At 44.0% G+C, this 130,875-nt stretch overlaps 2 protein-coding genes and 4 long non-coding RNA genes across 8 annotated transcripts; 1 reads left to right on the top strand and 5 right to left on the bottom strand.

The window, feature by feature from the left end:
• Positions 1–9,301: 9,301 nt before the first annotated feature.
• On the bottom strand, positions 9,302–56,514 carry POLR3A (RNA polymerase III subunit A). Of its 2 annotated transcripts, XM_081913462.1 has the most exons (32): positions 56,342–56,514; positions 54,582–54,717; positions 53,676–53,813; positions 52,637–52,808; positions 51,846–52,000; positions 49,922–50,161; positions 48,946–49,108; positions 47,686–47,822; positions 46,582–46,685; positions 45,568–45,709; positions 43,985–44,125; positions 43,438–43,507; positions 42,682–42,809; positions 41,683–41,821; positions 38,183–38,347; positions 37,171–37,343; positions 36,413–36,524; positions 35,173–35,291; positions 32,476–32,613; positions 31,003–31,173; positions 29,902–30,015; positions 29,436–29,471; positions 25,146–25,232; positions 24,557–24,639; positions 20,386–20,556; positions 19,374–19,467; positions 19,169–19,261; positions 15,746–15,910; positions 14,052–14,216; positions 12,778–12,909; positions 11,774–11,906; positions 9,302–11,450 (listed from the first exon to the last, which is right to left on the bottom strand). In XM_081913462.1, exons 1-32 carry the CDS (start codon positions 56,383–56,385, stop codon positions 11,302–11,304), a joined length of 4,209 nt encoding a protein of 1,402 aa, XP_081769588.1. In that variant the 5' UTR covers positions 56,386–56,514; the 3' UTR covers positions 9,302–11,301. The 2 variants fall into 2 exon arrangements, with proteins under 2 accessions (XP_081769588.1, XP_081769589.1); XM_081913463.1 differs by lacking the exon at positions 29,436–29,471 and having other exon boundaries at positions 56,342–56,513.
• A 1,721-nt stretch (positions 56,515–58,235) lies between these two features.
• Positions 58,236–66,226, top strand: RPS24 (ribosomal protein S24). Of its 2 annotated transcripts, XM_081913863.1 has the most exons (6): positions 58,236–58,387; positions 61,198–61,407; positions 62,813–62,923; positions 63,600–63,617; positions 65,625–65,648; positions 66,143–66,226. In XM_081913863.1, exons 1-4 carry the CDS (start codon positions 58,355–58,357, stop codon positions 63,603–63,605), a joined length of 360 nt encoding a protein of 119 aa, XP_081769989.1. In that variant the 5' UTR covers positions 58,236–58,354; the 3' UTR covers positions 63,606–63,617; positions 65,625–65,648; positions 66,143–66,226. The 2 variants fall into 2 exon arrangements, with proteins under 2 accessions (XP_081769989.1, XP_081769990.1); XM_081913864.1 differs by lacking the exon at positions 63,600–63,617.
• Positions 66,227–77,786: 11,560 nt separating this feature from the next.
• LOC309371217 lies at positions 77,787–79,433 on the bottom strand. The gene is made up of 2 exons (XR_014168926.1): positions 79,348–79,433; positions 77,787–78,202 (listed from the first exon to the last, which is right to left on the bottom strand). It is a non-coding gene; the product is annotated as an uncharacterized lncRNA (long non-coding RNA).
• A 3,918-nt stretch (positions 79,434–83,351) lies between these two features.
• Positions 83,352–89,683, bottom strand: LOC309371279. Its single transcript, XR_014169006.1, has 3 exons — positions 89,474–89,683; positions 84,995–85,167; positions 83,352–83,651 (listed from the first exon to the last, which is right to left on the bottom strand). It is a non-coding gene; the product is annotated as an uncharacterized lncRNA (long non-coding RNA).
• Positions 89,684–91,518: 1,835 nt separating this feature from the next.
• On the bottom strand, positions 91,519–92,993 carry LOC309370071. Its single transcript, XR_014168410.1, has 3 exons — positions 92,900–92,993; positions 92,280–92,321; positions 91,519–91,829 (listed from the first exon to the last, which is right to left on the bottom strand). It is a non-coding gene; the product is annotated as an uncharacterized lncRNA (long non-coding RNA).
• A 6,573-nt stretch (positions 92,994–99,566) lies between these two features.
• On the bottom strand, positions 99,567–105,008 carry LOC309370818. Its single transcript, XR_014168703.1, has 2 exons — positions 104,313–105,008; positions 99,567–100,593 (listed from the first exon to the last, which is right to left on the bottom strand). It is a non-coding gene; the product is annotated as an uncharacterized lncRNA (long non-coding RNA).
• Between the last annotated feature and the right edge of the window lie 25,867 nt (positions 105,009–130,875).

Here is a 130,875-nt window from a genome sequence, read left to right as displayed (position 1 = left end):
AAGTTTCTGGTTGAGGTTCCATTTAGATCTCAGATAAAACCTGTGTTTTAAAACAGCTGCACTGTTTGCCAGTTTGTTTCAGGGCCCAATTCAAGGTGCTTGTGCTAGTATTTAAAGCTGTAAATGACCTAGGCCCCAAATATCTGAAAAACTGCCTCCTTCCCTATGGACCCTCTCAGGTGCTAAGATTGATAGAAGCATTCTCTTGTTGGTTTTTCTGTCCTCAGAGGCTCAGGGGATGGGTTTGGTCCAGGAAAGCGCATTGTCTGTGGCATTCCTAAATTGTGGAACTCCTTCCCTTCTGAGGTGGCACCTTCATAATACATCTTCTGGCAAATGCTGAAGATGCACCTTTTTAGCCTGGCTTTTGACACTTGAGCTATATATTTTTAGGACTCACCTTATTTTTGTGATTGTAAGTTGCTTTAAAGTGCTTTTAATAGTGTTCCAATGTTGTGACCTGTCCTAGGACCTTAGAGTGAAGGGTGGGCTAATATCATCATCATCATCATCATCTGCTCAATTTTGAGTCAAACCATGCCTTTATCCACATGTTTGCCCTCCAGCCTATCATCTGTGCCCCCTCCTGTTAAAATTAAGAGGGCTTCAGGCATAAAACATCTGCATGGAGACTGAGATGGGAGGGTGGCAATGGATAGGAAAAACTAGCATTCCTGATTCAAGAGATTTAAAAAGCAAGGGGAGAGTCTCTGGGTTGCAAACTAAGAACCCAACATTTCCCATGAACAGTTCCTAGAGCAACTAACCTCAACTGGTCACAACATGAGGTAAGCAGGTATAGTCACAGAGAAGGAAATCCTGGGGAAACCCAGCTGGATGGGCGGGGTATAAATAAATTATTATTATTATTATTATTATCATCATCATCATCCAAGCACTTCTGTGTCACTGTGGGAAGCCCAGGGCAACCAGGGTAGATACCTTATAAAGGTAAAGGGACCCCTGACCATTAGGTCCAGTCGTGGCTGACTCTGGGGTTGCGGCGTTCATCTTGCTTTATTGGCCGAGGGAGCCGGCGTACAGTTTCCGAGTCATGTGGCCAGCATGACTAAACCGCTTCTGGCGAACCAGAGCAGAGCATGGAAACGCCGTTTACCTTCCCGCCGGAGCGGTACCTATTTATCTACATGCACTTTGACGTGCTTTCGAACTGCTAGGTTGACAGGAGCAGGGACCAAGCAACGGGAGCTCACCCCATCGCGGGGATTTGAACCGCCGACCTTCTAATCAGCAAGTCCTAGGCTCTGTGGTTTAACCCACAGCGCCACCCACGTCCCTACCACAGGGCTCTAAATCTCTTAGTTCTAGGCATGGAAAGGCTGAGCATGGGACCAGAGGTCTCAAGTAGTCATACACATGCCTGGCCACCGACTTACATCTGCATTCCCACAAGTGACATTTGAATGACTTCTTCTGCCACATATTACACAGTCTCATCCTGTTCCAACTTGCATGAGCTGACAGATTGACTGAAGTATGACTGGAAGCAGTTCCCTTTTTAAGCTCATCTTGTGGAAAATAACTTTGTCGAAATGAAGGAGTCTCAAGGTTGTGCTTTTTAAAATCACAACAGATGCACAGATAGCAGAGAATGACACTGTATGGTATATGTGCACACCGGCCTCCCTCAAGTCACTCTGCCCGCAGTATTTCCTGTCCCCTTTTTGTTCTTCTCATCACCTACACGGGTGGACAGAAGGTAGACCAGGATTTATTGGTAGATTTCTAGGTGATTTGCCATAGATCGGCAAGGATATGTGATCCTAACTGCTTAACAATAGCAATTGAAAAACCACTGTTCCCACCTAAGTCCCCATCTGCCCTATGTATTTAAAGCAATATTATACCACTTTAAATAGGCATGGCTTCTATGTACCGGTAGTTTGTTAAGAATGGAATAAGGGTCACCTAACAACTCTCAACACTCTTAACTAGTTCTCAGGATTCTTTGAGGGGGGAAGCACTATTTATATGGTACTGCTTTAAATGCATAGTGCAGATGGGGCCTAAATTAGGCTGGTTAAATGAAGAAAGCTATTTGGGAGTAGACTTTTGCATGGAAAGGACTCTGAGCTCATTTAAGATCTGGTACTGACAACAAGTTCCTGGACTCCGTATGTGCTCAGAGATAGCCTGTTCTTTCATTGTAGTTGCCTTGGTCTGGATGGTAGATCCTGAGCAGGGATAGTCAACATAGTGCCATCCAGATATTGTTGACTACAACTCCCATCATCCATGACAATTGGTCTTGCTAGCTGGGACTGATGGCAGCTCTAGTCCAAACCTTCAGGCATTGCAGGGGGTTGGGGCGAGATGATCATCAGGGCCCCTTCCAACTCTACAGTACTATGACAACATGTTGGCTATCCCTGATCTTGGATCCAGTTTTGGTTTTTACAAGAACTCCAAGAAGCCAGAGACCGGCCAACCTCTGCCTTAGATTGCCTGCCAGCTTCTGTCCCACTTCCCATTTTCCACTCCAACCTAATAGCTGTTCTAACCAGGAGGAGGCTGCAAAAAACTGTATCGCTGTGATGGGTTTTCCAGCCTTCATCTGTAACATTGAGAATATAGGACATTATAAGCAACTGGCAGCTCAAGCTGGTCCCCCAGCAGTGTCCCAAGGACCTCTCCTATTATTTGTGATGTGCTGATGAACAAACATAAAAAGAAATCTGGTCTCACTGCAACTTTCTTGCCCAAGTTGTTTCTTCTGAAGAGAACCCTCAACATTTGTCTTTGAATTTTGCTTTAAGTGATGTTTTGGTGGCAACTTGTAGAAATACATTTATATAGCACACAAAGCATTATCATCACAATTGTCTTATAACACAGTAACCATTGGAAATAAGCCAGTATTATTATCCTCACATTTTGGGTGGGCAGCTGAGACTGAGAATATATATACAGTGGTACCTTGGGTTACATACGCTTCAGGTTACAGACTCCACTAACCCAGAAATAGTGCCTCGGGTTAAGAACTTTGCTTCAGGATGAGAACAGAAATCGTGCTCTGGCAGTGCCGGGGCAGCAGGAGACCCCATTAGCTAAAGTGGTGCTTCAGGTTAATAACAGTTTCAGGTTAAGAACAGATCTGTGGAACGAATTAAGGTACCACTGTATATGCCTGTATATGCCTTCCTTAAGACCACCTAATAAGTTTATGGCTGTAAGATTTCAACCATTGACCGGGACCACAGATCATTCTCTTAGCTACAATGTTACACCAGCACTTGTCCTTTTTTTACTGTTTTCAAAGGACTGCAGAGATGCTAAAGGTACTAAATGGAGAGCAGTTGGGATTAATATAATTTTTTAAAACCCTAAGTATGTGGTAGGTGATCATGTAGCATACCTGAATCATTGCCATTTTGCATTCCCATAGAGAAGTTGGTTAAACAGTTTTTAAAGGTGGAATCTCGTCTTCTCACCCACTTTTTCATTTCAATATATGTTTACTAATTGGGTAATCATTGCAATTGCAGAGTGGGATGGTAGCTATTACTGGTTTAGGACTTGGGGGACATTATTGTTTCGTTCTGTTTTTCTTCTTGTTTTCATTCTGTATTTTGTATTTGTTTTTACCTTGTATTTTTATGCTGTGAGCCACCCTGAGATTTTCGGATGAAGGGTGGTATACAATTTTTAAAGAGACAGACAGATTTATGATGATTTACAGAATGAAATGGTGTATATGGTGGAGATGGGAAAGCTTTGGGTGTTAATGTCAAATGCTCAGAAAACCATTCCAGAATTGTTTTTCTTTTCTTTTGTTTTAAAAAGTTTTACTTGAACACTCAAAAAGCCCAATTAATTTTTGGGCGAACCAGATTGCGTCCACCCAGCCCCTGATGTCAGGGAGGACACTAGGCTAGAACCTAGAATCATAGAATCATAGAGTTGGAAGAGACCACTAGGGCCATTGAGTCCAACCCCCTGCCAAGCAGGAAACACCATCAGAGCACTCCTGACATATGGTTGTCAAGCCTCTGCTTAAAGACCTCCAAAGAAGGAGACTCCACCACACTCCTTGGCAGCAAATTCCACTGTCGAATAGCTCTTACTGTCAGGAAGTTCTTCCTAATGTTTAGGTGGAATCTTCTTTCTTGTAGTTTGGAACCATTGCTCCGTGTCCGCTTCTCTGGAGCAGCAGAAAACAACCTTTCTCCCTCCTCTATGTGACATCCTTTTATATATTTGAACATGGCTATCATATCGCCCCTTAACCTCCTCTTCTCCAGGCTAAACATGCCCAGCTCCCTTAGCCGTTCCTCATAAGGCTAACCTGACGCCTAGCTTTGCATGTGGAGGAAATATTTTTGTACAAAGTAGTAAGTATTCAATTCTGTGACACCCCTCCTCCATGGTCTGAAGTGGTTCAGTCCAACCCTAGACATAGGCTTGCCCCCTCAGTAAGAAAGGGGCCATGGCATGAGATTTAGAACACATTTACAGTTGCCATGGAAATATAGCCTGGTGGGCAAGTTCTCCATCCCTCATCTGCTATGAAGTATTGTGCAGAACCAGTCATTGTCCCATGGTGGGTCACCAATGGTCACCAAGAATATGGACCTTCTTCTTCGGCGATCACTCATAGCCGAGTAAGATTGTCTTCCATAAACACGGTTTTAACAGTGAGTCCGTAAGTGACTGTGGAGGTCAATTCTGGATCCACATGTCCTTCCACAGTGGGGACATTGGTTTCTGGGCTGGAGTTGACCACGGTGTGGTTTTGCCAAGTGTGCCTTCCTCTTAGCAAGTTTCTCCCTTGCATCTTGAGTTCAAGTGTCTTCAAAGCCCATGACACCTTTGGTAAAGGCTGTTCTCCAGCTGGAGCGCTCACAGGCCAGTGTTTCCCAGTTGTCAGTGTTTATACTACATTTTTAAAGATTTGCCTTGAGACAGTATTTAAACCTCTTTTGTTGACCACCAGCATGACGCTTTCCATTTTTAAGTTCGGTATAGAGTAACTGCTTTGGAAGACGATCATCAGGCATCTGCACAACATGACCAGTCCAACAAAGTTGATGTTGAAGAATCAGTGCTTCAACACTGGTGATCTTTGCTTCTTCCAGTACACTGATATTAGTTCGCCTGTCTTCCCAAGTGATGTGTAAAATTTCATTACACAGAGTGGTGGTGGTGGTGGGGCGCTGTTGACAACTACTTTTTAATAGTGGCCAAAGAGATCCCATTTCAAGGAAATACATCTTCATCAAGGGAAAAAGTTCAGGAGATGCTTCCTGTTGCTTTCAAACTTCAGCTAAGCCATTGTCAAGGAAATAACTCCTGATCACGCCCCCCCTCACCCCGACAAGAGAAAGTGCCTTGAAACACATTGGACACACTGAGCATTTATGAATAAATTACATAAGCTAATGCAGTAAGTGGAATTCCTTTGTAAACTATTATGTATATATATGATGAAGTAACATTTTTACTTAAAAACCCCACTCCCCCATATCGTTGCTGTTCGCATCTGTCTTGGGAGACAATGGAAGAGTGCGCCTTCAGGGGTAAAGTTGGATAGTTACAGTGCTTCTATTTTTTAATGTATTATATATTTTTTCTATTTTATTTATGATTTTCAGTTTTATACATTTCAATAAATTTACAATCATTTTAACATTTCAAAACTTGACTTCCTTCCCCCCTTTTCTGTGGTTCCTTAATTTTTAATATTTTCTGCATATCCAAATTAACTTAATTTGCTCATTTATTCATCTACTTTAAATATATACTCTTATAAAACTGCAGGTTATTACTATAATCCTGCCAATGTTCTTATCTGTTTACAGTTTGTAAATTTTCAGTAAACCGTTTCCATTCTTTTATAAAAAGTTTGTTATATTGATTTCTTATTTCTCCAGTAAGTTTCGCCATTTCTGCATATTCCATTAAGTTTTTGTATCCATTCTTCCTTTGCTGGGACTTCTTCTTCTTTCCATTTTTGGGCAAGTAACATTCTTGCTGCTGTAGTCGCATACATGAATAAATTTCTATAGTTTGGGTAGTTCTGTCCCTATAATTCCCAAAAGGCTCCTCACTGTATATGTTTGCCTCCAATCCATGAGGGGGAATTGATATCTTCAGAGAACTGTCCTTTTCTGCATCTATTGCTCTATAAAGACATTTTCTTAATTGCTATGTAAAATAAACAAGCACATATTCCACAAATTTAGGGCAACTGATATGCAAAGAGGTTTGGGGTTTGGGTGCGATGCATCTTTCCTCCAAAGGCGTTAATATCAGGAAACCCAGCATGATTAAATATGATAATCATCTATAAAGGCGAGAAAATAATTCAAAAATGTGCATCCATAAGATTACAAGAACTTTTGGCAGGCAACACATGGAATGCCTTTGGGTCCATATATTAATTTGAAGCAAGGCCCAGTCTTTAAACATCATGCTAATGCATTCATGATTATCTACAAGCAGTTATGCCTGAAGTATAAATTATCGCTGCTCATCCAAAAGGAACACCTCTCCGAAGTTCTTTTTAAAACCTATCAATATGGCGCTTATTTATTACGCTGTCCTGTCCCAAAGGCTTGGAGCCAGTTCTATCATGTTCAAAACCACATTATATAAAGCAAATATATAACAAGAAACAAGACACCTGCAACATTTAGCCGAACAGCCCCCCAATACAGTATCAGCTAAATGTGGTTGCTAAGCAGCCACTACTCTATTGCCCAAACAGTAGAGTCGTGCTCTGGCAATAAACCTCAGCGCTGGGATGGCAAATATTTATCTCTACTGACCCCCATCCCTCACCTGATACATACCCACGACCTCATCTGGGCCTTGCCCCCAACATCCAGGCCAAGAATGACACAATATACCTACCCATCTTTTCAGAGGGTTGTAGTATGGCCGTATTTCTCACTTTACAGACTAAAGTCCTCTCCCTGAAAGGCTGTTCAATTGAAGTCTCTTTTAGATAGACATAAGGAAACATAAACAGGGGTTGCCCCTCAAGTTAGTACCTGGACAGCAGACATGCATAATACCTGTCTCTATCTAAATTACAATCATTCTGAGTTTGCATGCAATTAGATACATAAAGGTAAAGGGACCCCTCACCGTTAGGTCCAGTCGCGAATGACTCGGATTGCGGTGCTCATCTCGCTTTATTGGCCGAGGGAGCCAGTGTACAGCTTCCGGGTCATGTGGCCAGCATGACTAAGCCGCTTCTGGCGAAACCAGAGCAGCGCATGGAAACGCCGTTTACCTTCCCACCACAGGGGTACCTATTTATCTACTTGCACTTTGACAGGCTTTCGAACTGCTAGGTTGGCAGGAGCAGGGACCGAGCAACGGGAGCTCACCCCGCGCGGGGATTCGAACCGCCGACCTTCTGATCGGCAGGCCCTAGGCTCTCTGGTTTAGACCACAGTGCCACCCACGTCCCCTAATTAGATATATAAGCATATGAATTTTGATATTTTTACTTTGTCCCCCTTTTGGTGACAAAGTCCATCTTTTTTTTGCTGATGCATAAACAGCCACCTTATAGTACTGTCAGCATAGCATCCTAGATACTATGGTAAGCATGGGGTGAACGTAGCAACACGCTATTGAGGCAAACGTGCGGGTCTCTTTCTATCTCGTCACCCCGAGTGTAAGCTCACTTCCCAGCACAGTCGGTCGTTTACAGCCGGAAATCACTCAAGTCAATAGTCATAGCTGTGATGGCAATCAAATTCCAGCTTGCAATACACAAAAGGACTCCCGCCCTCCTTTAGTGGCGAAATTGCCCCGGGGGGGGGGGGGAAGAGTTCAGCATGAACCTGCATGGCTGAATTAAAGTCAGCCAGTGGCACAATGTGGTTAATGTAGCTCCGCTCGGGGGAAGTGTTGTCTCTACCAGTGACATCCAATGTGAGGCCAGAAGGCAGAAAAGTTCTCTGTAAAAAATAAGGATGGGGAGGGGAGGACACTAAATATAACAGGAAACTGTAGGGTATGAGATGGGAATGCAAAGATTTAGATAGAAGTATCGTGTCAAGGCTAGATTATGCAAGCAGCAGTATGGGAGGGAAGACCAGAAAAGATCACTAGAGAATGATACTGTGGACCCAAAGCTTTTTGCCCCAGTGTTTCCAGAAAATGAGGGAATGTGCTGAAGTTGTAGACATTGCTGCCATAGAGCTTACACACACCAGAAATACCTTACAATATTTAAGCCCAACAGACCAGTTAGTTAAGACAGCATCTTTGCAAAGCCTCTGTACATTTACAAAGACAAAGCAGCAAAATCGTTTTGCTGAATTACAGAACACCGAGTTAAATTGGTGTTTGAAATGTGTAGAAACTACTCCACCCCCAAAGGAGTTTGTCAGAGCTTTGGGTTTTCAAGAAATTAACATCCCTTTTGACCAACTTCTATAATCTGTTTTGTGTTTGACTTGCTGTTAGTTGTTCTTATTTTTTTTTTTAGAGTTTGAAGAAAACTTATTAACTTTACTTGAAATTTCATGTGTGTTGTCATTTCCCAAGGCCCCAATTCCCATAACAAATCCCCTGTGCAGCAAGGATCTTCTGAAGACTGCATATGCTCTGTGTGCGTGACAGCAGCTTAAAATCTGGACCTGTCATAATTGATGTTCTCCACTCTTCCACCCCTTGTTTTAGCAGGTGGAGAGGTCTGGCTCGACAATCTCTTTTTAAACCCCAAAGCAGCTGACAGCAGCACTGAATGGAAATGTAGAGACAAGCTAGATGACGATTCATTTCCAATCAATGTATTAAATTTAATGACAATAATTATTGGCGCATACTATTATGAATCGGGAGCCACCATCTCTACAAACAATGATCATTCTCTGCACTATTGTGTGTGTGTGTGTGCGCGCAAGCAGAGTATGGTCAGCTGATTCATGCAGGGCCGGAAGAAAAGATCCTTTGATTGGCTCATACATGATAGAAGCACATCACATGATGAATCGACACAAAATTGTGGGGAACAGCTCATGAGAAACATTGTAAATAAGGCAAATGGAGGTTGTGGCTGGGGGTGTCGCATCTGTTACTGAGACAAGGAAGTCATTACTTAAAGTCGCCACAATCATAGAACGTTCATGTGTGGATCAGCCCTTAGATTACTGGAAAGGATTCATCTTTCTGCATGATCTAGCGAGTTACATAAATGCAACAAAATGGTCTCAGGGTACCCTAGGTATGCATGAATGTTCAAATAGTTATGCTTTATTAAGAATATTTACAGCAGTTTTAGGTAGAGAATTCCATCAGTAAATGACCCTGAACGCACACCTTGAAAAATTATCTTTATTCACATCTACAGTACGGTATAAAAAAGCAACATTTTCCCATGCTACATGAAACTGTTCACATTTTGGAAGGGAACTTCCTTTCGAAAGCTTCTGGATTCTGAGGACCAACTTGTCTTGTATAACATTATCCACAAAACTGGGGATAGTGATCTGACATTCAGACCCGCTACTGGCTAAAGGAGGATTTGCAAACTGCCATACAAAGCACAAACTGCAATCACACAGTGGTCTTTGTTGCCCCATAGCCTCCCAAATACAGAGTAGCTTGTAGTGAATTTAGGGGGGGAAATAATCTCGTTAGTACTCCAGCTTCATACCTTTTAGTCCATGGTGCTATTAACAGCTCAGCTCAGTTTTTATATGAGTTGCTACACTCATTTCCCTCTAGTGGTAGGAGAGATTTGGTAGTTCACGTTTAGATCTGGATCATCTTCTGGACTGGCTTCTACTCTAGTCTGGCTTTATCTGGAAGGCTCTGAAGTACTGTCTCCATCACAGTCTTCTCCTTCAAAAAGGCATCCAGAAAATAAGCAAATGAGTGGTCATGAATGCTGTTCTGGCTGCATTACCAATTTTGTTTATTTTATTATCACTATTTTTTGTATTATCTTTCTTTGTATTCAGAATTTGTTTCTTTATGCCTAGCAAAAAAAGAATAATGCAATTTGCTGTACATTATCATTTCTCTTTAACAAAAAAAAGCAAACAAACCAGAAGATGACCTTAATTCCTATGTTGGGGGTGATACTAACAAGCACATACAAATATAATTGCGAATCAGTTAAACATTTGCTCTGATAAACAATGTACGGTAGTTTAGGACCAACATGCAAACACATGAATCAATATGAACTGAAAAGGGATAATTTAAACAATAAGGGCGGGGAGAGAGGGGGGCATTGCCTTCATTTCCTCATCTAGTTTTCCCCATCATGTTACTTGTTATAAAAGTATTGAAGGGTTCCAAGTACCTTCATTTACTTAAAACCTTACTTACAAACTCTTCAACATTCAGCAATATAAAAAGTGTCAGATATTACAAAAGTGAGTTTTGCAGCTTTCTTACCTACAGAATGCAACTGCTCTGTGGAGTAAACCCAAGAAATGTATAGTAGAATGAAAGGGGGGGGGTGTCTATCAGCCCTCACTTGCACAATTTCCAGTCATTCCCATTAGCTCATCATTAGAATAACACCACTGTGTATTAATTAGGCTGGAGAAATAGTCAGTGTATCAGTGCCTGAACTTTAGCAGGTAAGATCATTCTCTGAATCTTCTAATAAATAAAATCAGTGTGGGCCATGATCCCAATGCTAACCCCCAATAGCTCCTCCCCATTCAATTCACTACCATTCAGAGCCAATTTTGATTCCCACCCCTCTGTCTTCCTCTCTCTTTTTGTAGTTACTCTGTGGTGGAATCTACATGGAATGGAGTTGTGTCAAATGGCCCCAAAATATAAAGAATTTATCGGGCCACTTCCCCCCCTTTTTTCTAAGAAGTCGCCACACAAAGTGTACTTGGGAAGCAAACTTTAACAGAAAAGGATATGCACTACATATGACAGCAAACACAACCTATTTGACATCAACCCAACTGGAAATTACTTTGGACACTCTGACAGATGTTTATCACAGCTGGTAGAAGCAGCAGAAATCTTTCCTATTACTATAGCTAATGCTTCTGACAGAAATCCAGGCAAAAACGTTAAGCGTCTTCCCTTTCATAGGGATTTGGTGTCCCACAATCCATGTTACAGGTTTTTGATGTAGCAGGGAAAATTATTGCTTTTAAAAACCAAACGCCGTCAGCTGAAGTTCACTGCGGATTAAGTACACAAAAGATAAACGCCTGCAGCAGTGGTGGATCAGTTGCGCACATCATGATCTCTCACTTATCCAGCCTCCAAACCCTACTTAGAGAGGCATGCAGCTCCAGTTTAAAATGTGCCATCTGCTTGCTGTTTGGTGCTCTCCAGCTGCTACGTAGTAAGGGAAATATGGAAATCGGGGTTGTCGAAAATTAAAGGCCTTCTCGGGGGGTCTGCTTCCTTGTCAGCTTTATGCAGCAGCTTGAAAAGTCCAGTTCCAATGTTCATTGGGATACCCATAATGATGCACTCAGAAACGCCTAGAGAAGATCAAGAAAAAAACAATTAAAGCCCCATATTTCCCATGCAATGTGCATCATGGACTTAAAGAAGCAAAGGTTGTTTAAGAGATTAGCTACAGTAATATTACAGATTACAATCGTGAAGACTGATCTAAAGCAATTATTACCTGCAAACCAACTTCACTACATCATGGCCATGGTGAAAAAAGGAGTAGGAAGAGAGATCATTCCCTACTATGGGGCAACAGCAAAAAAGGCCATGCTCCACTTCCCCCATTTTCAGCCAGGATACATTTAGAGAGCTGTGCTTAGTGGCAAGATTCATCACCCAAGACACTTACCACACACTGAATCCTTCTGCCCAAAATATGCAGCGTCGAAGAGGTGATCTGCTGTCTTCTCAAACGAAGCAAGCATCAATACACTCTCCTTCATTTTTGCCAGGCCAAACCGAGTAATCCCCAGAACCTCACCCTAGTCCGAGAAAAGGAAGACAGCGGAACCTCATAAGCTAATTCATGCTCAACAAAGGCTTTGACTCTGTACAAAGAAGGCAAATCTATACAGTGCATGAAGTTGCATTTCTTGTCCTGGGCAAGTGTACACTGATAGCTATATGGATGCATAATAATTTGTCCAGCATGGTTGTTAATAAAGGAGATTTGGAACAATTGTCTTGCCCGCCTCCTCTCAAATACAACATATACATATATAACATATTTTTTACACATACAACAGCCTAAGACCTACCATGCTTAGTTTCTTATCATTCTATTATATTAGGCCACTGATTCTTGAGTGCCAACTTCCCTTTCCCAGGCTGGTGGCCAATCAGGTGTGGGGAAATGCCAATGTCTCTTGCAATTGTTGGCAGCAGAGGCTGATCTCTCCCAGTCAACAAAGCAAGTGGAAAGAGTATGGCAGAGCGGCAGCTGACGGACCAGCCTGCTCACTCTGCCCACACTGCTCACTCTTGCAGCGATGGGCAGAGAGGAAGGAAACGGGGTACGCCAGTGGGGGGAGGGGGCAAAATATGTGTGGACATTCCTGGAAGGCCACATCCGAATGATTCACATATTCCTGATTACTTGGACCAAAAGAAAAACAACCACCCTAAACCTTAATTTGGGCTTAGAAGATATACTGTAATGTCAGTACAGTAAACGGATGCCCATCATGAGGCTCTTTGCTACGCAGGTGCCTAGGAAGGGAGTAAACCAGGTGGATATCGCAGAAAGCAACACTTGTATAGGTGTTTCCCTGGTATTTTCTTCATTTACATTTATTTGAGGGAAGGAGGGCCAAGTGCATTGGTGGCAAAACAATGAAAAGGGAGAAAACAAACCTTGTATGTCATCAGGTCAGACAGCAGCATCACATGCCTCCGGTCAATGCTCATACCATGGTTTACCATAGTGTACTGAATCTCATTGATGATGGTGGTCCGGGCAGCCTCAATGCCCAAGGTTTTCTCGACCTAGTGGATTAAATTATGTGGTTTAGGGAAGTGGCAAAACATTGATTCTGCTGGCACATAAGCACTGTGATTTTCCAAAGCAACTCCTTCCCCCAAACTACAATCATTCCAACATATTTTGGCTTAAAAATTGCCCTGGCTTGCACCCGAGCTTGCCCCTGCCTCCTTACAGACAGTAGCTTCCAGTGGTAGCATTTTTCTTCATTCACTTAGGATGCCTATAGAATGCTGGTTTTGACCTATAAAGCCTTAAATGGCTCCATACTGCAATACCTCAAGGACTGCCTCTTTCCATATGAACCTACCTGGACCATGAGATCATCTTCTGAGGCCCTTCTTCACGTGCCTCCTCCTCCTTGAGAGGTCTGGAGGGTGGCAACACGAGAACGGGCCTTCTCTGTAGTGGCTCCCTGTCTGTGGAATGCTCTTCCCAGGGAAGTTCACCTGGCGCCTTCATTATAGTGCCAGGCAAAAATGTTCCTTTTTAACCAGGCCTTTGGTTGATCTGATTGACAGCTTATGCCCTTTTAAAATGTGGTTTTTTGGGGGGGAGCTATTGGGTTGTTGCTTTTATTTTTATTATGTATTTTGTGGTTTTAGATCTGTGAACGACCCTGGGTATAGGAAGTATATAAATTCAATAAATAATAATAATAACGCTCTGAGTGTTCGGAGTGTTTCACTATATTACCTTGCTGCAATCTGTAGACTGGGGGTGGGGGGAAAGAAGTTAGTCTTGAGAGAACATTGCTTGCCTTAGACCACCTAGGACAGGGGTCAGCAAACTTTTTCAGCAGGGGGCCAGTCCACTGTCCCTCAGACCTTGTGGAGGGGCAGAATAAATTTTTTTGGGGGGGGGGAATGAACGAATTCCTATGCCCCACAAATAACCCAGAGATGCATTTTAAATAGAATGACACATTCTACTCATGTAAAAACATGCTGATTCCCGGACTGTCCGCAGGCTGGGTTTAGAAGGTGATTGGGCCAGATCCAGACCCCAGGCCTTAGTTTGCCTCCCCATGACCTAGGAAATTCATGGAAAAGGTGACATTTGAACCAAGAACTTCCACAGGCTCCATCACTCAACCACTATGCCACACACCGCCAGCTCATATCGCCAATGCCCTCTTGATGGCTACCTCGTAAGTGTTGTTTGAAGTAGTCCTTGTTCCTTTGACTCCATGCGTGGCCATGACAGCTCGCAGGTTGTCACCTTCCACCAGCAGCTTGTACTTCTCCTTCCCACTCTGCTCATCGATATGAATGACAGCGCGAGACACTTCCGGGATACCCTGCACAACCACCTTTATGTAGGAAAGGAAACGAAAAAAAGTGTCTAGAAGACAGATACCCTGATAAACGCCTCTTGCTATAGACCAGATATCGCAATCAAAACTCCACTCTTTGCCCTCCTTGCTCTTTCCTACAGTGACTGTTTAATATTGCCTAAACTGGAAGTGACACACCTGTAGCCCTCCAGATGCAGGTGACTCCCAGCTCCCATCCGTCCCAAGCCTGCATAGCCTAATGCTCAGAGATAATGGGAACTGAAATCAAGCAACATTGGGATGACTACAGGTTAGGAAATAGTTTGGCTTTTATAGGGAACTGGCTGTTTTTGAAAGGCCAAGCTATTTTCAATGCAATTGCAACCAAACAGAATCAGTTTCTTTAAACACCTCCTCCCACTGGTTTCTTCCTCTTCCCCCGGTTCCTGCATGCCATTCTCTGCTCTTCATTATTTCCTTGGCTCCTCTGCATCCTCTTCAAGGGTCCCCTTCTCCTGTACACCCTCTTTCTCTCCTTACCCCATTCCTCCAGCTCCTGTCTCTTCAGCCTGTCAGGCTCCCTTTCCTTCAGCAAACCTCAGCCCTGAGCTCTCTTTCCCTAAGCTTCCATCTATTGCTCAGCTTCTTGGTGACATCACTCTTCTTTGTGACATCATTACTAATCAGCCAATGGGCACCAAAGGCTTCACTGCTTTGACAAAATAGTGTGTGCTCACTGTAATTAAGAGAAGCCACCACCTATCACTCCTTCAAGCAAATTTGTGAAGTTATCCTTAAGAGGAACTTCCCAAAGAGCTTCAGTAAAACTAACTCAGTACCCTGAAGGTTTAGCACCTAATTTATTATACTGAAAGGGAGAAACGAGCTAAGAGGAAGGCACGAAGGCACGTTTGGCAAATCCTCACCGTGATCAACTCCTGCCCAGAAACCTATGTCCCCACTATGAAAGGCTGTGTGGATCCAGAACTGACCTCCACAGTAACTTACGGACTCACTGTTAATACCGTGTTCATGGAAGACAACCTTACTCGGCCATGAGTGATCGCCAAAGAATTACACTGTGATCTCCAGTATTATTTTTTGAATGACTGAAGGCATTTTATTGTACTTTACTGTATATATTATATTATATTATATTATATTATATTATATTATATTATATTATATTATATTATATTATATTGCAGGTCATGGCTTAGGGAGCCTTTGGGCTGAAAAATGGTATGTAATAAAATATGATCTCTCTACATATACATGCAAACACAAGCAAAATATAGATCATGATGTAAAATAGGCTCATCCAACAGCAAGAGGGCAATACCCAGATCAGCTTCTGTTAAATATGCACAACTTTATAAAGGTACAAGATGCCCAATATGTTTTCAAATTACAAAAGCTTCTTCAGGGGAAAAACGGAAGAAGAAAGAAATGAAACAGGGGTATTCTTATCAGAGGTTTTCAATGCAGTGAATCCTTTGAATGCTGTGATCTGAGCACATGCATTTGTTGTCAAGCATCACACACGGAAGGTGGAAAGTCCTTACTTTTGGTAGCTCTTCTTTCAGAGACTGCAAGACATAGTACATTGAACTCTTGCTGTTCTCTCGGGGAGTAACGCAGACAACGGCCTCACCGTGAACAGCTACATCCCCAGGCTTCACTCTCAGCTTCGAGACACAAATAGAATACCGCACAGTCTCCGCATTAACCTGTGTCACAAATGTCACTTTGTTATTTGCATAATTATTTCAACACTGGGCAGTTCCGCGGGCATGCAATTTGTTACACGGTGTCCAAAACACTAGTCTGGCAACAGCTCTGCAAGCCATTATTTGACGGCCTTCGCAAGATGCTATTCTATTCGGCCAGGCGATATTCGCTACTGCCCAGGAGCCCAAAAAATATTCAGTTCTGAAATATGTGAATGTCCATTTCAGCCTTGTGCTACTGAAGACTGAGGGAGGCTTTGAGCGGCACAACTGAGCCATACACCCTCTTCTTACATTTTCAATGTAATGTTGGAAGTAAGGACTCCCAGGTACGCACCCCCCATGCTTCTCAAGTTGGGTGCATGAATTACAGTCATTCAACATATTGCACAGATGTGCAACTTCAGATTGCAACTGGTTGTGCTGAGTGCCATTTCAATTGACCTCGTACAGATAAAAAGGATGCACTGAACTGAGAGAGGATTGCTCTAAACCTTTCTTTCTTATATGCTAATGTATTGTAAGAGAAGTCTTTTGACTAGGTAGAGGCTGTTTTACCACTGCAGGACTTTCCCAACTCATTCTGTGCCATGTGTAGCTTCAGCCTCAAATAGGGAAATTAACAAGAGGTCAGAACTCTCTAATTTCATTGCATTTCTAGGCCACTTTTCATTCAAACGAATCTCGAAGCGGCTTAAAACCAATAAATAACCATAACATAATAAAACATAATAGCACATCGTGAATACAGCATACATCATATAAAATAATTAACAAATGATCATTTGCAAGCTATAAAAAACTAAACAAAACAGCAACTAAAAAAATAAGCTAAACCTCACAATTATGGCAAGTCATATGATTTAACAAATCAACGCAGCATTTAGAATCTATAAAACAATATTAAAAACATTAACAAAATAGCAATTAAAATATAAGCTAAGCACTATGTTCACTCACACAATCTCTGCACCCCCATGACTCATAATCTTTTACTCTGTTCAGTTCATTAAAATACACACATGCGAATCATGCCTATTGTTAAGCCAGCTCAGCCAGATGTTTGCTGGCTGGGGTCCTCAGGTGGAGGTCCACCATGGTGGAGATGGTGGGGCTCTCAGGCCTACCACCAGTGGTAAGGTGGAGGTTGTCTCTGGGTAGCCTGCCTAGACACTGTTGAGGAGGAACTTGCCCACATTGCTTTCAATAATCAGGAGGTCCATTCCCACTTGAGGAAGTCCAAGACAAGCCTGTCCCTCTGACTGGCAACTGCATTTGGCACGGTAGATGCAAATAGAGGAGGTAAAGGTAAAGGGGCCCCTGACCATTAGGTCCAGTCGTGATTGACTCTGGGGTTGCGGTGCTCATCTCGCTTTATTGGCCGAGGGAGCCAGCATACAGCTTCTGGGTCATGTGGCAGGCATGACTAAGCCGCTTCTGGCGCAACCAGAGCAGTGCACGGAAATGCCGTTTACCTTCCCGCCGCAGTACCTATTTATCTACTTGCACTTTGAGGTGCTTTCAAACTGCTAGGCTGGCAGGAGCAGGGACTGAGCAACGGAAGCTCACCCCGTCGCGGGGATTTGAACTGCCAACCTTCTGATCGGCAAGTCCTAGGCTCTGTGGTTTAACCCACAGCGCCACCCTCGTCCCTCCTTGCTCTGGCACGGAACTCACTGGGCTATCTCTGGCTAGCCACTGCCTCGTAACCTAACCCCCATGATTTGTAGCTGCTCACTGCCCGTTGCCATGTTTGGACCAATAAGAGAAGCGTGGTGGCAAGAGCAACCCAACGCTGTTGAAGAGAGATTATTTGGGGCCATATGGGCTCAGGGATTACAGGGGTGGATGAACTGCGGGGGCCCTCAAGAGAGCAGAAACTGATGCATTAGTCGGGTCTGAGACAATATTAGTTTTACATGCCCTAAAGAGATCAGTGCAAATCACTCCAGGAATTGCCTGCTCAGAATTTCATCAGAAATTTATTTAAAATATTGTCTGCACAGCAGCTGCAAGCCAAGTTCTATGAGCCAGCTTACATGGTCAGAGTAATTACATAGTGCAGATTATTGTTAAGATGCACCACTTTGGACCACAGGTGTAAATGACATTTGGATGCTTCTGCATATGAGAAACAACAACCAGGCATTCTGGGGTTACAAATCCTGGTACAGACAGAGATGGAGGAAAATTTCATTTAGTCTGGATTTTCAAAAACACTGACCTAATTCACACCTCCAGACTAATGCGCAAATCGGAGTGCAATTATCCTTTGGATTTTGCATTTTTCCAAATTTTGCAACGCAGTTTTCATCTCAAAAGAAAAGGCATACCAGCATACAGATTTCTATTTTTTTATCCTGAAATATGCATGTTGATATAAACTACATATATACATATTCTGCGTAGATATTCAAATATGAATTTAGATACTACAGTCGTACCTTGGAAATTGAACAGAATCCGTTCTGGAAGTCCGTTTGACTTCGAAAACATTCAGAAACCAAAGCGCGGCTTCTGATTGGCTGCAGGAAGCTCCTGCAGCCAATCAGAAGCTGCGGAAGCCCCGTCGGACATTCAGCTTCCAAAAATAGTTCACAAACCGGAACAGTCACTTGCGGGTTTGCGGCATTCAGGAGCCAAAACTTTCGACTTGCAAGGCATTTGGGATCCAAGGTATGACTGTACTGTTCATGGGCTTTTTTTTTTTTTTTTTTAATGCAGATTAACATGGAAAGGGATAAGAAGAGAGTTAGGGTTTTGTAGCTCTGTGGTAGAGCATCTGTTTTGCCAAAGGCTCCAGGTTCAATCCAAAGCATCTCCAAGTAGGGCTTTGATGTCTCCAGTCTGAAACTAATAGGAGCTGCTGCCAATCGATGTAGACCTTACTGAGTTACATGGACCAATGGTCAAACTCTTTATAAGGTAGCTTCCTATGTTCCTATGAATAAATGTGTGAAACTGATGCAGGCTGGAAACAGAAAGACAGCTAGACTGATCCATCTGCTCCCTGCTCACTTCAAATCTGGTTAGGGGGAAACTAGCAGAGAACATTAATTCTCTTTGAAAATGTGCATAGAAGCATGCTGCAGAAGCAATTAACATATTGAAGGTACCACAGAGCAACAACTAGAATAAATTAAAGCACTACAGAAAAAGACACGCTAATTTTCACTGCGGTATCTGCCCTGCCTGAAGGCACCCCTGTGGCAAATCAGTTCCTCGAACACAGTATCAGTGGGAGGGGAGCACACTCACTTCCAGCCTCAGCAGCCTAATCCGCTCTAACGAAAGCTTGACGAGAATGAAACAGTCGTCAGGAAGGAAAACCTCTTCAATGTACTCCGAAATCTGAAAGTCAAAAAGAGAAATTCAACCGTGCTCATTGTTTAATAAGCATCACAGCAGTGCAGAACCATAATGGGAAATATTGTATATTAAGCAACAATAAGGCACCGTCTACCTCTCCCAGTAGTGTCTTCTCTATTCTTCCTTTAACCAAACGGGCAAAGTCTGGATCATCGTCCGTGTCAAGGTGGGCTGTGATAATTGGCGTACTATAGATAAGTAGCAAAAGCATATCGTTATTAAAAGCTTACTGGTTTATTACCTTTCCGTACCATGAACATTACTAATAATTCTATTTTATATATCGAGAACTAAACACTGTACGAAACAACTTATGATGCCTGTACATTTAAAATCTAAAAAAAAAAATCCACAAACTGCATCTCTGCACTCACTCTGCTGAAATTTGTTGCTTTTCGGTAAGAAGAATCCCAAACCAATTATTTCAAGGATACTGAATCTTGCTCATAGCTTGGAAGATGTAGCACAACACTTTTGTGTGAATGGAGGTTCCTCTTATGAGCCTTGACCTTGTTCGCACAGTATCTTGACTTCGTTAATCAAGAGTCTACTAATTATAGTGCAATCAGCTACCCCTTTTATCTTGCTGCCTTAGGTCGAGGTAGCAAATGGCAGGTACACTGTAACCTTTTAGGTTCAGTTATTTTTGTGCTTTGATCAACAGGTAGGCCTAAGAAATGACTCTCTACCTTAAAAAATAAAGGTCTCATTTTGTTGGATCAAGAGAGCAACAAATACCTTGAACCCCTATAAATGAGAGCATTTAGCAGCCACCCAAGATAAGGGATATAATCCTGCAGCTTATCCCCACCCCCCCACAGTAGGCAACTTGCCAGCAGAAGTTGAGTTACTCAACTTGTTTCCTTATCAGAAGACAAATGTTTGTGTCATAGGCAAGAATTACTGGATAGATCAAATGTTGTAGTTATCCTGCTCCTGTCAGTTTCTGTTTATTATAGTGGCCAGACTCTGACTCCAGCTAGCAAGTTGACAGAGAGAGAGAGAGAGAGAGAGAGAGAGAGAGAGAGAGAGAGAGAGACCTCCCTCTGTTATAATTAAATCTGCCATTCAAATATCAAGATGAGAATAAAATCTGGCTTCAGTACCTGATGGCTTTGGAGGCATTGATGATCTCTTTGATTCTCGGCACCCCTAGCGTGATGTTCATTGAGGCAACCCCAGCAAAATGGAAAGTTTTCAGAGTCATCTGTGTGCCAGGCTCTCCGATACTCTGAGCGCACAGAGCTCCCACTGCAGAGCCAGGTTCCATCTGTGCCCTAGGTTATAAAACCAAGAAAACTTTTGTATTTATTCATTTTCACACCTACGTGTCTACTCTAGAGAGTTCCTGGCTGAGCTGGCCTCTAAGGACCAAGATCCCCATTCTCTGAACCCAGAAAGTTCAGTGTGGCACTATGGAATCATAAAACCCACTTCTTTAAACCCTGGTGGAAGACAAGAAGCTGTGCGCAGCCTAGGAGCACAGACAGCTCAAAATCTTTCCGTCACCTTTTTTTGCGTTCTAAGAATTCATCAGGCACTGGCTGCACACTTTCAACTATACGTTATATAATGGTCAAACACTCTATTTTAAGAAAGTGAAAGCACAGGTGTTCAGGAGAGCCGTGCATTTAATACACATTTTGTTTTTCTCCCTGATCCTTCAGAATCACAAAGTCCCAAGATCAGCTGCTTGAAACTTTTCCCTCATAAGCCTCATGGCATATGCCCCCTACGCTCAGTAGACGGTACCACACTTCTAAAAGATAAAGAAGCTATTGCACTGTGCTGGAAAGAACATTACCAACATCTCCTTAACCGCACCCCCCCCCCATAGCTGTTGAGGTCCTCTCACAAATTCCACAAAAACAAGTTAGAGATGAGCTTGCAGTATCTCCAAATATGGGAGGATTGTGTACAGCTATTAACTAAATGGAAAACAACAAAGCCATTGGACCTGATGGGATACCTGCTGAAGTCTTCAAAGTGGGTGGAATTGGACTTACACAACAACTTCACAAGCTCATCGAAAAAATCTGGGAGAGAGAAGAGATCCCAGCAGACTTTAGGGATGCCAAAATTATCAACCTCTTTAAAAAAGGTGATAGAATGGATTGCGGAAACTATCGAGGCATCTCTTTATTAGCTGCGGCCAGCAAAATTCTCGCAAGGATCTTAGCAAACTGTCTCCTAACAATATCCAAGTCTACCCTTCCTGAATCCCAAAATGGTTTTCGGCCTTCTAGGGGGACAGTGGACATGATTTTAACTGCTCAACAGCTTCAAGAAAAATGCAGAGAGCAAAACCAACCCCTGTATATGGCATTTTTTGACCTGACAAAGGCCTTCGACAATGTAAATCGTAATGCCCTGTGGACTGTCCTTCTGAAAATTGGCTGCCCAGATAAATCTGTAAACATCCATCAACTCCTCCAGGAACAATCAGGGCCTGCTATATATAATTACCCTATTTTGAAATGCCTTCAAAGGCAGACAAAATGTTTTTTTACCCTATAATAAAACATATCAACCATTTGACAGCAAATAACAATACGGGGACAGTGAACACTAGAAGCACCAAGGCTATGAACCCCATGACATGAAAAAGGTGTCTTATTATATCAACATGAGTTCATTTGGTAGATGAGATTCAATTGGTGCCCTTACCAAGGTCACTGGACCAGCCCCAACGAATACCCCAATGAATATTATCAGCACTGTCGTTTTCTTGTGCACAGGCTAAGTGATGTCAGCCAAGGAGGTCAACATCAAACAATTATTTTAAATCCCATTTGTTAACCATCCTCATCTGGCAGGGCAAAGCTAAGGCTCCAAGATGCACAGAGTCACAGCAGCAATATGCTTAGCGAGAGACCTTATGCAACGAAGCAAGTAGAAGATCAGAGGACAGCTGTCACCCTTAGTTAAATCCCAGCGAAACAATCCTACGGCATATTATGGACCTTCTCTACATAAAGCAAATCAACTCACAGAGCAGTAACAGCCTCAAGACTAGTACTGTCTTCTTCCAGTATAAAAAAAGCCTCAGCCTTCTCAAAACCAACATCAAGATTCAGGATAAAGGCAGTTCGGAAACAAAGGTAACTTCCTTTCCACTGATGCCGAGACAGAATATTTAGATTGGGGTGTGTGTGTGGAATCAACCCACCCCAAAATATCCGCTCCATGAGGGCTGGGAAGGGAAATTGCTTCTCCCAATAGTCCTGTTTTTTTGGTGATCTTACACACAAGTAAATTCATTCGCAATTCAGAGTTTTATGTGCCCCTTTGCTGCTTCTTCAATACATTTTCAATATGGTTTTAGTGCTGCTGTTCCTCATAGAAGTTGCTTTTATGTTGTTACGGGCTAAAAGCTAGCACAGACATTTAAAACAAGCATTATTCTTATACAGTATACCTCCTATTACAAAACCTAAATGACAGAGAAACCATAGGCACAACATGCTTAAACTTAATAGTTTGTCTAGTGGGATTTATTATTAGTTAATGCAGCAGCCGTCCATAGTTGGAGAAATTGAGGCCTAGGATAATTTCAGATCTCCTTCCGTTTCGTAATCTGGAGCCTTCCGAGTTTGCTACCACCTGGTGGAAGGCAATCAGCACATCCAAAGGCAAGACTACTTATAGCGTTTCACTGCAATGCAGAGATGGGGAAACTGAGGCCCTCCAAATGTTAATGGACTTCAACTCCCATTAACACTGCCAATGATCAGGGATTATGGGAGCTGCATTGCAGCAGCATCTAGGGCAGGCACCCCCAAACTCGGCCCTCCAGATGTTTTGGGACTACAACTCCCATCATCCCTAGCTAACAGGACCAGTGGTCAGGGATGATGGGAATTGTAGTCCCAAAACATCTGGAGGGCTGAGTTTGGGGGTGCCTGATCTAGAGGGCAGCAGGACCCCTATCTCTGCAATTGTCATGTTTCATAATTACTGTTCAATTCAATGTAATAACATTTGTTTAAATATGTACAGTAATAATAATAAATTTGAATGTCATCCAGGAAATGTCCTGCTATATAATACCCTTCGTTTCAGTAGTAGTATTACTGGGAAATCTCAGGTGCTTGCATTTATATTTTGTTCGACTGCAAGAACTAAAACGTGTGCTTCTTACTACTGGAGAAATCATAAGTACAAAAAATTATGGCGGGTGGGTGGGGTGAAGGTGGATTCACCTAACGCAGTGGTTCTCAAACTTTTTTTCTCTGGGATGCATTTTCAGAGGAAAAAATTGCCCAATTTTTTTACTGGTAAGAAATACATTGGGAAACAAAACAAAACAACTCCCAGCAATGCTTGATTTGTAATACAGAACACAACTACTTTACAATATGATCACAGGACATCCGGAAAATAGAAATCATTGTGGCTAGCTACACAAGAACATGAATTATTCCCAAAATATAATACTGATTGTCCTTGAATCTTTCTGCCACACTTGCCATCCTGCCCTGCCCATCACCCTTTAAGAACCACTGACCTAATGAGTCCCCTCAGTGCAAGCTATGCGTGAAGGCTTCTGCAATGGGGCTTCCCCCTTCTGCTTCTCCCCCCAAATGGCTCTGGGGGTTGGGAGAAACCCCAGAACAATGTAATTGTGGGTGGGGGGTGGGTAGGAAAGGGATGATCCTTTAGTCTGGGAAGCTGCAATGCTTTTTAGGTTTGGGGAAATACAGTGGTACCTCGGGTTACATACGCTTTAGGTTATATATGCTTCAGGTTACATACGCTTTAGGTTACAGACTCTGCTGACCCAGAAATAGTGCTTCAGGTTGAGAACAGAAATCATGCTCCAGCAGCACGGCAGCAGCAGGAGGCCCCATTAGTTAACGTGGTGCTTCAGGTTAAGAACAGTTTCAGGTTAAGTACGGACCTACGGAACAAATTAAGTACTTAACCTGAGGTACCACTGTAGTAAGTATGCAAGGAATTTAACTATGTATCAGGGGAGATGGGCAACTTTACAATCAATCTGAGGGAAGTTGGTCATTGCCATTTTAGCATGAATCATGTAACAATTGCAGATCTATTACTATTTAGCTATATTGACACTGAGACAAACATCTGAGGGAAGAAACTGAAGTTTGGCTAAAACTTGCTTCCCACTTCAGACCTCCTAAATTCTGCCCGAGAAGCAGGAGAATACTTTCTATCAGTTTCTCACCTACTTATATTCAGATTTGACTAAATCAGTTCAAATGACATTCACTCCTACTGGGGGGAGGGGCGTTGGGGGAGAATTATCCATACCTCATATACTTCTCTCTACAGGTTTCTAGAAACTTCTCCAGCTGGGTTGGAGTAATCCGGTCCAATTGGTACAAAACATACGGCTGAAGCAATAAAGAGCCAGAACAGTTAGGGATTTAATTCAATAGACAGGACATGTATTATGCATTTCCCTAGGGCACAATATGAAAACGCAGAGGAAAAAACCAACAGTGATATTCACTTCTGTTCCCCCCTTCCCTGCACTAAGCAAGATAGTAAGTTACGGAATATGTTTAAGCCGCAGCTGTTATTCAGTACATATATCCAGAATCATTGGAGGTTAAACTTTAAGGGTTGTGTTGTGTTTTTTTTTAATAAAAGCATTGTATTGAGTTTCCGAACCTCCCTGCTTCAGAAACAAGTGTAGGACAGATTGCTGCAGATTATTAGACAAGGTGCAACACTTTGTCCAGCATTATGAAATGTCAGTAGGAATGGGCAGTTCTGGCAGAGATACCAGGTATGGGAATTAAGGGTGTATTACACAAGCTTACATGCAAAAAATAGTGCCCCTATCTTCATCTGTTAAAGGGTATGGAATTAGCACACAACCCACAAGCGGCATTACCTCTGTTGTGCCGTTGTCATTAATGCCATACTTGTCCCTGGTTTTCTTGATCTTCTCGGACATAGCTTTGATGAATTTTTTAATTTCCTGCAACAACAGCAAATAATAATAATAATAAAATGCACGTTTTAAGGCTTCTCCGCCTTATATTCTGCAGCCCGGCTACTATGGAGACTCTTAGCTTATAAACATCTGGCAGTATTTTGCATTAGTAAAAAAGCCGTAAAGCATAAAAGTGACTCAAAAATGCATTTCATGCCACAACTGCACACTTCAAGTTGCTTTTGGAAAGCAGTTGAAATAGCTACCTGCCAAGAAGCAATAAAGTGATTACAGATGTTCTCTCTGCTAGAATTTTGGGGACTTTTCTGACTTTATATACATCTCACAAAGCTGAGAGAGGCGGGGAAAGGAGGAGGAGGAGGAGATTCTGGAATATTTCTCTTATGCCAAGATTTCTCTAACATACAGAGACCTGGGAACCTGTATTAACAGAATGCAAAAAACAGATGCACAAAATTCAGTGGGACTGGCGGGGGGGGGGGGGACACCAGAAAGGAGCAAGAGATAAGAAGGTGTGTTTGGAGGAGCTTCTCTAACCTGACTGAACCCCAAGATCATCATTTGAGGCTCTTCTCTCTTTGCCACCTAAGTTCTTGCAAAAGACAGACATTCCACGAAGAAGAAAAAAGCAAGCTTTCCCTGGCTCTTTATCGTTTCAATATACCTTGTCAACAACCAGAAACGTTTCCCATAGAACAAAACGTTGACCTCTGCTACAATGGAGAATGTCCTCAGATTTCAATGTCAGACTCGTAAGTTCACTCAATTACATATTCAAAAAGTAGAGGAGTAAGTATAACTGCTGCATCTACTGTAGTTTCAGAAAATGTGCTTTAAAGTTAGCCTAGCAACAGCGGAGACTTAGAAATGCCCCCCATTGACTGACATGATAAGGCCATCACCACTTGGTTCCCTCAGCAACTGCTGAGAATAGTTTGCAGCTATTCTATTGGGGTTTCACTCTCTCGTCTGTTTTTTTTTTTTTTGGTACCTCTGCTATCACCTGTTGTGAAGAAACTACATTTTTGATGAGGTACAGTTTAAATGCAAGAATACTGTGATAATAGGGGGACACACAAAGTATGAAAATTGTAAATGCGCGAAGAGGGGGAAAACACCAGCCATTTACTCTTGGCTAGAGCCAGAAAGGTAAACGTTATATGCGAGTTCAGCTGACAGTCTGCCAAGTGGCAGTTGCTAAGGGGAGGTAACTATGTAAAATGTGAGGTTTCAATTAATCAGTGCACCTCAACCTTTATGCATCAGGCAGGAGCATCCAAAATAAGTCGGTTTATGATTGGTCCCTTTGTGAAAATTCCTTCTTGACAACGGTCCACAGTTATAAGCCAATGAGCATTCAGAATTTCAGTGCAAATACACGGGTTGGAGAGTTCTAGCTGGCATGGAATGTAGAAGCAGATTCAGCACTCCAGGGGACAGGACCTGTTGCGTTTTGCTGCCTAAGGCAAAACGGAATGGTGGTGTCCCACTGCCAAAGCGCCCCTCACCTGGCTTGTGTGGTGGCACCTGTGAAGCAGCGATGGGCTGCAGTGAGATCTCACGGAGAACACGAGATCTCCTGAGATTTCGGCGACGTTTCTCCGGAAGCCGCTTCTCCACTGGTGGCCAAGGGGGGCACCCCCTCTTTGGATTCTGATGCCCAAGGCAGCTGGTTCAGCCTGCCTCATGGGCGGGCCGGCCCTGTCACACTCTTTGCGGGGTTCAGTTGTGGAAGCTGAGTCAAGAAGTGACTCTGAAGGAGGAAGAGGAAGCCTGGAGACAGAGCCTGAAAGCAATAGCAGCAACATTTGGGGAGGAGGAATAGTGAAAAGCTCATGCGAGAGCTGAAATCACTGAAGGCAGAAGCTAAGGAGGTCCAAAAGAGAGAAGAAACCTCCAGTAGCAGCCTTCGGGAGGGCTCAAGCCAGCAACTGGCAAATTCCTGACCAGAGAGAAGACTTCCAGTGAAGTCCTCTGAATAAACTTGTGAGTTAACTGAGGTGGAGATAAGAAGGTAATTGGTTAATGGTTTCATGTAAGGATTAGAACAAGTTCATGGGAATCTTCTTAAAGCAACACTAACACTGTTACAGTTAATGTACTATTTTCTCCAATCGGTAGTGATATCTGAAAGTATAATACTTTGCTGTCTACCAATAAGCAAATCCATTATATTATGTTGTAAATAAGCATTAATGAATTCTCTTTAATTCTCAAACATGAAATTCTTGAGCTGTCTGTCCCATACATATACCCAGCAACAGTGTGCGAGGGATTTTTTAAAAAATTGAGTAAGGTATTGGGTGGAAACAATGGTGGAAGCAGAACTCTAAATAAAAAGAGCAGGCTCCCTTAATATAAGGTATATGTGGTGAGGATTCATCAGGGAACCTTACATGTACAGACTATTTGAATAATTTTAAAAATAAAACAACATGAATACAGTGGTACCTCAGGTTACATACGCTTCAGGTTACATACACTTCAGGTTACAGACTCCGCTAACCCAGAAATAGTGCTTCAGGTTAAGAACTTTGCTTCAGGATGAGAACAGAAATCGGGCTCCGGCAGGGCGGCAGCAGCAGGAGACCCCATTAGCTAAAGTGGTGCTTCAGGTTAAGAACAGTTACAGGTTAAGTACGGACCTCTGGAACGAATTAAGTACTTAACCTGAGGCACCACTGTACAACATTATATACAGCAGAGGCATTGAAGGGACAGGCTGGATTGCTGCAACACATTCTATGTGTGGCTTCACTTGCGCTTGATCCAGGAGCTAGTGCGGAATGCTGCAGTACGGTTGCTAGCACGAATGAGGACTTGTCAACGTAGAACATCTGCGCTGGTTGCTGATTTAGTACCAGGCAGAGTTCAAGGTGTTACTAGTAGCATATAAAGCCCTTAACCACTTGGGAACAGTTTATCTCCGAGATCACCTGAGCACCCACATATGCCCACTTGACCACTTTGATCAGCAGAATTGGCACTACCTACAAGTAAGCACCCCATAATGCCTGTTCCGCAAGTCTAAGAACTCGATGGTTTAGTGTGGCAACACCTATGCTTTGAAACTCCCTGCCTAGTGAGATCAAGCAGGCACGGTGCTCTTTTTGGTGCCTGCTAAAAACATTCTTACCCAGCTACTTAAGAGTTTTGTTTTAGTCTATTGTAGCTTAACGTTTTGTCTGTTTTGTAAACTTTTACTGTGATAATATCATTGTTTTATCTTATTTGTAAACTGATTTGAGGTTTTTCATATAATCAAGCAGTGTATGAGCTTTATGAAATGAATAAATAGTGAACCTCCAAAACATGTGTTTGTGATGTTCTGTTCTGCTATTGTTATTTATCATTTGTAGGCTGCTTTGTGATTCACTTGAATTAAAAGCGGCATAGAAATATGAATCAAATCGACTCAAACAGCTGATGGATCAATATTGATAGGGAAGTAGCCTCATCAGTCAGGCTCCCAAATCCTGTCAGGCCTTTGAGGTAAGCAAACTGAAGTATTTTGGACCAGGGCTCTGTTTCTCCAACTGCACTTCAGTGAACCTCTCCTGCTTTTCCTGATTACAGTGGAACCTCGGGTTACATACTGTCCTCCTTACGAATGCTTCGGGTAATGAATTCTGCTAACCTGGAAGTAAATACCCCTAGTTGCGAACTTTGCCCCGGGATGTGAGTGGAAGTTGCACGCCGGTGGCATGGTAGCAGCGGGAGGCCCCATTAGTGAAAGCGTGCCTCATGATAAGAACGGTTTCGGCTTAAGAACGGACCTCTGGAATGAATTAAGTTCGTAACCGGAGGTACCACTGTATTCTGAAGTTACTTCTTGTAGTCCACAAAAAACTTTTCTTGACACAGCAGGACTTTTGAGGGTGAGATGGGAGTCGCAGGGACTCTGGAAGGTGGCTTGGGTGGTGCAGAGCAGAACAGCATTCAGGGAGAGGGATTACTAGATTTGAATGAAAGGAGGAAAGTTCATGGAAGGTGTGTTGTCCAGTGCCTTATTGATCTTCGTGTTGTGGGGAGATTCCCAAAGGTTGGGGAACTGAGGGGTTGGCAGTGGAAACAAAGGGCTGTCCAAGAACGGTGGCAAGAGGTGGTGGATGGAAGTTCCAGCACCAATGAACATATGAACTGGGGGTTAGTAATACAAAACAGTTTCAATTCCAGAAGCGTCGCCACTATAAAGTTCTACATAGTGCACACACATGCTACAATTACCTCATTGTACACTGCATAACCTGTTTCAGTAAACGCCTTCAAGAAAGAACAGGAAAAAAACAAAGTAATAGGTATTTTGCTGTTATTGAAATAAACTATTCATAGGAAAGCAAACGTTAATGCACTTTCTGAACAAAATCCCTGCTACTGCAAACCAATAATTATGCCAGTCACGGAAAATCAAAGCAACAGAGCCCTGGCTCATATTTACAAGAAAGTGCTGCCTTTAAAAGTGAATATTTAGGCACCTCACCAGTTCCTAACTGGCAAATAAAAACAATTCCTCAGAAGGCAGAGCACAAACACCTGCATTTCAACCCAAAATCTGTCTATTTAACAACTGAGGTGGTGCTACCGAAGCAGAAAACATGTAAGATTACTGAATCGTGCTGCTTTGTGTTCTGGGGAGAGCAGTTTGTAAAGGACTAATGATCGTGAGAAAAAGAAAATGACGCAAAGACATCACCTGTAGGAAGCTGTCCTGGCAGCAAAGGAATTCGTTCTTCTTCATGATGGATTCAGCCGTTAACACCAATTCATTTTTACTAAGTGCAGGCTCACTTCGGCTTGGATACACTGCCTTAAACAACAAAGAGTACACAGACACATTACAAGGGCCTTTTCAATTTAATTCCTTCAGACAATTTAATATGCTTTCAAACTGGATGTGCCCAACTCCCCTCCCGCTTTTTAATCTAATCCTATCATTTAGGGCAAAAAGCCCAATTCTTACAAAGATCCCCAGTCTCCATTAGAATCATATAATTGTACAGCTGGAAGGGACCCTGAGGATCAACCCCCTTGAAATGCAGAAATATGCAGCCGTCCTACACAGGGAATCGAACCTGCAACACTGGTGTCAGTAGACCCACACTCTAACCAACTGAGTCATCCAAGCTCAAAGACAGATGGAAGAAAACAGATACAAGATTAAGAATTCTGTAGCATATTTAATTGGTAGGTGCTGAAATGAGGACTGGAAGGTCCATTCACTAAAATCCAACAGGAAGATTTCCTTCAAGCTTTGTAGCGAAGGAATGACCTTGGCTGTTCCAGTGGAGTAGGGATGACATGCCTAGGTCTTATCTTACATCCTGACCACCCTCTGACGCACAGACCTACTCTGGGAACAGCGCCAGAGTGTGTTCTTGGAGTTGGTGACCTCTTGCTCCAAGATAAGAGTGTAGGAAGGAAAATCCTTTTATGGTCAGGAGTACAGGAAGGAAATCCCTTTAATGGTTAAGAGTGCCGGAGCAGGAACATCTGTGATGTCAACCTGCGTGTACAAGCTGACATGGCTGGATTCCTGGGGAAGGGGGAAAGGGTGCCTGGAGGCTATATATACTGCATGAAATTTCTCATTTCTCTGGACTTGCTGTGGACTGACCACGCGAGTGCCTTTCTGCTGCTCCGGAGAGCAGAAATAAAGAACTCTTTCTCTGAACCAACCCTCGGTGTCATTTGACTTCCTTCCTCCCGTCTGGGAGCAACGCAGAGCCCACCAATCGGTAAAGTCTAATAAGGCTACAGTAGTATGTTGACATTTATTGATACCGTTTTAACTTACTCTGATGTTGTCCAGGACACGCTTGAACTCCAGAGGTTCATCTTTCCCCTCCATAGCTGCAGGATCTAAGCCATCTCCGCCATATATGAACTGTATGATGTCACCAGTAGAACTCCTGACAGTCAGGTCATACTGTGAGCACAGATCTTCAAGGGATTTTACCAGCCGTCTCTGAGAAGCAAGGGGAGACAACTCCTTCAGGACCTATCTAGTAATGCAGTTTACAAAACTTCTAAAATGTGGGCGGGGTGGCCAATTTGCACTGCCAAACGCAGGATGAGCAACTGTGCTGCATTTTGAGAGTCATTACAGGTCTGGAAATATAACCCGTGATGTAATAAATAGGAACCATCGCAGTCCGGTACACTGAAAGTCCCCCTCCATTTGAATCTTTTAAGGGAACATTTCAAACACTTAATATTGCATTAAAGGCACTCAAGGTACAATTCTTGAGGTCTTGCTGCCTGGTTTGGCTTGGATAAATCTCATTAAATGTTCTTGATCAAAGTCTCAATTTTTAAAAAGCAGATTATTTGAAAAAAATGCATCCCATCCCACATTTCTAAGCATTGAAGCCTGTAGAAGGGATGAAGGCAGGACCAAGTCATCTTTTAAAGTATTATGGGTTTTTTTGGGGGGGGCAGGCGGATAATCTGGAGTTTTGAGCTCCTTTGCTCCGTAGAATTCAGCTGATGAGACAAAAATCCTCTCATATGAAACAGCCTCACACAGGTTTCCAAATGACTACTTAGCTGGTTAGCTACAAATAGAAAGAATCGACTCCAAGCAACCAGACAGAAAAAATGGATAAAATGAAAGGAGTCTGGTGTCTTTCTTTCTAGTCATAAACACGTTACATGTGTATTAACACTGGTGACAGCTTGCAATAGATGTTTGCTGTTTTTACAAGGCTGCCTCTCATGGTAAAAAGACAAATCGGACATACAGTGGTACCTCGGGTTACATACGCTTCAGGTTACATACGCTTCAGGTTACAGACTCCGCTAACCCAGAAATAGCACCTCGGGTTAAGAACTTTGCTTCAGGATGAGAACAGAAATCGTGCAGTGGTGGCGCGGCGGCAGCAGGAGGCCCCATTAGCTAAAGTGGTGCTTCAGGTTAAGAACAGTTTCAGGTTAAGAACAGACCTCCAGAACGAATTAAATTCTTAACCCGAGGTACCACTGTAAAGGGAAGACCCACAAAATTTCCTACAATCACAATATACGTCTACAGATATAGGAATCTTTCTATAGATGTAGTATAGACATTTCTAGAGATACAGGATTCCTTCTTCATCATCAGAATTGAACCTTGAGGGAGAATGAGGCCACAAACTGGGAGAGGAATGTTAGTTATTTTCTTGACTTTGGTAAGGAAAACGAACCTTTACATGTAACGGATAGGAATTGCTCATGAGTGTTCTGCTACACTAACAGGGTCTCCTCCCACAGCAAAGTACCCCCAAGTTACCTGCATGTATCCTGTTTCAGCTGTTTTTACAGCAGTATCAACCAGGCCTTCTCGACCAGCCATGGTGTGGAAGAAAAACTCAGTGGGCGTCAAGCCAGAATAGAAGCTGTTGGCAACAAAACCTTTCGCTGCTGGAAGCTGTAAGAGGGGAGAAAAAGACCTGAAATGTGCTGCAGTAGAAAATGCACTCAGAGTCAATGAGGTGCAGTGGTCAATAATGTCAAAGTAGGACCGGGGAGACCCAAGTTGCAGACTATGAAGCATCCTGGGTGATGTTGGGCCAGTCACTGTCTTTCACTCCAACCTACCTCTCAGGGTTGCAGTAAGAATAAAGAGAGATGGGCAACCATACATGCCACCTTTAGCTCCTTGTTAATTATATATAAATTATAATAAACAAACATGCAAACCATGAGAACACTTTCAGACTTCATATACCGTATTTTTCCATGTATAAGGCAACCCCTATTTTTTGGGAGATGCGGGTGGCGTTGTGGTCTAAACCACTGAGGCTCTTGGGCTTGCTCATCGGAAGGTCAGTGGTTTGAATCACTGAGCTCCCGTTGCTCTATCCCTGCTTCTGCCAACCTGGCACTTCGAAAGCATACCAGTGCAAGTAGATAAATAGGTGCTGCTGCAGCAGGGAAGGTAAACGGTGTTTCTGTGCACTCTGGTTTCCATCATGGTGTTCCGTTGCACCAGAAGCGCTTTAGTCATGCTGGCCACATGACCCGGAATAACAACAACAACAACAATTTATTATTTTTACCCCGCCCATCTGGCTGTGTTTCCCAAGCCACTCTGGGCAGCTTCCAATAGAACACTAAAATACAATAACCTATTAAACATTAAAAGCTTCCCTAAACAGGGCTGCCTTCAGATGTCTTCTAAAAGTTTGGTAGTTATTTTTCTCTTTGACATCTGGTGGGAGGGCGTTCCATAGGGCAGGTGCCACTACCGAGAAGGCCCTCTGCCTGGTTCCCTGTAACTTGGCTTCTTGTAGTGGGTGAACTGCCAGAAGGCCCTCGGCGCTGGACCTCAGTGTCCCAGCAGAAGGATGGAGGTAGAGACGCTCCTTCAGGTATACTGGACTGAGGCCTTTTAGGGCTTTAAAGGTCAGCACCAACACTTTGAATTGTGCTCGGAAACGTACTGGGAGCCAGTGTAGGCATTTCAAGACCAGTTTTATATGGCCGTTCCCAGAAAGCTGTCTGTGGACAAATGCCTGGCTCCCTTGGCCTGAAGCGAGGTGAGCCACAACCCTGTAGTTGCCTTTGACTGGACGTAACCGTCCAGGGGTCCTTTACCTTTTTACCTTATTTTTTTAAAAATCCAAAATTTAAAAATCGGGCCAGAGCCAGAACCACCCACACCAGAGCCCAAACCCCTGTGAATTCACCATCTGTGTATAAGACAACCTCCAATTTTTGACTAATGTTCTTAAGCAAGCAAACAAACAAACAAACAAACAAACAAACAAACAAACAAACAAAAAACATCTTATACATGGAAAAATATAGTATTACAGGTATGATAATACAGCTATTATCTTTACAGCTATTATCTGTACCTCTTCAAGAGGTGTTGCATGAACAGATGAAATTATTAGCTCTAGAAAATGTGAGAACTCATCTCCTAGGAGTGCCAGTGAGGCCAAGAAAGGATGGAGGGGTGGCCCTTTTGCACACAGTAAAATATCCTATTGCAAAAGCTCCACTCTTACCAAAGTATTTCCTACAGGTTAACAGTTGTTCACAGAATTGTTTTCCATAGCAATGATCTAGCGCGATTGCTGAACTTCTTGTAATTCCTTCACCACAGGCCGATTCCCAACATTTACGTCCTGTATTTACTCCTTACACCAAGGGTGAAGAACTGATGGCCCTCCAGATGTTGCTCGATCCCAGCTCTCATGGGTCCAAGCCAGCATGGCCAAGAGTGAAGGATGAATGGAGTACAGAATAACTGGCAGTACCTCCCCCCCCGACTTTCTTGCTTTTAGTTCACCAATTCCTGGTTGCCTCTAGAGGATTCCAATTCCAATACAAGAAGCCACAGGCCTCTCTACTTCCCGGGGAGTGGGAAAGAGAACTAGCTATAATAGGCAACACAGAGGAGGAGAATGCTCTAAATTTGATGCCTGCCAACTTGCGGCTGGGGAGAAGGAAGAGGAACGAGAGGGAGAAGAGACCAAGATCTGGGCAAGTTGCCCACTGGAACGGTTACATCCTTATGGAGTTAAACTCCAGTAGTCTAAAGCAGTGTTTCCCAACCTTGGGTCTCCAGCTGTTTTTGGACTACAGTTCCCCTCATCCCTCACCACTGGTCTTGCCAGCTAGGGATGATGGGAGTTGTAGTCCAAAAACAGCTGGAGACCCAAGGTTGGAAAACACTGGTCTAAAGCAAACGACTCAGCTTGTTCAATTGAATTAAGAGCAAATTATTTCACGTTATTTTGTCTTGGCCCTTGTAGCAACCCTATGGGGTAGGTCATTTGTATTATCCTCAAAGTGCAAGGAGGAGGGAGGGAGGAGCAGAGAGGGAGGTTTTCTCAAGGCCAACTAGTCTGTGAGTTCGAGCAGTCAATACTTGAACCGCTCAGACATTACATCGCACCAGAAATTCTGTCTTCATTTAGTATTCAAACCCACACCTCCCCATTTCATACGGTTGTTTAGGTCCCGCAATGCTATTCACCTTGGAATGCTTCTTAAAATGAGGCAAGGATCGGTTCTCAAAGCCATCAGGCACGCGTGAGCCACTGATAGCCTGCTGTCCTACGCAAGCAATCATCTGGGAGATGTTAATGAAGGAGCCTAAAAAGACAACGCCACAAAGAAAGAGGTAGGTCACATCTTGCCTCGTGTTCCAAGTGATGGAGGTCTGCCCCACTCTACTTTATTTGTATGTGCAAATTCGTTTTTTAAAAAAAATAAAGATTTATTAAAACTTTTCACATTACAACAAAAAAGACAAACTAATCTAAACCAAAACTAGTAAAAGAAATAAAAGAGAAAAGAGAATGTGCGTGCACATTTTCAAAATCCGGAGCATATTATGAGGGTGTGCAGGAGAGAGCACAAAATTTCTGTGGCACAATTGAAGTGGCAGCACTGGATACAACCCACTGTAGAAGTGCCCCATTATTTATGAATCACGTTGGGCTTGCATTTAATGTAGATATGTGCAAAAAGCTTTAGTACTCATTACCTTTTTTAAAAAACACACACAAAGTGCCCAAAATGGAATTCTTATCCTATCAGAATGCCAACAGGGAGCGTTGGGTTTGATTGAACCCTCACATAGGAAGGGCTGGCACTCAACATACCAGTTCAACCAGAGCTGGAGAACCTGTTTGCAATGTTGCACGGGCAAAAAATAAAAGCAGACAAAATTCTCACTCATACATGACAGCCCAATGAATTAAGAACAATCTATCTAGAGCTGGACAGAGAGCAAACAACTGAACGCAAAATTAAGATGCAGCTGCTTGGTCTTTAAGCAACTGTGCTATGTAGGAGGTATAGAAATGACATGGGAAAGTTTCCGAATTAAAATGTGGTGCTGCCATGTAAAAACCAGAAGCAAAACTTACGTGTGCAGCGTTTCATGCTGCTAGCATGCCATTTAAGCCAGCCTCCACAATGCATAACATTGGCATGCCACTACGATCTTTGCCCACGCCACTGATCTTTGGTTGCACCAACAGGCAATGCAACTCAGATTCAAACAGATGCTGGTCATATGGGCTGTCTCAGGTTCAAAGACTATCTGCATGCACTTGGAATTACATCTAAACTTGTGATTCCTGTTCTAGATCCAAGTGTTGTCTGAACCGCAACCATAACCTTTTGCTGCCTTCTTTATTTATTGGCAACAGAAAAATCAGAATGAGTGGGCAGCAGCCATTTGTTTTCTAAAGTCCTCACGAGCTTACCTTTTGAACCACAAAGAGCCATGACGAGGGGGCTGTTACTCTTGTCTAGTTCTCGAAGGCAGGCACTGCCAGCATGGTCTCTGATCACAGACAGCTCTTTCAGAATCAGCGCCTGGGAGGAGACTTACAATTAATAAGCTGACCATTTCAAGAATTCACCTAAAGAGATTGTTGCATCTTAGCAAATTCTAACGACCAAGAAAAAGCAGAGTGTCCCAAAGGAAAGAAGTCTGTAGGCTGATCATTGCAACAACAGAGGCACGGCCAAGAATTTTGTCAAACTGACAAACATGCTAGCTTTCTGTGGGGGTTTGTCCTAGCCTGGCCCCTTTGGTGCTTCAGAAGACCCAGAATTCAGGGAGGCCAGAAACTGCCTCTTTCTTTTTCCTGCACTTATTGCTGTTGGGAGGTGCCTGTTTCCTGGGTAGGGGGAACCCTATATTCAACCATCAGAAGATAGGAGGGTTCACCTATGGTGAAGCGAGAAGAATAAGTGGCAATTTTTCCCTGGGGACAACCTTGGGAAGATTAAGATTCTGATTCAGCAAATTGATTTACTGTGATTTGGCCACTTGAAATGTGGCCCGTCTTCACATTTTGGGACTGTTTGGCCAAATCACAGCAAATCAATTTGCTGAATCAGAATCTTAATAGTTATGCTTCACCCTTGAGAGGGTAAATCAGCAAACAGCACACAACATGACTTCCGATTCATTACTAAGAATGAGTAATTCTCTATCAGATGGTATACAACTCACCTCTAATGTCTCTTCTGCTGTACAGCCAGGTTGCTGCTGCAGTTTGCCAGTCTTCAAAGCGTCAATATATTCATCACATTTCTTGTACCCAGCATTCAGAAGTTCATACTTTGCCTTCAGCAGCCCCTGTCCCGGAGTCACATCGCCAATTCCAATTGAAAATCCTCGATTAGCTAAGTGTTTGGAAACAACAGCCAAATGTACACATCAGCTCACTGAGTGCCACACAGAGAATTTCATCCGAGGTTACTTTTGTACTCAGGGTTTAACTTCTTATCCATGCAAGATATTTTTAGATTTTCCTAAAACTAGCAGAACTAGCTTTAAAAGTGTAGCGTTTTTAGTAAATGGTCTTCCTGGCTTGTGATACGTTTTGACATTGTGTGTTCTCTTTGGGCCTTTCCAGAGAATCAATTGATAGGCATGGTTATGGCTTATGTGCTCACTGCACAGGACCCAGACAATTTTTGTTGTCGCAAGGCCAGTATTTTCCTGCACTCAAATTTGATTATCTTGTCACTGGGGGCGGGGGGTGGTGGTGGTGTCACAATTCTTCCCTAAACAAGTGGCATCACTAGGGACAAACAACAACTACCTTCTTTGTACAATGCCTTAAAAAGTTATCCAACACTAGGCTCCACCATGCCATGATCCCAGTGAATTCAGTGAAGAGGGAGATACAAATTCCAGACCTTAGTATTGACTCCAGTTTTGACTAGGAAGTGTCAGCTGTGGAGGCTCTTTTTAGAACTGTTGTGGTATACCGGTTACAGTGTCAAAATTAGGAAGATCTGGATTCGATTCCTCATTCAGGCATAAAACTCAGAGGATATTTCAGTCAATATTTCTCAGCTACTCTTCCTCTCTGGGTTGTTGTGAGGATAGATAAACAGGGGTGGGGAAGAACTGTGCATCACACTGCCCTGAGCTCTTTGGAAGGAGCGCAGGATAGAAACATAGTGCAATAAAAAATGAATAAAATTACTAGAAAGCCACTTTTCAAGGTACTTACAGAGGTAGACAGGAGCAAGTCTGGCTAGCCGTGACATCGCATCAGCTGCCTCCACTTGTCCCCAATCTCTCAGCAAAATGTAGAAGATATTATTCTTGGATCCAGACCCTAAAGTTCCTTTGTCCATGCTGCCAGCCATCAACTCACTATTGTGGATTGCAACGTCTGAAAAAAAAAAGTCAGAAACTTGTCAACCTAAGCTTCCCGTTTTCAGCTTTTTCAGGCTCACAACCACTTTTAGCCCCAACATGGCAACATTTCATCCCTTCTCTTATAATAAATAATAATAATAATAATAATAATAATAATAATGATAATTTTCATTTATACCCCGCCCTCCCCAGCCAAGGCCGGGCTCAGAGCAGCTTACAAGCAATAATAAAAACAAGTTGAATGATTACAACTTAGAAACAAAATTAAAATACAACATTAAAATATTGAAACATTAAAATATTAAAATGTAGCCTCATCACAGGAGAAGGAAAGGAAAAAAGAAAGAGAGGGAGGGAATCAAATTGGCTCCAAGCCAAAAGCCAGGCGGAACAACTCTGTCTTACAGGCCCTGCGGAAAGAAATCAGATCCTGCAGGGCCCTGGTCTCATGAGGCAGAGCATTCCATCAGGCCGGAGCCAGAGTTGAAAAGGCCCTGGCTCTGGTTGAAGCCAACCTAACTTCCTTAGGGCCTGGGACCACTAGGGTGTTGCTATTTATGGACCTTGAGGCTCTCCGTGGGGCATACCGGGAGAGGCTGTCCCATAGGTACGAGGGTCCTAGGCCGTGAAGGGCTTTAAAGTTCAAAAGCAGCACGTTAAATCTTAAAGAAACTCTTCTCAAAATAATGGTGGCAGGGCTACTTATGCAACCTAGTGTACATTAGGGCATTACCCGGTTGTGGTTCCTGGTTTGCAAATGGGAAAAACAGTGCTTTAACACACCCAGAAACCTATACGGTAGATGCAGAAACGCTGAGAACTCAAGTTGTAAGACGGGGAGGGTAGGTGGTAGAATCCAAGCTTATTTCAGTCAATTCGTATTTTGTAACAGTTTAAGGCCACCAGGGCATATAAACAAACACAAATTCTCAACCACGAAGGTCATGGGACCTCTTACAATTAAAAGTAGTTACAAGAATAAATACAGAGACTGAAACAAGGACAGAGACATAACTGAGCACAGTCAAACAAGAGCCTGGCTTTCTGTATGGGAGCTATAATTCTCAAACAAGGGGAGTCCTTTTCTTACTCTGACATGTCAAGGACTGCAAAGCTAAAGCTGGCTTTGCTAATTTAATAGACAAGACAAGCAGGACTGTCTCTTCATTCAACATGCACCTATAAGATGGATGTGCATTTTCGCCTGGGGTCTATAGCATCCTCCAAAGGACTTTCTGGTTCAGCCACAAACAATATTGAGCTGCGGGCGTCCACACCTTCCTTGGGAACATCTGCTTTTGGGCAGCAAGAAGACTTTCAAAGCGAGTCTAAGCAGTATTTTCTACAACAAAAGGCCAACAAAGTAAACCTCTCTTTGTAGAACATGCTGCAAGCATTTGTCCAAATCGAGTTAACCTCATAAACATTGTTCTCATTCCAAAAATAATCTAGGGACTGTTTAACAGTTTGATTTCAACTAGAACAATGGTCTGAGGTTAAGTTAGTTTCAGAAATAAAAACAACCCTCCCCACAAAGTCAGATTGTTCAATTTTGCCCAATGTTCAGCTCCTATGAAAGGAACCATCTGCACTGCACTTGCCAAACAGTGATAATTTTCCTTAGAAATGACAGATCTCAAGTAATTTCTTTTCTAGTTGCAGATGCTTCAAGGCAGATCAAAAGAGACGTGTACCACTTGAGGCCCATTCGTCCACCATGTATGGGAGCCACTTTGGTGCAAATTATTCTCTTTTTTTAAACTACAGAAACCAAAACGACAGAGGCTTGTGAACGCTTGGAAACTGATGTGGTACAGAAAGAGTTCGATCCATTTTCCTCTATCAGCCAGCGAATTCCTTAAGTTGTGTTATGTACACAAAGTTACTTTCTTTGGTCTGCTGAAAACATCTCACCTGTCCCGAATAAAATAATAATTTTAAAAGGTCCTTGGAAGATACACTATCACTTGCTACCTTAAAAGCACAATTCTTCTTTCTTTTTTCTTATCATATGTGGTGGTCTTGTGGTAAGGTTAAGGCTTACTGGGAAATGATATACAATGAAAGGAAAAGGATGTTTAAAATAACATTTGTTAAAACAAACAAACAAACCCAGAAGCTTTTCTCTTGGAAATTATGGAGACAGCGCTACCCAAACTGTATAGAAATTTATTCATGTATGTGACTACAGCAGCAAGAATGTTACTTGTCCCAAAATGGAAAGAAGCAGAAGTCCCAGCAAAGGAAGAATGGATACAAAAACTGATGGAATATGCAGAAATGACAAAACTTAGCAGAAGAATAAGAAATCAAGATAACAAACTTTTTATAAAAGAATGGAAATGGTTTACTGAATATTTACAGATAAATTGTAAACAGTTAAAAACACTGGGAGGATTATTGTAATAACCTGCAGTTTCATAACAATATATATTTAAAGAAGATGAATAAATGAGCAAGTTAAGTTAATTTGGATATGCAGGAGATATTAAATAAATTTAAGGAATCGCAGAAACAGGGAGAAGGAAGTCAAGTTTTCAAATTTCAAAATGATAGTAAAATCAGTGAAATGTATAAATCTGAAAAGTATTTTCGGTCACCTCCAGGGTTGACTACTGTAATTCGCTCTATGTGGGGCTGCCCTTGAAGCTGTCCCAGAAACTCCAGCGGGTGCAGAATGCTGCAGCGAGGCTCCTCACAGGGTCTCTGCCATGGGAGCATATTCACTCAGTGCTTTTCCAGCTGCACTGGCTCCCGATGGAGTACAGGGTCAGATTTAAGGTGCTGGTTTTGACCTTTAAAGCCCTTCACGGCCTAGGACCCTCGTATCTATGGGACCGCCTCTCCTGGTATGCCCCACGGAGGACCTTAAGATCCATAAATAGCAACACCCTAGAGGTCCTGGGCCCTAAGGAAGTTAGATTAGCCTCAACCAGAGCCAGGGCCTTCTCAACACTGGCTCCGGCCTGGTGGAATGCTGTGTCTCATGAGACCAGGGCCCTGTGGGATCTGATTTTTTCCACAGGGCCTGTAAGACAGAATTGTTCCACCTGGCCTTTGGCTTAGAATCAATTTGACACCCCCCCCTATTTTTCATTTCTCCTCCTGTGAAGAGGCGGCATCCTAATGTTTTAATATTGTATTTTAATCAACTTGTTTTTATTATTGGTTGTTAGCCGCCCTGCGCCTGGTCTTGGCTGGGGAGGGCGGGGTACTACTACTACTACTACTACTAATAATAATAATAATAGAAGAAGAAAGCACAAATCTCTAATAAACCCAGTGGCCAGTAAGTATGTCATAAGTTACAGTTGCCAAGTCTCAGGTTTCACCACTACTTCCACTTACAGGAATCGTTGCTGCACAAGTCTTCTCCCTTGCCACAATACTGCTTGCCCTTGGTTCGAAGGTTGGCTTTGACAGGACAACTGTCACTAGGCTTCAGAATGATACCGAAGACCTGCTTTCCTGTCCAGAGGGTTACAGGCTGGAAGAGGACAAAGGATTATGAAGACAAGCAGAAGAGCTTCCACTAAAGTTATAGAACTAGAAGATGCAAAAACATTATACTTTAGGACTCCAAACTACTCTTCCACTTCTTTTCAACTATTCCAGGTCAAGGAGCAACATGTAGCTCAGCTGGTAGAGGACGAGACTGTTAATCGCAGGGTCGTGGGTTCGAACCCCACGTTGGGCAAAAGATTCCTGCCCTGCAGCGGGTTGGGATAGATGACCTTTGTGGTCCCTTTCCAGTTCTTCAATTCTATGATTCTAAGCAATGGGATGGTGCCACGGTTTCAATCTCTACCAATTAAATTGATTAAACCAACCAACTGAAGCTTTAATCACAGATTAAAACCTGCCCTTTATTCAATCCATGAGGCAGAGGTCAAAAGATACAGCCACACAAATATGTCTGCTCCCTTCCACCAAATGGAAGAAGACCCGTCTCTTTGTAATCAGAATTTGCAACCACGCACTGCAGAGATGGTTCGTTTAATGGGGAAATCCTTATGGTTATCCTTTCGCCAGTAAGAATTACATCGATAACTGAAGTCAACGGAAATTTTTATCTGCAACAGCGATGGGAACATTCATTTTTGAAACCCAACATGGTGTATTAACTGCAGCGCAACACATTTAGTGTCACAGGGGAGACCGATGTGTTCAGCTATTGTCCAGTTTGAGATTTTGCCACCCTCCAGAAAGGCCTCTTGCCCTGCCTCAGAGCTTGCCTTTTGATACAACAACACCAGGGAGACCCGCTCCACGTCCAGGCAAAAGAACCTCACCAATTTATTACTGACTAAGCTCAAGTGCGCACTCTTTCTCCAAGACGTTCCATACCTTGAGAATTGCTGGCGGTGGGAGGCGAACTTTTATTTTCTCATCCTTGCCAACCAGAATAGAAGCGATAATCTGACAGGCTTTAGCTCGATCGAAGAAAGTGTCCTTGAGGGTGAGGAGGTAAGCCCCTAAAATGGGAAATACAGAACACAACGCAAACACTTCCGTATAAGAGGATAAGCTAGAAAGGGCATTGAGTAACATACACTATACTGGCAATACATTTAAACGTAATCAGATCACATGGAACTGCAGTGGCGTGAAAGAAAAATGCATCTTAATTATCTGTATTAATATAAATAAATAAATTTCATGCAGGTTTCATTTTGGACGCTAGAAAGACCAAAAGGTATTTAAAAAGAGAACAATGAAGGCAAATATTTTACCACATGGCTCTCCTTGTACACATCCTAGAGACATCAAGGCAAAGATTAGGAATATCTCAGCAGTGGCCACACTTAGGCCCAGGTCTTTAGTGAAGAAGTTCCAATACTGATGCAATCCTGCAGTCCATACAGAACCCTCCTTTGCAGATCGTTGCTCACCTCTACACCCATGCATCTCTGTGGCATGCCCAGCAGGGAAAGGCCTCTTCAGAAGAGGCACCACCATATCAATGACACCATGGTAATAATTCTTTTTTTTTGCAAGGAGGTATTATTCTATCACGCATGAGCAAGGAAGATCTAAGAGGTCTTGAAAACAAATGAGTGTCTCATAACACAGGTAAACACATATTTGACTTCAAATACAGACCTGTAAGGAAATCCTGAATTGCAGCAATAAGGGGCTCTCCATTTCTTGGTGTTACCAAGTTTGCTTTAGTCTAGATGAAGGAAGATATATTAACTAGGGAAACATGGCACAATATTTCAAAAACTCTTATTATGTACATGATCATACTACTACAAGATCTTTCTACTCCTCTCTGTGACATATATAAACACATGTTATATTCCAGTGCATTTTCTTAATGCAATAAATCTGTTTAGGGTTTGATAGGGCTTTACTGCCTAGTCAGTGTAGACATGATTCCATTCTGACAAGATTGTTCTACAAAAGGCATGGGGCCAAACTGTGGCCCACAGCAGTTTCTCTGCCCTGTTTTCTTTTAAGTAACTTTCCTCTGTTATCTCCAACTCCTTCCCCTTCCTCACCAAGTGGAAGCATGAAGGAAAGCAGTCAGCAAAATGCAGACTTTGTGCAGTTCTTAAAAGGTTTCAACTAGTAAAAGAAATCAGGCAGCGGGCAGTGAACCTGCCCCATCTCAACAGGCAGTAGTATGTAATAGCACTTTGCTTACCCCCATCAGAACAAGGGCTTCTGCTTTGGCTTCTTCAGTTTGAGGAAGATGAAGATTCATCTCATCACCATCAAAGTCAGCATTGTATGGTGTACAGACACATTCATTAAATCTGAAAGTCCGGTGCGGTTTTACTCTAGCCTGGAAAAAACATATCAAAAGGAAAAACCCAGAAGAAAATACTGTGTAAAACATACAAGGAATTCAGAACGTATCATTTGGAAAACGCTTGGAAAATTTGTGCTTTTGCTTTTACATAATTTCAGTTTTACAAAAAGAGAGAGAGGACTTGTTGCATCAAATGACAAGTTTATTTCATTTTTGCCCGGTACTGCTGGAGGGTTAAGATAATGTAATGATGTAGGCATTGTGAGCCATAACTTTACCCAACTCTTAGGCAGGAGAAAACATGATGGCATGAGGATATCTGGGCTTGTACTTACAGCACAGATCTGGGCTCACACACTTCCGTGTATCAGTTATAGGGAAAGTCTAGCAAACAGCCACTATATGCATTATCTTAATAATTTAAAGCATAGGGTGGGTGTACACATGCAGCAGATTGAGGTGGTAGAATATGCTGTACCACATCAGACAGCAAATGGGGAATTACATATTTAAATGCCCCCCTATGCAAAGGGCTCCTTGCAAGTAGAAAAGTAAAACAGACTGGCCTAGAGACATCTCCCACTCCTACCAAAATGCTAGTTTTATACATGCAGACAGGTTTGGGCGTCTGAACCAGAGAAGCATTAAAAATGTACTCCCTGCTCCTCTGCAACCCAAAGGCGATTTTACTATTCCACTTTGCTGCATACACAGAGCCAGCTTTGCTCGGGCACGTATCAGGAAACCTGGATTTTAGATTTAGCTGGCTAATATGGTCCAGAAAGAGAGGTGAATGACAACTCTTCTCATGCGAAATGGAGAAGATCCTAAGGTTATTTTATTTATTTAGTCAAAATCCCAAGGCAGTGTGCAATATTAAGAACATAATACACAACATAATAATAAAACAATCATAACAGCCCCCGCCCCAAATCTAACAGGCCATAGATTATTTAATGGCCAAAGGCCTGGGTAATAGGAGTGTTTTCACCTGGAGCCTAAAGACATGTAATGATGGCGCTAGGTGAGCCTTTCTGGGGAGAGCATTCCAGATGGGGAGCGACCACAGAAAAGGCCTGTTCTCATGTTGTTGCCCTCTGAATCTCTCAATAGCAGCCAAGTCGTGATCATTGCCTTATCTGACTTGAATAATGTTCTACTTAGCTTGGATCTGGGGCAATGGTAGCCATACCACACAGATGAAATTACAGAAGCTGTGGAATAGCTACTCAAGTTGGAGAAGGTAGCAGGCAACATGTACCATTTGGATCATGTAAAAATCACACAGATCACGCCCGAAGCCTGGCAGGCAGAAATCAGTGATCATACTCTTTATCTCTCGCAGAAGAATAATACTCTTGCCCAAAAGCCTTAAGAACTAATGAATGTATGTGTTAGGTGACCAATTATGATGATGAATGGTAATAAAAATAAATATGCCCCAGGGAACCACAGAAATAAGTTGCCATGCTTACTATATGAGCCATGATGCTGAGCTTGTGCAAAGAGGGCTGTCGATTGAACAGGACTATATCTCCATCTATGAGGTGTCTCTCCACAATGTCCCCATACTTCAGTTCCTGAGCCATCTTCTCACGGTTTCCGTATTTCAAAAACCTGGGGGGAGGGAGGGAGGGGAGAGAGAAAGAAAGAAAGGAAATCTATCATAAGAAATAATCAGTCTTAGAGGAAATTATTGCTTTCCAGTTATACAGCTGCTCTTCCACAGGACTGTTGAGCTTCCTCAGTAATAAGAAAGGAAATCACAGCTGAAAACTTTCCCATACCATTTTACAACAGTGAAAGTAATTTTTTAAAGTTAGAGGGAGGGTGAGAATCTGCTTAAGACACATGTATGAATATAGATTTTGGAAGGGGGGAAAGCATCCATTTTTAGATGCTGCCTGCTGCAACCCATACATGTGCACTCTCAGAAAGGGCATTCCCTCTCATGTGAGAAGGAATATCTCTTAAGACAGTACTTGCTAGCTGCAGTTTTATAAGGACTCGCAACTCTTGACTTTTGAACCTATGTTGCTCAGTTAACTTGGGGTGTGTTCCTTTGTGCCTTTTTAGTTCAGTGTTTTTAATCACTTCACCTACCCACTGAAAGGTTGCAGACCCTAGTGCTAGTAATTATGATTATCAGCAGTTCATGGGAGAAAAGCAGGGCACTTAGCTTACCCTCAAAACACTTTTGCAGAAGACCTATTTTTGAAGGTCACACGCACACAGCAACTGGATCAAAATTAAGTTTTGCCCACCAGATGTGCCACTGCTTTTCAAGGCAAGTGCTTAGTGAATTGTATAAGGAGCAAATTTTGAATGTTTACACAAACAAGACTAGCATCTTAGGCAAGAATCAGTGAAACTGAAAAGAGGGGAAAGAAAAAAATCCAGATAGCCTCTCGGTATGTTCAAAACAAACCCTAAACTTTCAAATCAAGTGACTGAAGTAAAATGAGTCTATTTCAGATACAAGGCCTAACCTTTTCATCTGTGTGTGCCTCTGCTGAATGAAGTTGGCACCAGGATGAAGCTCTGGACCATTCCGAACAAGTTTCCTCATAAAGTCGATGTTAGCTTTATTCACCTGTAATAGGAATGCCCGAGTTAAAGGCGAAAAACTTGCACAATTCTTGTGAAGCTTTGCCAATAATTTTTGCTGCCCTGGGTAAATCATAGTTATGTAATTTTCTCTGTATTATATACTAGACAGCACAAACAACAACATATTAAATGATCAAGAGTTAAGATAGCATTTTCTCGCTGTTATTTTAAATGCCTGTCACACCTTTGTAACAGAGATAATACCCCAATACCCTGGGATATCCCTTTACATCACACAACTGACAAGATGCCTCTGTTCTCTTCTTCTGGTGGTCTCTTCAAGGCATTTTGAAAACAGGAGGAGACACTTCTGGAATTTTAGCACTAGAGGACTTGCTAAGTTCCATGTTTGGGTTAGCCCTATTCTTGTGCACATACTACAACTCTTTTCAAGATTATTGGATGTCATCTATAAAAATATACATACTAAATGACCTTTCAGCTTGGCAAGAGTGCAAGGAGCAGGGGGGAATGCTATTGTAAAGATACCAGATTACAGTGGTACCTCAGATTAAGAACTTAATTCGTTCTGGAGGTCCGTTCTTGACCTGAAACTGTTCTTAACCTGAGGTACCATTTTAGCTAATGGGGCCTCCCACTGCCGCCGTGCCGCAATTTCTGTTCTCATCCTGAAGCAAAGTTCTTAACCCAAGGTACTATTTCTGGGTTAGCGGAGTCTGTAACCTGAAGCATCTGTAACTCGAGGTACCACTGTAGCTTCTGAATTTAAGGAACAGACAACATACAGCTAAATTTCTATCAATAGGACCTGGCCTGTCCTTTACATGGAATGATACCAGGAGCAAGTCTGACATCCATCTCTTTCCCAAGTACAGCCTAAGTCAAAAGGGTATTTAATTCCACTTGGTGATTCAAACAAAGCTTGAGATCTGATCTTGATAGAACCATCTGCAGACTCTCTGGAAGCTACTACAGCAAGGGACTGCACCACACAACAGAAGATTTCATTTTCTCCCAATTACCTTCTCAGGAAACGTTAGTATTTTTGCAACATGAACAGGCACAGCCACTTCATCAATGCGCAGGTTTGGGTCAGGTGAGATCACTGTTCTGCCTGAGAAGTCCACTCGCTTTCCAGACAAGTTTCCTCTAAACCGACCTTAAAGGGAGTGGAGGGAGGCAAGAAAAGAGAAAGTTGAAGCCAGTCAAGAAAAAACCCCTCTGATCTTCCACAGAGAAAATAAACTAAAGTTATTATTTTTTATTATTGTTATTTGATATTATCAATGTACAGAGTGCTTTATGCAGTTTAAAAAAACAAAACAACGTGTTCCTGCTGCAAGGAGGATAGAGTCTGAAAATGTGACACAGGAACAAGCAATAGGGTAGCTGGGGACGAAGGAAGCAGGAGAATATGCATTCAACTCTGTTGAACATATTTCAGCTCCATTTCAGTAAGTGATGATGGCAAGAGGGTTAAACCAAAGGCTTCATGGAGAAAGTGAATTTTAAGAAGGTATTTGAAGGATGAGAGATAGAGAAGTGTTGTTGTGCAGATGTTATTAGAAGAGAGTTTTACACAGGTATAACGGATAACAAAGGTGAAGTTATCTAAGCTAGCAAGTAGAAGACTTTTGGATGACTAAGGATTGAGCTGGAAGATTTAAGGGCATAGACAGAGATGTATTGGTACAGGAAGGGTGTGAAATTAAGGTGGGGGCAAAACCATGGAGGACATTAGGTATAATGAACAGCAACCTCCATAGCACAAAATATAGCAGATTCAACTGTGTTCATTTTGATTTACCAATTGTATCAGGAAATAAAAGGGTTAAAACTCACTAGCAAGTGTTAATGTGCACAAATGCACTAGTAGCCTGCTGCCAAGCGCCTTGACTGTCAGCTGCAGAGTCTGCCTGGCAAGTCCAACAAACAAAAACTACAGAGCCCATATTGACCATTATGATATAACCACACCGTTTGCAATACATGACCCCAGAGGGATAGTCTAGATCCCACTTTCAGCAGTTGGTAACAGAGCTCAACACACAAATGAGTTTGCTCTCATTACTTCCCCCTAAAAACTGCTTTGGGAAGCAAGATAAAAATCCAAGAAATAAATGTAAACCTGAACAGCGTTTGGAAAAGGTACTGCCACCAGACTCCAGAAAGAGCTTCTGTCAGATTAGCCAATACTGGGGCTAGATGGACATGACGTAAGGGGACTTCACATGTTCAAATGTGATAGCAGCAGCAGCCAGAGATTATGCTGAAACACCTACCCTGCTTTCCCTTCAGTCTTTGAACAAAGCCTCGTGTCCACTTCTTGGGTGCCATGTTGAGAGGAATGCCAGAGAGTTCACTATTGATGTACAGAGCGCACTGCAGCTGAAGGAAGTCCCAGTCCTCCATTATCATCTGAGTTTTGGCTCCTGATATTCTATGCTGCCCAACAACAAAACAGCCAATTCAAGAAAGGAAATTTCAACAAAAGCAACTCCATAGTTCTAGGGAACATTCGGCAAGTTCTGCAAGGATGTAACGATGTTCTTATGAGAATACCAAATCAAATTTCTTTCACAAAGTTTTACTGCAAAACAAGGAAAGAACTAAAATAACCAGAGTAGTAACCATTTCAGAGCAATTCCGAATATGGACTTCCAGAAATGAACTCAATATCTGAGAACTAAGAACTTTTAACAGACCAAATGTACTATAGCTGCAGTTAAGATCTTTGATTAGGAACACATTGCACCCTAACCCCTGCAAGGTTGCCCAAAAAGAGAATTCTCTGGGGCTGAGAAATGGCTTTTTCCCTGTGTTTTACTCCTGTGTAAAAAACATATATATATTTGTGAATTTGCTGATTCTGGAAGAGCCTGGTTCAATCCCTGACCCAGCCATAAGCTCATTAAGGATGCCTGATGCAGACATAACATTACACCATAGATATAAGCAGAAGGGATAGGAGATTTGTATGGTAGGAAAGGAGTTAAGAGGTCAGGAACTTTATGGCAATCCCAGGCCCAGACCAACCTCAAATATATACGCTTAGAATAAGAATGCAACAAAACTCAGGCACTCACAGTTTGAAGAGGGCCTAAAATGAAGTGTCTCCTATGGAAACTAGTTATGCATTTTACTACAAATTCAAAAGCTAATAGCATATGAATTTAGGACGGCATTCTAAAAAGCACTGTTAAGAAGCACAATCCATACCTACTTTAACCACAAATATAAAATTAAAGGGCAACTCACCTTTTTGATCACATCATTGAGGAAAATTATTTCCGTCAGCTTCATCGTTAAGTCATCCTCGTTGGTGCCGGATTTTAAGTCGCTCACCACAGACGGCCTAATGCAGAGCGGGGGGACCAAGAGTCGTGTCAGGATCAAGTCCGAAGGCTTGCCGGATTCGGGGTTCATCAAAAGCAGAGGGATGTCTTCTGCGGGAATTCTCTTTAGGATATTTAAAACCACTAAAGGATTCAAGTTCTCCTACAAAACGTAAAAAGGTTACAATCACACTTTTATAATTGCAGGGCGGGAAACTCAGTTTCTGGCTAAGACTCAAGCAATGCCTTGTCCACTGATTTGTCAAGCTGCTTTAAAACCACAAGGAAGGGCAAAATGTTGTGCCAGCATTTCATGTTTTAAGGATCACAAATGTGTTCTTTACTTTCTTTAGAACACAAAGGCTTAAAAAGACATTTCTCAAACTTTGCCTATTTCCTAAAGTTATTGGGCCATCCCCTAGACAAAAAAAGTGGGTAGAACAATGGTATAAAGTACTGTACTTTGTACAGTAGGCTATAAGCCAGCCACACATAAATCAGAGGTTTCTATACACATGCAAATGAACGTTCCAGGCAAGGAATAGCATTGTCATAGTCCAAGGACACATTCCAGTCAGCCGAAAGAACATGCTAACAACTACTGCATGGGTAGGCAAACTAAGGCTCGGGGGCCGGATCTGGCCCAATCACCTTCTAAATCCAGCCCACGGATGGGCCAGGAATCAGCGTGTTTTTACATTAGTAGAATGTGTCCTTTTATTTAAAATGCGTCTCTAGGTTATTTGTGGGGCATAGGAATGCATTCATATTTTTTTTCCAAAATATAGTCCGGCCCCCCAGAAGGTCTGAGGGACAGTGGACTGGCCCCCTGCTGAAAAAGTTTGCTGACCCCTGAACTACTGCAGCCACACACTTCAAGTATACGTGGCTTCATACACACAGAGAACCCAGAGTCTAGACTGCATATTTGCTTATGAAGGCCAAGTACACTTGCTGCCCAGACACAATTGTTTTAAGAGTATGAGGCAGGGCATCTAATGGAATTGCAGGCTGTTACCAGGAGACACACAAGGCTAAAAACTTTCCTTGACAAAATTCAAGGCAGCCGATTACAGCAGTTGGAAGACTGTGCAAAGTGAACATTCAGCTCTTCGAGCGGCAGCCAAGATTTATAGTGATTCAGCCCACACAATAACTCAGTGATTTTGGTACAACAACACATGTACTTTCATGGACTCCTGTGCTACATTTCCTCCCTCCATGACAAGAAAATAAGAATGTCTGGCTTTTCGTTACCACCCACTCATCATCTCTCACACATGGCAAATAACCATTATTAGAGTTTGATGACAGAAACAATATCCATCAGGAAATAAGGATTTGTTTTAAGATTTTCATGTGTGCTAATTAAAAAAAAAATTTTTTTAACCACAGACAGAGCTGTTCCATCAGGCCTTTGGCCAAGGCACAGTCTGACCCCCTCCTTTGGCGATCCTTGTAGAACTCTGGCCCAGTGGTTGCCATTTGATTTTGAATTGATTTTAGAATATTGATTTTAGAATGCTGTGTTACTTTTATTGCTGTTAGCCGCTCTGAGCCCGGCTTTGACTGGGGAGGGCGGGATATAAATAATTTTTTTATTATATTATTATCAGTTAACAAAAGTGGATACATATGCTATAATGTTTAAATCAATTTGAATCAAATCCACCCTGCTGCAGAGCAAAAACATGACTAAGATAGGCTACCACCCTCTAGGCACTAAGCATCAAGAAATGCTTTTGCAAAAAAAATCCTTGGTTTGTTTCAACCGAAGAGAAATCCCCATTCCCAAAGGAAGAGAAAACTGAAACAATACAAGACTGCACAGGTTTCTTATTATTTACCTGGGCTTTCCCCAGTAGGGATTCAATCTCTTTATTATGTTCTATAGCGGTGTCAAAGGACTGTATGAAGTTAGACACAATGGGGTCCACTATCTTCTTCGTCGTCTTGTATTTCTCATGGATTATCTTCAGCAAGCCACACTTCTTTACAGTGCCTACAAGAAGATCCAGAAAATTTGCTCACACATTTTTGCATTTTAATACTTTACATTGGTCAGCACTCCAGAGTCGTGCTCAATGTTTTACAAACAGAATTAGGAAAAAAGAGGAAAAAATGAGGAGCGCAGGAGACACACCGACCAAAACCTTCAGTAGAATAAGGTTACTGTATTGTGGTTTAGTCACTAAGACTAAGAATGTTTGGTTCAAATTGTTTTTTCCCCAGGCATTACATAACCTCGGTTATAAAACAGCAACCAAGAAATTGCAGTGACTCTTAATGTCAAGCAACAATTTTAAAAGCCGAGAGTGACAAGCACATAGCAAATCTTAACAACAAAAATAAGACACTATCTATAATCAAATACCAGTGATAATATGAGACAGTCTTATACTGCCTATCCATCAGTGAAGTGTTTCTGACTCTTCTGAATACCAGCTGCTGGAAACTGCAGGAGCAGAGAGAGCCCTTGGATTCCTGCTTGCAAGCTTCACATAGGCATCCAACTGGCCACAGTGAAAACAGGATGCTAGACCAGGTGGTCCCCTGTCTGATCCGTAAGGCTCTCAAGTTCTTAAGCGGTTCCAGACTCAAGTTGCTTAAGGACCAAAGGGCAGATTAATGCACTCACCATTAAAAGCCCCACAATATGGGCAGGTGTTCTTTTTTCTGCACTTTTCAGAGATCTTTTTTTTCAAACCCCGTTTCTGGAGGTAGGTCAAGCCAGGTCTCTTCAGATAATCCAAAAACTGTTTCTGTTCTTCGAAGGTCAGCATGATACGGCAACAGGTCTTACAAATCATCTAGAGCAGAAGCAAAAAAACACAATTTGCCGTCAACCAATACACCTTTGAACACTCCATAAATTTATATGCACATACAGGGACACTGTGGAAGGTTGAAGGAGTTGAGCTTCCTGTCATGTATTCTTCTTCAAAGCTATGCTATGCAGTAAATCTAAGGAAACGCCAAAAGCCCAAATATCTATATGAATACTTTTTTTTTGGGGGGGGGGGAGTCTATTCTACTAAGCACTTCATTAATAACTACTCAGAAACTTCATATATTTAACATCAGGTAAGCACAGTACTGTAATTAATTTCTAGTCCACCTTCCCTCCAGTAAGCTCAAGGCAGCATACATAGTTCTCTTCCTCTCCATTTTACCCTGACAACAACCATGAGAGGTAGGAGAGGCTGAGAGAGAATGACTGACCCAAAGTCACCCAGTGAGCTTCATGGTTGAGTGGGAATTTGAACCCTGGTCTCCTATCAGAGGAATAATAGAATCATAGAGTTGGAAGAGACCACAAGGGCCATCGAGTCCAATCCCCTGCCAGGCAGGAAACACCATCAGAGCACTCCTGACATATGGTTGTCAAGCCTCTGCTTAAAGACCTCCAAAGAAGGAGACTCCACCACACTCCTTGGCAGCAAATTCCACTGTCGAGCAGCTCTTACTGTCAGGAAGTTCTTCCTAATGTTTAGGTGGAATCTTCTTTCTTGTAGTTTGGATCCATTGCTCTGTGTTCGCTTCTCTGGAGCAGCAGAAAACAACCTTTCTGTGATGATGAGGACATCATCACAGGCAATGGCCCACAATAGGAACAGCATGTCAAGTGTCCCTCAATCTCTGTCATCTCCAGTCCTTGACATGAAATGCAACTTTACCTGCAAAATGCCTATCACGGCTTTGAAGTACCCCACATGGAAACAAGGCAACTCCAGGTCAATGTAGCCATAATGACCCAAACACTCCGCCAGATTCTTTCCACAAGTTTCACAGGGACGATCCTTCTCACTTGTACCCTTGGGAGTAGAAATGCACAAAACAATTAACAGTGGCGCCTTCTCTACATATCTTTAGATGGCAGGCAAAAATATTCCTCTTCTCCCAGGACTTTGACTAATTAAACAATCTTTTAAACACACACACTTTCTCTGTCTCTATTATTTTTGTTTACTACTACGTTATGTATTTTTGGGGTTTTTATATTGTAAACTGCACTGTGGTTCTCAGATGAAGGGCAGTACAGAAATTTAATAAATCAAATTAAATAGATAAGATATTGTCAAGCTGCTCTCTGATGAATTAAGACACCTCACTACTAATTATGTGTCATGGGCAGTATATGGCTTTATTAATCCATTGTAATCTTAGAACTCACAAGGATCTTAGTTCTCACAAGTCCACACACACACACACACACATCCATACACAATTATCTAGCCACAAATAAGCATGCATAACAAGTGCTCTTCTTTTCAGTAAAAGAAAACCAGACTACAGAAATCAAGCTTTATTTTAGCCTACAATTACTGTTAAGTTTTTCATCGATATACATTTTGCACACTAGAAAAGACTGATATGATCTGAAAGTAATGGGTGCACAAAGAAACACTTTTGGAATGTAAGCATCCAAAGCTGTTTTATATTGTCAAGTCACCCATCTCTCTCCTATCTCCTCTGCCTGACAGCAGTTCCACAGGTTGAGTTTTTTCAAAGTCCTGCAACCCAGATCCTTTCTAACTAGAGATATGCATTGTGGGATATGATTGAACAACAAAAGGTCTTACCATTCGATGGTCCAGTACACCATACTGCAGAGGTGAATGATTGTTGTCTTGACTGTATAGGTTTTTACTAACCACCTGGATGTGAGCCTGTTGTCGCATCTCTTCTGGAGACTTCATCCCAAAGCAGATGTGGCTTCTAGAACAGAAAACACCACCAGATATATCACAAAATGGAGATATCCTGGATGACTATTTTGAAGTCTCTGCTTATACAGAATGTTGCCTCTGACAAGTAAGCAATACCAAGAATCCAGCACACCAGACTTCTGTATTTATATCTTGCAGCTTTCTAAGCACAATTCAGTGTGCTGACTTTAGCATATAAAGCCATGAGTGGCCTGGCCCCAACAGACCACCCATTGTAATCTCCAATATTGGTCAGGAGTCTCCCTTAAATGTACGATTCACATAAGACACGAAGCCTTATTTGACTAGCTCAAGACTAAGCCAAAAAGTGAATTAAAAACACATTTTCCTGAGTATTGCGCATACCCCGACACCATAAACAAGCCCTCATGTACACAGACAGCAAGGATACTTGAGTTTAATAGCTGGATCTTATTCTCACAGTGGCCAATCAAATGCCTGTGGGAAACTGGCAAGCAATATTTGAGCCCAAGAGCCCTCTCCCTTCCTGTGACTTCCAGCAACTGGTTGGTACAGTGGTACCTCTAGTTACGAACTTAATTGTATTCAGAATTATTGCTGTCTCCATCATCATCATCATCATCATCTGTGGAGACAGAGCTTAGCCACCATGGCTAGCAGCCATCAACAGCCCTCCACAAATTTGTCTAATCCTCTTCTAAAGCCATCTAGCTTGGTGGTCATCCTGTGGGAGCAAGTTCCATCGTTTTAACTATGTGCTGTGTAAAGAAGTACTTTCTTGAGGGCACAGGCCGAAGAAACTCTGTGTATAAAGATGCAAATCTCATGCGGACTTATATGGGACTTGCTGCCAAGTCAACATGCATAATATAGAACCATAGAATCCTACAACCAAGGGAAAATGCTGAGCACAAGAGGAAGGCATGTTTAAATACTACAGAAAATTACTTTCTTGTATTATTTTACTTTATTCCCCACCCTAATGAAGTCCCAGGGCAAGCTACGCTTGCAAAAAAGAAAATGCAAGCAGAAAATATAGCCATCTAATGTAGACAAAATTGCTTATATTTAGATTTCTAAAATACTTCCTTTTCCTCCTTTTTTTGGCTGAGCCAAAAATAGATTTATCCCAGGATAAACCAAGAAGACAAAAACTTTAAGAAAGAATGGGGAAATTTTATAATTTATTTAGCAGACCACTGTAAGCAGATGAAAACAACAGCAGGATTTGAATAACACTTGTAATGTAACAACCACTGTGGACAATTATGGACTGATACAAAATATGGATTACGAAATAATACGCAGTTGAAACTTTCTGGTGATTGACCGTATTAAAGATATTTGAATTTATGCAGTTGAAAATGCTGACAATAAGACCCATGGAGGGGATGGCGGGAAGTCTGGAGATTTGGAGAAATCTCTAGATGTGGATATTTACTTGGTATTGTTATAACTCTACGCTTGTAAAAGCAAATAAAAATCATTTTCAAAAAATAAATAAATTATCCCTTCTGCTTTCCAAAAGGGGCTCTCCGTAAGGTGCCTCCCGTGCCTCTGGACTATTCCCCTCCACACCACTCAATGGACCGCTTTTCTCGCCCCCCAAACTTGACAAGCTTGTTCTTCGCCGCCCCCCGAGTCCCGCTTACATCTTCTTGGCCACGTCCGTCTCGCGGAACTGCTCCTTCACCATGGCGGCGGTTCCCCTCTCTCGCCCGGGGACGGCGAAAGGAAAGAGAGCGGAGCCGTGCGGAGCCAACGCCGCCGCCAACGCCTCCTCTTTCCCCTGAGCGACCTGCACACCGGAGCCGGCAGACGGGCATCGGGCGCGTGCGTCGTGCGTCGCCGCCAACCGCGAAGGGTCGCCCGGAGACGCATCCACCCGGCGTCGCAGCGCCATCTAATGGCCGGAGGTGCAACGAAAGGGAAGGAGAGCGCGCAGGTGAGCGCGCGGGGGGTCCCACCTGCCAGCCGCCCCAGACCAGAGAAAGTTGTTTATTATTATTATTATTATTATTATTATTATTATTATTATTATTATTATTATTATTATTATTATTATTGTTGTTGTTGTTGTTGTTGTTGTTGTTGTTGTTGTTGTTGTGTTGTTGTTGTTGTTGTTGTTGTTGTTGTTGTTTTGTTGAATTTCTACGGCTCCCAACACCCGAGGATCGCAGGGCGGTTTGCAACCACAGCTATGTTGCGCATTTTGGTACTTTCGTATTGCAAAATATTTTTTTGCTCCCCCACCCTTTCATTAATTAGGCCTTTGGCTGATTAAACCATTTATTGTGGCCTTTTAAAGTGTGTGCATTGTTGGGCAGGGGGAAGGTGTTTATTGCTTTCGTTTGTTCTTATGGTATGTATTTTTGTGTTTTTCTTTTTAATAATATTTCTTATTCGTTTTCCAAATTATTACAAATCCGTCCAAATGACTTTAATGCAATTTCTTAAAATCAGGCTTCTCACTCCCGTTGCGAACATACGTTCATCTCTTGTTCCTATTGCCACATCTTGCTTACTATCCAGGTCATCTTTTAATAGTTGTCCATTCTTACAGCAAGTTGCAATTTTTGTGTTTTTCTACTGTAAACCGCCCCGTGCTTCCTCGGACAAAAAGCGGCATAGAAATTCAATATATAACAGTCATCTATATCAGGGAAGCTGTGGGATTAGCTGGCAGGCGAGCGGTGCCTTATGACAGCCAACCTTAAAGCGTTTAAAGCCGACGTTGTTTGTCCTCACGATGCAAAGAGAAGCCGACACGCAGGTCAGCGATTTGGAAACGAGTTTTCTTTTCTTTCTTAGTAAACAGGCCGCTCAGGCATCCGTACCGACACTCGGAAGTCTCTATGGTCGCCTGTCGACTTCCGTCGACGCGTTTTCTGTGCCCTCCCCTTTGTACGCGAAGGCCCGCCTCCTTTTCCTCCGCGCGAGCGCCGCTATATGATTGGCTGCTGAAAGTTCCTTCCTTCCTTTTGCCGGAGACGCAGCCAAGATGGTGAGTTCTCGTCGGTCTCCCCCGAGTTCCCTGGGAGAGGCGGCTTCAATCCGAATTAGCCCCACGCCATCCTTTGCCCGCTGGCCTTCGGAGCGACTGCTCTCCCTTCAGCGGGGCTTTCTGGTTGTGCTGGGCCGGTTATTGGGCGGGAAGAGGGAGTTTTAGGGGTCCGGCTCGCGCTCTGAACGACGCACCCCCCCCTCCACCGCTCTGCTTTCGGGCTTAGTGTGCGGCCTGGTCTACCAATAAACGGGGGTGGCGGAGCGTGTGTGTTATAAAAATGCCCTCTCCTGTATCAGCTTTTTCCCAAGCTGCTGCTGCTGTTTCTGTATCCCCGATTTCCATCATCCCTTGCCGTGCTGGCCGGGGCTCGTGAGATTTGGGAATCTCATCCACTTGGACGGCGCCGGATTTATGGAAGGGCTGCTAGTTCAATGAATCGCTATTTTATCTTATTGTTTTATTTCATATCTGCCTAAACTTCAGAGGCAGGGTGGGGGAGGGTAGCAGTTTATACCCCTCCCTTGAAAAATAGTTGAAATTTAGTACTTTATGGTAGCTTCAGATTGTTGCATTGGCAGACATTAATACACACGATGTCTTTGAATTTTGGTTTTTTTTGTTGCAGAACGACACGGTCACCATCCGAACAAGGAAGTTCATGACCAACAGGCTGCTTCAGCGTAAGCAGATGGTGAGGCAGATGTGTTAATACTTTTATTTGATTCATTCATAATCGTAGCCTAATTTTCACATACATAAAGTCTATGTCTGTGCTAAAGCTGAGGTTGGTAAATTTAGTGACTGCAGTGTTTTTCCTGGATTAACTAGTAATATAGCATTATATTTTGGGATGCTACAGTGTGTTGATCTGTTTTTGTTACTGTGTTAATATCTTGATTTGCAGTTATAAGCAAAATTTCTTGAATGGTTATCGAGAAGTTTTCTTTTAGATTACCAAAATACAGTGGTGCCTCGCAAGACGAAATTAATTCGTTCCGCAAGTCTCTTCGTCTTGCGAGTTTTTCGTCTTGCGATGCACGGTTTTCCATAGGAATGCATTGAAAATCAATTAATGCGTTCCTATGGAAACCGCCTTCCCCCGACCTCTTCTGGCGGGCGGCATTTTAAAATCGCCCGGGACAGCGGAGGACTTCTCCGCTGTCCGGGGCGATTTAAAAGCCCCTGGGAAGGCAGGCAGGGGGGACAAAGGCTTTCCCGCCCGGCTTCGGGACATCGTTCCGATGCCGGGCGGCGGGGGGAGGCGTTCCTGCCCCGCCGCCCGGCATCGGGACGATGCCCCGAAGCCGGGCGGCTGGGGGAGGCGTTCCTGCCCCACCGCCCGGCATCGGAACGATGCCCCGAAGCCGGGCGGCTGGGGGAGGCGTTCCTGCCCCACCGCCCGGCATCGGGACGATGCCCCGAAGCCGGGCGGCTGGGGGAGGCTTTCCCGCCCGGCCGCCTGGCTTCGGGACATCGTTCCGATGCCGGGCGGCTGGGGGAGGCGTTCCTGCCCCACCGCCCGGCATCGGGACGATGCCCCGAAGCCGGGCGGCTGGGGGAGGCGTTCCTGCCCCACCGCCCGGCATCGGGATGATGCCCCGAAGCCGGGCGGCTGGGGGAGGCGTTCCTGCCCCACCGCCCGGCATCGGGACGATGCACCGAAGCCGGGCGGCTGGGGGAGGCGTTCCTGCCCCACCGCCCGGCATCGGGACGATGCCCCGAAGCCGGGCGGCTGGGGGAGGCGTTCCTGCCCCACCGCCCGGCATCGGGACGATGCCCCGAAGCCGGGCGGCGGGGGGAGGCGTTCCTGCCCCACCGCCCGGCATCGGGACGATGCCCCGAAGCCGGGCGGCGGGGGGAGGCGTTCCTGCCCCGCCGCCCGGCATCGGGACGATGCCCCGAAGCCGGGCGGCTGGGGGAGGCTTTCCCGCCCGGCCGCCTGGCTTCGGGACATCGTTCCGATGCCGGGCGGCGGGGGGAAGCGTTCCTGCCCCGCCGCCCGGCATCGGGACGATGCCCCGAAGCCGGGCGGCTGGGGGAGGCTTCAAAAGCCGTCCGGGGGCTTTTAAATCGCCCCGGACAGTCCCGGGGCGATTTAAAAGCCCCCGGTTAGGCAGGCAGCCTTCAAAAGCCTGCCTTCAAAAGCCGTCCGGGATAGCGGGAAGCGCTTCCCTGCTATCCCGGACCGCTTTTAAAATGCTGGCGGTGGGGAGCAAAGCCTTTCGCCCCCGCCGGCCTTCCTGGACCTCTTCTGAAGTCCGGAGGGGGGGAAAAGGCTTTGCTCCCCACCGCCAGCATTTAAAAAAAGGTCCCCGAGATTTCCCTATGGGCTTTCGTCTTGCGATGCAAGCCCATAGGGAAAATCGTCCAGCGAAGCGTCGCAAAAACCGAAAAACCCTTTCGTCTTGCGGGTTTTTCGTCTTGCGAGGCATTCGTCTTGCGGGGCACCACTGTATCTGATAAATTGCCATGCTCCCCCCACACTGTTAATGTTATTTTTTGGCATGATAACATACTGTGGCATAGCAAGGAGTGCATTGAAAAGCTGGAATGGCCCAGCCAGTTTGTCAGTGTTTATATGTGAGGGTAAACAAGGGCTACTCAGATTTATCAATCTTTTATTCATTTATATGTTGAATGTATTGTTAACCTTCTAGTTCATAAGTTAATATATATTTGAACACCAGTGATCCCGCCTTCAAACTGAAGCTAGCTGTAATAGACTCTGAACTTAAGAATGCTTTGTACAGGAAGACTAGAAGCTAAAGAAATTATTAGCTATATTTCAGAATGTGGCAGTGGAACATGAATTTTCCCCTAACAAATATTTCCGTGCTGGTTTTCATTCCCATGTTCAAAAGTTTACATTGCATCCTAATATATATGTCCCACACAGGGCATTGCTACCACTGTGCTAGGAGCAACTTGTACTCTGATGTGCATGTTTTGCCTTGTGGTTTACACCTCTTGTGATACCGAAGCAGCCTTAAATGACAGAAAAGTCATTGAAGTGCATTGCATAAAAAGAAAACCAGTATAGCACATTCAGTTGGTGGAATTCATTCGTTTTGCTATTTTAGATGTTTCCTCTGCACCAGTACATTGGTTTACCAGAGAGAACATTTTGCTGCACATGCTACTTGGGGCTTCTCCCAACTCCTTGGAACCAATTTTTAGGGGAGGGGAGGAAAGCTCTATTAAAGAGGTTTTAAGTTCTTCCACTGACATTAGGTGAAACCTACCCAGTAGATTTTTGCAGGACTGCCATCTGCACTATGTGCAAAAAGTATGTAAATATAAATAGGCTTTTTTTATTGCCACCTGAATAACATCAGTGCTGGGGGACAGCTGGATTTCCGTAGAGGATGTTTAGGGCCTACGTGTGTGTGACAAAGTAAAGTAGCTCACGAATAGTAACTTTTGTGAAGCTCTTTACATTCATAGGTCCCCCCTCCCAATACATTAAAAGTGTTTAATGTTTTGCCAATTCTGTATATATAGGTGATAGATGTTCTTCATCCTGGAAAGGCCACTGTTCCCAAAACTGAAATCCGCGAAAAATTGGCCAAAATGTACAAGACAACCCCAGATGTCATTTTCGTCTTTGGCTTCAGGACTCATTTTGGAGGTGGGAAGACAACAGGCTTTGGCATGATCTACGATTCCCTCGACTATGCAAAGAAAAATGAACCAAAGCACAGACTAGCCAGGGTAGGCTTCTTCAGTTGTTTACCTTGTTTGGACAGGCTGGGGTGGTCTTGCTAAATGGTTTTTCTTTCTTTCTGGGACCTTTTGACGCGTTTGTTCTGTTAAAGATGCACTCTTCCTGTTGAATTTTTAATTTTAAAATGGTATCTTAAACTGTTGTTGTACTTAGTGGTATTAAGAAGGTTCATATTAATTACATCAGTATTTTATTTATAGCTATGTGTATCTTGTCTGTCCCCTCATTGCAGTGAACCTTTTGCATGCAAAGCATATGCTGTGTTCAGTTGGGATAGCTAAATTGGTTGAGGATCAGACTCTTAATCTCAGGGCTGTGGGTTTGAGCCCTACATTGGGCAAAAGATTCCTGCATTGCAGGGGATTGGACTAGAAGACGCTTGGAATCCCTTCCAACTGTACAATTCCACAATTCTCCCATGTTTAACTTGTAACAACTTCCTGTTCCTATAAATGCTTGCCAGTACAGTCTACTGAAATTGCCAACATCACCACTTTTTAGTGTGTCTGCATACATCATAAGAGGCCTGGCTACCAAGTCTTGTGAGGAAAGGTTCAAATGATCTGGGTGTGTTGAACCTGGATTAGAGTTTAGAACATAATAATGAGAGCCATCTTCAACTCTTGAAGGGTTGTCATATAAATGAGAGAGTGATTTTGCCTTATGTCGCTTCAGAGGCCGCAACTTGGTACCTTGGAAGTTGAACAGAATCCATTCCAGAAGTCCGTTCAATTTCCAAAATGTTCTGAAACCTAAGCGCAGCTTCTGAATGGCTGCAGGAAGCCGCGGAAGCCCCATTGGACGTTCGGATTCCAAAAATAGTTCACAAACCGAAACAGTCACTTCCGGGTTTGTGGCGTTCGGGAGCCAAAATGTTTGAGAACTAAGCGGTTCAAAAACCAAGGTATGACTGTATTGGGTTCAAATGAGAAGAAAAAGCATTTTACAAGCTGTTCAGTAGTGGAGTCAACTGCCTGGGAAGCTGGTGGGCTCTACTTTGTTACACTTTTAAGTAGAGGCTGAATGTCCACCTACCAGGGATGTTGTACAGTGGTACCTTGGGTTACGAACAGTCCTGCTTATGAACACTTTGGGTTACAAACTCTGCAAACCCGGAAGTAGGTGTCCTGGGTTGTGAACTTTGCCCCGGGATATGAACTCAATCCCCTTCCGGGGCCACGGGAGGCCTATGTAGGGAATGTACGCTTCAGGTTAAGAATGGGCTTCCGGAATGAATTAAGTTCGTAACCTGAGGTACCACTGTAGTGGATTTCCTGCATTGGCAGCAGGATTGGACTGGATGTCTTTTGAGATCCTTTCCAATGCTATGACTGTCCAAGGTTAAATGCCAGTGTGTACTTTGAGTGATTTACTTTGCTTCCCTTTTACTAGCATGGTTTGTATGAAAAGAAAAAGACTTCAAGGAAACAGCGTAAAGAACGTAAGAACAGGATGAAGAAAGTCAGAGGAACAGCTAAAGCAAACGTTGGAGCTGGCAAGAAGGTAAGTTCAACCCATCAGTGCTCATAAGCGCAGTCATTCTTGTAACTGTATTGGATGTTTCATGACAAAAATAACCTTTTCCTTTTCTTTCAAATTTCAACTTTTACTTCTGGATTGCAGAAGGTAACGCTGAGATGCTGCGTAGATCTTAGCTTCTCAAGTAGTTTAGCTTTTGTGCATCTCTTATTACTTAGTAGATAACAAAGTAAAAAGGTAACATTACCTAGCCTCCAAAGTCTTCATCTGAAGATGGAGTGCTTTGGAGCGTCTTTTTCCCACCCTTTCCCTCTTGCGTAGCTAAAGTAGATCTTGCCTGACCCCATCCTTTCCTGCCTTACCCTCCAAATTAGCACATACTAATGGCAACTAAATGAGACTTGAAATATCCCTCAGTAAAGTGGGTACAGGTAAATAGAAAAACACTTGCTGGCATTTAATGGAGTTGAAACGTGGAGCATTCAAGTTGAATACAATTTTTGCTTAACGTATAACAGCGCAGAAATCAGACTTAAACACAGTAGGCATTTTTAACATAAGCATGGTTTAAATTTGGATTTTAAATAGCATTGAGTTAAAACTTTTCATTAAATGACTTACTGTAAATTCAATCTTTTGATTAGTAGTAATCCTTTACTTTCACCTTTTTTCCTCCTTTCTTGGGATTCTTGTTGATCAGAAATGAAGTGCCTAGCAGGTACCGAGAATAAGCATGGATGTGATTGCGTGTATTATGCATCACTTGCTTGACTTCCTAATGCTCCCTTGCTTTGTCTGTGTGTTTTTGCTTTGGAAGAAAGTTTCCCTGCCTCTATAGATTTTAATTTCCAGTAGGAAATACTTTGCTGTAGTATCAGGCAGGTTTGTAAGCTTAAATGTGCTGTAGTTAATATACAACATGTATAAATTGAGTAGCATCCCCCGTATTGAGAACAAGTGTGGCCCTAGATGTCTAAAATGTACGTTGCATGTTCTCACTTAGTGTGCAACAACCTTCTTGAAAGTGTGATGAAGTTTCATGCTTCAGGCTAACCACACACCAAGGCCAATATTCTGCTTATAAAAACACTACATTGCGGGCTGAATTTACATGTGAGAACTGCTTATAGCTGAACAAGTTGGTAACTAAAACACTCAAAATCCTGTTCCCTTCTGTTGAATGGTGAGGATTTAGTCCTTTTTTTAAATGCAAATGGCAATTCATACACTATAAAAAATCATACTGTTCTCGGCTTTAACTTTTATCTGAGACTTTCAAATAGTTAAATGTACCTCCTGCTTCACCACAAGCACAGGACAGTCCCATTATCCAGGTGTCCTCCACACTGGTTCAGGCGCAAGACTGCATCTGCTTCTGGAGCTCTTCACACCAGCATCCTTGTTTCTCCTTTTCTGTGATGCTACATCATGAGCCTGCCTGCTTCAATATTGGCTTACAAGCATATGAGAACAAATAACAGGTTTAGGCATCACAATACCTTCACAAGGCACTTTCCCTATCTCATAGTTTGTAAAGTCTTCCTTGGAACTGTTCCATTCATGTATAACTTAAAGTGAAACTTAAGAACGCTGCTGATGTGCCTGTAAAGGTGGAAAACCTGAGTGGGGATCAGGGCCACAAATTCCTCAGTTTATCTATACTTTCCTGTATTCTAGTGGCTGCTGAGCTATGGAGTACAGTTATACCTCGGGCTATTATTAATAATAATAATTTATTATTTGTACCCCGCCCATCTGGCTTGGTTTCCCCAGCTTCTCTGGGCGGCTTCCAACAAAGATGAAAAATACACTAAAATGTCACATATTAAAAACTTCAACCTGTGCTTCAGGTTGAGCGTTTTCAAGTTATGCTCTGTGACGACCCGGAAGTAATGGAGCGCGTTACTTCCGGTTTTCGCCGTATGCACAGACGCTCAAAATGACGTCACGCGCATGTGTGGAAGCGGTGACATGCGCAGACGTGTGTTACGTTCTACTCAGGATGCGAACGGGGCTCTGGAACGGATCCCATTCGCATACAGAGGTACCACTGTAGAAAGGAATATGGCCTGATGCTGTTACATAGCTCACATAGTGTGGCTCACTGCTGCATATTAGCAATTGCATATTCTAAATATAATTGCAAATGCACACAAAGTATTTGAATCCTTGTATAGTAGACCTCATCATACCACTTAGGCTTGTACATTGATGTGTGTTTATCTAGTAAGTGTCCTGGTTTTCTGTGAGAAGCTTTTTTTTAGTAGTGGGAGGCAAGGAATTGTTTGCCTTTTGTCTAGTTTGCAATAATCCCCCTTAAGTTGCAAACAACTTACCCTTAACCGTGGCAAACTGCTTCTGAAGCTATTCACTTGACAAGCAGCCAGCTCCTAAGCGACCTGTGGCTATTTTCTCTCACCTTCAAAATCGTCCTGCAACTTGACTTTTTCTCACCTAATCCTTTGTGTTTCATCGCTGTACTATTTATGCTCCAAACCTGGATCTTGACACAACTGAAACAGGAAGCCTGCTAATAAGATTCTGGGCCTGATTCTTTAGTTAGCCCAAGGCTACAACTAAAATTAATTCTGTATACATGTATGGTATGGAAATAGATCCAGTAGTGTAAAAACAATGGTACGTAGCCTAAAGGGGTTGTCTTGTCTTTTAAATGAAAATGATGTGATTAAAGATGTACTGACATCTTTTTCTCCCTTTCTTACAGTGAGCCAGCAGTGGATTTTAACAGGTAAAAGTACATCCATACTTCATTGCTGAGGGACCTGCTTATTGCTAGTCTCTTCAGAAGTTCATTCCTCCTGAAGGCTGTCTGATAACTGATGGTTAACTTGCTTCACTGCAGTTCTTTAAAAACCTCCTTTAGGTGCATGTCACAGCAACTCTCATAAATATCTGCAGCAGGGAGTAGTTCCCTTGAAGGGTATTGTGGGGAGTGATCTGGCTCCTCAGCACAGCCGAACTCCTCCCATCTTCAAGGGTTGGGGAAAGAGGTGGGCAGACCAGTCAAAGTTAAAATGCACCCCACATTATCTGCAGAGTGTTCTTAACAGTTGGGGCAACTGGCTGGATTGAAATTGCCACACAATTGAAAAATCCCTTTTAGACATGCTTGTCAAAATTTATTTACTTACAATTGGTGGGAGGAGAATTCCTTAGCGTTATAGAACGGATGTATATTTAGTGCACGATATTGACTGACATTCTCTTCCCTTTCCTTTACAGAAATTAAATTATCCAGCCAGAAAATATATGGAGATTGTACTGTTGTGTTGCATTCCGGTCAAATAAATTCTGTGAAAACTCAAATGATGGGCTCCTAGAATTTACTTGATAGGCTTCCGAGGTTTCACTGTACTGCAGACCCTTCTGCAGTGTGCAATTCCAAGAGAGTGGCGTGTTCTGGGTCTCATTCTTTGGTTATAGCAATGAGGACTAGAGACTTGTCAGTGCCTCCAACTGGAACTGTCACAGAACATACCTTTAAAAATTCTATGCTGCAGTGGGTTTCTCAGGCTGACGCTCAGGTGCTCCTTGGCAGATGAGCTGATACAAAAGGGATCCTCTGAAAGGATATTTTTAAAATCACACATGGAACATGAATGATGGGCTCCTAGAATTTACTTGTAAAATAAAGAAAGAAAAGTATCTCTTAATGTTGCCCTGGCGGTTAATCAGATTGGAATCAGATTGGAAGGTCTTGTACCTTGAGTAGGGATTGAGTGGGAAATTAGGCTTCATGCGTAAGAAACATACAGCCTAGCCTAGAAACATACAGCCAGAGAATTGGCTTGTTGGATCAAAACTCAATGTGAAATTCTGACCTTGTATGCGGCTTTCATTAGATTTTATAGGTCACAGTGGTACAATTGACAGTACAAGCAACAAGCCATCAGAATTCCCCTGTATGCCCTGCTCCCCCAAATATTTCTTGCACAACCCTACCTGTGTCAACTCTGCATGTTGTTCTGCCCGAGACCTAGTTTTTCAGGGAACTCTCTATTTTGTTTTGTTTCCGCTTGCTACTCTTGTCTCTTAATCAGCTTTCCTAGTACTCCTTTCCACCCATAATATACAGCTCCTCTCATCTTTAGTGCTGTGAAGTTTCCTCAGCCTCAAAGCTGCATAATAAGGAACTACTGGTGTAAATGGCAATGCTCTTATTTTTTTTCTTCTTGCCCTGCCTCAAAAGTTTCCCACAATGTGATAGTGCAGAGAAGTGGTTTTCAAGCAGTTTGAGGAACCCCAGGGTTCTTTTGAGAGATCCATGGTAGGTACACATGCTTCATTGAAAGATTCCTTCGCACTATAGATGTACCTTGGTTTTCAAATTTAATCCGTTCTGGGACTCTCTTCGACTCCCGGAATAGTTTGAAAACCACACCAGACATTCGGCTTCTGAAAATCATTCAAAAACCGGAAAAATCACTTCTGGTTTTCAATTGTTCAGGAGCCGAAACGTTAAGAGTTCAAAGACGTTCGGCTTCCGAGGTTCCACTGTACTGTAGACCTTTCTGCAGTGTGCAATTGCAAGAGAGTGGTGTGTTCTGGGTCTCATTCTTTGGTTATAGCAATGAGGACTAGAGATTTGTCAGTGCCTCCAACCTGAACTGTCACAGAACATGCCTTTAAAAATTCTACGCTGCTGTGGGTTTCTCAGGCTGACACTCGGGTGCTTCTTAGCAGATGAGCTGATACAAAAGGGGTCCTCTGAAAGGATATTTTTAAAATCACATGGAACATGAAGCAAAACATTCTCGATAGGGAACTCAACCTATAACTTCCTCAGCATTGGAGCAATCTCTTCAGCAGCTGCAAGAGTCTTCACTTTCTTTTTTTGAAATAGCTTTTCAGTTGATGGGTCTGATGTGGTAATGATGCCTCTGGGACCTAATTACTAGGAAAATGGCAATTAGCCCTTCACACCAGATTTTCCCAATGTGCTACCTCTTGAAGTGTCTCACTCACTTGTGTCAACATATTTGGGGTAGCTTTTCTGCTGAGAAGGAAACGGCAAAAAAAAAAAAGACTGAATAGTTACTTATAGAAGAAACAGCTTGTTTTTGACATGTGGCCGGTGTATTTTTAGGTTTTAAATTTGTTGAAGCCAATGTACTTTGTGAGTTCACATAAATGGAGGTGTCTTGCTCCTGAGTTCAGGAATTACTAGATTTAGTAGTGTCATGTTTCCTGTCAAACAATGCTTTGGGTTCAATACGTTGCCGTGAGAGCAGCTTAGAAAGACTTTCAACTTCTTAGAAAGATTTCCAACTTCTTTCAGGGAAATCCTGCAGGTAAATTTTTTTCCCCCGTTACTGCATCTGTATATGGGTTAATATGGCCTGTCAGGTTAGGTCTCAAGAAGGTTGCTGATGTGTGATGCTCTGAGGTCTAAGGCTACTGTGGTACAGCGAATGACTTTTGACAAGTTACACCTCTTGCAAGTGTATTTCCAGAGGAGGGATCAAAGCAATAGTTTTGGAAGATGTTGATTTTTTAAAAAAGGAAATTCAGTTTATTACCCCTGCAAGGGTCCCTTGTTCAATAGTAACGCTGCACAGAATAATTGCATGAGGACAGGCTGGTTAGTCTTTCTTATGCAGTTCAGAGTCCCAATACTCACTTCCACTAGCAGTAATATTAAAAACAAACTTTGACTTGCTCTTGGTGAAACATTTCTCAACTTCACATTCGTAAAACGTAAGCTTTCTATGAAATTTATAAGCCAAGCTTGGAATAAGCTGTATTGGAGAATAAGGCAGGAAAAGTTTAAAAGACAATAAAATGCTGTTGTTGTTTAGTCGTGTCCGACTCTTCGTGACTCCATGGACCAGAGCACGCCAGGCACTCCTGTCTTCCACTGCCTCCTGCAGTTTGGTCAAACTCATGCTGGTAGCTTCAAGAACACTGTCCAACCATCTCGTCCTCTGTCGTCCCCTTCTCCTTGTGCCCTCCATCTTTCCCAACATCAGGGTCTTTTCCAGGGAGTCTTCTATTCTTATGAGGTGGCCAAAGTATTGGAGCCTCAGCTTCAGCATCTGTCCTTCCAGTGAGCACTCAGGGCTGATTTCCTTCAGAATGGATAGGTTTGATCTTCTTGCAGTCCATGGGACTCTCAAGAGTCTCCAGCACCATAATTCAAAAGCATCAATTCTTCAGCAATCAGCCTTCTTTATGGTCCAGCTCTCACTTCCATACATCCAGTAAAATGCAGTTCTACTTACTTACATTTTGTATTCTGCTAGTTGTCACTAGAGGGAAGTGTAACCACAGCAGCAGCTGAAACCAAAGATGCAGTCTCTCTTTAAACAATACTGCAGAAGGCACGTTCTCTCCAGCAATATAAAACCATGGCTTCACCTCCCCTCCCGCAAATGTTGCTGAATTCCAGCTCCTGTCAGCATGACCAATGGGCAGGGATGATGAGAGCCGTCCAACAACACCAGGAGGCTCCCAAATTCTCAATCTCTATACAGTGATGCCTCTGGTTATGAACTTAATTCGTTCCAGAGTTCCGTTCTTAACCTGAAACCGTTCTTAACCTGAGGTACCACTTTAGTTAATGGGGCCTCCCACTAGTGCCGTGCCGCTGGTGCACGATTTCTGTTCTCATCCGGAGGTAAAGTTCTTAACCCCAGGTACTACCAGGTTAGCAGAGTCTGTAACCCAAAGTGTTTGTAACCCGAGGTGTTCGTAACCCGAGCTACCACTGTATAAAGCAGAGTGGTCGCTTGGTTGTATTCTTTAAAAAATAATGTATTAATGTTACATCCTTATTCCACAGTATTAATGGCTTGAATAAACATATTTAAAAGGGGCCAATGGATTTGGTGCAAAGTCAAATTGGTTGCTGTGTAGAGAAAATAAGTTATTGGCACCTGCCAATTCAGAGGAACGTACTAGTGTAGCAAGCAATATTCCCCCACAGGCACAGCTTCTGTGCAGAGAGCTAAAAGACAGATTGAAGATTGGGGAAAACTTGCACAGGACAGTAGGAGAGTTGTGATACAACTGGTAGCATAGAGGTCTCCCACTTATTTTTCTATGCTGACTGGTGGAGGGGAGAGCAGTTTGGCTTCAGATACCTGAGAAATAACCATTTGCCTTGTGGAACCTAATCCCTGTTTGAGCCTAATTTGAGGGAAAGTCAAGAGGGGTACAACTCCTGCTCCTATTGTGGTGAGGGTGAACTTTTGCAGTGGGTGGTGTTTTGCAGCCATGGAGGCTCCCACCGTGGTTGAGAAGCCTCCTTGTATGCAGAGGGCTCTCATTGAGAGAGGGTGAGCTTGGGAGGACAGGCAAAATAGCTCTGCCGCATTCAACCAATGCCTGAAGAGGATGCTTGAGGTGCACTGTTTGCTGTGAAGAGGTCTAGCAGTGTGCCTTTTCCATTCTCAGTACTGTAAGAGGAAGGGCTTCATCTGGCGCAATTCTTCCCACATAAGGAGTCCTCTCCAGGCATGGGCCTCATGATCCTGTTTAACAGCGGAGTCTCACAATAAAGGATGAAGTATTTCAAGAAATGGGGACACAGGTGGCGCTGTGGGTTAAAGCCTCAGCGCCTAGGACTTGCTGATCGAAAGGTCGGCGGTTCGAATCCCTGCGGCGGGGTGCGCTCCCGCTGCTCGGTCCCAGCGCCTGCCAACCTAGCAGTTCGAAAGCACCTCCGGGTGCAAGTAGATAAATAGGGACCGCTTACCAGCGGGAAGGTAAACAGCGTTTCCGTGTGCAGCTCTGGCTCGCCAGAGCAGCGATGTCACACTGGCCATGTGACCCGGAAGTGTCTCTGGACAGCGCTGGCCCCTGGCCTCTTAAGTGAGATGGGCGCACAACCCCAGAGTCTGTCAAGACTGGCCCGTACGGGCAGGGGTACCTTTACCTTTACCTTTATTTCAAGCAATGGAATATGGCCGCCCCTGGGGAAACCCTTCCTGTCTTGGAGATGTTAAAGAACCAGATGATCTCCCCAGATGAGGAGTTGGTAAACTTAGTGAGGCACAGACTTGTGCTTTCATCCTTTCTGATTTTTAAATGACCAGAGGAATTTATGGTGCTGCAAGATCCATTAGGCAAATCTTTCTGATTTTACCCCATGCTAACTGAGCATGATGGGATTTGTAGTCTAATACAGATGGAGAGCACCAGGTTGGGGAAGGCTGTTCTAAATAGTATCAGAAAGGACTGCTATTATGAGCCAAAGACTGTTATAAGCTGAGATGATGGGTTATCTAAGAGAACTTACGGTACTTACTGAACATTCATCCTGATTTGCTCACACAAAATTTACATAGAGGTTAGATTCAAAGGTGTGTTTGTTGTGCCAGGGTGCCAGAGTGCAAAGCTAAATTTCCAAGTATACACTTTAATCTCTCCTGCAAAATGGCAAAAATCTGGAGATGCCCCATATCTGCAAGTTAAGAACAATTTTGTGGCTATGGGGATAGAAATGTGGTGTAGTGGTTAGGAATGTAAATTATGAGGTTCAAATGCCACCTCACCCATAAACCTGTGGGATGTCTCTCATCCCGGCCTGCCTTACAGACTTTTTCAAAGGTTCGCCAAGGACTTAGTTTGAAGATTTTTAAGAATGAAATGGAAAAATCAAACTATTACAAACAATTCTATGTATCTCCTTTTCACATTCTCCCAGTTTGAAAATCAAATGTGTTCTTCAGAACAAATGTGTGTTTAAAGCACAGCCCAAATAAGTATCAGCCTTTCATAACCTGGATTTAAAAACCCCACAACAACCCAAAAACCATGCTGAGTTTTGCAAGCTTCGTGCTGTGATGATACTGTGGGTAACCCTTTTTCCTGTGGGAGGTGAAGCAATTATGTGGAAGGTATTGATGAATTGGAGGCTTTTAATGCTGTTCCTACTGTGTGTTGAAGACACCTTCATATCTCCTGCTGACCTTGCTACATCTGTCATCTGCAGAGGCTGCAATCTTAGTGATAGCTGCCCTACTTCAGGCTTGCTATCATCTTATAAGCTTTTTCACATTTTACTATTTTTAATAGACTGCCTTTGAACGTCAGGTTTTTCCCTGGACTATTATCTGTAGAGGAAGCGCAATTAGAAAAGGTGAGGTAGTCAATATTCCTGCGGCTTACTTTGTTCCGGGATGCAGGTGGCGCTGTGGTCTAAACCACTGAGCCTAGGGCTTGCCGATCGGAAGGTCAGCTGTTTGAATCCCCGCAACAGGGTGAGCTCCCGTTGCTCTGTCCCAGCTCCTGCCAACCTAGCAGTTCGAAAGCACATCAAAGTGCAAGTAGATAAATAGGTACTGCTCTGGCAGGAAGGTAAACGGTGTTTCCATGTGCTGCTCTGGTTTGCCAGAAGCGGCTTAGTCATGCTGGCCACAAGAACCGGAAGCTGTACGCCAGCTCCCTCGGCCAATAAAGCGAGATGAGCACCACAGCCCCAGAGTCGTCCATGACTGGACCTAATGGTCAGGGGTTCCTTTACCCTTTACCTTTACAGTGGAGATACTATGGTCAGCTTCTCCAGCGCTGCAAGGCTTTTCCACAACGGCTTCCCAGCTCGTAAATCACCATGGCCGCTCCAGCTGCTGCAACATCTCTGTCCAGACATGGGGACTCTCCAGGTCCTCCTCGTCCTCCTACGACCTTTCGGCACAACCTAGCAGTTTGAAAGCACATCAAAGTGCAAGTAGATAAATAGGTACCACTCCGGCAGGAAGGTAAACAGCATTTCTGTGCACTGCTCGGGTTTCGCCAGAAGCGGCTTAGTCATGCTGGCCACATGACCCAGAAAAACTGTGGACAAACGCCGGCTCCCTTGGCCTATAGACCAAGATGAGTGCTGCAACCCCAGAGTCGTTCGTGACTGGACTTAACTGTCGGGGTCCTTTACCTTTTTTAAACTTTGTTAACTGCATCTTCACTGTCCGTTTCGTATTTACAATCATTTTACAGAAATGACTTGGATTATTAGAAAAGAAAGGAAAAAATGTAGAGTGTCTGAGGGGTACATGCTACAGGAGAACTGTAGAAAGCAAATTATGTCCTGGTGCCGCTACAGGCTTGAGGCAACGGAAATTTTTGCTTAGCTTGTTGAGATGCGTACACTCAGCAGAGCAAGGAACAAACCCAACTCGGCAAAGTACAAACCTAGTTTCAGAGCTGTCTGCATTCCTTTTCTTCCCCCCATGTTTTGAGAGGGCCCCAGTACTCTTAAAAAGCAATGCAATGTGATGCCTCCCTTCAAGAAGCAAACATGAACCAAGGAAGGGTTATACTTTCTTTGCATGATGGAGCATTCAGTCTTGTGGGCCATAGCCACTTATCAACTGATATGAAACATGTCCCAATTTTTAGACAGTTCTCGAAAGCACGTCAAAGTGCAAGTAGATAAATAGGTACCACTCTGGCGGGAAGGTAAACGGTGTTTCCATGCACTGCTCTGGTTCACCAGAAGTGGCTTAGTCATGCTGGCCACATGACCCGGAAGCTGTACGCCGGCTCCCTTGGCCAGTAAAGCGAGATGAGTGCCGCAACCCCAGAGTTGGCCACGACTGGACCTAATGGTCAGGGGTCCCTTTACCTTTTTAATATCGGGACTCCACTGTCAGAGGCAGTCTATCTGCATACCGGTTGCCGGCTATTGCAGGTAGGGAGAGTGCTGCTTGTGTTTTTCCCCACTGGGGCTTCTGTCTGGCCACTGGGAGAAGAGGATGCTGGACTAGATTGGTCTTTGGATTGATCTAGCAGGAGTCTTCTGATGTTGGACTACTTGCATGCCAAATTTCAGGCCCCTGGGTACCCTCAAAATGTTGTGAGATTTACAAAAGGGACTAAAATACATTTTCAACGGGAGCAAGGCAGGTATATATCCAGCAGGGGACTCCATAACTCTGCAACAAGGAACGATTGCTTCCAATATCCAATGGGAGGATGTATGTGTGTTTGGGGAGAGAGGGCTTAGCAGAAGGATAACAGAACCTACCAATCCATGATGAAATATTGCCAATTGAAAGCCTTTCTTTTTATATTTTAAAAAAATGCTATTAAAAGAGTTTCATTTGTTCATTTTCCTTCTCCCCCCCCCCAGGCAGCAGCAGATTGATGGGAATTTTGTTTACATTTTGAAGAGCTTTGTTGAGAGTACTTCACATGCAAAGTCTACCGAGCTCCCTTTGCAGGGAATAGTAGCTTATTGAAATGGAGGCGCAGTCCCTAAAGGAAAACATACTTCATTTGTAATGAACGTTATGTCTGCAGAAACTAATGGCACAACCTCCTCTTCGGTTTATGCGAAATAAAGCAGGCCATATGCTGCTGCTTTTCAGAGTTTGGGGTTTTTAATTTAAATGTTGTTTAATGAATATTCAAGCCCATTTGCTCGAAAGTTGTATGTGCGTATGTGGTTTTCTCGTCTCTCCCACCCCACCATCACGTTTTCCCATCCTTACCTAGAGGATTAAGCCATTAGAACCAGGGTTATCACACACACACACACACACACACACACACACACACACGGTGCATCTGCTCCCTCCCTGAAACTTGGGATATACAAATGCTAGGGCAGATGAGAGAGTAAATAAAGGCATTCAGTGAGAGTCAAGTGTCCCTTTTTTCTTTTCTTTGTTTTGATTTGTCCTTAAGGCGGAGAGGAGCTTATTTTGACAGACCCAACCACCATTTAAAGCAGAGAAATATTCTTGGCACCATCACCACAGCAGAGTTCCTTTGCCATACCTTAACACCCTGTGCTTTCTGCTGGTTGGTGGTTCAAATCCCCGCCACGGTGGTTCAAATCCTATGTCCCAGCTCCTGCCAACCTAGCAGTTCGAAAGCATGCCAGTGCGAGTAGATAAAGAGGTACCACTGTGGCGGGAAGGTAAATGGCATTTCCATGCGCTCTGGTTTCCATCAAGGTGTCCTGTTGTGCCCGAAGTGGTTTAGTCATGCTGACCACATGACCCAGAAAGCTGTCTGTGGACAAATGCCAGCTCCCTCGACCTGAAAGCAAGATGAGCGCTGCAACCCATAGGCACCTTTGACTGGACTTAACTGTCCAGGGGTCGTTTACCTTTTTACCTTTAACCCTTTCAGAAGGTATACCTATCCTGAGTTGCACCTAGGGTGTTTGGGCTGTTCCTCCAGGACTGATTGTGCGATGCATCAACACACTATCAACGTGAAAAGGTGCATCCCTGTGACCTTCTAATTGAGCATCCATCCTGATTTGCTTGCAGGGACATTAGACAGCAGTAGGCTATTTGATTTGTTCTGATTTGTTTGTGGGGAAGTTGGATAATGTGTCTAAGCGAGGGTCATATCTTGCACTTTCCAGTGTATCGTCCAACCCTTTCATTATTGAAAAAAGTCTGATCTTTGGATGAAGCAAGTTTGTTGTGTGAGGCCTTCCAAGCAACTAGAATTGCACACAACATGCATTTGGCGTTATGTAATCGAATCCCACCTGAACACCCTGACAGTCTGGAAATGCCCATAGAGTGGAGATTGAGAATTTGCCTGCTGTCCCCAGTCACCATGCATTGATTGGCTCCATGTACCCAGTCATTGCATCTGCTAGCTCTCTATTCTCAGCTCTCAGCCCAGCAAAGGGCCCCCAGGTACACACAATTTATGTACTTGTGAGCTACTTGTAGACACCTAGATTCTGGGCACACAAAAGTCCACTTCAGACAGTCTTCCATGTCTATAGATAGGGGAGAAGGACCATGTCTCCTTGCCTCACCCTCAGCTAGGAACAGCCGTATTAAAGAGTTTCAGATTTTTCCTATCTTAAATTCAGTTTGCCTCACTTCCACATACATTTGCAATTCTTTTTTTAAAAAAGGCTGTAGGAAAATACAAATGCGTTTTTCTCCACGTGTATCATAATATGTGAACTTGGCCTAATGTATACATTTGGCAAGCAATTTTCTCTAAATGGAGTTCATTTTGGTCCATTCTTGTTGCTAACAGGTGCATTTTAATGTGCGCTTTCACCTTACATGTGCTCCCCCCCCCGTTCACATATTTTGGATGGAGAACTGCTCTTTGCAAAATCCGGAGAAGGGCTAGGTTTGAAAGATTGCTGTGTTGTGGTTCATCTGTTGGATTTGGGCCGGGCAAAGCAACATAACATGATGCAAACACGTCTCCCCTACCCTTCCCATCAGCTCCACCTGCCTTGCCCTTTACCATCCATGCTTGGGTACAGTGACGGATTTACGTATAAGCTAAACAAGCTATAACTTAGGGCCCCACTCCCTTGGGGCCCCTCTAAAAAATTAAAGGAAAAAAACCCTGGATGTACATTTCCAAAATATAAGATAAAAAACAAATAAAACAAAACCTACATACAGCAACAGTGTTTTGTGTTGTGTAGTTCCTATGATGTAAGAAATGGGTCCCGCCTGCTAGCCTGCTCCCTAAAATATCACTGGTTTGCTCATTTCTATATATAGGGTGCCTACATTCTGCATGGTAAAAGGTAAAGGTAAAGGGACCCCTGACCATTAGGTCCAGTCGTGACCGACTCTGGGATTGCGGCGCTCATCTCGCTTTATCGAGAGCTTCCAGGTCATGTGGCCAGCATGACAAAGCCGCTTCTGGCGAACCAGAGCAGTGCACAGAAATGCCGTTTACCTTCCCGCCGGAGTGGTACCTATTTATCTACTTGCACTTTGACGTGCTTTTGAACTGCTAGGTTGGCAGGAGCAGGGACTGAGCAACGGGACTTTTCAACAATTACTTTGATAAAATACTATACATATTTTGTTAAGTGCAAATGGCTTTAGATGCCCATTAGTTCCATAAATTACCATATAGCATATATTCAACACAAAAAACAGTGACAATTCGTTGTTGACAAAGGACAGCTGGACATATAAGGGGCCCCGTTACCCTCAGTAGCTTAGGGCCACATCAGACCTAAATCTGGCCCTGCTTGGGTACAACACTGCAGAGAGAGGAGTTTATGTGTGTGTCCTGTCCTATGTGTGAAACCCTTTGCAGATGTCACATGGAATGCATGGATAGGGCTGGATATCGGGGTTGGGATGAAGAAACCTGGACCCACTCTGTTCTCTGCACTTACTCTGAACACATGGAAGACTGTCTGAAGGTAACACCTGCATGTGGAGGTGCAGGGCCACTGGGAGTGTGAGTCTCCTTCTACACACTGATGGCATGCACAGATTATTAACAGTCCTTGCCTGGTTGCCCTTTGCATTCCAGATCCTCCTATAATCTTATTCCTTTCATGGTTGATCCAGCTAAGCTAAATGTGCCTTGGTTTGACCCCCACCGCCAACAACCTCCTCTGAAGCAATTTAATGTGATGGTTAAAGCAAAAAGCTACTTTGGTTATTCTTTTTATCGATTCTAGCCCACCTTTCCTTAATAGAGCTCAAGGCAGGGAGCATGAATGATCCAAGGTGGTCTCTTCTCCAGGTTCAGCAGGAGGTGATGCTTCATGGGTCCTTCAGGCCATGCACTGGACTGGAATGATTTGATTTATGGATTTCTCTCGCGTGCCATCTTGCCATTAACCACCTTTACAAACGCTCTGTGACAGTAAGTGCTCCCATTGTCGCTTCTGAAAATGCCCCGAGCTAGTTGGGGACAGAAAGCCCGCAGCCAGGATGGAAACCTACTCAGATGCTCCACAACGACAATGAGGACTAGGAACTCTCATAATGTTAACAAAGCAACCCTGGAACAAATACCAGGCAGCTAAACCTATGGTATCTCTGATTTTAAATTATGACCAAGCTGTGTTCCTTCTGCAGGAGGCAACAGAAGTGGGGGAACTGTGGCAATCTTGATTTCTAGCCTCCCTGAGCCCAGATTATGAAGCTTCGACGATGCAAGGTGAGGTGGGTGGGAATACTTTAAAAGGATGTTTATTTGGCTCCTCTGCCGTTCCTCGAGGAGTTTTCTTCTTCACCTTTCCTTGCCTCACAACAAACACAGACGAGCTGAGGGAACAAAACAAACACTTGATATGATAACCAAGCCCTTTGGAGACGTGCGGCATTAAGTGTGGAGGCAGCCTGTTTTGTGACAAATTTAAGGCTCCCGCGACGGATGCCACACTTGGGGGCTTTCTCATTCCGCTTCTTCCAGGGTTGTCGCATTAATGCTAAAGTGGGCTTTACATGCTTCTCGCGGTGAAATCTTTCAGCCTCTTCCTTAACTCTGTGTAGACAAGATGAAAGGGACTGTCGGGAGCAGTTGTACTTCACAGTAGTAGCCCTCAGGATAAAGATGAGGCTGGTGACAACCTGTCAGAACAGGGCGCTCCTGTTTACATGCGGATAAAAGAGAAGGGATGCAAATGAGAGAGAGAGAGAGAGAGAGAGAGAGAGAGGGAGGAAAACAAAACCTGTCTGGTGCTTGGGGCAGAGTTGTGGGATTTTGCACACCCTTAGCAGCTAGGTAATGATCCGCCCGCCAGCTCACAAGCAATTTCCATAGAAACAGCATATGGTCCCCTGATATTGACTATTGGAAATGCCTCCACAGTGCTCTCCATCTTCAAAATAACCACATGATGATGACGATGATGATGATTATATTTTGCCCTGGGCTCTTTTGAGAGGAAGGGAAGGGTAAAATAATAATTAATAAATAAAACATCATGACTTCCATGTTCTTACTATTTCTAAACAGCTTGATCAATGCCACACCAGCAAAGCTAACTTTAGACAAAAGCATTGGTTTTTAGACTCAGGACTAGTTAAGTCCCAGACAACTACCAAGTCCAGTGTATTATTTTTTTTTTATGGTTGTAACATTGCCTTTGCTTCCTTCCAAGGTCTAAATTACTGCACGCAAAGAGGGGCCACGTAAACACAGAGGAGTAAATCAAAGTAATTTAGCAGCTTTGGTTTTAACTTCTTGAGGGATCAAGTCAGTGGCATAGCGTGGGGGGTGCAGGGGGGGCCAGCCGCACCGGGCACAACATCTGGGGGTTAGGGTTAGGGGGCGCAAATCCACGGGTTAGGGGGTGCAAATTACTTGCCTTGCCCCGGGTGCTGACAACCCACACTACGCCACTGGATCAAGTGCTTCCAAACTCCTTTGTATAGCTCCTGGCTTTGGCTAGGGCCCGCAGCGGTTCTCAACCTGTGGGTCCCCAGATGTTGTTGGACTGCAACTCCCATCATTCCTAGCTAGCAAGGCCAGAGCTCAGGGATGATGGGAGTTGTAGTCCAACACCATCTGGGGACCCAGAGGTTAAGAACCGCTGGCTGGGGGTTTGGATCATGGCTGCCTTCCTGGGCCTCCAGCAGATAATATCTCATCAGCAGTTCCATTCCATATGATAGTGGAATCAGGCACCTATCCTTTGGAGCAGCCTCCCATAAGCTGTCATTCTGCATTGTCTTCGAAAGTGTGGTGTAGTGAATAAAAATGATGTATCTCTGTTCAGCCATCAAGTTTACCTCAGGCAGCTAGGAAAGTGTGAATCTCTGTCTTGGTTTTCTTCAGTTCCTTGTTTTTCCTCACTTAAGTTCAGGACTTCACTCCTTCACATTTCCATATCAGCTAGAGAGTCTTTAAAAAAGAAAAGAAAATGCCAATAAATCAGCTTTTTTCAGTGTGAATTTCTCCTAATACACGTGTGCAATTCTGCCCAACACAAACATTTTTGCAAAACAATGATATTGTGCAATATTTCCAGCAACATTTTATGCACACTTCACTGCAGTACATATGTATTTTTGTATGTATTACTTAGCTAGAGAACTGCAGTGAAAAATTCAGAAAAGTGCAAATTTTCACTGCAGTACATATGTATTTTTGTATGTATTACTTAGCTAGAGAACTGCAGTGAAAAATTCAGAAAAGTGCAAATTTTGAGGGACAGCTGCCTTTAGGTTCAAATAAATATTTATTCAAATAAAATAAAACCTACATACAGCAACAGTGTTTTGTGCTGTGTGGGCTTCTATGATGTAAGCCATGGGCCTTGCCTGCTAGCCTGCTTCCTAAAATATCACTGGTTTGCTCATTTCTATATACAGTGGTACCTCGGGTTAAGTACTTAATTTGTTCCAGAGGTCCGTACTTAACCTGAAACTGTTCTTAACCTGAAGCACCACTTTAGCTAATGGGGCCTCCTGCTGCTGCTGTTCCGCCTGAGCACAATTTCTGTTCTCATCTTGAAGCAAAGTTTTTAACTTGAAGCACTATTTCTGTGTTAGCGGAGTCTGTAACCTGAAGCGTATGTAACCTGAAGCGTATGTAACCCGAGGTACCACTGTACAGGGTGCCTACATTCTGCATGGACTGGTTGCAAATGGCTTTAGATACCTATTACCATATAGCATATATTCAACACAAAAAAACTGCGACAATTTGTTGTTGACAAAGGACAGCTGGACATATAAAGGGCCCCATTTCCTTCAGTAGCTTAGGGCTTCATCAAACCTAAATCCAGCCCTGCTCCAGACCAGTCTCACGGCTACTCAAGTGTTACCTTGATCTTCAGACAAAGAGAAAGGGCCAGCAGGACTGGCGATATACAGTACGAAGAGGAAACCCGATACATTTCAGCCCTCTCACTCCCAGCACCTTCTGCCTCGCTGCCTTGCAGGAGAGGATGTTGCGAAAGGAAGCCACAAGAGCCGGTGAACCAAGAGCTCCCAGCAATCTTTCCTGATTTATTACTTCATTCATTAATCCATATATGAAGCGCAATTTAGGATAAGGCTCAGAAATCCTTGCTGTGACATGTTCTCGCATATTTGATAAATGATTCCTCCGGCAGAGGCTTGAAGGGCATCTGCAGTAAATTGTGCTGAGATCTATTTTTCAAAACACTCCTGCACTTTCCTATCAAATTAGAGGATATCCTTTAGATAAGGGTAAGCGATGAGATTTCTATCGCACGGCTGTGTGCCTCATAAGTCACAAAAATGGAAGAAAGTGAGAAACCCTCCCAGTAAAAATGTTAGCTTTCTTCTCCCACCAGGGATGGACTTGGAGTTGGTCAACCAGTCGAGCAGGAAACAGAAGCAGCCCAGAGTACTTCAGTTCTCCCAGATGGATGGGTGGGACTCCTGCTCCCTTTGGTCTGCTTATGTATAGTCAGTGTTAGTTTCAGGATCTTTTGTGAAGGTGTTTGGGCAAAATGATCTTGGTGGACCCCCAAACCTGGGTGGGTCCACTTCTTCCTTCTCCTTGCTTTCCCACAGGTGTCTGGTTGGCCACTGTGAGAGCAGGATGCTAGACTAGATGGGGCATTGGCCAAAGCCAGAAGGCTGTTCTTATGACCTTACATTCTTCCTCTTGCCACTGCCTAGTCACTCGCTCTTCCTGTGGGACAACCAGCCTCATATAACCTACATAAGTCTAATTAATGCATGAAGGGGTTAACACCATAGAGTAAGCTGTTCTACCAGGCTTAGCTTTGTCACTTTTCCTCGCCTTGGGAGGATATAGGTAATCAAGCCTATTGTATTCAGTTTACCTTATAATTCAGCGTCTGAGCTACTTGCTCCAGCTACTGAACAGGTCTGTGCTACTTGCTCCAGCTCAGCCACATGGCTCTCACCAGCCATTCTTGAGTGCCTATACCAAATAGCTAGGCATTTTTATCACAAAGCTAAATTTTCTGACTGGTGTATGGGAAAGCACATGAACCTGACCTTTGGAGAGTTTGCAAGAAGACCATTTTAAAACTTATCAAATGCATACCTTTGTGAAAATAATATGCAGAAGTGCATTACATATGGGAAAACAGCTTGCAAACATGCACGTATTAGGTAAAAATACATGGAGTAAGAAAACAATTGCATGTATTAGGATGAGAATACGCTGACAATTTTTCTCACCACAGCTTTCTTTTTCTAGCAAACGGATGTGGAAATGTGGCAAATTGAGTTTACGGTTGGGGGAAAAAAAAGAGAAACCAGGAGAAACCAAAACTGGCAGATTCATTTATCTCTAATCACTGCTAGAGCTGTAAAGATAGCTGGTGTTGTGAGGCTCCCAGCTTTTCTGAAGCATGTCTTCCCGCTAGGTCAACTGGCACCACCCGTTCTGTCTGTGAAGCTCCCTCTTTTATAGTAATTCTGCACCTTTATTTTAAAATGGAGCAGTAATGCACCCACTTGCTTCGTGGAGTTAATTGTAGAGAGCCTTGCATAGTTACAATTGAATTAAAATATCCTGAGCCTGACTGGTTTCAGGAAGCATTAATTATATCTCAGTAAGAGGAAATGAAAACCCCATCAATTCAGAGTTCAGCTCTTTAGGCCCAGACAAATAACATTAAGGTGACATTAAGAGTTCAGACTATATATCTCTGACTAAAGAGTAAAAAACGTTCTTACTTGCTTTGGAAACAATAAATGCAAGGCCTGCAAAACAAGGCACTGGGAGATTCCATGGCTGGCATTAAAACCTGAAGACCACAACATTTGTCTGTAGTAAAAAGTGCTTGGATTAACTGAGTTGGGGAAACCAAGGCACCACCTCCCCTGACACTTTCACACTCAAAGCCCCACTTCCCAAAGCTTTTTATTTTATTTTATCTTACTTACAAGGAAACAAAGGCACTTAGGCTCAGTTACACGTAGTTATCTGTAACACCCAGTGAACCCCAGAAAGTTAAAACTTCTCTTGAAGTTCAAGGGCCTTTTGTGTATGTCTTAGAGCAGGGTTGCGGCCCTCCAGAGGTTGTGGGACTCCTAACCCTCACCAATCCATCCAGCAGCAACAGTGAGAGTCAGGGCCGGCCCGAGACATTTTGACACCTGAGGTGAACCACAAACTCCCTTGATGAATTTCAGGCATTGTAATTTACCCCTCACAGAATTACAGTTCCCAGCAACCCTTAACAAATGACAGTTTGAGGGAAGAGTGTGCTTCAAATGTGCTCTAAAGGCAGCAACAGTAGGCCTGGCAGCTGCAAGCCATGGTAGTGATGGGGGTAGACACTCATTGAGAAAAGGGGGACTGCTGAGGATGGAGCAGGGCTAGTTAAACAAGAGATGAGACCTTCCTTCCAGGTAAGTATCCCAAAGGTGTCGTTCAAAGGTTAGTCTTGCCCAAATGATGCTATGCTTTCTTCATTCTTCCAGCTGGCATCCTTCATGCACAAGGCATTGGCTATTTGATCTGAACCTGTTCCAAGCCCCGACAGATGGCACTGGGTGATCTTTCTAGAGTGGATGAGAAAAGTGATGCAGAGAAGAAAAAGCAAGACCCCTTTCTTGCAACTGAAGGTCTCCAGCAGTTTGCTTGATAGCCTATCATAAGCTCACCAGAGTCAATGAGCCATTCTAATCTAACTAATTAAGACCCTCAGCTTTTAAAGTTAGAAATGAACCAAATAATCTTGGTTGTCTGCGCAATTCCAGTAAACACGAACATCAACCCCATCACTCTTTTCCTTCTCTTCCAAAGTCCAAAGCAGTTACATTGTTCAGATCCAAGAGGCTTCTTCTTCCTCTCCCCGTGCTGACTGCCTCCTTCCCATAAAATCACCCTGATTTAGCAGCTTTTTTAAATAATAAAAAACCCACACCTCAAACAAGCTGATGAGTAGCAACTGAAATCTTCCCCCATAGATTCCAAGGGAGATCTTGGCACAAAATCCAGTGACAACAACCCATTGTCTTTCATCTCTTCCAATGGGCTTTCGCAACACCTGACCCTTCAAGCTGAATGTGGTTCTCTGGCCATATGCTCTTTGGCAGCCCCCAGGGGTCTTGTGAAACCTGCTGGTTTTGTTGTCTGCCTGGAATTGCAAGAATAGGGGATTGCCGGGCACCTGACAGGGCACCATAGAAAGCTGGTTTGGCTTGGCGGGCCATAGGATGAACAGGTGAATGAGGATGAAGAGAGGAGAAGGAAATAATGGATTGGGGGAGCGTACAGAGAACCATGACTCCTCTATGTTCAACAGAAACGAATGGTTTCCAAACTGTTCTCCCTGACTTCAAGTCTAAGAACTTTCTTTCGTTGGAATAGTGAGATTCTCTGAGCACTGGTGTAGCATGCCTGAGGCTGTGGGGGTGGCGGCCCTGGGCATGTGATTCCGAGGGCACAAGAGGGTGCAGCCAGGTGCCCCCATGACATGCCCTGCGGGGAGACAAGCCGTGCCAGGGCCAGTGTTATGTACTGAAGTTCTCACCCTGGGCCAGCAGGGGGATACTGTAGATAGTTCAGGTCCTCGTATGCAAATAAGGGATCGAAAGTGACGTTCAGTGATTGGATAGTTACAGAAAATTGTTACAATTACACTGTTCTGGAGCTCTATATAAGCAGGCTGGCTGAGCCCTTCAGTTCAGTTCTGTTCTGGCCTGTGAATAAACAAGAGCTGTTTGAAGAATCACTGTGTCATCTGATATGTTCACCCACAACTTAACAGCCAGGCCTTTGGGTATGGGACAACACTCCCTTCTCCCAGAGAGAAAGGAGAGTGTGGCTCTGCATTGGCCATCTGAGCTACCTGCCCCCACTGGAGAGAGATAAACTGCACTAGGAATGGGGAACTGGTGGCCCCTCATATGCTGTTGGCTCCCCCACCCCTAACATTGGCCAGCTCTGGAGGACCACGAGTTCTCTATCCCTAAATTTCACTCAGCTCATCCAGATGCTGCCTCTGAACAGAGATACTCTGTTTAGCTTTCCTGTCTAATATCTGTTGGTAAACTTATCCTGTATTGATTTAATTTTTTTTAGCCATCTAAGCAATCAAGAGGTAATTGAGATCACTGACTCAGTTATGGCGATGTGCTGATGGGAGACACCCGTGCATAGCTACAATGAGCAAATATGTCCATTTAAATTGCAGCCTTTGTCTTCCTCTCTGCAGCGCTTTTGTTCCTCTTAATTCTGAGATTTATGTAATATGTAAAAGTTTTGAATCCCCACCTTACGGACATTTAATATATGTTTGTAAATTGGTCTCAGCGTAGCCTGCTCTCTTATCCTGAAGGTTCGAAGGCTGATAGAGTAATTTCTGATCTCTTCCACTGCATCAATAGACATTCACATAAATTCATGTGGCAGTTTAGAGCCAATTAAAATTTATAAGCCACAAGGAGTGAGTGAAATTCTGAGGATTAATTTACTCACTGGAGTATTAATCTGTGTAATGTAGTAGGTTATCCTCCAGTAATCTTGGCTATGCAGAGATAGGGAGATACATTTCCTTGCATGTTTTACTGTAAATGCAGTAATTAGTCCCACTGGGCCAGCGAGCTCGAACGGCTACGGCGGGTGCTACCGGCACAGCCTCAGCATGAACTCTGAGAAGGAGAAGAAAAGAACCAAATCAGCAACTTGAAACCGAGCTGCATTCCTAGGGAAGGAGCCACTTCGCCTCCCGTTCTTCCTGCTGTGTGAGTGTGAGATTAGGCCGAGAGGAAAAGGCTCAAAAATAGGGTATGATGATTACAAGGTGTAGCCTCCCTTCTGCCACCAGCGCAGAGCAAAAGAGAGACATGTCGGGCACCCCTCCCAGAAAGATCTCAGTGACAGGGACTGAGGCATTGGCAAGGCTCAGGGTGTCCTTGTCAACCTCCTCTACGAATGAATGGGATCAGAAGTGAAGCAGCTCCCCCAAGAGCGGCAGCAGCGATAAAAGAGGCTCAGTCAGTAGGGCAATGGACTCTTAATCTCAGGGATCTTGGGTTCAAGCCCCACGTTGGGCAAAGAGATTCCTGCATTGCAGGAACCCTTGTGGTCTCTTCCAACTCTATGACTTTATGAAAGTTCAAACCTATTTCCCCCTCTTATTCTTTCTCTGTTCCTTCCTGCTTCCCCTCCAAGTTAGTCCAAGTGTGAGTTTCCATGCAACTGTGCTGGCTTCTTTGCTCCAGCTTGTTGTTGTTGTTGTTTAGTCGTTTAGTCATGTCCGACTCTTTGTGACCCCATGGACCAGAGCACGCCAGGCACTCCTGTCTTCCACTGCCTCCTGCAGTTTGGTTAAACTCATGCTGGTAGCTTCGAAAACACTATCCAACCATCTCGTCCTCTGTTGTCCCCTTCTCCTTGTGCCCTCAATCTTTTCCAGCATCAGGGTCTTTTCCAGGGAGTCTTCTCTTCTCACGAGGTGGCCAAAGTATTGGAGCCTCAGCTTCAGGATCTGTCCTTCCAGTGAGCACTCAGGGCTGATTTCCTTAAGAATGGATAGGTTTGATCTTCTTGCAGTCCATGGGACTCTCAAGAGTCTCCTCCCCAGCACCATAATTCAAAAACATCAACTCTAATGGGTGATCAGCCTTCTTTATGGTCCAGCTCTCACTTCCATACATCACTACTGGGAAAACCATAGCTTTAACTATATGGACCTTTGTTGGCAAGGTGATGTCTCTGCTTTTTAAGATGCTGTCTAGGTTTGTCATTGCTTTTCTCCCAAGAAGCAGGCAGAACCTACACTTGGAATGGCTTTTCTCCCCCAGCTATGAGTGATACACCTTCAGCTTTCTTCATCCTTCCTACCAGCAGTCTTATCAGACTCTTTCTTTCCGCACATCTCTGCAACGTATTTACCAGACTCCCAACATCCGGTGCCACCTGGAAAGGGGTTGATTCACCCAACTGCATGACAGAACCAAGGACTACCAGCAATCTGTTTTGTGGATGCGACTCTTTTCCTCTAACCTTTGGGCTTGTGGGATCAGCGTGTATGCAGATGTTAGAGAGGTGTGTGCCAATAAAGGTAATAAAATATGTTGAAAAGAAAGAAAGGAAACCAATGTCCCTGCTGCATTTGTTCATTATCCTCTGCTGTTAACGGCAAAAGGTACCTCTCAAGTCTTGTAAGAAAGGAGGACGTTAGCCCAGCTTTCATCCTCCCTCTTCTTAAATCTGTAGGTGACCACAGGTTGGCAAACGGGTTCCTGGGTTATTATCTTGCTTTATTGCCTTTATCTAGCATGGTCTTGGGGACGGAGATGGGGCAGGCAAAGGGCAGAGCCTGCCGAGTTGCCTTCATTATCTAGATGACATGAGAATTAGCCCCAGCGTCGCCCTTCCTTATAATGAGTGTCCTTCATCTGATACCGGCGCCCCTTGCAGACCTCTTTTTAGCCACAAAACCAGGCAGTGGCCTAGCAAATAACTGCAATTTTGTCCTTAGAAAAAGAAAAAGCACCCCAGAAAACGGAAAGATGTATTTCTCCGTAACATTAAGTAGGAGACTGCGCTATAGAAAACATGGAAGATATAAGGATTATTCAGTGGAATGGAACTGCATTTGAACCAGGATTTGCGTCTGCACTGTAGCCTTATAAGCTTCCCTTGGGACTCACTGGGGCTTGTGTCTCAATACATAAGACCATAAGAAGGAAAGCCACTTCCGAGCTAGAGAGAAGGTGGGGTTGCGGGCTTCACGCCCCCTCCACGTGCGCGGGGGCTGGCTCTCAGCCTCCATGTGATTGAGTGAATCCCTGGGCGCGTCACCCATTGGCCAGCCAATTGGCTGGCTTGGGGTGTGTGGCCTGCCCTATTTAGCGCTGGAGCGGCCGGGGATCTCCCTCTTTCGACCGCTTCAGCTGCTCCGGTTTCCCAACCTCCCTCCCTTTAAGGTTTCCAATTACCTTGCTATGGACCTCGGTTGGTCGCCATTAATGGGTCTAGTAGGAACTTTTTCCACTTGGCAAATTGGCACCAGCCACTTGGTTTTTCGCCTACCTCATAGCATCACAACTTCCTTGGCATTGGCGGTTAGGCATTGGTAGGGGTATTGTTTATAGATGGAAGGGGGAGGAAGCGCAATCACCTCCCCCCACATATTGAAGGGTAGTCCGATAAAGCATTCCGGGGGGCATGGCCCTGTCCAAAGCCTATGGAGGTGAGGGCCTAAGGCACGCCCCCGAGTGGTGATCCCGGGGGAGTTCCTAGTTGATGTGCATCAGCAGGACTCCCCCTACTGGTGGTTAACCCTTCCCGGACTTTGAGCAGACAGGCTGAAGCTGGATAGTCAATTAGGACCAATGCCTAAGCCAATACCGCTCATTACCTGTAACCCATAAAGTTGTGGCCAGTTAGCCCATTAACCTAGATAATTGCGTCATGTGTCTTTATTTCCGCTGGAGGGAGGTGGGAACTCGTCATGCAACCTGTTGGATCTGATCAAAGGTCTGTCTGGTCTAGCATCCTGTTTTCAAAGCAGCCAACCAGATATCCATGAGAAGCCCATAAGCAGGACATGGAGACAACAAACTTCACCTGCTTGTGACTCAAAGCAAGTGTTGCCCTTAGAGAAGGAACCGGATCTCAAACCCTCCTCCTGATGCCACCATCTCATCCACACTTTGAGGCTACACAAGTGTGCCTATCTAGGGCGTGGAACAAGTAGCATTTCACAAAAAAAGTCACCTTGAAACCCAGCAACCAATTTTTGGGTTCAAGGACCGTGCAACTACAGCTCCCATGTCATCAGGGCCAACATCTAAATGATGGCTGCCATCTCATTGGCACACCATCATGCTGGTTAGGGAGGTCACCACACGGCCCCCAGGCCTAAAGGTGAAAATACCCATTACCAAAAGCCACCCACGCTTGGTATGAGAGGATATCTGCCCATCCCACAAGGAATGGGTCCCAAATGCTTGCATAATGTAGTTTTCCTTCCCATTCCAAATTCCTTCCCAGCCCTACCATCAATGAAAGTGTTTCACCATTTCCCCCAAATCTAAATTAAGATGCGTGCAATTTTTTTTTTGCAGTGGAACTCCCCAGTTTAGATTCAGAAAAGGATTAGCACAGCAAGTCTGCCTGCTGATGTAGAAATGATTGCATGCCCCACTCCTTTCCCATTTCACAAAGCTACTGAATGAAACAGCTGGGGGGGGGGCTTACATTTGAAGACGGAAAGGACTGAGAGCCAGACTTAGGACTGACCTGACGTATTAGGATTTCAGTGGGTTTCCCCAGCCCAATGGGTACCCATTGGGGAGGCAGTCCTCCTTGCACCCCCATGAACCACAGACCCCCCCAAGTGCCCCTATTTTCCAAGGACAGCCCCAGATTTACAGAAGCCACCCCACTTTCTGATTTGATCCCGGGATGTCCCGCTTTTCCTTAGGACATCGCTATTTTCATCAGAGAAATGTTGGAGGGTATGGAGTTATGTGAACCCCCGAGCCAAGGAGATACAACCTTTAGAAGACATCTGAAGGCAGCCCTGTATAGTATTATTATGTTTTTTATATATGTTGGAAGCCACTCAGAGTGGCTGGGGCAACCCAGTCAGATGGGCAGGATATAAATAATATCATTATCAGTATGGAATGGAATTATTTTCATCGTAGAAATGTTTGAGGGTATGGAATCATAATCATCAGCTTTCCTTTTTTCCTTCTAAAAAGAGCCAGTTTCTAGCGTTTATAGAACTTGAGACATGAGGCAAACAGGCACTGCTCTCCTAATTTTTCTGAGAAAGTAGCCTGCCTCCTCACTCCCTGCCCTCCTTTATTACTTATTATTTTAAATTTTATTTAGATTGATATATCACCCTTCCTCGAAAGATCTCATGGTGGTTCACAAGATAGACACCTAAAGAAGTAGTTAAAATAAAAACAGCAAAACATCTTTTACTTTGCACACCTTCTAAAAATATTCCTGGGATCTCAGGAGGCCTGGCAAGCAACCCAAGGGGGAACACCATACACACAAAGCCCTGCTGGGGTCTTCCTTTTACTTATGTGTAAGTAAACATGTGAGGGTAAAAAGCAGTGTGCTGCCAAGCCCCACCCCCTCTGGCATGTGAGCTTTACCCAGTTTACACCTGGCATGAATGTGATGGCAAAGGTCTGATGTAGAGAGCCTCCTTTACTTGCTGATGTTCTCCACGTGATGTCACAATCAGGGCTCTAAGTCACACAGGGAGCTTCCTAGAGTAGAGCTGGCACCCTGCTTGGTCATGTTTCCATTGGGAAACCAAGGCACAGTGGAGACTGGTTTCTTTAAGAGAAATGGTTTATTGTTCACATAGGTAAAAAAAGGTAAAGGACCCCTGGATGCTTAATTCCAGTCAAAGGCGACTATGGGGTTGCGGTGCTTATTTCATTTTCAGGATGAGGGAGTCGGCGTTAGTCCACAGACAGCTTTCCGGGGCATGTGGCCAGCAGGACTAAACCATTTCAGGTGCAACGGGACGTGATGAAAACCAGAGCGCATGGAAACGCCGTTTACCTTCCTGCCACAGTGGTACCTATTTACCTACTTGAACTGGCATGCTTTTGAACTTCTAGGTTGGCAGGAGCTGGGACAGAGCAATGGGAGCTCACCCTGTCATGGAGATTCGAACCGCTGACCTTCTGATCGGCAAGCCCAAGAGGCTCGGTGGTTTAGACCACAGCGCCACCCGCATCCCATACTATTCCATATTGTTCCACCCTGTCCCATATTGTTCACATATTTACTTTGTCTACTTTGGAGAGAGTTCAGAGCATTACAATCTTCGTTTCTGTCACAGCCTGCCAATATGGTTCTGCCTTGCATGGCCTCTGCCTGGAGTTCTGGCTCCACCTTTCTCCTTCCCAAGAACCATTGCCCAACCCCAACCCCCCCGCCCCAAGCCTTGTGTAACATAACACTTTCACCTTCTTTGGGCACAGCCTGCCCCCTCCCCTGTTTTCCTAGTCCTGGAAGCTGAAATCCTAAACTTTCTCCATCCACAGTAACCATAGGAACTCCCCCCCCCCCCGATTCTGTCCACTGGCAAAGAATCTCGTCCCCCTGATGGTTTTCACTGATGTGTTAAAGACTTGCTTCCAGAATCTTTTGTCATTCTTAGCCATTTCTACCTCAGGTGCCTGGCCTGGCATCTTCCCTTCAATACGTCAAATATTATCCAAATCCTACCACTTATTAATTTCTAACACTCACTTGCTCTAGCAGTTATAAGTTAAGGTTACCAGATTTTTTTCAATGAATCCAGGGACACTTTTCAACTTCAGTCGGAATGATAGTGGAAATGATAGGGGACTGGTTTGTAAATCTGGGGACTGTCCCCAGGAAATGGGGACATCTGGTAACCATATTATAAATGCCCCTGCACCCCCAAACTCTGTCAACCCCCCCAAGATCTATAACAATATATTTACTTTGCTCCACCCTTTGAAAACAGCTGGGTGAGTTGTGCTGGTATTTAAATCTGAAATGTAGAATTTGGGTCTTGGTTTCAAGCAAACAAGCAAACAAAGAGAGAATGCCAAACAGACAAAATCAGGTACAGTAACCACTTTTGCAAATCATAGGCAAAGGAGCAAGTTCACACCTTGGCTAACAAGCTACCTTCTTGTCAGGGGAGTAAAACAAACAGCCATGTCCCCATTAGTGGGTGTCACCAAAGGCATCCAAGCAACAAGGCAGGAATGCAAATTAAAAGCAGGTCAGAAAGGTGATCAGGTAGCTCAGTAACCAGCACACACAAGCGTCGGCAAGTCATCTCTCACAAGACGCTGCTCATTGTCATTCAACTCCCCATAGCGTTCTAAAACCTAGATGATCAGATAATAAGAGGTTGAGTGGGATGCATAACATCAAACTGATTAAATTTGTTTACAGATAATTCTTTCAAGGTTCCAGGAATATCATGTAATTTTCAAGGTTTATTTCCAACCGATTTTGTGTAATGTATTATTGACAACATCCTTGTGGACCATTTCGACAATGTCATTCAGGATAATTATTTCACAACAGATTTTTCAGAGCTCCTGATTCCTGTTGGGATTTGCTTTTGCATAAATTATGACACAGAATATTTAATCAGAGCCCTGTTAGTACCCCATGGATTGGTGTTTTGTTATTATTATTATTTAGGAAGGAGGAGAGGGGCGGAGGATGAGAAAGGGATGGCTTTGTAGGATTTCAGCCACAAACACATTTTCCTCCTTGGCGCGGTTTTCTACAGTGCAACGGGCAAAATGCTATCCTCTAGTATCTTTGGTTAATAAAGCTTTAAAAAGAAAAGAAAGGGAAAGAATTGCAGGCATTAATCTTCAAACTACTTTAAATTAAATATTAATGTAAACAGATCACAAAATGCAGTAGTTTTTTTTATTAAAAAAAGCATTTTCAGCTGCATTTTTGTTTTGATTATTCCAATGAATGTTAGTCCCCTTTAGCTAGCAATGACAGAAGCATAATAAAACTGAGAATTAAGAACTGTCTTAATATAAGTTGGGACCAGCTAAGCCAAAGTGCCACTCAGCAAACTAATATACAAACAGAGATGCTGAGAAACACCAAATCGGCTTCAGTTCATGACTAGGATGTTGTGTTCAGCATGCTCAGTCAAAGGTTGTGCTAACCTGACATTTAGGGACCAGCTATCCCTTGAGCTTGACATATGTCTAAAAGACCGCCCCGAGCTCCAGACTTCAGAATGTATCAACAAATCTCTCACCTTTTCCAATAATCCTTTACTCAAAAGTCGGTACTGGATGCTCTGTTTACAAAAGATAATTAAGCATGCAGATCAATATGGCGCTGGGATTTGACAGTATTAATGTATCAACGGCAAAGCCATATGGATTAATTTTCTAATTGACAATGGATCGCTCAGTTTTTTGAGCTATGAACTGTAACTCGCAGAAAGCCATGCAATAGATTCATTAGGATTTGGGTTCCTTAGAATAAGTCAGAATGAACCATGCTCCAGAGGCACTGATTTGAGCAGAAGATTTGGGGTGCTGATGATGCATGTGATGTCGGGATGCTAGGAGGAGTCAGGGGGTGGTACCAAATGCTGTGGGGGCACAACTTCAGTGGCCGATGACTCCTCTTCTCGGGCACTTGGCTTCCTCCTCCTCCTCCTGCCACTGGCCTGTTGATGCTTCTCCCTCCCTTTGTGGCAGGAGAAGGAGCCACGGAAGCCACGCCACGCCACGCCACACTTGGCTCTTTGTTTGACCACCTCTGCTCCTGACTGTCCTCAACATTGGGAGGGGGCAAATATTTTATTGGTGGCCCCGAAGGGACCTGGGCCCTTTAGAATTGGCACCTATGCATGCACCTATAGCTTACCTGTAGGAGGATCAGACAGCCCTATCCATGCTCTTGAGGAACATGCAAGAAGGTCCAGAGATGGACACATCTGTTACCCTCATGGGTTCTCGGAACATAGCGGAGGAAGGAGAGAGTCATTTGCCCCCCACCCACCCACAAACACGCACAACCTCTTCAGAGAAAGTCTGAGCCCTGGGAAAGGTAGTATTCTTGGACCATTCATATTCTAGCTTCCAAACAGGCTTGCTTCTGCCAGATCCCACACTTTCTACTTTGGGATGTGCTACATCGTGAATAGGTCAAGCAAGCAATGGATCCGATTAGTTCGACCGCAACTCCCCACAGTATAGCCCAGCAGGAAGCTGCTGCTCCGCATCCCCACTCATATTTGTTCCTTGTTGAATGCTCAGCGAGGGAAGGAAGAGAGAGCTACTAGCTCCCCCCCTCAGCTTGCTGAAGAGATGAACCACGAGAATCCTTTCCAGTAACCCTGCCACTTCAAGGACTTTGGTTACGAGAACCAGCACATTGAACAGCATTGAATTGTACAGAGATTGCAACGGAACTTGCTTGCAGATAAGTGTGGTTAGAATCATCACCTAACATATTGATCTTACAGGTGTGCCTAGGCAGGTGGTGAACAGAGGGCTTGCATGGATCTCGTTACAGTGGGATTTCCCCTGCTTTTCTGTTAGGGAATATCCATCTCATCAACTGCAATGACATCAAAATAGGAGCAGAATGCTTGCTGCATGGGTGGCACAACCTGTGGCAAAAGCAGCAAGAATTTATGGCGGTCCTAGGCCCAATCCAAATGTAACCATTTCAGTAGAGTAAACCCTGTTTTGGGCATTGGGAACAAGCTCAATTCCTGCATGTTTCCTCTTCACCCCTCCTGTCGTCTCCTTGTGCATCCAGCTTCAGCAAAAATAATAATAATCCATTTCTTATACTGCCATTTCCCATGACATCTGAAGTGGGAAGCTGCGGCTTTAGAGGTCCTTCCAAAGGATACATGGAGCCAAGAGTACACAGGCTATCCATGAAAACAGAAGGAACACAATGGGGCAATAATGAGGGAGCCACATTGGCATTAAGGCCTAGGAAAGGTTGTGGCTTCCAAGCTCTGATGTGCAATAATGATGTCGTCACTAATATGGCGTCCAGATTTGCTTTTCCGACATTTAGAGGGCATGCAGGAAATCGGCCTGACTACTCCCAATTATTTATGAAATGGGCTGGAGGAGGGATCTGCTTACCAATAGATAAACATGGCTGACTGACAGTCCTTATAAACTAGCAGTGGGACCACATTTTACATTTGGGATTTGAGATGTGTGTACATATTGTGGCCAATGTGGAATGCACAAAGAGATTTGTGCATTTAGGCATTTAAGTACTTCAGGAAGGACATTTTATGCTAATATTTGCAAGTCAGCTTTCATAATTGCTACTTAATCACCTTAGAGTTGCATAAATCTTCATACTGGCATTTCCCCATCTGCCTCCCCTTCTTTCTTCATTATTCTCCTCATTCTGAAAGAAGTGACTGATACTTCAGGCTCCTCTTTTGAATGATGCTGCTCTGCGCAGCCCTTGAAAAGCACCTTCCCCAGAATAAAACCAAGTGGCCTCTTCCTCCCTCTAGTGTGACCATTAAGCAGAATGCCTCATGTGTCAGAGGCTGTGATCTGGCAACAGTGTTCCTGTTATTGCCCCGATGGGCTAGCTAGCCACTTCTGCACTTCATAAGCTGCCCCATTGTTCCAGCTGTGGTGGATAATATTGTTGCATTGCTCCATCTTCTCTTTTGCTTCAGGCAGCAAAATGTGTTGGGCTGGCTCTGCTCCTGCCTGAGCCTGGTGTTTATTTGGGGGTCAGTGACTTTGCTACAAGTCTGTTGAATAGCTACAAATAAATTGATGACAATCACACAAAATATTCAACCCATTTACCAACTTTTAAATGATCTATTTTGGATTTGGTAGTGTGTTGTTGTTATTTCCTGCAAAGGACGCGTTTCAAAAACACAAATTCCACAATTCCAGTTTTGGTCACATTAAGCACCTTTAACCCTCATTGGTGACAACAGGAAGTACTTGCTGTGCAAATCTATTCTCCATGCGGACTGGTTGAATAAGGATAGGATATTGACTGACTCCTTGCACCAGTGGAGCTCTAGTATCAGGGATCCATATGGAAATGTTTTCAGCACAGGACAGTATGACCGGTGGGAGCCAACAGCATTGCTGTCAGGAGTCCAGGTTCCCAGCTTGATAACACAGTAAGCTTAGTTAATTAAAAAAGGATTTATTGCAAAAACAAACATATAGCTTCGGACGGCTCTAACGCAGCCACCGGCATTATCACTCAAGATGACCCTTCTGAAGACTCCTTCCGGTTTCTACAGAATATATTGAACCATTGCCCCTTACATCTCTTGTTTTGCTTCCTATCTAGCAGCCCTCCCATTCTCTGACTCTTCAAACATATTGGATTAGCTCCAGCCTCTTTCTGTTCTGACAGACTGTCTCTGTGTCTGTTTGTGGTTGTTTTAGCTTCCTGAGAACTTTGGCTGTGTTCCAGCCCACTCTCATTTGTTCCCTTGGCAACTGGCATTCCAATGTCCAGAGGATTCACCACTGACTGCTGTGTTCTTTGCTCAGCCTGCATCCAATCTAAGCCTCTCTGTTCTGTAGCAGGCTGTAAAGTTCCACTAGGAGCTGGCTCATTCCTGACAATTGACATGGAAGCTGGGAAAGTGTTTGTAAGGTTTGCTGCATCATGGTTTGCAGCGGTGCCATTTTGCTGCCACCTTTGCTGCTGGGACTGCCCAGGATCCCAACTGCATTATGCTAATGTTCTGGTGACATTGGCAGCTGCCAGCATAATGGGACCATGTGATTGCCCAGTAGTGGATGACATGGTGGGACAGCAGTGCTCACCTGACCTCCAGTCAGTCACATTGCTGCTGCTTATGAGGAGGGTGAGGGAGTGAGGCTGCAGTGAGGTTGGCACAGTGCAAACACACTAGCGGGAGTCCTGGATTGGCTACATCCATGTGTTTGCAGTGCATTGAACTCACCACTGCCACACCTTCCCCTTCAACCTTCTGGTAAACAGCAGAGCCACTGAAGGAATGGGTTTCCAAAATCCAAAAACTGACTGTGCAGGCAGTTTTTAAACTGCACCAAAATCCCCATTTCTCCTTAGCTAAAATGCATAAACTTCAGCCGTTGAGCAAATGCAAAACAAGAACACAGCTCTCTCCCTTATCAGTTTGACGGCAAGACTGGCCTTGACTCTACCAGTAGAACAGACACAGACATATCTTATGTTCTGAACACAAATGATGCAGAGACCCAAGTCTGGGACTAACGCCAGAGCATGTTCTCAGAAGTAGTGACCTCTTGCTCCAAGATAGGAGTAGGAACAGGAATATCCCTTTATGGTCAGAAGTACAGGAAGGAAGATCCCTTTATGGTTGAGAGTACCAGAGCAGGAACATATGTGATGTCAACCTGTGTACGTATGCTGTCATGGTTGGGCTCCTAGGGGAGGAGTGAGAGGGTGCCTGGAGGATATATAAACTGCATGAAACCTGTCATTTCTTTGTACTTGCTGTGGACTCACCACGCAAGTGCCTTCTGCTATCCAGAGAGCAGAATAAACTCTTTCTTTGAAACAACCTCGGTGTCATTTTGACTTCCTTCCTCCTGTCCCGGAGCAACGCAGACCCAATTGGTGAACTCTAATAAGGCTACACCACGACTGACCAGAGGCTGGGTGAGCACCACTGCTAGGATTGCCTTGCCTATCATGTGCTTAACTACAGTGGCAGAGTGTGGGTTGCCAGGGCCCAGGGCCACATGGAGGGGGAAACAAACAAACAGAGAACACATGTGCATTCAGCTGCCTAAGAGATAGCCTCAGAGATAATAAAAGAAGAGTCATTTTGTTGTCTGGAGCGGTCATTTCCTGGTTTGCATGGAGAAACCCTTTTCAACAGATCCCAGCATGCAGCTGTACTGAGGAAGCACTGAGTGTTAAAATTTTGTGCCTGCAGCAACCGCCCCTGTGTGCCCCCCTCCCCCCGCTATATGTCACTGCTTTACTTTCCTCTTGGGATTAACTTGAGTGCTTCTTGCAATGGATCTTGCCCATAAATTCTGTGGTGCTAAAATTTGATATTTTACCACATCACACTTTCTCAGTGCTTCCACAGAAAAGCAGTTCATATATGGAGTCCATAGCCTTGCTGGCTAGTGTAGTCTAAATGAAACACCTCTTGATAACTCTCTTTTCATATTTATGGTAAATGTTAGAAAACTACTGCCACCATCCCCCAACTCCACACACACACACACACACACACACACACACACACACACACACACACATTTGGATGTGAATCATGTGAATCCAGATTTGAACATTGCTGTGCCATTCTAACTTGCAAACCCCTGAGGGGTTTCGACTCATCCGGCTTTTACTTTCATTCCACATCATAGTGTCTTCGGTCTGGCTCACCTCCTTCAACACCCCACCTATTTTTCTTCATTATTTTGTATCCTGCAGCAGCGGCAGCAGCAGCGGCAATGGCAGCGGTGGGCTCTGAATGTAAGAATTGATTGACTTGGCCAGTGCCAAGGGATAACAAGCAAAAATTACAGCCAGGAAGTGACTGATTTGAATGCACTCGAGAGCATTAAAGCCTGCCCGGCCTTCACAGGGGCTAAATCATTTGGTCAGCCAGTAATTGCATTAAAACGTCTCTGCAGTTTTGGAGCTCCGATTCTGTCTGCGCCTGAGCACAAATACCTACTGTCAAAGGCAGAAGTGCTTTATTGGGGTTGGAAGTGGGCAACTAATGGAGCCTTGTCTGTTAGGGTGAATAGGATATTGGCCCACTAACTGTCAGGGAGGCGGATGGGGGCATAAGCAGAATTAGTTGGCTCTGGCTCCACCTACTGGTAGGCTCCTTGCCTTCCATCCTACCAAACCCAATGAGCACCAATGGGCAACAGACGTCACTGCTGGCAACCCTTCCTGCCCTCCCACCCAGTCAATTCTGCTTTCCTCAAACACAAGGAAAGCTTGGCCAGAGCTGTTCTTCCCCCCACCCCCTTCAACATGTGAATTTCCTGCTTTCCCAGCTACTGGAAAATGGAAATTTTGAGGATTTGTTCCAAACGATGCTTCTGTTGTCTCAGTCAGATCCCTGTGTACATTCTCAGCATTAGAAGTCACTGCCAGTTCCTTTACTTATGTGGCTATTAGTGGGTTTCTTACCCATCTCCCCTTATAAAACAGTCACCCATATGTTATACAGTGGTACCTCTGGTTACGAACTTAATTCGTTCCAGCGGTCCGTTCTTAACCTGAGCTACCACTTTAGCTAATGGGGCCTCCCACTGCCGCTGTGCCGCTGGCGCACAATTTCTGTTCTCATCCTGTGGTAAAGTTCTTCACCTGAGGTACTACTTCCGGGTTAGCGGAGCCTGTAACCTGAACTGTTTGTAACCTGAGGTGTTTGTAACCCGAGGTACCACTGTATATCAAAAGCGGCTTTGGAGAGTTCATTCAGCTTCAAAAGCAACATGTGACGGATCTACCCAAAGCCGTTTTTGAGCAAGGGGTTAGTTCTTCAGATCCCAGCCAATACCTCAAAACTGTTCCTGCTTTAAGAGGCAAATTAAACCCTTTAACTATATAATCTCTCTCTCTTGCAAAATAAAAAGGAAAAAGGTGAGCTTCCAGCTTTCCATCGTACTCTAGCATAACCAAGAAACAGAACCTTGGATGGAGCTATGTAGGTTAGTTGTTGCCATCTGTCTGTCTCAGGAGACAATGGAGGAGTGTGCAGATATGAACAAGATTCATTTTCAGTGCCTGGAGCCAAAAAGCGCAGTAAGTGGGCTCACCTTCCATCTTAATGTAGTCTCTCTTTTTTGTAATGATTTTTATTAAATCTTCCAAATTATTGCATAACTCCAATCACACACCTCTCTTTTTTTGTTACACGTTTTCTTCTTGACTTCCCATGCCTCCTTTCTTGATGTTTTTTTAATTCCCCCTTAATAGCCACACTAAAACACATCTATATTTATTTTCTGAGCTCCCAATTTTCTACAAATCCTTTTTCTTTCCTCTAAATAAGTAAATAATCACCATTTACACCTCTGGGGAAAGGTGGGTGGTATTCAACTAAGTTTTACGTACACATTGAAATTAATGAACATGTCTTGTTGTACGCTGAAAGAAAATTATATGAAAATCATGTACCGGTGGTATTTGACTCCTAGTAAGCTAGCAAAAATGTATAAAACAAGTACAAATACCTGCTGGAAATGTAAAGAAAAAGAAGGTACCTTTTATCATATGTGGTGGTCATGTAAGGCAATAAAAGCATTTTGGGAAATGATATATAATGAATGGAAAAAATGTTTAAAATAACATTTATTTTAAAAAACCAGAAGCTTTTTTTTATTAAGAATTGTAGGAGCCGAAAAGACTTTCTATGTATGCAACAACAGCTGCACAGATGCTATGAGCCCAGAGACGGAAAGAAGAAACAGTCCCTACCAGAGAGGAATGGCAAATCAAGCTGTTGGAGTACACCAAAATGGCAAAACTGACTGGAAAGCTCAGGAACCAAGACGACAAAAACTTCAATAAAGAATGCGGAAAAATTATAATTTATTTAGGAGATCACTGCAAGCAGATGAAAACATTAGCAGGATGTTAATAACACTTGTAGTAATTATCATGGACAACATGGAGAGATATAAAACATGGATTATGAAATAATATGCAGTTGAAAAGGTTGACAAAAGGACCCATGGAGGGGATGGTGGGAAGTCAGGAGATTCAGAGAAATCTCTAAATATGGATATGAATTCTACACTTGTAAAATCAAATAAAAATTATTTTTTAAAAAGAAGAAGTAATGACCCCACTAATGGAGAGAAATGTAGGATGTTGGACAGGAAAACCAGGAGATCCTTGGGGGGGGGGGGAAGACCTTTAGCGATGATGTATTACGACAATCATTTTTGGTCTTTTCAAGTCTACCTTCAAAAAGGACAGGCATCGCTGTCTAAGCTTACCACATTATCCTTTTGTATCGGTCTGTTAGTGAGCCATGGAAATTTACTGCTCTGACCAAGATGGAGGCAAGGAGGTGTTTGCCCCTCTGATGTGATTTAATTGAGACCCAGATGAAGAGCAGCAGCCTAGCTGCCATAAATCATCCCTCCAGGCAAGCTGAGGAAATCAACCATAGAAGGTCTAATCAACGTACAGCCGGCAGTTAACCCCCGGCGCCTTGAGGTGAACATCTCACCCGGTGGAAGTCAATGGGAGCTTTGCTGCGGACTTCAATTGGGGCCATGATTTGACCGCCGGCTTTTCATTGTGCTCGCTGAGCTGCCGTTGTTCCATGTCATCCCTCTGAAACGTTTAAGCTCCTCGCACAGACCCGGGGTCAGGCAGTGCCTGATGAGAGCTGACCTAGAATCCTCCTAGCGCAACAGTCCAATTGTCTGAGATCACGTCGCCTTGTTCTGATGCGCAGAAGTCACACCAGCCCTCATGAAGTACACACAGCCAATTTCAACTGGAGCCGTAGATGCGGCGAGAAAAGCAACGGCGGTTTCTCATGGCTCTGATATGTCAATGGGCCGTGCGGAGTTGGCCAACAAGAAAGAAATCTAGATTGTGAAAATACAATAATATGGGTTAAAAAAGAGAGGTTGCTGCTGAAATTCCACCAATCAATTGTGGGGGAACAGAGGCCTACGCTCATCATCCATCCCTCCACAATAAAAAATCTAACTGGTAAGGTTTCAACTTTTCCATGCTTTGTCACTGTCCCCTTGCTTCGGCTCAGCCTTTGAATCCACAAGAGTCTCTTTCTGTTCTTTGCACTGATTCCCTCCCTCCCTCCTAGTCTGCAACAAAATATTGATGCTGATCTTGCTTTTTTAACAAAATTAGTCTCAGGTCATTTACTTCCAATATAATTACTCTTGAGTTGCATTATCTGTAACTGGGATAAGAGCTATAAATGTTATGCGTCCAAGTATAATTTCATTTGCAGAGCTTTATGTGATCCCTGTCCCAAAGGACCCGGAGTACTTCTTTACATTGCACAACTTGGAACTTCTACTTCTTTTTTCCCTGTCTGAGGGTCTCTTGCCCTTTTATGAAACTAACTGCTGCAGTATAACTGACCCATTATAATTGGCCCATCAATAATACTCAACGGGGATGACTTCCAATTGCCCAATTTTACGGTCAATTCTACAGGTGCATCAATTACATACTTAATATGTAGAAGAACAAAAATCATTGTATTATGGTTTTCAAAAAAATGCACTTTAAATCTTGCTGGACAACAGGGAAGACTGAAAATGCCCTTTATATGGCAGACAAGATCTTGAGGTTCATCCATGTAGTAGTGACTCTACCCACCTAGAGCTTTCACTCATTTCCCCACCATTTTTGAAAGATCAGACCCCCCCAAATATGTTTGTTGGCATGTTTTCTGAGAACACCAAACATGTGACAGCAGCTAGCTTTGGAAGATCTCTAGCAGTTTGACGATGAAATGTGCTAAGAAGTAGCTCTGGAAGACTACCAGAATATCTCCATGGTTCTGGAGGACCGCAAGAATATCTCTGTTGTTTTGGAGTGGTTCTGGATGACTGCCAGAATGTAGCTGGCTGCATTCAGATTGTGGAGACCCTACCGTACAAAAAAGAGGTACCAGCATATCACATGAAAAGACTTGCAACAATACAAAATGGCCTTGTTTACCTGTCAAGTGTTCTGAACTGCCAAGGGCTTGACAAGCTCCCTGTTTTTCAGACCCAAGCAGGCAGCAATACCAGATTTATCGAGCCTTTCATGAGCAGCCCAAGTGGTCAGGGTTCAACTTGGACAGAAGAAAAACAACATACCTGGGATTACATAGGCTTACTGGTGAGACAGTATGGTTTCCAAGCTCTAATAGCTGTATTATTATCTTTTAGAAATTAGCCTGTTTGACATCACCTTGCAACATTATGGTGGAATCTTCAAATCCACTTAAAAATAAAATAAATAAAAACCCTTATTTGAAGGGCTGCCTCTTCAAAGGGCCCGTTTCCAATGGCTCACTTGACTCCAAAACTATTTCCTCTATGAACACTTATTTATTTTTTATTTTTTTGCTTTTTACACCTTTGTCCAAGACTGAGAAAGCAAAATATAAGAGTATCCACATGATCAAACCCTGGCAAACTGAAATCTCCTGCATATTCTCTAAATTCATCAAGTGGTCCACCATGTCAATGCAAGCCTAGATAAACAGAACTCCTGTTTGTTTGTTTGTTTTTGAATTCATGACTCATTAGGTATTTTGGATGCTCCCCTCCAAGCAGTTTGGACTAGTAAGATATTAATGTATTTTCATAATGAGGAAGAGTGCACATTCTCAAAACTGGCCTAGCAGAATATTAATATCTAACCAGGTCACCACTGTGTTTACTATCAGGGCTGTCCCAATACATTTTGCTGCCTTAGGCAGAGGAAAAGACACACACTCTCTCTCTCTCTCTCTCTCTCTCACACACACACACACACACACACACATGGATCGCCATATGTCCAGATTTTCCTGGACATTACCAGAATTTCAAAGGTGGAACTGATGTTGGGGAGGAGGGATTTCTGAAAGGCAGCACTTTGTCAATCAAATCAATTGAAAAATTGTTCTCAACGACTTTTCGGGTGTCCTGGTTTTCACTTCTTGAAATATGGCAACCCTAAATGTACAGAAGCTGACTGGGCAATGGGATAGCAGTCAGCAGGCTAGTTTAGAAGGTGTAAGGCACACCTCTGATCTCCAAAAGGTGGGAATGGCTAGGAGGATCAGGAGAAAATGTTGGGCAGGCTGTCACTGTGGCCTCCCAGCATCTGCCGCCTGAGGCGAATGCCTCACTCTGCTGAACAGTAGAGCAGGCCCTGCTTATTGTTGTCTTCTTCATGCCATTCATGGTTTGTTCAGGCAGGTTGCTAGTCACATTGTTGGCTGAACCAATTAAAGCTGTCAGAAGCTCACTGATGTTTTGGGGCTTGCTGCATAGGATTAAAAACGAGTGACAATGAACATGAAGTAAAGAATTGCTTGGTGTGTATGTGCGAGTTTGTGAGAGAGGAGGCCCCTTCTAATATGTCTGTTTGCTAAATAGCCAACAGAAAAAGGTCTAAGGGTCAACACAAAACATTTCACTATTAAAAAAAGAAAGGGGTTGCTGAAATAAAATACTCAACTAATCCTCTACCCTGGAGTTATCCTGGAGAAGTTGTGCTAAAATATTTCTGTTAATCACCACCACCACCACCACAATTATTTTCTTTGTATACCACTGTTCCACAAAAAGAATCATGCTCCAGGTGGCTTGCAACACAGAAAGCAGGAATATACAGTGGAACCTCAGCTGTCAAACGCTTTGGAAGTCAAACACTTCGGCTTTAGAATGCCGACAACCCAGAAGTGAATGCTTCCATTTTTGAACGCGCCTCGGAAGTCCAACGGCTTCTGAGGCACATTTCTCCATTTTTTCAATGGATTTTGTTGACTAGCAATTGTGCCTCGGTTGTCAAACATTTTGGAAGTCGAATGGTCTTCCGGAACAGATTATGTTGGACAACCAAAGTTCCACTGTAGTACATCTCAAAATCAGCCACCACAAGAACACTTTTGTAATAACATAATAAAACAACGACATAATAGCAAATATATCAACATACCCCCCAAAAATTACATTTCAGCAGTATAGATATAACAAGATTACATTAAACCTCCTGGGCAATGGCCAAAACAAGAAGTGAGATGGACAATCACACCTTGGTCTCAGAAACACTTCTTTCATGATGTTGCTCACAGTCCCCCTATCAGGCTTCCAAAGGCACCAGGTGGGGCAGCTGGAAGCCCCCTGCCCATGACGTTGCTCAAACAGTTTCAAGACAGGGTCCTTGAACACTACATGGGTTGACCTGTTGATATGAGTGGCTGTCTTTTCTGCAAGTCAAAGCCTCCTTTTCTCTGACATCCTCTTCATCTCCCACCCCACCCCACTCTTCTGCAGACCTCAGTAACCCCACTATAGTCTTTCTCCTCCATTAAACATTTTGTTATCGTGCTAATGTTCATCTAAATTTCACACTCAATCTTTCAAACGCTCAGGGTTGCCCAGCATGTTAAGGGAAAGAGGCCTTTGAGTCGAGAAAGAAAGAAATTCTGCAGCAAGTAATAGAAGATCACATACTAAAGGTCCCCCTAGTGACCAATTGCTTCATGTTTAACAGGATTATGTGCCTTCGTGATGTCTGGCATTTGCATTGGTTTTTCCATCTCTAACGCCTTTTCTCAGATGCTTCCTACCTTACACAGACACTTTTAATACCCGTAGCCTCTTGCTTTCCCCATGCTTAAAGCTTCATGGACACAGTGCCCTTTGTGTAGAGATGCTCTTGAAATATGTTCAGAAGCTTTGGCTGGTGCAAAATGCACCGAAGACTCATCGCGACAGCATGAAGCCTCTGTCTGTCAGCTTGCTTCCCTTTTGCCAAGACTTGGAGCTTATCCCATTTATGACATCATACATGGCATCAGAATGTCATGCTTGCAGTTGACCTTGGCTATCTCCATGACTATGGAAGAGGCTTAATAAAACTCCACAACTAGAAAACAATGAAGCTGACTCACTAGCAAGTTTGATCTCATACTCTAGGGATGAAGAGGAGTTTAATGTAATTTAAAAACCTAATCCCAGTACCAAACCAACCCCAAGCACCATTTAATCCAATGGAAGATACCATCTCACTTGTGTGTACTAATACTGAAGCGTGAGTCCATTTTTACAAAAGGGATTAGCCAATGTAATATTCTTTGTGTTAAGGATAAGCTGTTGATCGGACATCTTGATCTGAATATCTCGTCTGGTTGTCTCAATTCCTTTATTTTAAGGAAATATCACCTCCAACATGAAATCCTACTGGCCATTACAAAGATATCTATGGAGTTCAATCTTAGATTATACTGTAGACTTTAATGTAACCTTTTCTATGGAGCGCTTGACTGAAGGTACTTTGTGGTTTATTAAATCGTTTTTATTTTATTTTTCAAATATAGATTTATAACAAAACCATATACATTTCCATCCTCCCCGTGGGTCCTAATGTCAACATTTTCAATTGCATATTATATCATAATCTATATTTTATATCTATCCTTATTGTCCATAGTATTTGTAACATTACAAGTGAGATTAATGCTAATGTTTTCATCTGCCTAAAGTGGTCTCCTAAATAAATTATAAATTTTCCCATTCTTTCTTAAAGTTTTTATCCTCTTGGTTCCTAAGCTTTCTGGTCAGTTTTGCCATTTCAGTGTAGTCCAACAGTTTAGTTTGCCATTCAGTTAGCAGGAACTTTGGATGAGGAATGGCCGCTTCCATTTCATGACAGCTTCAGTTGTATTCAACAAGCTATCAGCACAACGACTTTTGCCTGCTTCTCCCCACACAACTGCTATGGGGTGGCGGCAGTTCCCAAACCCTCAGGAGCAGATTTGGGAAAACATGGGAGTGAATGATTTGCAAGACTGGATGGGCATATCTTCAAGCTCCTTCCCCATCTTGCTCTTTCCTCCCTTTTTCCTGATGCTGATCTTTACTCTTCCCCTGAAATCTAGTTAGCACTTTCCACACCCAAAACCTTCTCCATTCAAACTGGAAAGACTCAGGAAAACTGCAGTGGTGCTCTGAGAGAGAAGGTGTGCTGTTAATAAAGGTTACTAAAATATCCCAGCAGCACTCTTCCCTGCTAAAATGAACCACCTCATTTTAGGGAGCCTTGCTGGCTGAAGGACAGGATATAAGGCGTCAGCCAACTGAGCAATTTTACTTGCGCAAACACTTTGGGCTGCGCAACAGAAAACCCACTCTCTCTCCTCTCCCTGTGTAGTCTGACTGAACTCTGGAGGACTGGAGGGAATCCCAGAATATATTTCAAGGGTGCAGCAGGCTGGGAGGGAGAGGAAGTTCTGTTGTACACCAAAAGTGTTTGCAGTAGCAGAACTGTTTATTTGGATGTGGGTGGCGCTGTGGTCTAAACCACTGAGCCTCTTGGGCTTGCCAATCAGAAGGTTGGCAGTTCAAATACGCGCAAAGGGGTGAGCTCCCATTGCTCTGTCCCAGCTCCTGTCAACCTAGCAGTTCAAAAGCATGCCAGTGCAAGTAGATAAATAGGTACCACTGTGGCGGGAAGGTAAACGGCATTTATTTGGATACCACCCTCCAATATCCACATAGATGAAAGGAAACAAACTGCATCTGTTCTGCAAATGAGTAGGGACATAAGAAGAGCCTGCTGGATCAGGCCAAAGGCTCATCTAGTCCAACATCCAGTAACTCACGGTGGCCGACCAGATTCCTGTGGGAAACCCATAAACAGGAGCTGAGCACAAGAGCACTATTGGCTCCTGTGGTTTCTAGCAACTGATATTCAGTGACGTAGAACAATAGCTGGTGGTCCGGTTGAATTTCATGTTACAATGCAGACACGATTTTCCCAATCCAGTGTGGGCTTCATAATAGTAATGCAGAAACGAGTGGCATTTGCAGGGAAGGATCAGTGGTCAGTGTGAGAGTGTGCTTAACCCATCCCTACCGACTCTCCCTGATAAACACCTTCTTCCACAGCCACTTTTGTAGTCTGTTTCCACTCAGTCGGGCTCTGAGATGGAAGTAAACATGGATACTAGGTGAGGGGAACGGCCTCAGGGGGCACCTACAAGAGAGAAACAGAAGGCAGGGAAGGGTTAAGCACTCACAAACACGTGTTTGCCAAGGCCAAATATTGTTCTACCCTACTAATGGCCCAAGCAAGAACCACACAAGAGTTATTTTGGGGCTCCAGTGAACAAGTTCTCATTCAGAATATTATTCCTGCTCCTAGATTTATGGCCCTTCCTTTAAATGAAAATGGGAGGGAACACTAGTGTTTGGGAGATGAGGATTTGCTAGTAGATTTCAGGGTAGCTTTAGAGAAATATATGACGGAATTAGATGTGGCACCATCACAGCATTGTTTTATTGGCAATTAGGTTTCGAACTGGCAAGGCTGTGTGAAAATAAACCTCAGTTATGGGACTGTGGTGTTTCAGCGCCATCTGTCAACAGTTTGCTCCTTATGCCTCAACATGTGTATCTCTGGAAAGAGGGAAAAATGATTTAATAGCACAACTGAAGAGGTGAGGCACACCAAATTGTACTTCAGTTTTTACAACAAAAGCTTTTATTTATGATGTTTGATGTGGTACAAACAAATGTAAATTTATCACAATGTTTAAGCATTGCTTTCGCTTGCCAAGACTCCAGACTTTGGAAAGTGTATTATGCTGTTTTCAGTTTCTCTGAGTGGTAGGAATTTACAAGGCTCGACCTTTTACAGTATCCATTTCCTTGTGAGGCAAGAGTATTGGAAGCTTGTAATATTTGGGAATAGGCAGGTTCCTAGCATTAGCTTTGAAAGCAGAAGCACATTGGACTTTGACAATGCCTGATTCTTGCTAGCCTGGCATAAATAGACTTCTGCCTTCCCTAGTTATATACTAGCTGGCAAAGTGTTTCTTTCCAGTCCCTGCTGGTGAAGTACATTACAGCTAGTAGCCACCAGCCACCAAAAGCCAGCAATGTTCATTTAAGCAAGCAACCATGCTCCAATGAAGCAGCAGCAGCATTAGCTGTTAAGCCGAAGAAAAACTGATTCCTCCCAACTGCGATATTTTAGAGAATAACAACAGACCCTCCAAGTGTCCCTATTTTCCAGGGACAGTCCCAGATTTACAGAAGCCGTCCCAGTTTCTGATTTGATCTCCGAATGTCCCGCTTTTTCTTAGGACATCCCTATTTTCATCAGGCAAATGTTGGAGGGTATGGAGGTCTGCGACTCCCGAGCCAGGGAGATAAATAACTATATAACCTTTAGAAGACATCTGAAGGCGGCCCTTATTAGTTTACCCCTAGCCCACCTGACTAGGTTGCCCCAGACCAGAAGTCAGCAACCTAAGGCCCATGGGCCGGAAGCAGCCTATGAGGGTCGCTTAACTGGCCCAAGAACCGCCCCTGAACCGAGCCGCCCACTTGGCGAGTCCCTGCACACTGCGCTAAACCGGTGCACCGTGGCATGGGGACTCTCTTCTGCAGCTCCGGAAATTGCTTCTGCGCATCTCCAGATGCCGAAAATCGCTTCTGCGCAGGAGTGATTTTCGGCATCTGGGCATGCGCAGAAGCATTTTCCGGCGCCAACGGACATGCGCAGACGTGATTTCTGGCGTCATGCTGCGTCGGTCCAGTCCATGGAGAATCTCCATGGGAGGGATCTGGCCCATGTCTGGTAAGCCTTGCTGACCCCTGCCCCAGACGCTCTGGACGGCTTCCAACATACAGAAAAACATAATAAACCATTCAGCATTTTTTTATACAGGGCTATATAATTCAGATGTCTTCTAAAGGTGATGATGATTTGTTTATTTATATGCCAGCCATCTGACTGGGTCACCCCAGCCACTCTGGGCAGCTTCCAACAAATTAATAGGTTCCAACATCGCTACTTATCTCCTTGGCTCGGCGGTCACCTAACTCCATACCCTTCAACATTTCTCCGGTGAAAATAGGGATGTCCTAAGGAAAAGCGGGACATTCTGGGATCAAATCAGAAACCGGGGCGGCTTCTGTCAGTCGGGACAGTTCTAGGAAAATAGGGATGCTTCGAATTATAGACTTGGAAGGTCTGACCGTGTAAGGTAGGTTAGACTGAAAAAGAGTGACCGGCCCAAGGTCACTGAGAGAGCTTCGTGGCAGACTCTTCATTTGGCACTCGAGTCATATCACCACCTTTAGATGTAAGGACTAATAGGTCTAGATCAGTGGTTCCCAACCTTTTTTCGGCCATGCCCCCCTTAAGCATCTAATTCTTATTACAGTGGTACCTCGGGTTACATGCGCTTCAGGTTACATACGCTTCAGGTTACAGACTCCACTAACCCAGAAATAGTGCTTCAGGTTAAGAACTTTGCTTCAGGATGAGAACAGAAATCGTGCTCCGGTGGCGCAGTGGCAGCGGGAGGCCCCATTAGCTAAAGTGGTGCTTCAGGTTAAGAACAGTTTCAGGTTAAGTACGGACCTCCGGAATGAATTAAGTACTTAACCCAAGGTACCACTGTATTCAAAAAGTGAACTTTTCACGTGGAGGAAGCCTAAGAGGCCATTAACTGTTAAAACTCATTCTCGAATTGCCCCCCTTCAAAATCAAATTGCCCCCCCTGTGAGACATGTGCCCCACACTGGGAAGCACGGGTCTAAATAGACCTTCCACCCATAGCAACTTATTTTTATTTATTTTTAAATGTATAACAAACAAGACTTTAAGTGTTCAACAGTTCAAAGAAGAAAACCACAACAACTGAACATGCAAAAACTACTTGTTTAATGCGCATTTCTCTCTCCCCTGTCGCCTCAAGAATTCATGGAATGGTAGTTTGTTAAAGGTGCTGGAATCCATAGCTTTGTGAGGGGTGAACTACAGTTCCCAGGATTCTTTGGGGGCGGTGGGAGGGATGTGCTTTAAATGTACGGCGTGTACGCAGCCTTCGTTCATGTTTGCCATAGCTGTGGTATTAGTTCTTGAGAGTCCGCTATGCCCCATGAGAGTGGTTCCCCCCCCTCATATCAATACATATTTGGGAGTGGGACTGTGGATAGAAAACAAACAGAGAGAGGGAAAAGAGTGCTCCAAGTAGATCATGACAGATGGTTGTAGAAAATGAACCTCTCTTTGGCGCTACAAAGGCTCCCTCAGGAGGCTTTTCAATTGCTCTCCCCCTTCCCTGCGTTCATCCCCCTCCCCAAGCCAGTTGCCACTTCCTTTCATTTGCCGTGATTTAAATGAGAGCATCATAAAAAGGGGAAAAGACAAAATTTGTTTTTAATAAGTAAATAGGTAGCTAACTCTTTTGGTTTGGGGCAGCTGTTTACCAAGCAGGGGGAGCGAGAAGGAGTGGGGGGGGGGAGCCTGAATCTATATAGATCTCTCTTTCTCTCCCCCCCCCCAAATTCTGGTAGTCACTCAATGGCACTGCTTGACTGCTATCAAAGATTCGGCGTGGGGGGGGGGGCAGGAGGCAGAGAGAAGTTGCCATTTTGTAGGCAAAAATAACAGATGGTTGCTCATGTTTGCCTCACTCCAGGGGCCTTATAACTGTGTGGAAGGTCCAAGAGAATCTGAATAACTTAAGGGGGGGGGGAATGCACACATGCATCATTTATAGTTTAAAAGATTTTTTTTTAATCTTCCCTCCTGCTTTTTTTTTTTATATACAGCTAATGAATTTGATGATGCCCATACATTTCCTGAGACACTTGGAGGACACATTTGTTTTCCAAAGCAAGTTTTAATTAATTTTTCCGCCACTCATCCACAAATTTAGCACTCTTCTGTTGCAAAAACAAGCAGCTTGCCACAGGTGGCGGGGCACTGATGTGACTTTAAAAGCATCTCTCCACACTGCCAGCCTAAATAAACATGTTTCTTTATGGGAAGATTACCCGGAATGCAATTCTCATTCTCCCTCTGTGAAACTGTGTAGCGTGAAAGCAAAAATCAGTGTGTGTGCCAGTATATGGGGTCAGGAAGGCTAAAGTAACTGTGGTTATGTTGCATAATTTTGAATAATGTGTAACACCCAAGCAAGAAAGGAATGTGGACTCTGAGGATGACAACTACATTTTGTGTTTAGCATTCGTGTCCTTACAAGCATTCAGCCTGAAGTTTAGGCTACGAAAGTGCACAAGAAACATTATTCACGCACTGAACATTTTAGGGTCTAGGTATGACTTTTCTCTGGACACGGGTGGCACTGTGGGTTACACCACAGAGCCTAGGACTTGCCGATCAGAAGGTCGGTGGTTCGAATCCCCACGACGGGGTGAGCTCACGTTGCTCCGGTCCCTGCTCCTGCCAACCTAGCAGTTCGAAAGCACGTCAGGGTGCAAGTAGATAAATAGGTACTGTTCCGGTGGGAAGGTAAACAGCATTTCCGTGCGCTGCTCTGGTTCACCAGAAGGGCTTAGTCATGCTGGCAACATGACCCGGAAGCTGCACACCAGCTCCCTCAGCCAGTAAAGCGAGATGAGCATCGCAACACCAGAGTCGTCTGCTACTGGACCTAATTGTCAGGGGTCCCTTTATGACTTTTCTCACAGGTGAGAGAAAGTGAGAGATGGAGAAAGGGAAACCAGAGAGTGGAAAAAGGAAGGAGAGTCCTTTTCGAGGAAGCTGTGGGTGGGAGAGAGGGCGGTCTGTGTGGGTAGGGCATATAGGCAAGTATTGTGAACCTTTCTTGGGTTTGGAAACTGAGGAAGAAAGAACACATTACAGTCTTGGGGAGGGAAAGTGAGGCAGGGAGTTGTAGCCCTAAGGGGAAACCGAGGCAGGGAGAAGGGGTACGTTGTCGTCATTCACTGTTTACTGGGCGTTCTTGATTCGCGTGCACAAAGCTTATGTTGAGGTTAGATTATGCTGGGTCTTTACTGAACATTTGCTCTGATTGTTTGCAGGGAGGTTATACAATAATGAACTGGTTTGCTCGAACGGTGTACGTATTTCTTCTTGTTAATTTCCCTCAACACAAAAAGGTTGTTGTTTTTTAAGGGAATCTGTTGTGCTACTGTGACAGAACACTTTAATCCACTTTAATTGCACAAACTTAAATTACTAGCGTACAGTTGATTGCCTCCTGTAAAATACTGACAGTCTGGAGGCAACCTTAAAGGAGACAGGAGTGGGATCCAGTTCAGGGAGCTATCAGACATAGGAAGTACTCTCACACCAAGTTAGAGCATTATTCCTTAGAGCTCAAAAGTATCTCTTCTGAGAGAGAGCCATTGTGGTGTAGTGTTTAGGAGTGGTAGACTCGTAATCTGGTGAACCGGGTTTGCGTCTCCGCTCCTCCACATGCAGCTGCTGGGTGACCTTGGGCTAGTCACACTTCTCCGAAGTCTCTCAGCCCCACTCACCTCACAGAGTGTTTGTTGTGGGGGAGGATGGGAAAGGAGAATGTTAGCTGCTTTGAAACTCCTTTGGGTAGTGATAAAGTGGGATATCAAATCCAAACTCTTTTTCTTTTGGTTGGCAACAGCTGCCTAGCATCTCAGACCAGGGTCTTTCCCAATGCCACATGGAGATGTGAGGGATTGAACCTGAGATCTTCTGTTGGTGACTTATCACTGAGCTATGCCCCTTTTCCAAATGTTTTGGGATATACATTTTCTCTCCATGCTGCACCTTGAGGCAACAAGGATTACAATGGGGGAACATATATACCACCACCAGATTGGCAGACCTTTTTGCCATCATTACAGAAAACAGCAGAAGAATTGATGGTTTGATTATTTTCTTTATTTCTACATTCCAAAATCTTATTAATTTCAATTACATTCCAGTCAAGATAACAATCCCTTAAACAACAACTGCAACATTAACAACTTCCATTTGTATTGGCACATTAAATGATTTATGGAACTACAAGTGAGGCACTCAGTCTATATCCTTATTCTTCCTGTGTGTGACAATTATTCTGTCCGTCATGTTTCTTCCTGTCCTATCTCTTCCCGGTTGTTGCTGTCCTCCATCATGCCTTAGTCGGAAGTCTCTGTCCAAAAACCAAGGTGTGCAGAAGATGGGCCATAGCGCTTCCTTCAGCTGCCTGAGAGGGTCATCCGTGTAGACCTGCATCTTGCGGAGGACCCATTAATCTTGGGCCTGACCCTGTCATGCCACAGTCATCCACCAGGGGTGCTGTGAGGCATACACACCTTGGCCTAAGCCAAGTCCAACCTACATCTGAAACCAATAAAGTTGCGGCCAATTTTTAAATCCCAGAATGTTGTCCTGTCCAGTTATTTCACCTTCACAGGCTGGGCCTTGCTCATTGTGAGAGGGTCCACAATGTCTCCTCTCTTACAGCACAAGCTAAAGCTGAGAACACTGTGTAAGTACTTCAAAGCCATGTTTTTCAATAGGCAAAATATCCACTCTCTCTCTCTGCAGACCCGCAAACATTAAAAAGGAAAGGAAATTATCTAAAACATTTAAGTGAAGAAAACAGGAAGAAGAAGAAGAAATACACGCAGCTATGATGGTGGCCAGCCTCTCCCCTTCCAATTTTATTTATCTCATTTCCATGGTCACTGGAGGCAGCTATGGAAGATAACCAGATGTTCAAGCATCTTTGTCTTTTTTCAGAAATTGCATCTGACGCACCTGCATCTTAGCAACAACAGGCAATGTTTAGAAAGCCCATTTGTTAGCGGAAAGAAAGGCAGAGCATTTATATGCACAAACAAATCCAAAAGCTTCATAAAAAGTTCCCCTGGTTTCAGGCCCTGCCGAAGCAAAGCATACAAACTGCACCTTCTATTCAGAGCCCCTCTGGTCCCTTGTTGCCAGAAACAAGCTGTTAGCAAAGGCAGTAAGGAAAAATAATAATCTTTTGATGACACAAGAAGGCATCTGAATAACGTAAATAAGGAACTGGGTGGCAAAGTAGGAAACCGTTCCTTTAAATGAAAGGGGAGTGCAGCGAATGCTTCCCTCTTGCTCCCCAGCCTCCCTCTCTTTCAGATTAATATGAACACCTTTTCCCAATGGTCTTTGAAGCCCTATCGCTATAACTACAAATGATCTCCAAGGATGTTCTTCACAGAATCCACAATGGGGAAGCAAGAGCAGCAGTACAGGGGATCTTTAGGAAAGAGGGCAATTTCAGCATTATGAAAATCACAGCGTTATTTCACACACAACAACAACAACAACACCACAGAGTTGCCTTTTTGAGAAAAGGTTTTCATGTGAAAGGAAGGGCTGCTTGAGCATGGTGAATTGTGGTACATGTCAAGTCCATCTCTCTCTCCCACAGCGAAGAGGAAGGTTTGCAGCAGCTGAAGACCTGGAGGCCTCCATTGTTGTCAAGCAGCAATGAGCATAACAAACAGCAATTTCTCCATTAAAAAAAAAGGGGGGGAGGAATAATGATCTGTTCACTTTCTATGGTGGGCAGTGTCACAGTGGTGATCTAGCGAATGGCTGGGGTGGATGGTCTGCCTGCCGGTGATTGACCAATGCCAGAAGGTTTTGGACAGGCTTTCCCCAGGGGGTGAGACCAGCCGGACAATGAGTGCCAAAAAGCTTTCATTAAAGCCTTCTTCTGTGGCAAGGGAAACTGACACTGGGGCAATTCAGAAGCTGTTTGTTGAAAATGAACAGGGGGCAATAAAACAAGCTGTTATGCAAAGGAAAGGAGCTTAACTTTAAAGGCACGGTAAGTCCAGCTTGCTTTCCCTGTCCACACTGGGCAGATTGCTGTTATCGTTGCTTTTGATCTCACACACAAAATAGCCAGAAATGTAAAAAAAAAAACCAACCACCCCTAAGAATTATTTCCAAAACATTGGAATGCAATGTGATGTGCCCTGTGAATGTTGTGTAAAAAGTGGTGACTTTTTACCATGATGGCAACTGCACAGAAAAGGGAAAACATGGGAGCATTCTCTGCCAAAGTATGCAGTATGGTCTTGCCTGGGGAATGTGTTTATTTCAGCCAGAAGGTAATAGGACTGGGAAGCTTAAGCCCCGTGTGATTGGCCAGGTCTGTATTTTCTGATATGAATAAGGCCCTGTGGGAAGAGTTGCGTCATGATGTCCACCTGTGGGCTTTTAACTGAAGGGTGGGCACCCAGGAAGGTCACAGAGTACAGACAACCCATGAAATGACGTGTAGAATGAAGGCAAGGATGCTCAAAAAGAGCCCTTAAAGGTAAAGTAAGTACAGACACTGAGGTCCAACTCCGAGGGTCTTCTGGTGGTTCCTGCACTGTGAGAAGTGAGGTTACAGGGAACCAGGCAGAGGACATTCTTGGTAGTGGCGCCTACCCTGTGGAACGCCCTTCCATCAGATGTCAAGGAAGTAAACAACTATCTGACTGAGAAGACATCTGAAGGCAACCCTGTTTAGGCAAGTTTTTAATATTTGATTTTTATCGCGTTTTTAATATTCTGTTGGGAGCCGCCCAGAGTGGCTGGGGAAAATAAATAATAAATTATCACCATCATTATCATTATTATTAAGCACGAAGAAACCCCTGTAACCAATCCATGAGAATTTCACTTGAATTTTCTCTTCCCATTGTTAATTTTTCAATTCAATTTCTTTTCTCATTAATTGATGGAGAATGCAGGGTTGTTGTTTTTTGCCAGGATTAGGGGCGGGGGGAGAGAATGCAGGAGAAATTTTCAGCACAGCACTGATCAATACTAAGAGGCCTGCCGTCTGTTTTTTTGTCATCTGTGGAAAAACGGAGGTTTGTGGTTTGTCTGGGGAAGAGTGTGCTTTAACAGACTTCCTTAGAAATCCCAATTCTTCGTTTGCCTGGGGTGTTGTTCTTCTAGCCTGGGGCATTAGACTTGAACCGCTGATGGAGATCTGTAAGGGTTTTGCCGTTAGAGTTGAGGGATGCAGACAGCATGCCCTCCAACATTTCTCTGGTGAAAATTCCATGACTGGGAATGTATTAGAAATTTCCCCTTAGGAATCAGGGGAAACAGTCCATTTGTCATGCAAACGCTTGCCTAGCAAATGATTTCCCGAGAACGCATTGTGTTCAGAGATTGAGACCTGCGTGTGGTATAACCTCCCCACAAAGGAATCCAAATGAATGCTCAACAAAGAGCAGCAGACATCACATCACCTCCCTGAAAGCTTTGTGCAAACAAAACAGGATGAATTGTCAATAATCAGGTCATCTGGAAGTGACTTGGGTACCAGGCAGCACACACCAGCTTCTGGACAGAGAGTCAATAACAGGGAGAAGTTGAGTTCTGCAGAAATGTCTACTCAATGGAGTTTTGCTCTGCTCTCGTCCCTGTGAATTGTGTGATATTTAATGCCATGAGCATTAGCCAGACACAAACTGGAAGATCAAATAGCATCAGCAGGCCTCTGATGTCATGCTTCGTGGAGCAGCTAACAATTGCCCTGGCGCCTTAGTGTTTCACTACATTTGCTATGTGATAATGTACTAGCGGTGGCAAGTCAGTCCACTTCTTTGAAATGTCAGCGTCTTGCTCAGGTTCTGGGGCAAAACAATTGTGTTTGAGATTAGTTCAGCTGCAAGAAAACACATGGGAATATTAAATGAGACAGACAGAGAGAGACTATAGGCTTGATCTCGACATCCTTCATCTGCTCCCCAGTTTTCTCTTCGCCGTTCCCAAAATACTAGCAGAATCGCCTCCCACACCATCCCTTTCCACACAGTCTGGAAGATTGCATAGGAGAGGGAGCTGATTGAGCTTGATGTTCCCACCCCTGGCCTTCAAACAGTCACTGCTTCTTTGGGAACTGAGCCTACCGAATTGTATGTGCCTAATGGCAGAACCTGAGATGCGGGTAGCGCTGTGGGTTAAACCACAGAGCCTAGGACTTGCCGATCAGAAGGTCGGCGGTTTGAATCCCCGTGACTGGGTAAGCTACCGTTGCTTGCTCCCAGCTCCTGCCAACCTAGCGGTTTGAAAGCACGTCAAATTGCAAGTAGATAAATAGGTACCACTCCAGTGGGAAGGTAAATGGCGTTTCTGTGTGCTGCTCTTGTTCGCCAGAAGTGGCTTAGTCATGCTGGCCACACGACCCGGAAGCTGTACACCGGCTCCCTTGGCCAATAAAGCGAGATGAGCGCCGCAATCCCAGAGTCGGCCACGACTGGACCTAATGGTCAGGGGTCCCTTTACCTTTTTAATGGTGGAACCTGCAGTTTGATGAGTCAGAGATTGTGTGTATAGAGTCTGCACTCCCATCTCAACTAGTGATGGATAGTATCCCCCTAGTCTGGCTTGGAACTGGTCTGTAAAACCCAAATTGTTTCCTCTTAGATTCTGGGGTTTTTTTGTGTGACTCTGTTGCCCCCCAGCAATGTTATTCAGAGCAGAACAGAGTCCAATAGGAACACAGGAAGTTGCCTTATAATATTTGGTCTGATTATTTGGTCTAGGTGCAGGGAATAATTTTGGTTGGCCAAAACTGTATCTTCCCCCACTTCCTTGTGCCAACTTTGACAGGTGGGGTGGGACCACCCACTGAACAATCCTCTGATGCCATAATGATGTCAGGTGATTGACACCTGTCAACTTGCACTTGCTCCCCAAACACCTGACAATCAGCTGCTTGTTGCGCCTTTGGGAAGTGTTGTTGTGTAAGGGGCTTTGCATTTTGTGAATTTTGTGTAGCACTTCCCAAATGCCCAACAGCCAGCTGGCCAGAGGTCCCTCCTTACCCATGATTTAGGCTAGCTAGCTCAGTATCATCTACACAGATTGCAAGCGGCGCCCGATAGGATTTCAGATGGGCCAATCCCAGTCCCACCAGGAGATGTCTGGGGTTGACCCCAGAACCTTCTGCATGCCAAGAGATGCTTCACCGCTGAGCTACAACCCTTCTCCTAAGGGTCCCCAAACTCATCCATATGTGTCCTCCTTTGCAGTGCACAGTGTTCTCAGGAGAGTCGTCAAGAGACTGCCCTCTGTTTGGAGAGATCCTCTGCTTGAAGGACTGTCCTGTCCAAGTCTGGTCTCAAGATGATGAAGCACTAGGAGGGACAGCAGGCACCATGATGTTGTTCACCAGCAATTAGATCCTGGACAGCAGACTGAGTAGGCACACAGGGCACCTGCTCACAGTCTATCCCACTGTGGTGAAGTGTATTGGATTTCTTTTTCTTCTTTCTTTTCTTTTTCTGCCAGAACGGACCAATAGGTTTGATCTTTCTCTTCCTTCCTTCTTTTTAGCCTTCTTTCCACTTGCATAAATTTAGCTAGTATTGTTTACATCTGAACTATGTCTTCAGGTTGGGGGAAAGGGTATATTTGTATTCTCTCCCCCCCCCCCCCAAATTAAAAAATAAAAACTGTATTGGATTTCTATCCCCCCCCCAATTTAGCCCTATATTAAAAAATTGGTACGTGCAAATTTTATGCAAATCCGTGCCCTCTAGTCTTCTTTTTCGGCACTATAGAAGTGGCCACCATAGTTTTCCCTGCTTCTGGAAAAAGGCAAACAGTGAGGCAATGTGAGCCTCCAGGATTCAACAAGTGAGCATCAAGCATTTTGTGACATTGGGGCAACTGCTGAAAAGGCCCTGCTCTGAATGAAGGCTAATCTTGTGTCCACAAAATTGATAACCCAAACAGAACCTTATTAATGTAGCTTAATTTACGTGTGTAGTATGCTGAGGAAGGCTTGCATTTTTAGTTACCTGGTCTCATGATCTCCCAAACATCTGTGGCCTTTGAAGAATTAAGGAGAATTTGGGCTTGTTTTTGTTTTTTTCAGTTATCACCTTATCTTATGAAGTGCCACACAATTGCCTCATTACTTCAGTGGGAAACAAGTGAAACTACCACTGCCTATGATGCAAAAGCTTTGGCTAAGCTTGATAAAAATCTTTCTCGATTTATTAAGTTTAAGTTAAAATCTTCTAATTAAGCTTAAGTCAAATATCTCTTGTCTATAGTTATGTCATCCTCCTAATTGCTGACTGATAATATAACCTCTGAAGTATTGTAATCTTATAATTGCTAATAAAGGCTTTTAACTATTAATCTCATATTTCAGTTGCTAATTTTTACTTCTATATTGTAATCTCATTATATGTTTCTGTTTCTTGATTCATTATAGTCCCATTTTCATTTATGGGAGTTGGTTACTTGCTGTATTAAGCAAATTACTTTAATTTTCTAATTATTATTTTGGTAAGCAGTAATTGTATATTTCTTTGAATAATGTGGGGGTCAGTCTGAATGATATCTATGGGATCCTTCCAGGCATACAATTCTGTATCTAGTGAGGTTTAGAATCTAGTAGAAGAGGCCGCTGAACTAGTCAGACCAGTTTCTTTGAAAGAAAATGGCCTTAACCACTGAGTACCACCATTTACATGTCCAAAGTAGTTGCCCAGGTGTCCTAGACACAAATGGAGGTGACCCTCCCCCACAGTTAGAAGCGACATCACCATGTAAGGTAGAAGAAGAATAGCCAGAGTTTGTGTGTGTGTTTTGGCTAATTCTGTAAGCTAGAGACATGGAAACCTGTCTTGCTCTCTGCTGGACCCAAAGCTCTGGCTTGGGGTGGGGTCTTCCTGGAACCTAATGGGGATGGAAGATTTGCTGGCGTGTGAATGCTGTGAGCCCCTCCATCAGGTGAGCCCTATGCTCAGGTTTTATACATGTGCAAATAAAACCATATATCCTATGGGCACCACAGTCTCCATTGACATTCATTCCAAAGAAAGAGAACTCTAGGTAAAGCGCTGGCATCCCTGGAGCATCCTGCCACTTGAAAATTGGGGTGTGCACCACAATATTCTATTCTCATCTTAATTTCATGTTTTTGTAGCAAATCACTTTTATTTGATTTTACAAACATGAATTAATAACCATACCAAATACGCATCCATATAAAGAGATTACTCTGAATCTTGGGACCTTCCTCCCATCCCCTCCATGGCTGTCAGCATTTTATTTCGTAATCTATATTTTATGTCTATCCATATTGTCCATAGTATTTGGTACATTACAAGTGAGATTAAAATCCTGCTAATGTTTTCATCTGCTTACAATAGTCTCCTAAATAAATTATAAACTTTCCCCATTCTTTCTTGAATCTCTTGTCTTCTTGGTCTCTGAGTTTTCCGGTCAGTTTTGCCATTTCAGCATAGTCTAACAGCTTAGTTTGCCATTCCTCTCTGGTAGGGACCCTTCTTTCCATCTCTGGACTAGTAGCTTGCATATTTTCAATAGCCAAATTTTTAATGTCAAATTTCCACACAGTGGCAATTTAATTATTTATCCAAATATCTAAATATGCTTATAAGTAGATGGTGGAACAGAGGTATGAATGAATACTATTTGGGGGTCCAATTTTCCATTTAGATTTTCCAGGAATTGGGACAGACTTACCTTATTTTGGGAGTGGCAGCAATGGAATGGCATGGAAGGTTCTTTCTTGTTCTGATTTAATAGCAGAGACAGAATGTCCATATCCACCTTAGAAGTATTGCATTTCAGTGGAATTAGTTCACATATTCACTCACCAAGGGCTCGTTCACACATGCGTGTACACCTGGTATGTATGTGTGCACAGCAATATGATGCCTTATATCTAGTTGGACTACACTTCCCATCAGCCTTAGCCAGCATGATCAATGAGGAAGGATGATGGGAGTTGTAGTCCAGAATCATCTAGAAGGCCACAAGTTCCCCGCCCTTCAGTGTACACCATTTGATCACTTCAGCGCTGTGGCAACTTGCATATGTGCAGAAGCATCAAGGGCAGAAGATTAAAAGAAGTGATTCACAGCTGGGAGTCATTTGGAAAAATAAGGTAATGCACATTCACGAGAGAACCAACTCTTAATTTTGGCTGGAAGAGGCCATTTCCCCTATACTTTTGGTCTGATGCTGTGGGAGACAATGCAGATGTGGGAAACTGCAGTGTCTTGGGCCAGCAAAACAGCTGTGAATGTGTTGATTCCCTTCTATCTAGCCTTATGGAGAAAAGCCCCATATGGAAAGAGCTGTTGTTGCACAGGGACCGCATAGGCTTTCATTGGGGTCTTGACTGCAGACAAGCACAAGGTTTATCTGACACCCCCAGTTGTTTTCTTACATAGTAAAACGTCCAGAGCTTGGGGTACAAGAAAACAGCATTGAAACCCACCCAAACCCAGATATTTCTCTCTCTTTTTGTAGCTGCTTTTGTTTAGATTTGTCACTCAAACGCACAATGGAAATCCCAGGGGTTCCTTAGATCAGGATCTCCTCCATATGTGTGACCGGCTGTGTGAGCCAGATTTTTAGGGCGGAGGCTGTGCTCATGACTGCAAGCCCAGATGGAGAGCTGAGAGATGGTAGCTACTGCTAGCAGTCCCCAAAAGTGCAGAAAGAGAGAGGGAGAGGGAAATTGGACCTTTCAGATGGAACTTCAAGGCAGCTCCCAACAATAAGTGCTTGGAAACTTTGGCTCCTCTTATCCTAAGGGAAGGAACACCAAGCTTTCTAGATTTTGATCTGCGAGTTGGGGATAAACAGTGTGCTATCTGAACTGAAAGCCAAGTCTGATGTGATACAGACAGGAACAAGAGGGTTAAAGTGCAATGATAACTAAAGTTGAAATTCACTGGAAATCACAGGAGGGGAGAGTTCTGCTGCACTCAGGTCCTGCTTATGGGCTTCTCAAAGGTAAAAGGTAAAGGACGCCTGGACAGCTAAGTCCAGTCAAAGGTGACTATGGGATTGTGACGCTCATCTTGCTTTCAGGCTGAGGGAGCCAGTGTTTGTCCACAGACAGCTTTCCAGGTCATGTAGCCAGCATGACTAAACCGCTTCTGGTGCAATGGAACTCCATGACAGAAACCAGAGCTCATGGAAACGCTGTTTACCTTCCTGCCAGAGCGGTACCTATTTATCTACTTGCACTGGTATGCTTTCAAACTGTTAGGTTTGCAGGAACTGGGACAGAGCAACTGGAGCTCTGATCGGCAAGCCCAAGAGGCTCACGATGTTGGACTAAATGGCCCCTTGGTGTGCTACAGTGGGGCTCTTATGTATGTTTGTGTGTGTGTGTGTGTGTGTGTGTGTGAGAGAGAGAGAGAGAGAGAGAGAGAGAGAGAGAGTGTTTGGGTATGTGAGAGAGAAAGAGATTGTGTTACATAACTGATCCAGGAAGATCTGGGCATTGCAGGGCAGGGGAAGATCATGGAATAGAGTTACTTAAGACAGCAGAAGACTTTTGGCAGTGTAGGATGATAGAGCAGAGGGAGGTCACTGATAGAATCATGTGTGTGTGTGTGTGTGCGCGCGCAAATCTTATTCAGTTTTGAAAACTTACATACATCAGCTCCCAATTCAGTATATGTTCCTCTTACAAAATGAAGAAGGTTCACTCCCAACCCAGATTCTGCTGCATTATATGCCAAAATATATCTAACACATATTTCCACTACAGTGGTACCTTGGGTTACGTACGCTTCAGGTTACAGACTCCGCTAACCCAGAAATTGTACCTCGGGTTAAGAACTTTGCTTCAGGATGAGAACAGAAATCGTGTAGCAGCGCCGCAGCGGCAGCAGGAGGCCCCATTAGCTAAAGTAGTGCTTCAGGTTAAGAACAGACCTCCAGAACAAATTAACTACTTAACCCGAGGTACCACTGTATTACATTTATTACACTGAGGTCCAGTGCCGAGGGCCTTCTAGCTGTTCCCTCACTGCAAGAAGTGCAGTTACAGGGAACCAGGCAGAGGGCCTTCTCGGTACTGGCGCCTGCCCTGTGGAACGCCCTCCCATCAGATATCAAAGAAATTAACAACTATCTGATGTTTAGAACAGTGTTTTTCAACCTTTTTTGGGCAAAGGCACACTTGTTTCATGGAAAAATTCACGAGGCACACCACCATTAGAAAATGTTAAAAAATTTAACTCTGTGCCTATATTGACTATATATAAAGTAATTCTCTTGAATAGGAATCAAACACAAAGAAAGTATTTTATAATTACTTTATTATGAAATAGTAAGTAAACAGAAATATGAAAAATTATAAAATACTTTATTCAGTGTGCAACCTGGGCCTGTTTGGCTGAACACAAAGCTGATGTTCTGGCTGGAATCGAAGAAAGACACACACGTAGCTCTTTGTCAACAGCTCTCAGTCTCTCTCTGTATTTAGTTTTTATAGCAATCATGCTTGAAAAGCTCATCTCACACAGATATGTAGTGGAAAATGGGAGCAATGTCAAAATAGCTTTGTTTGCCAGAAGGGGGAACTCCTTGGCAGTATCCAACCAAAAACTGTCCAAAGGTAGATCAGCAAATCTTAGCTTGAAACCACGATTTTGTCTCAGTTCAGTTAGTTCCTCCTGCTCCTGTAAAGTCATGTCCTTTCCACTAACTGATGCTGAGCTATAAGGGTCCCTAACCCAGCCAAGGCATTCAGTGGAGACTGAAGAGAAATAAAATGGCAACTTCTCCTCGAGGGTTTTTAAATGTTTAACTATTATCTCACACAGTGCAGCAGTGTGAACACCTTGCCATTTCTTGGTGAGTGTGAACATTTCAGGATTGCAACTTTCCACGTGTTGATACCAGAGTTTCGTTTGGAGATGGCGTTCAAGTTTGCTTGGGATCATAGCACTGTTAGCTAGCTTTTCACCACACAACACGCACAGTGGAGTTGTTTTGTTTGCATCTCCGGTGAAAGTAAATCCAAACGAAATATAGCTTTCGCTATATTGCCTTGTGCCAGAGAATTTGCTTGAGCTAACCATCTTTGCTTTCTTTTGATCCCCACTCATAATTGGGCTCTCATCTGGCTCCAAATTTTGTTCAGAGTCCAGTTCTTTCCTTTTCAAAAACTTGTCCATCACTGCAGTATCTCACTGTCACTCAGTACTTACTGCGCTTGTCTCCTCCAGATAGCCGCTGTCCGTCACACTCAGCACTATTCTGCGCATGTCTCCATCCAGATCCATCAGTCAGCGCTCTTCTGCTCTTCTGCTCATGTTTCCTCCAAATCCAGATCCGACCGTGACCGACTGGTTCCAGATGACCTCCTCACCTCACGCTGCACCTGCGGCCTGGTCTGGATCCGGATGCGGTCTCTCTGCAGTGCCGACTCCTGCCAAGTCCTGGTCTCCGTCCGTCTCCTCCTGCTCCGGTCCTCCTGGTGACTCGAGTCGCGACGTCTTCTTCTCTCCGCTGCTGCGCACACTGTGCTCGGGCAGGAAGGAAGTCGGAAGATGATGTCCTACTGTGATAGGTCCAGGCTGGAGTCTGGACCAATCACAGCCCGGACATCAGAAAGGTGGAGGGTGTCCCCCTGAGGAGCGCCAATCGGTGCCCCTGCTAGCCAAGGGTGGGGTCAACCCCCCCCATACCCAGGACACAGTCCGGCGCCCACCTAGTGGGTGAAAATTTGACATTTTTTAAAAAAATCTTTCGAATTTTTCAATTTTTCCCACGGCACACCAGGCAACATCTCGCGGCACACTAGTGTGCTGCGGAACAGTGGTTGAAAAACACTGGTTTAGAAGACATCTGATGGCAGCCCTGTTTAGGGAAGTTTTTAATGACTGATGTTTTAATGTATTTTTAATTTTTTGTTGGAAGCCACACAGAGTGACTGGGGAAACCCAGCCAGATGGGCGGGGTACAAATAATAAATTATTATTATATAGTATTGTATCATTTTCAATCCGTTGCTCATAATTCAAATCCTGCTTTGTGATTTCATTTGACTGTAGTTCTTTCTTAAATATTCCAAAAAGGGTCTCTGTTCTTCAATAAAAAGTTGCAGATAGAATCATAGACTCATAGAATTGCAGAGTTGGAAGGGACCCCGTTGGTCATCTAGTCCAACCCCCCTTCAATGCTAAAGCATCCATGACCGATGGCCATCCAACCTCTGCCTTAAAACCTCCAAGGAAGGAGAGTCCACCACCTTCCGAGGGAGGTCATAACACTGTTGAACAAAAAGTTCTTAGAGATAGTTCCATCAGCGAAACTTGCATGGGGGAAATTTCCTGATGGATTAGGCCCCACAGTAGTCAAGAGATCTGAACAAATCAGTGTATGCCAGGGGTTGTTAAACTGGTCCCTACTGCCCACTAGTGGGCATTTCAGGATTCTAGGTGGGCAGTAGGGGGCTCTACGGCACAAGCTGAAACCTTCTTCCATCGAGCACTGGTGAGTGGTAAGGAAATTTTACCATCGAGAAAGATGCATTAGTGGGCAGTAGGTATAAAAAGGTTGGCTACCCCAGTGTATGCTAAGGCAATCTGTTTATTTTGGTGGCAGGATACACTGCCCAGTGGATTCCATGGGGTCCGTATTTAACTGGCAGCTCAAAGAGTTTCATTCATTGGCAATGATGGGGGGAAGACACATCACTTTTAGAGAAAGGAGCTGTGTCACAGCAGTGAAAAAACGCACACCTGAAGCTGCTTAATGATTAAATTCCCTCCTGCTGTCCCTGGTTTTCTCTCCCTGCAGTGCCCACCCTGTTCTGGCTTTCCCTTATGCATTGCACAGGTTCATTCTTCAGCCAGAGGCTAAGAACCCATGTCGATAATACACCGCGTAGCTGCAAGAGGAGGGAGCAATCGGAGTGCTCCAGCTCAAAGGAACAGCATCTGTATTGTACAGACAGGATCCTACATCTCCTGGCCTTCGTTCGGTGTTATTTGCATCAAGTCCCCGGCATGAATCAGTTCACTGCGGCAGCCGACTGGCCGATGTGACTTGCATTCTTAACAGGTCCCCGGTACGTGGTCCCTGGATGGATGGAGGACTGGGATGTGACTGGCATATCAAAGCAGCCTGACATGGCGACGGTCGTGCAAGAGTCGGGGGCAAGGAGAGGCAAGCTCGCTCAGCCCTGAGGAGGAACCGGGCGTTCCTTGAGATCACAATAACCCTTGTCAGAACCCTGGTCAGTCAAAGGGGATTTCAGCCTGCCCACCGACAGACACCAGCAGCAGACACTGTCTGCGAGGGAAAAAGCTCCAGGAAGGCTCTGTGGATAAGGAAGTCAGTAGCTGCAGAATTGCAAATCCAAATGCTTTAATCTCCCCTTGAATTAGGTTTTGTGAATATAATCCTTCACTGTTTTTCATTCTACTTCTTTCAGGAACCCACTGCTGCTACGGTACATTTTTGATCTTCTCCTTTGAGGAAATACTCCAACCTTCCCATTACAAAGAACGCAGGGCTGCTGCTGAAAATTTCGGGTCAAGCTTTCCCTTGCTCCCTCTCGGAAGTCCTCTTCAATTTGTCCTGAGCTAGCTATTACAACCAGTGCTTTTTTCCTGGCAGTATGCAATGTTATGGGGGGACTTTTTGGGTGGGGGAAGGAGGCGGGAGGGCTCTTGGACCCCATCAGAACATCATGCCTCCTTCCCCAAGCCCAGGAAGTGTTTGCCCAGCTTAGGGAAGGAGGTGTGATGCTCTGGCCGGATCCTGGGGCCCTGATCCCAAAGTCAAGTGAGGGAGGCCTCCCTCTTTACCTGGACTGTGAAGCAACAGGCACAGCCAGGCTGTTCCTGAAGAGCCGAATGCTGCCCTCTGCCTCCAACTAGGATGCTGGTCTAACATCACCAAGCTTCTCACTGAAGCTCCAGGCTTCCGAGGAATCCCAGAGTTCCTTGGGGCATCGTTTGAAAACCACCCACGGGTGCCATTTGTTTGGTGCACACACAGCCCTGGCATTTCTGACGAGCTGTTGCATTTGGGGTGGATGTAGTTTCGGATTTGGGGGTGCGAGGGAGAGAAAAACTGAATAGGGCAAAGAGATGCTGAGGGGGAAATTCTAAGGAAAGAAATGGCTCTGAACATGCCGTCTGTAAGAAAGAGAGCAGCTTTTCAAATATGCAAGCCATGCGCAGGCTGGCAGATAAATAGCTTCTGTGCTCAAAAGAGCCTCCGGCTCTGCCCCTCCTTGTACAATAGAATGCCACACTCGCTGCCGTGACCCTGGAGAGCCAGTCTGGAGGAGATACTGCTTCCTTTCCGCACCCAGCTCCCAATCAGCCATTTTAAATGGGAAGTCTGATCTTTGCTGAATGCGGGAGGAGAGGATGATCTGAAAGACTTACATTTATAAAGACCACTTGAAGGAGCTCTCTGAGCCACAGGCTTATCGTTGACAAGCAGCACTTACGCTCACCGTGCGAGGGAGGGGCGGCGGGGAGGAAAGATGTGGGAGAAGCGATAAGTGAAACAATGGGGGAATTTCAGGGACGCAAGCAGATGGGTGGGTGGGTGAAACAGGGCTCCCCCCCCAGTTTCCTGACACTCGTTTCTGAAAACGGTTGTGCCAGAATGTCTGTTGTGTAACAAAACTCTCACGGCTGGCAGAGGGAAGCGGCACAGCCCTCACGGTGCATTATTTATCTCACCAGAAACCACTTACCATTTATCTCCAGGGCTGCCAGGTTGCAACCCAGAGATTACCTCTGCAAACTGCTGCTGTAGGGAGATGAGTCAGAAGTGGCTTCTCTTGTCTCTCTCTCCCTCGCCCCCCCGCCTCCGTGCAATCCACTCCTTTCAGCCACTCCCCTCCCCAATTTCTTGTGAAAAGCAGGATTCCAGGTGTGCTGCACATCAGGGAGAGGATAACGATCCCAGCCGGAGTGGGGGAAAGGAAGAAATGGGTGAGAGAATTATCTGGGAATTAAAGACTACTGGACTGGTCTTCCAGGTCAGGGGGTACGATTTTCAGTTATGCTTGACCTCTCTATCTTTTCCTTTAGAAAATAACTAGTGTAGAGGTAACCAACAGGATGACCACCGGTGCCAGTGTGCCCTTTGGCACTTCCCATGGTACCCATGAAAAGGCATGATAAATACACCCATAAATATCCACTATACACAAAAGGCAGTTCCTGCTCAGCCCCTCCTGGATTAAGGGATGGAAGGAGCTGTCAATTTTGGTTCTCCCAGTTTCTTCTTTTTCCAACCTTAAATTCAGTTCTTTACATTTCTGCAGAAAAGAAAAGAAATTCTTGTAAAAACTCATCAGCGTTTTAGTGCAAATTTCTCCATATTAGGGGACTGCTGGGGAAGAGCAGGTACTGCAGATAACAGCAGCAGCAGCAACAAAAATTAATGATTATTAATAATTTAAATAATATTTTTTGTATGCAATTTTTGACTAATATATACATTTCGGCAAGCTGTTTTGTAAGGCTCCCCAAACAGGCGTTTCGATTCTTTGGTTATTTCCAGGGTTGAATCGTTACTTTTGTGGGACCAGGATTGTCGCTTTCCCATGGTCCTTTTGGGCCTCCTGAAAGAGTTGATTGGCTCATCCTTGGGAGTCTCATGGAGCTGAAAAGGTTTCAAAACTCCATAGCTTTCAGTGGCAGCTTAGGCAATGGCCTGACTGGTTTTGCAATGGTACAGGCCTCCCTGAAGCAACTGCAGGCAACTAGAGCACATGGGATTCAGCTCATACCAAATCTCATCTGTCGTAACACCAGGTGTCCACACACACCTTCCAAATATATGACAAGGCCATAGTAAACTTGCCACCAGCTTGGCATCTTTGAAATAGGTTCTTGAGGTTTCCTTTCAGGTGGTGAAATGTTTAGTCAATCTCCATGAAGCCACTTTGTTTTGGATGGTTTGGTGAGTGGCTTTTGCTTATTTTCAAGGCCTGACATCTTGCCACCTGGCCTTCAGAAGAACTTCCCCCCCACCCAACCACTCCATAACAAACTGGCTAAAAAACCGCACACCTGGGAGCGGGCAGATGTGCATTTAGCTTATTCAATGCTTGTGATTCATTTCACTCACTTATTGGGCAGTAATCCAATTTGCATGGTGGTCATTCTAATTAAATTCAATTAGCAAAATAGCAAAAACAAAAAAACACCCTTTGGATTTAAGAGGTTGCGTCAATGGCTTTCGGCATTCGCTCAAGCTCCAAAATGTCGGGCAATTACTGCTGCCAAGGGTTTTGCCCTTATCAGACATGTTATTTAGACAGTATCAATATGGTATGGTGTGCTATCTTCCGGCTAGTTCCAACTTCACCACTGCTTTGGCGCTGGATGGCTGTCCATGCAGAGTGTTGGACCTATGTCCCAGATTAGTTTGTTCACTAGAACAGCCACATGGAGTTGATTCAACTGAAACTTTCAGTTACAAGCACCCAGCTCAGTGGCATAGCATGGGTTGCTAGGGCCCGGGCCTGTGAGGATGGGTGGGAGGGAAGGAGGGAGGGAAACTGAGGGAGTATGCAGGCACATTCAACTGCCTAACAGAGTCTGTATCACCCAGGAGATTGCATCCACAGAGATAAGAAAATAAGAGTTGTTCCATTGACTGAAGAGGTCACTTCCTGGTTTGCACGGTGTTATAACAAAAACTGCTCCTTTCCCCTTATGGGGTATTCCAGAGTGCGTATAGAGTCCTTAAGTGGGTTCCCTATCAGTAAGAGAAAATAACAGAGGCCAACCGGAGTATATGTGAGATTCTAGAAGCATTTGGATAGTCAATGTCAGAAACAGAATGGTGGTCAAGATGGAACGTTAGTTCAATCCATTGGGGCAATTGTCAATGTAAGTGTAATATAACTCTGAAAGCTGCATGAAGTTTAAAAACAAAGAAACATACATACATACCCTTCCTGTCCACATCTTCTGTCCATGTTTCAAGTAACACGTTTCTCATTGTATTTGTTCATTTGGACACAGAACCCCCCCCCAAAAAAATCCCCCCCCCCAAACAGGACCAAAGTCACTGCCATTTCTAGAAATACACTTTTGTAACGGGTTGTGGTACACATGCTGCTTTCCTTGAATTGTTTAAGTCACTATTTTTGTTTTGTTTCCCTCCACCCCACTGATGGACCCTGGGGTAGCTGAAATTCCAGCATGCTGACTTTCCCGTTCTCTGTGTAGTGTACTGGATGAGAAATGTAGTGCCTTCGTCCTAAAATGCTAATTTACAGTAGAGCAGGGAAGGGGAGGGAGGAAAAAGACAGGAATATCTATCAGGGTTATTTGGAAGAAAATCATATTCAGATGGAGAGAAGGTGGTTTTAATTTCTGTAACTATGACTGGTTCTGAGTCGCACCTATAAAAATCAATCTGTTCCAGACGTCAAGGACCAGGGAGGAGAGTTTTATTCTCCGTGAAGTGTGTTAAGCTCATAAATGGATATGAGAAGAGCACCTTGCAAGTCTTTTAGGAATCTGTCTGTTTATTCCATGATGATAGCAGCGGGGGGCTACCTTGAATATGCTGCTGTCAAGGTTAAGGTTAAGGTTAAGCATGAAGAGTTCATCCACAGAACAAGAGAGACATCCATGTGGGGAAGCAGGTTGCAATGCCTGGTTTCTTTGTTGGCTTTGGAACTGCAGGTGGAACAGAGAAAACTGACAGCTCAGCTGGTAGAGGACGAGACTCTTAATATCAGGGTCGTGGGTTTGAGCCCCATGTTGGGCAAATGATTCCCTTCCAGTTCTACAATTCTACAAGCTACACCATTGGTCCATCTAGTGCAGTATTGTCTACATTGACTCGCAACCACTCTTCTGGGTTTTAGAGGTGTCTGTCCCACCCAAGCCTGGAGAGGCCAGGGACCAAGCCTGGGAACTTCTGCACTCAAAGCATGAGCTCTAGAACCGAACTGCTACCTTCCCCAACACCGCAGATCTCATGTGCTTTGTTCCACTCAGGTTTCGAGCCTGCAGGTCACTAAGCACAGCAGTACTGGCTAATGGTGGCAGCCATCTTTTTTACCAGGAGACCAGTCTCCTGGTCAGAACACGACATCACAATGCAGCATTGTTTTCGTGGTGCATTCTGTCTCAGAAGCATAGCTGTTGAGAGCATGTTGAGAGCATGCAAACTACCATCTGAGACAGCAGCAATACTTTTATTTTTTTGAAAGAGAGTAAAACCCTTGTCCACATCATGTTTAAAGTTAAAATGAAAATGCTTAAAATTTGACTGCCTTGTGGAAAGTTGCTGAATATCCTCCCAGCACTTTTTTCCCCTTCAGGGCTTGAATGGTCACATGAAAGAATAGAGGAGCTATCCAGGAGAAGAAGCTACTATTGTGCTGAGATGCGTCACGGCTGCTTATTGGGAGGAAGTGGAGCAATGAGGCATTGGGGAGGGCAGCACATTGTAGATACAATAGCGGAGCCAATCTGTCACTCCTGACGCTGCCTCCACCTGCTAAGCAGCAGTGGCTCACCTGCTGGGAAGTCAAGTAAGCATCTCTGCTCTGCATACTGTGTGTGTGTCCAGATTTCTCTCTCTCTCTCTCT

Source organism: Podarcis melisellensis, assembly GCF_964234715.1.
Source record: "Podarcis melisellensis genome assembly, chromosome: 5".
In the NCBI taxonomy this organism is placed as follows: Eukaryota; Metazoa; Chordata; class Lepidosauria; order Squamata; family Lacertidae; genus Podarcis; species Podarcis melisellensis.
The sequence above is the reverse complement of the archived record's forward strand: the minus strand, read 5'-3'. Positions and strand labels throughout refer to the sequence as shown.

What these genes read in the sequence shown, in the direction of transcription:
- POLR3A (XM_081913462.1), bottom strand. Translation starts at nt 56,385, where the DNA reads ATGGTGAAGGAGCAGTTCCGCGAGACGGACGTGGCCAAGAAGAT. An exon ending in ATATTGTGGGGCTTTTAATG is followed by an intron (nt 52,001 to 52,636) that starts GTGAGTGCATTA and finishes ATCTTCTTGTAG; the next exon opens with GCACTGTAAAGAAGTGTGGC. An exon ending in TGAAAGAAGAGCTACCAAAA is followed by an intron (nt 14,217 to 15,745) that starts GTAAGGACTTTC and finishes TCCTACATAAAG; the next exon opens with GTGGTTGTGCAGGGTATCCC.
- RPS24 (XM_081913863.1), top strand. Translation starts at nt 58,355, where the DNA reads ATGACCAACAGGCTGCTTCAGCGTAAGCAGATG. An exon ending in TGCTTCAGCGTAAGCAGATG is followed by an intron (nt 58,388 to 61,197) that starts GTGAGGCAGATG and finishes CTGTATATATAG; the next exon opens with GTGATAGATGTTCTTCATCC. An exon ending in CAAAGCACAGACTAGCCAGG is followed by an intron (nt 61,408 to 62,812) that starts GTAGGCTTCTTC and finishes CCCTTTTACTAG; the next exon opens with CATGGTTTGTATGAAAAGAA.